Below are 121,896 nucleotides of genomic sequence, written 5' to 3'. Positions count from 1 at the left end.
GTTTATTTCTTTTTTATTATTGTTATTACAATTTTTTTTCTAACTGGTTATAAATAAATAAATTATGTAGTTACTTTTATTAACAAAACGGTGCAGCAAAGAACTCGATTTAATATGATTTCACAAAAAATCACGTGAGCCGACATCATCTCGATACTTTTTTTAAAACAATTATTAAGCAGCTCGTAATAATGATCATATACGAAAGAATAATTTTTTTGAAATAAATTGAAAAAAAATGATTTGATCGCTTGGATTTTTTTTTTACAATACGTATACGTAAAGTAGATGATTTGCGCATAAGACTAACATTTTATTTTATGATTTAACAATAAAATTTGATAACTTTTTACATAATATGTTGTTACATAACTATAATTAAGATAGATTCGTGTAATATGAGCATCTAGGTAATGAGCATACCAAAAGGTTTCTAAGATGTGAGCAGTAAAGTTTAAGTTGCTTTGAATTTTTTTGAATCGACCTTCTGTGGAGATAACAAGAAGCAGAATAATTAGCGTAAATTTATGCGCAGTAATTAGCAGTTCTCATCTTTTTTTCTTTTTTTTTTATACATGTTTTGTTTTACAACTACAAAGTAATTACAACTAATCAATTACTGATTGGCAGTAAAGATATACAAATTTAAATCATAAGTAAAAGTTCGAAATATACGAGGTAAATAAAAATATAGTTGCTTACAACTCCGAGACATGAATAAATAATTACCAAATACAACAATATAATAACGTGTAAGTAAAAATAATCCGAGAAATATATCTCTATATTACTCCAATTAAAATAAAAAATACAATAAATAAAAATAAATCTGCTGATTTTTTGGAGGAGAGTTTAGATGTTTCACTATAAGTTTATTTACCACATTTCAAAATAATGTTAGTGTATAAATATGACAAAAACAAAATTTGTGTAAGATTGATAAGAAGAACTACTTATTTGTAGTCATAGGAACCTCGCAGAAGACTTTAGTCAGTCTTGTCATTGAGTACCTATTTCTTAGACGTGTAATACACATAAAAAATCAGTTGCATATGTGGTATATATGTACGTGTTACATATATACCTTGTTATTAATATTATTTTTGTTATCAATTTGTATTAAAAGTTAAGTTATATTTATTTATTTATTCAAATTTAAAAAAATTCCTTACTTATTCCTTATTCGTTGTTTAATTTGATTATTGTAGTTTTTAGCTTTTTTTTCAGAGAGTGTTTTCATTGTTTAAGTTTAATAGTGATTCGTTTCTGGAAACTAATTTGTTAAATAAATAGGGACCACGATATGTAACTGAGAATTTTGAGAGTCTTGTTGTTTCAAAAGGTATCTTAAAGTTGCCTGTTGCTCTTGTATTGTATTTGTTTATATTGTTTTTAAAAAAGTGTGCTGTAAAATGTTCTGGAACCAGACTTAGTTTATATTTAAACATGAAAAGTATATTTTGAAAAATATTTATTTGGAATATATTTAGTGCGTTCATTTGTTCCTGTAAGGGTTGAGCATGAGTAAATTTGCTTTTGTTGCATACTAGTCTTGAAGCGTGTTTTTGACGTAAGTAAAGTGGTTGTAATTTAGATTTATGGGTACTGCCCCATGCTATATTGGCATACATGAGATAGCTATGTATGAATGAAAAGTAGATAAGTTTGAGACTTTTTTGTGACAAAAATGATCTTGCCTTGTAAAGTAAATCTATGTTCTTTGATATTTTTGTGTTTATGTAGTTTATGTGGGGTTTCCAGGAGATGTGCTCATCAATTAGAACTCCTAAAAACTTTGTATTCAGAGCTCTTTTGATGGTTATAATTTCTATATTAATTGTTGGCAGGTTTAGGGGTATTTTTTTAATATGTTGATTGGAGTGAAATAGTATATACTTTGTTTTTTTCTATATTGAGTGACAGTTTATTTGATTTAAATCATATGTTAACTTTTTTTTGTTCAGCATTTGTTTTTTCATAGAGGTCTTCGATTGTCTTTGACGAGTAAAATAAGTTTGTATCGTCGGCAAACATTATAGTTTTAAAGATATTAGAGGCGTTTGGAAGATTGTTTATATAAATAAGAAACAAAAGAGGAGCAAGAATGGTACACCACATTTTGTTTTTAGTAAATTTGAGTTGCTTTTTCTGTCTACAATAACACACTGTTGTCTGTTATTAAGGTAGTTTTTAAACCAATATAAAGCTTGATTTTTTATACCATAGTTTTTCATTTTTGTTAGTAAAATCTCATGGTTGATAGTGTCAAATGCCTTTGACAAATCAATAAAGATCCCTAATGTGAATTTTTTTTTTTAAATGATCTACTCATCCTATTTGAGAGGTCAAGGATTGCATGCTCAGTTGAGTGTAGCTTTTGAAAACCATATTGACCTTTATTGATAATTTTGTGAGTTTTTAAAAATTCATTTAATTTATTATAGATTATTCGTTCTAGAAGTTTTGAGAATACCGAAAGTATAGAAATTGGTCTATAATTGTTTAAAGAATTGGCATCTCCTGATTTATAGATTGGTATTATTTTAGAGATTTTTAGTTTATCAGGTACAATACCTGTTGAAATTGATGAATTAAATATTTGGTAAATTGGATTACGTATCTCCTCAAAAACATCTGACACTACTTTGCAAGAGATACCATCGATTCCTGGGGACTTAATTTTAAGTGATTTAATAGCTATTTTAAGTTCGTCTTGATTTATTTCATTGAAATTCAAAAAGCAGTGTGAGCCAGTTAAGTAACTTTTAAATGTATTATTTGGGCATTGAATTTTCGATGCAAGATCACCAATGTTGGCAAAGTATTTGTTAAATTCATTGGAAATATCTCGCTTGTTGTTTTTCATTATTTTTTAAATTCACTTTCATTAATTACTACTCTAGAAGGCATTTTGTTAACATTAAATTTACTTTTACCAATAATTTCCTTCATAATGTCCCATGTCTTTTTTAAGTCACCATTAAATTTTTGTATTTGATTAGAATAGTATAAAATTTTGCGTTTTTTTTTTATTTTTTTAAATAGGTTTTTGTATTGCTTTTAAAGGGATAGGTTTGCTTCGCTTCTATTTTTTAAGTATTTTACGTATAGTTTTTGTTTTTGTATTGAGGATTTTCTTATTTCTTTTGTTATCCATTGACAATTTAAATATTTTGTTTTATTTCTTTTTCTTAAATTGGAAAACTTTTATTATATTGTAAGATAAATAAATTTATAAAGTTAATGTACGCAGAGTTTGTGTTTCCTTGGTCACATTCTTATTAAAACGCTATTCAATTTTTGTGTTGTTAAATGTTATTACAAGACATGAAAAAATCTGTGGCGCTAAATTTTGATGTTGAAATATAGGTATTTTTTTTTTCATAAAGAAAAATATATTACCAAGAAATCCGTTCCATTTTTTTTTGGAAAATAATGCAAAGATTTATTTTTAACTTAATTTAAAGATCCCATTTCGTGTAATATGAGCATTCTAAAATTACAAAAATTTCTTTAATCGAAATTAACTAGTTTAAAGTCCTAAAATTGCAGTAGTTTTAATTGCTTTTTGAATAAAAGCAAAGCATAGTATAAAATTTTATCATTTTAACATTATTAAATATCTCTAAATTGAAAAAATTTGTATGTTTATTGTTTAAAGGTTTAAGTTAATAAAATTAAAAAAATAACTAATTAATTTTTTTTTTTTTTTTTTTTTTTTTTTTTTGCGTAAAACTAAGTAGTATTGTTTCAATAAAAAGCGGCGTAAAGTTTTATCTTTTAATGGTAAGTTTTATTAATATTTTGGTATTTTTTTACTTAATTAATGTTATTTTGCTTGAGTTAATTTAAAGTACTCATATTATCAAGTGATCTAGGTAATACAAGCACCTTCGCAACTTTTTTAAAACCTCTGTGTTTTTAAGAAAAAATTTCGGGTGCTCAAATATCGAAGCGGATCATGAGTATAAATCCCTATAAAACTGTTTATTCGCAATAATTTTGGATCCAGCATAACTATTTTGAAAAATTTTCCAATTTCTCATAATAGACTAATCAACTCTTTTAGAAAAAACTTGTAGCTTCTTTTCTTGAAGAAACTTGTGGCTTCTTTTCTTGAAAAAACTTGTGGCTTCTTTTCTTGAAAAAACTTGTGGCTTCTTTTCTTGAAGAAACTTGTGGCTTCTTTTCTAGAAAAAACTTGTGGCTTCTTTTCTTGAAGAAACTTGTGGCTTCTTTTCTTGAAGAAACTTGTGGCTTCTTTTCTTGGGCCTTTACTTTTCTTACTATACATAAATAATTTATCTTTAACATTAAACCTATAAAAGTTTATTTGCTGATTACGATATTGAAAAACTTTTTAAAGTAGTAAATAGAGAATTCAATAGACAAGGTCTCAAACTGCTTTGGCAAGATCAATAGGGTTTGGCAAGATCAATAGAGTTTAGCCATTTTTCAAACTTTAATACCTTTAGAAGTTTTATTCAGAAACTAAGTTCTTTTTCAATTCAGAATTGTGAAAAATTTTTCCAAACATTGTTTCCGAGAAAAAAATTTTTCTTAATCAGTTTAAAACTAAATCAAAGCGGTGTTTATTAATCACAGATAGTGATTTATCTCGTTTCAAGTTTTCTCTTAAAACAGATTAAAAAGATCAAAAAATAAAAAAAATTTGTTATTTAATTTACCCTATTAGTTTAATCAACCTTTATTTAAATTTTGAATCTAAAATTATTATAAAATCTAGTATTTCATAACAACTCTATTTTATTAATTTTGATAAATTATAAAAAATTTATTTTGTTTATGGCATTATCTATTAATTGATGTGACCTTTTTTATTCTTTATATTTTTGTAAACATCTTTTTAATTCTAGTTTATACTATACCCTAGTCGCAAGAAATAATGGTGCAATATATTTTTTTTTTGTTTTTTTTGTTTTGTTTGTTTATTTCGCCATTTAATAACTTTTACAATTTAAAAGTTTATAAATAAAAACACTGGTGGGGCATGTGGAAGACTTTGTTTTTTTGTCTTATCACCAAGCCCCAATCGTACGTATTTACAATAACCGTATAGTAAAAATAAATATAAAATATAAATATATTTATACTATACAAACTATTTATTGAAAATTATAAATGTAAAAATAAATAACAGTTAGTTTAAGAAATACTTCGAGAACAATATTCATGTTAAGAGTAAAATCAAGTAAACAAGAAAAACTGAAAGAAAAGTAAAAAAGAAAAGCAAAAAATAAATTAATTAATTAAAGAGCACGCATTTACGAGAGCCACACTATATACGTATATTATACAAAGTATTTATTGAAAAATATGAAAATAAGATAAATACCAATTTGTAATAAAGTAATATTTAAATAAAGAACGAAAAATTAAAAAGATAAAAGAGTACTTAATTTACAAAAACCGTAGTATTTATGTATAATTTAAAACTAATTTGAGTAAAATAAATTCATTAATAGTTAAAAAAAAAAAAAGTTCAAGAACTCAGATTTCACCAATAACTTTTAAAATTAGAGGAAACACCATAACTAAAACAATGAAAAAAAAGTTGATAAATTCTGAGACATTTTATATAATTGAATTTTAGTTTAAAAGAAGCATTTAAAATCGGATATGGTAAAATCCATAAGTAATAACATCTGTTTCGATTCATTTTTAAACTGTTGTATACTAACTTTTTTCGTATTTGCAATATTAGGAAACTTTTTCCACAAATAAGGTACACGATATTGAATTGAATATGTAATTTGTTTTGAATTTTATTTAGGGACAATGTAGTTATTATCTGAAAATTTTGTCAGGTATTTATGTAAATATTGTAATATAAATGTAATTATTGGTACAATATTTATTTTAATATTGGCTAAATATTGTTAACAACATGGTGCTAATATAAAATGTCAACATTTTGATATATATAGCCAACATTGTTACACAGTATTGGCTATATATAAAATGTAGTATTGCGCCAACATATTTTTTTAAAATAAGAAACCCAATTAATAATTAACGTTCAAAAAACGTTGCCACAACGTTCATTTAGGTTTGCGTACATTTTTTTTTTTTTTAATTATTCACCTCCCCAAGGCCAAGAGGACCACTACAGTCGAGGAGGCTATTTTTTGCGGTTTCAACCCCTTCTCAACTCTAACTCCGAAACACGAACCTCGACGAATAACACTGTAAAAAACCTTGTGTTGAAAAGCAACACTTCATCTTGTGTTGCTTTCATATAACACAAGTTTGTGTTAAATTAAAAAAATATGATTTAAAAGCGCATGCGTTTCCTGGAAGCGAAAATATTTTGCTATTTTCTTGTTGACACAAGTCTTGTGTTAAAGAAGTCTCAAGATACGCATGCGTAAAACCTCATGGAATTTGTATTATTTTCATATAACGAATTTTTTAAATTTACATTACTGCTTTTTCGAAATAAGATTTATAATTTTTAGTTTGTATTTAATTACTTACAATATCTTCATTAATATTAACTATAAAAAATGGGTTATTTTTGTGTATTTTGTGAGTCCATTTTAGTATCATTGGAGACTTTAAGTGATCTTTTGAAACATTTTCATTATCGCCATGGTATTTCTTCAACACAAATTTGTAAAATTCCCTGCAGACAAGGTGGTTGTTGCAGAACATATGAAAGTGTCCATGCCCTTAAAATTCATTTATATAGAAAGCATCCAAGTGATCCTCATCTGGAATATGAAAGTATAAATATTTCTCCTGTGGAAAGTAATGATGAGCTAATAGATCACCAAAGTAATTATACATCAGCACATATTAATAAAGATAACATTCATAATATTTGTTCAAGTGCATTAAATGGGGAAAAGATAAAAGAAATGATTATAGATGTTTTAATGACTCTCAGATGCCGTAATACAAGTGAAGTTGTAATTCAGTATGTAGGTAAAAGTATATAAAATATTTTATCCACTGTAATTGAAAGTATACAAAAAACAATGCACAATGAAGAAACAGTCGCTAGTAGAGTAAACGATGTCCTAAACGATATTGAATGTGAGTGTGTAAAATGTAGTTTAATTACATCTACATACTTGCAAAGAAAACAATTACAACAAAAAGGGATGGTTGTACCATTGAAATAACTGTTGGGTTCAGATCTGAAGTGCGTCAGAAAATTTCTAGAAGTAATGTGATAAGTTATGTACATGAAACTATGCAGTATATTCCTATGCTAGAAACCATTTCTATGGTGATTTCTAAGCACACAGTTGATAAAATAGATAATAACATTTATACAAAATTAAATAAATTAACTTGTTATAGTGATGCAGAACAATATAAAAATCACCCATTATATCAAAAACATCCAGATGCTCTTCAGCTGCAACTATACTGTGATGATTTTGAAACAGTAAACCCTTTAGGTTCAAAAACTAAAGTTCACAAAGTTTGTGCTGTTTATTTTTCCATAAAAAATGTTAACACAAAGAGATGCTCTAAATTGGCCAACATATATCCAGTAATTTATTGTTTTGCAGCTGATGTTGCACAGTATGGATATGAAAATCTTTTAAAACCATTAATAAAGGACTTGGTAGCTCTAGAGAAAGGATTTAAATTGTATATAAACGGAACTTACGTTTGCATATATGGTGCAGTAGTTATGTGGTCTGGGGACAATCTTGCATAGCACCAAATTTTTGGATTTAGTTCAAACTTTAATGCTAATAAGAGCTGCCATTACTGCTATACAACAAAAGAACAAATGCAACACACTTTTTATGAAGAAGATCTAGACTTAAGAACTAAGGAACATCACATTGCAGATTGTCAAGCACTTTTTGGTGATGCTGATAGTAATAAATTGTCTGGTGTATATAAACAAAATCCCTTGTCAGAGCTTCAGTATTTTTCTGTTCCTGAGAACATTTTCCCAGATTCAATGCATGATATACTTGAGGGTTGTTTACAGTATGAATTAAAAATTGTTCTTCTTCGCTTATTACTAATTGATTGCCTGTTGACTATTGACGAATTCAATGGCCGACTGCAAACTTTTAATTTTGGCATTGATAAAAAAAATAGGCCATTGCCAATAACACGTGAAAAACTTGTTTCTAAAGACAAAAGGTTAGGTATAAATGCAACACAAAATTGGTGTTTAGGAAGGTTTTTTTGTTTGTTGCTTGGTGATGTTGTAGAAACTGATAACCAGTATTTTCATTTAATTCATTTACTAATGGAAATATGTGGAATAATCTTTGCTCCAAAATTGACTGTTCATTTAATAACTTATTTAACAGAGATGATTAGCGTTCATCACAATTTGTTTACAGAAATATTTTCTGGTCATACTGTTATTCCAAAACAACATTTTCTCATTCATTATCCTACAAAAATGTTACAACTGGGACCTTCTCCAAGTTATTGGTGTATGTGATTTGAAGGAAAACATGCTCCTGCAAAGGAGCAATGTCACATTTTGCACAACTTTAAAAATGTTTGCAAAAAAATTGCATGGCGTCAACAATTACAATTACATCTTCATTTGTCAAATTTTGCAAGTATACTCAGTATAGAAGTAAGTACTAAAATCGTTAGTACTAAAATCGTTAAAGGCCCTTGTTTATCTCTTGCCAACTATGGGAAAATATCGTGTTTCAGTAAGTGCAGCAATGGTTTTCCTAATTGAAGAACTAAAGGTAAGATTTATTTTTAAATCTCAATAGTTTCTTATATAATAATTAATATACCAATAGTATATAGTTTTTAATAAGTATAAAATTCAATTATACTAACTACTGTTCAATCTGCTATATCTTGTTATTTTAAACATTTGTTCGATTTACTTCAAACATGAAATTTTTATCAAACTTTTTTAGGATGGCGAGACTCTTGAAATGTTTTTTAATCGCTTAAATGCAAGACAGCAACCTTTCATTATGTCGTGTGGATTGTCTTTTTTCGTTGTATGTGATGGAAAAGCAATTATAGTAAAACCTTCGAAAGTTTCTGTTGCCTTTGACTATCTCTTCAAGTCTTTTTTCGTTTTTAATCTTGAATATCCAAAGCAAATACAAGTTTTATAAAATTTCTTTCAAGAATTAGTTTATAAACTGCCTTGATCTGTTGCCAGCACAAAAGCACGTAAATTATTCGAAGAGATTTCTCATATGTAGTATATTCAGCTCGAAACATTTTTATCAAGAAACGCTAAAGCCTTAATATAATTGCCTATGCAAAAAAATTTTCGTGAAACTATTTAAGTTAAAAATATATTTTTATTCAATTTTAAAAATATATCATATTCAAACTAGATAATATTTTATTTAAAATAAATGGATAAAGTATATACTAATATATCATGTAAATTTAGTTCAGATCTTAAAATGAAATTTTTAAATATACTTTTTGTATTCAATTTCTTAACAAAGTTTTCATTAAAATGAAATTATACCTCTATTATAATTTATAACTTGAATTAACAATCATCGCGGCTTTTTTTAGTAATTTAATTCAAGATTGCGCAATATGGAATATGTCTTAAAACGAGAATTATGATCTAGAAATAAACCAAAAATTAACTTTGCGATTAAATGCGAGATTATGAATAAATTTCTACACAATGCCTTGTGTTGTTTTTTTAACACAAGGCATTATGTTGAATTAACATCATCTTGTGTTGTTCATATATGACAAAAGTTTTGTGTTGCGAAACACACAAGCTTGTGTTGTTTTAACACAATGTTTTTTAGAGTGAAGGCCACTGCGCGTAGAAAAAAGTTGAACCATGAAACATGAATTAACTTTTGTGAACTCCGATTTACAGTTCTTGAACATTTTATATGAACGTTCAAATAACAAACAGCGAACGTTTACTTAACGTTCACTACAAACGTTATTATGTTAGGTCTTAAAACAAACAGCGAATGTTTACTTAACGTTCACTGCAAACGTTATTATGTTAGGCCTTAAACGTTCACCTCAGACACTCAATAATGAACACGCAAGTTTCATTATTAAGTGTCTGAGGTGAACCAAACGTTTTTCTTTTTTCTTAATTTTTAAACCTATAAGTGTGTAGATTTTTTTTTTTGTTAATTCACCTCCCCAAGGCCCAGAAGGCCACTACAGACGAGGAGGCTATTTAATTGTGGTTATAACTCTCTCTCAACTCTATAACTCCGAAACACGAACCTTGACGAGCAAGGCCGCTGCGCGGAGAAACAAGTTGAGCGCGGTATTACCAGGGACGTTGTGGGGATCGAACGCAGAACATCTCGCTTATGAAGCGAGAACTCTACCACTACACCACTACCGCATGGTTTAGGCGGACTTTCTGTTTAAACCTATATTTGCTAGTTTTTGTGTAATGTGATGCTCTTTTGAACTTACATTACCTTTATTTATTTAACAAATGTTAAATAAGTAATTAAGTAAAAATCTATTTGTACCTAAGTACAAGTTTACCATGTTTTACAGTTGAATTACACCATATCAAGTTTATTTGAGAGCCCACGATTCAATTATTACACTTCAAACACAAGACACGCAATTGGCTGAGCTGATTACAATTAACAAAAAATCATATTAAAAAATAATACCTCTCGCAATGAAAAAATTCATTTATTATTTCTATTTTGTGCTTTAAAGGGCATTAACAACAATTTACATCAATTTAAGTTAATTTTGCTTACAATACAACATCAACAATATAAATAATAAGGACGTGTTGTTTTAGTGAAAAAGTACGACTTTTACCACTAAAACAGAAAAAATATACACTTGTCTTTTTTAAAATAGCACAATTTACAATATTTCATCAAAAATAAAATTATTTTTTTTAATAAAAATTTTCTTATTGAAAATTTAAATATTTTTATTAAAAACAAAAGCACTATGTGGTTTTAATAAACAAGCTGGTTTTATTTATCAATGAGTTAAATGTGCCATTTATAAAAGACTTAGACTGTTATAAACTGTCAATTCTATATAAAAACAGTTTTATATATGAACCACTGAAATAGATACCTCAAAAGCTTATACAAACTACAATAAATGAATATATTATTAAATAATACTCTGATATGATTCATAAAACGTTGCTCTACAAAGTTAAAACAGGAAACTGTTTCCACTAAATAAATAGCCCATCTATGGCATGTTAACTTGTCACCAATATAGCATATGTCAACATAGTACTAAACCTTGGGTTGTAAATAGAAGAACACCATAAAAATAGGAAGAAAAACTGGGCAATGCAACTTGCAGATCAAATTAGAACTTTTGGGGCATAAAATAGACAGACGAAACAAAACTGACTAAGATGTTGCTATGGACAAAAAAGATCACGCAACCCCATAAAAACGCAAATTTCTCTATAACATATAATTTACCAAAACTTTATATTTTTGGAATCTGCAATGATTGAATAAGTGATGAAGCAAAAAATTCTTAAATTTTTTTTTGACATTTCTAATAAGGTTAAGCCACCATAAATGGATAAGAGGTTCTGGATGTTGAGTTGAGTTGTCATTTGTGCAGCACTTTTTGATGCTATAAGTCTAAGTAAAATAAAAACTAATAATAAACTAAAAATAAATGGTTTCAATGTAGAGCGAATGGGTATAAAAATCTTCAACTAGTCAATGAATACAAAACGTGTTATATTCAATTGACGAAGCTCATATATCGAGCTCGTCGTGAGTTTGAGTTTGATTTAGCGATAAAATCGAAGCACAATCCAAAGGTCCTGTTCAAGTATGTTAATAGCAAACAAAATGTTAGAACTATGATATTAGCCTTAAAAGGAATAAATGGCGACACTATCACAAATCCAATAGAAATTGCAAATCGGCTAAATGACAACTTTCAAATTGTTTTCAACAAAAATGAAGACGATGAACAGCCATGTTTTATAGAACAAACTGAAACTATCTGCAAATACTCGCAAATAACACCAGATCTTGTTAAAAACAAGCTAAGCGATTTATCAGTTGATAAAACCGTTGGTGTGGATGGTGTAAACGCATATGTACTGAAGAACTTTTTTTTTTTTTTTAGTTTTATTTAAGTGCCCCAAGAAGTCCTTATGGTTTCTGAGACAAGTGCGCTACCACTGCGCCACGGTTTCTCTAGAACTGTTCTAACAGTTTCTCAATACCTTCAAGCACAATTTTTTAGAAGTCGCAAGATAGTGGGTGTTGTCCTGAAATATGGAAAAAAGCTAATGTAACACCACTGTTTAAAAAAGGAAGTAGACTCGACCCAGGCAATTACCGACCTATATCCTTAACATTAATTGTATTTAAAGTAATGTAGAAAATATTACGACACTATGGTCAATTAAATAGTCGAACATAGCCTTGTTTCAAAAAATCAACATGGTTTTGTCATTAAAAAAGCGCGTGTGACTAATTTATTGGAGTCAATTGACGTGATGTCAAAAGCATTGACATGACAAGGTATCTATGGATGTAGCTTTTATAGATTTCAGTAAAGCGTTCGATAGTCCCCACAAGAGACTGATTTACAAACTCAAGGGATATGTTTTTAACGGAAATCTCCTGAATTGGATAAGATTATTTTTAAACAAGCGGTTTCAACGAAGCGTGATGGTCGAATATGTATCCTTGTGGCAAGAGTTATTTAGCGGCGTTCCTCAAGGATCCGCTTGAGGGTCCTTGAGGAACTTGTCCGGCAGCAAAGTGACAGCACTTTCTCCGTAAAAATTACCGGTTTCCGTAGTTTCTATTTTTCTTTAAAATCAACGGAAAAAGTCCGTTAAAAAAAATACAGGACTATCGCCGTAAAATTCACGGTTTCCTTATTTTATTTTTCCGTACATATAGCGGAGAAAGTCAAGCAGCAAAGGGACATCACTTTCTCGTAAAATTTACGGTTTCCGTATCTAATTTTTTCATTTCGAATTAACGGAAAAACTCCGTTTATTCAGCAAATAGACACTTACTCAACTCGAAAGTGAAAAATATATTAATAGAATTTATACGTTGTTATAAAAATATAATTCGACTATTAAGAAACTACTCGTGAAATAATAAAAAATTATAATATAATACACAACATAGAAAACTCGTCTTTTAATCTATTGCTGCTCAGTCCATTCAAACAGCCCCAGTTCGTTAACAAAACTCAATACTTTTGGGTGAGGTCCAGCTTACTGTTTTTTACCAATCTATTTTTTGATTTTATTTCCTTTTTCAGGATTAATTTTTACGACACATTTACATAATAATTAGATTAGATTAATAAATCATTATTTGCAGTAAAAAAAAAAAAGAATAAAAAAGTTATGTTGAAAATATTAAACAATCGTATGTAGAGAGTACATAGCATATATATCAATATATCAATAATATATCAATTGTATGTAGAGTATATAAAGCGTACAGTATCCTATCAGGGTGGAGTAATTTTGTAAAAAAGGTAGGGAAAGTTAAAGAATATGTTGCGTGTAATATGAAAACGCTATGGATTTTTATAATTTTTTTATAAACAAGTATGATAAACATTAATTACGATTTACCTCTGCAAAAACCCAAGTGTTGCAGCAATCTCTACTGGATAGCCAACATTCAACACATAATATGCGGAAAAAAGAACAACCAAAGCCAAAAGTGGATTTGCCAGATTATCTATTATAACATGCAGATCAACAACCAAGTGAAAACTGTTACACTTGAATATGCATGTTCCTATATAGGCAAAAAATGTTGAGAAAAACGAGCATAAAAATTTGAAATTTCTTAACATTAAGAAAACAAAATTTAAATCATGTTTCTTAAATACATTTAATAAATTTATTAAATAATTAGTAGCAAAATGATATATTGTTACCAGCAAAAACAATGCAAGGAGATAGTGGAAAAGTAATGTCCTTTTCAATATCATCTGCATTTGCATGCTCCTACAAGTATTAAAACATGGCACAAACATATTACTGATAAAATTAGTGGACAAAATATATGAAATTCTAAACTTTTTTAATCAAGGAAGAAAAAAATCAAAGGAAAAATATTTACCACAGTTTGATGAAACAAAAACTTTGAAGATTCTTTAAAAAACTGGCAAATGCCCAAAATTGCAGTAACAAGTGGTGCTAACATGTGACCTTGGCCAACTAATGACATTTCATTCATGACTTGCTGCATTTCTTTTTTGTGTTGCAAAAATTTGACAATTATGGTAGATTTCATTTTAAGATTTTCTTCAAATATAAAAGCTATGTCAACACCAGTCAATGTTTTAAAATGATGTAAAAACCAATTGGTTTTAAATAAAAATGGCCATTTGGCTACTAACGATACAATTTTCAGTTTATTTAATCCAACTATATCAGCACGTTGTGGAGTATAAGTTAACGAATGTAGCCTTTCTATTTCGTAAACATTCCATGATGAAGAGTGCAGATTGTGATGATCTTGCAGCCACCCAATATGGTTGTCCTGAATTTTTTCATTTTTATTTTCACCGAGTCTTGGCAGCCAATCAATGCATCCATAAAAATCTTTTGGCTTGACTTTTGCTTTTTTTGGTTCTTCATCCATTACACAACTTTCTGAAGCAAAGTTTCGTTTCAATGGATTTGGAGATTGTAGCCTATTAATATTTTCAACACAAGCTTCTAGTTTTTTCACAACAGAGCTGCATCCCGTCCCCACTCTCTGATTTTCAAATTTATCCTCAAGAGAAATTAGGGTATTTTCTGACAATTTGATATGCAATATTCTCCAAATTTTTACGACCTGGTTTTCTTGTAGTTTCTACAATATCATCACAAATGATCCTGATCATTGTACTTTTGTGTTTCGGCAAATAAGGAGCATTTTTGTGAGTAAATCAATGATTTCAGCTGGTAGCTTTTCCCAGTGAACTTTGAAAACATCTACCCAATTGTCCAGCATAACACTGGACATAAAATTTGCAATAAAAATTAATTATTAAGAAATAAATTATTAATTAATAATTTAATAATTATTAACAATTCTATAATACATATATCTTTGTCATAAAACACAATTTTAAATAACTTAAAAATAGATCAGATAACAAGAATAATAATTAATAATTAGATTCACTTCTATTTATAGCAAAAGGATTCATATGCTTCCTAGATTTATGGCTAGTAAAAGATGAGACAATTTTAAATTTTGCATTGTAATCAACATATGGGCATTGATTTGCTGTACCATTCCTAATATGATCTTTGAAATGAATAATGCAGACAGATCCTTGCAATTTGCACCACACATGAGAACTTGGCAGGAAAATGAAATACCTTTATTATTTAAAGTAGCTAATCTTGCATTAAATTTAATTTTACCATGATCACGATAGCTATGTTTTTTTAAATTCCAAAAATTTGAAAAGCTTTGAAAATAACCAGATACACAGCATGCAACCCTGAAATATGGTTCCATGGAATGCAAACATATGCATTAATAGTAGGTAGTGCACTATCACACTGTTTACAATTGTACATCTTAATATAATCTAACTTGTTAGAAATCAAATATATATAGTCAAATAGTTAACTATTTAAAAAGAAGGTAATCCTTCAGTTAAGCGGCGTAAAATAATTTTATTTTTTTGCTTGTTGCGCTCTGGTCAGAGGAGGCTTTTTAAACATTAGGAACATACATCGATTATCTTGTAGCAGCAGGCTATAAGATAATCGATGTAGCAACACTCCCTTGTAGCAACAGGCTATAAGATAGTTGATGTGGGAGCAGTCCCTTGAAGCAGCAGGCTAAAAGATAGTCCATGTATGAACTGAAGCCAATAAATATTCCTCATGTTTATATTAAAAAGTTGCTACTTTAAGCAAGTCTTCACACGAGAGCGCAACAAGCGAAAAAATATAATTATTTTACGCCGCTTAACTGAAGCTTTACCAAAAGAAATATAGAAAACAAAAGAAAAAGAACTACATTACATAAAAAAAATTATATATTTTTATAAAAAATACATAAACAACCTCAAATAAATATACTGTCAAACGCAAATTTAATATGTCTAAATCAAATAGTAAATAAAATATATTTAAGATATATTTTTTTTGTTAATATGTTTAGTGTTTCTTTCATATACTATAAAAAAGTAAACTGAACACTAAACAATATGAACTTTAAAAAATTAAATACATTATAAAAGGTTTTTAAACCATGTAGATCCAATATAATATAGGAAACAAATTTTTACAAGTAACTATCTTTAATAAACATCTATATCTATATATAGCAGCATCTTTAATCTAAATTAAAGATAATTTTTTGAATGCACTTCTTTAAAAACATATAGTACTTTAGTTCCAGTAAAAAATATATTAAAGTCTCTAACTTGAAATTTTATGCGTGTATAATTTCAAGTTAGAGACTTGTAAAAGAAAAATGTATTTTATTGAAAACGGATTTTTTCCGTAACATAATAACGGAAAAAGTTTGATAAATACTACGGAGTTTTTTTACAGTGTATATAAATTTACACAGGCACAGGCCTATAAAATTATTAACAATATAGACATTGTCTCATGGAGTGAACCTCATGTCCTTCGTGTTGGGGTGCCAAATAAAATAAAATCTAGATGACATCATCTAAAAATGATTAGAGAGTTTGTTCAAAATTGCGAGCAAAGGCACCAGTTTTTTACAAACCGAATAGGAACATTGGAATGCATTGTCGGAAAATTTTCCGGTAAATTTTACCTTCGCAACACTATATCTATAAGACAATATTTGTTTAAATTTTTTAATTTTAAAAATTTTTTTCGCCAGAAATCTGCTTACTCAAACCTAGATAGTCAAACAACGATGTCTTTGTGTTCATTCAATATCATGGAAACATTTTATTTTGAAGGCAAAATACTTTCTTTTTTTTTAAAAAAACACACTTTTTTTTGATTGTTTGAAACATTTTTGACCTTTAAACTTTTACTCAGAAAGTTCTTTCTTATTTTTTAGGATTTTTTTTTCTCCTCGCCAAAGTAGTGTGAACTATGATTTTGAAGTTTTGGTTTTCAAACTCCTAAAAAATATTATATTCTGTTTTAAAAAAATCTTTAAAATAATGTTAAATTTACCAAAGCACATCTTCTGTATCGTCTTTTGGTCTTTATATCTAATCATCGAGAAATATAAACAGCAAGTGGAAACCATGAAAAAAAAATTTCAAAACGTTATAGACGTTAGTAGTATTATAAAGTGTTTGTTGAGATAAAATTAGAAATCAAATGAAAATAAATCCAATATAATCTCGCTAAAGAGAAACTTAACGTTATTAGTAATTAGTAAAGCGAAACAACTTGATTCGCTTGAGAAAATATTTATTATTAATCAAAATAATAGTCAAACTTATAACCAAAAAATGGCGTCAGTTTCGTCAGATTTAACATCACAAGAACATTTTCAAGAAAATATAATTATTCTTGACGTTGAAACAACGGGATTAAATGCGTCAAGCAATCGTATTGTTCAGTTAGCAATGTTGAAGATTCAAAACAATGGTCTAATGGCAACTTTTGACAACTACTTTAATCCTTGTGTACCAAGACAGGCTCAAATAAGTGCCTTTCGTGTTCATGGCATTTGCCCTGATATGTTGATGACAAAAGCCCCCTTCCGCGATTACCTCAAAGAAATTATTGATTTTATTGGAGAAACAAAATATTTATGCGGACACAATGTAGCTTTTGATTGGAAATTTCTTTTAGAAGAGTTTTCCCGTGCTGACAGCTCATTTGGAAAATGTCTTATCGAAAAAAATATCACTTTAATTGACACTCTTAAGTTGAGTCGTAAAGCTTTTCCGCAGTTTAAAAGTTACAAGTTACAGTCGCTTTCAAGCTGTTTAGGGCTTTGTATTACCCAAAATGATCTTTTGGACTTAAAAATAGATAAACCGATTCTTAGAACTCACGATGCAATGGTGGATGTTCTTTTAACAAGAAAACTGTTGTATAAGGTTATGCAAACATTAAGTTCAACTAATAATAATGGCAGTCAACAACTTTCACTTTCAGAACTTCTTTGATAAACATTATTGTGTTGTTGCAAAAAAAACATAATTGCATCATTCTGAAAAATCTATTTAAATATATTGTCAAAACTCAAAGTAGTCAACTAAAACATATGTAAAAATATTCATAATTTTTTTCACTTTATAAAATATTAATTTTTTTAACTCCAATATTTTTTAAAAAGAACCTTTCAATTATTTTGTATAATTATAAACAGTGCTGAACGATCGATGGCGTGATTAACTTTTATAATGTTTTTTAACTTTAAAACTTCTCCTAATTATTTAAGGCTTAAAATTTAATTTATTTAATTAGGAGAAACATTTTTCTAATACAAGTTCTGGTTTTGTACGTCTACCACTAACACAAACTAGAATTAATAGTAACAGCCGAACTGGAGTTTATCGAAAAAGGTGCATGATAGCGTATTTAAATCAACTGATTTATTTAACTACGAGCGCACATGTATACTCATTATTCATATAGTCATAGATTTTACATATATTGACTGAGGATTTTATCTTTAGCATGTTGTATTGTAAAGAAATGAAGCACGTTGCATTTTATACGCTTGTTAATTTGCAAATAGAGTTTATTTGTAAATAGAATTTATTATTATTTGTTATAAAAAATTTTTGATTCTGATAATGTTATCTATATTAAGCTCATTAAAATATTTGCTGTTTAAATGATATCTATGGTAAAGTTTCTAGAGCAGAAAAAATGTCAGATAAATTGAGGGAATAAAAAAACTGAGTTTTTACATCAGTTAAGAATAATTCTTTTATAAACCTTCCATGTAGAAAAAATGTGACCATGAGGTACAGGAATGACAAATGGTGGATTACGGATGGCAGATATTTCTTCATTTATATTATCCATCAACCGGCGAAAAAAATGTATAATGCTATTCTTAAAGTTATTCTTAATTCAGAAAATAACAAATCAAGGCTTCAACAAATTCTTGATACTGCTTAAGTACTAGTATTAGGTTATGATTTGGGTAATTCAAATGTCACAACATCATTTTGAAATAACCGAACATCTTAGAATTACTTGAGTTTTGGCACAGTTTAGTAAATTGTGCCTTTAAAAATAATCAAAACAAATTTATGTTATAGTCCAAGAGCCAGGAACAGATTTTTTATCCCATTTTTATAAAAAGTTTTCACACCTTATAACAATAAAGTTGCACTCACTAAGAAATGATTTGTCAGCTGGTGCTTATTGAGGGCATTTGGTTTCCAAGAACCCAAGAAGTGGGTTCCTGGGCATCAATATTTCCAAATATTTTACAAGTTAATATAGAATTTTAGATCATTAAGAAAATGTAAAATCTAGCATCAAAAAGCAGGGTAAAGTCAGGACCTGTGAGGCTCTTTCTTTTTTGAAAGAAAAGTTAATATGACAGAAGTGTTAAAACAGCTTCCATTCTTTCTCATTTTCATTTTGTTATGCTTAATAGAATAATGGTGAAAACTCTCAAAGTTAAATTACTTTACATGCTTGAGTCATGCTCTAAAACTGTTTATCCTTCCAGTTTATATGTATAAATAATCAATGCTATGTTTTTTTTTATTTACCTTTTAGTTTATCTTCTTCTTTTGGTTTGGTATCAAAGTTCATTTTTATTCTGATTTACTCAAAGAAGGGTAACAAAAATCACTTTGTGATTGATAAGACTGTGTTGCCTTCCATTAAAGACTGTGTTGCCTTCCTTTAAAGACTGTGTTGCCTTCCATTAAAGACTGTGAAAGAGACAACAGGTCAGCTAAAAGAAATTTATCCTACCAAATCATCGGTTTATTATGAAAAGGGTTTTGGCTCTAAGTTGTGAAGATGATTTGCTTATCTCAATACTCGGTAATAAGAATTTAATTATCAATAATAAAGATCAATGTTTTTTCTGAACACCATAAAAAGAAAAAATGATAAAAGAAGATCAGTATTTTAACATACTAAAAGCCCGATTGCAGAATGATCTTCCACTTAGAGTTGATTATTGGACAATTAAATGATTTTGTGCGTACGTCTGATACAGTTGCTTAAATAATTGTCTCTAAATAAATAAATATGTTTGGCTAACATCATCCAGGATGTAAAGTTGTATAAAAAAAATAATTTAAGGTATATAAGTGTTAATCAATTATAAACAAAACTAGAAGAAAAACTGTGCATTTAGAGAAATTTGCAGATTCTTAAGATGTGTCTATGAGGCTTGCTTCAGTTGTAAAGGAATGGTCCAACCAACAACAATTCTTGAAACATGGGATAAGGGTTTCATGTTGCAAGAAATTTTTGGTAAAGTGGTTACTAATGAGTTTGTTTCAGAAACATTTCCCTGTAAAAAATGTCACGCCGAATTCTTGAATGTTCCACTAAAATGTTTAAAGTTTCACGCCAGTTTTAAACATCTACAAAGAAATGCTAAGAACCGCATCACTAATAAAAATTTAACAGCACTTATAAGTACTGTTAAATCTTTATTAGTCACGCAATTATAATTGATAAATATGTCTGTAGTATTTAAAACAGCTAACTTCTGCTGATGAATACGTTTCAAAATATTTTTAAAGTAATAAAAACGCGAAGGTAATGACTACTCAATTTTATATATCAAGAAAATGTATTAGAGTTGCTTACCAGTGGCGGAATAAGACTTTTCGGGGCCGAGCCTATTTTTTTTGAGGCCATTTTTGTGTGCCGCAGATTAAAAAATGAATAAAATAAAAAAAATAATTATAAAAAAAAAGGTTCTCAAAACTATTTCGGGGCCCTTATAATTGCGGGGCCCAGGGCTATAGCCCCCTAGGCCCCTCAGAACCAAGCACTAAAACTTACCACCTTATTCTCGCGTATTATATGCAAATCTGGAGAACTAATTACGTAGCAGTAATATAGATAGTTTTACGAAAACCGCTCCTCCACTTCATTTACCAGAAAATTCAGAATGGATCCTCAAAGACTGATATTGCCAAATTAATTGGGTTGATGATACTGAGAGTACAGATGATGACAATTTCGATAAGTATTGAAAAAATTTAAAAACATTCAGCAAAAGGTTTGTAAATAATTATTACAATGTATTAGGGTATAGCTATTTGCCGAGAAAGCTTATAATAATATAATTAATCTATATTCTTGTTCGTTAATTGAAACAAATTTTTTTTATTTTTAGGTTAGCGATGTAACTTTTACATTTTTGAGATTTATTTACGTTAAAGTAAAGATTATTTTCTTTAAAGATAGACATTTCCTATTTTATTAGTAAAAGTGACTATGTATAGTTAAATTTTATTGAATTTTCGTATAATATTTAAATAAAAGTGTTTAATTTAAATAAAACATGCATTAAACTAATGTCAAAAATACGTTTTCTTCTGCAACGCAAATCATATTATATTAAAAAATTTTAATAAGTTAAAGGTTCCTAACTATTTTAACTTCATTAAAGTCGATCTTTGAGCGAGTCTGACCTCAACAATGCATTTATTTATCTTAAAACTCTACAATAGTTATTACAGAAAAAGAATTGATTTAATTATGTTAAAACTATACAATTGTAACTACAGAGAAAGAGTTAATTTATTTGTTTTAAAAATTTACAATAGTAATTTATGCATAAATAATCTTAAGAGGTAAAAGTTATGAGATTTGTTTTTCACTTTCACTGTTTCCACCTTCCGCTGTTTTTCAATTCACATATCTGTTTTATTATATTTTTATTTTCTCTATTTTATTTTGTCATTTTTATTTACCATTTATACTCTATATTATTCTTCTTATTTAATTTAAAATCAAAATGGATTTCTGGGTTCTTGTTTGATTGACTAAATGAAACAATCAAGCATTTAGGTAATAATGATAACTTGTGCAAGAAATTATTATTATTATTATTATTGTGCAAGAAATTATAATTATTATTGGGCAAGAAATTTTTATCATTGTGCAAGAAATTATTATTATTATTATTGTGCAAGAAATTATTTTTTTAACTTTTATAATTAAGATCATAAATTTTATAATTAAATCATAGTTAACTTATATTTAAAACTTTTAGAAAAATAAAATGTTGAATTTTAAAAATAGCTGAAAGATCTCATCGTTTATTTGGATTGATTGAAAAATTAAATTGTCACAAATTATTATATACAAATACATCGGAATAAACAATTGGAAAAATTTAGTTGCAGATGAGCAAAATTTAATTGCACTGAAGTCTGGTACTTCTCCTGCTTTGATGGACAACTTTTATTTTCAAACCAAGTTATTAAACTTTGGTTAAAGAAAACTTGAAAAAAAGTTTTTCAAATATTGTATATATTTTTTATTTTAAAATTTTCAAAAAAGTCCAAAAGAACAATTAAACAATAGATTAAATATTATACTGGTCAAAAAATCCTTACAAATTGCTTGGTCAAATTAAAAACTCTCAATTAATAATGATAACATTGATGAAACTCAAAATTCAAGTACTGATATTTTCCCCACAAGAATGGTTAATTGAAGAAGCCAGTAAATATTTTGGTGTTTCAAAATATCTTATAATACAGTATCGTCCACAATTATTTTCGTCGCGTCCATAACTATTTTCGTTGCAGTCCATAATTATTTTCGTCGCGTCCTCAATTATTTTCGTAATAAAAATACTTTATTTTTCAAATGTTTTACAGTAAATTAAGAAAAAAATTCAAGCATAATTTAATCACATAAACTCATTACGCTGAATTGCTTTTAACACTCACTCACGCATGTGAGAATAATAATTTTCAAAAGAGTATTCAATAAAACCTGTTAAAATCTCAGTAATAATGTTAATCATTTCTTGTGGATTATTAGGTCGTGGTTGTATCCTTCTGAATAAATTTTTCATCACACCAAAAAACTCCTCGATAGGATTAAGTTGAGGGCTGTAAGGTGGTAAAAATTGGATAGTACAATTGCTTTCTCGAAACGCCCATTCTACAGTTGACGAATGGTGGAATCGCGCATTATCCATTATTACAACATATCTTCGATCACTTAAAGCTGTTCTTAAATCTTGTTCAATCCACCCGTTCATGCTAGCAGTATTAAAGGCCTCAACTTTTATCTTAAAACCAATACATCCCGTAACTGAAATAGCGCATATTAAGCTAACATTCCTTCCTCTCTGTGTGGGGACTGTAATATATGGGGTACTTCCCAACAATGCATATCCATAATGCCGTGAATCATGCAAATTAAAAACGGTTTCATCACTATAAATCAGATCAGAATTTTGCAGAAAAGAAACATGATTGCAAAACGTGAATCTTGTTGCTATTACATGAGATGAATTTCTCGCAACAACGACCGATTTAAGCCTTTTACGGGTATATCCCATTTGTTTTAAATCTCTTTGAATTGTAGTTGTCGAGCATTTATGTTCTTCGGGCATTAATTCTGCGTATCGTAGTTAATGCATTATTTGCATTAAATAATAATTCAATTTCTCTCTTTCTTTCAATATTATCTCGTGCTGCTCTGCCACGCTTTTTAGGCACTGTATTTTGATCTTGTTCAAGTTTTCGTATCCAGCTTTGAATCGTCCTAATTGAAAGACCTGTTGCATTTGCAATAGATCGACTTGATTCGTTGCTATTCATCATTCTTTTTATTGTAAAAATATTTTCTTCGGTTGCATTTTTTTTATTTTTTTGTTCTTCTGTTTCGACATTCGAATGATTGATGTTTGTATTGTTTTTGTTTGCCATTTTATATTTCGTGATAAAAATACTAAAGTATTTTTATTACGAAAAAAATTGTGGACGCGACGAAAATAATTATGGACGCGACGAAAGTAATTATATACTGCAACGAAAATAATTATGGACGCGACGAAAATAATTGTTGACGATGCTGTAAAAAATTAGAGCTTCAGCAACAACGAAAAGAGTCCTTGCATTCCCATAAACTAAATAAGGTAAAATGTGACCTGATCAAATTACTACTTCAACGGAATTCTTATTTAGCCAATGAATTACTACTGATAGATTAGATTTAGTTATACAGCTTGTAAGCATGCCAGATCAGGCCCTGCGCGAGACATTCTGAAGGTGTGTGAAAAAATATTTAGGCTCCTTTTTAAAATAGGTTTACAAAATATATATGTATTTTATACAAATTTATTAAAAAAAAAGGTTTACAAATAATTTTTACTTCAAAATACTTTAAGAGCTTTCACGCTAGAATATTTTAATCGCATATCTTCAATATATGGCTCTTTGCAATTACTCAAGTCAAATTTCAGACTTGAAGTATGACTTCAGATTTCAAATTCGCTTCTTGCATTCCACCCTAAGTTTTTTTAAAAAAAAACTTTTAAAAAATGTAAGTAAAACCCTAATTTTACTTACACTAACGGCATAAAGTGCCGTCGCGAAGAGTGTGTTCTAACGCCGTCGCGAAGAGTGTGTTCATCACATTTTTAAACAAAAATCTTATATAAACAATGTGTTTGAATTGGATTTGTTCTAGAAACTGTAAAACTGACAAACTTTTTTTAAAGGAAAATTCAAAAGTGTTTAAAGCTCAAATTAAAGCTCAAATTAATAAAAGAAGAGTACTAACTAAAAAGAAAAAAAAAGTGTAAGCTTAAAAAAAGTTAAAATTTCAATCGCAAATTGCAGTTGAAAAGTTTTAGTTTATCATTATTTTAAAACTTTAAATATAAAATTATATTTAAGGCGCATCTTTCCTATTGAAGATTTGCCAATATCTTATAAGTAGTATCAATAAGATATTATCTACATAGTAAGATTTTTCGCATATCAAGTTCCAATCTATACTAATAAGGCTAATAAAAAAAATTAATTTATGAAACAATGCTTTAAAGATTATGCCTCTCTATACTCATGCTACTAGATATCGCGGAGTATTAGGGATTTATTATGTTCTATCAGCTAAAGAAAAAACTATAAACATCATCACACAGCAAAATGTCTCATTGTTTTTGCACCAAGTGGTGCCATATTATTTTTTTCACAATTATTAGCGGAAATATCAACTAATAAACAGTTAACAAAACAATAAAATTATTAAAAATAATAACTTGACGGCAGATCGAGATTGTCATACCTTTTAAACGAATTGCTTAAAAGAATAACTCTTAAAATACCAACAATATTTCCATCATCCAAACGATTTTTGTTCAGAAGAAAAACAAGCAAAGTTGATCTTATTTTTTAAAATTACGGAGTGCTAATAGCAAATCTGTAATATTGTTTAACATGGTATTACAGAACTTTTTCGAAAAAAAGATAGCAGATTGTTTATATTAATTCATTTTCTATAGGTGTTGTCAGAGAAAAAAAGTGTCGACAGAGACAAAATAATTCATTTTCTATAAATGTTGACAGAGATTAACTTAAAAATTTATGTCTTAAAGTTATTATTGTAGAAATGAATTTCTTCTGGGAAAGAATTTCCTTCACAAAGTGTTTGAAGTTGTAAAGCTAAAGTTTCATTGGGGTATGGTTATGAACAATCTTCACGTACTCCTGAAACTAAAGAAATTTTTTATGAGTATCAACTTTTTCAAAATTTAAGTTTAAAAAAGTTAAAAGTTACTTCAGAGTTGTTTGGTTTTCCTTGAACATGCTATATATGTTTAACATATTTTAGTTTCTAAAACCATTTTAATGTCTGACTCTTTAAAATTTGCAATTTGATATAATGATGCAGCAAAATGCTTATAACAGTCCCCTGCAACAGCTTTACAATTAAGTTGTGTACTTTATCATTAGACTAGCACAAGTGCGTAAAAACTTCATATTGTATACGCTTCATAGACATTGTTGTTTATTGATTTCTCTTCATCGAGGGCAAAAAGTTTGCCAGGTTTAAGTTCAAGTTTCACAACTTTAGATCCCAGAAAAAAACTCTGAAAAAAATTGCATCACTTTTATTTTCTAGACAAGCATTAAAACTCGTTACTATAATTAGGAGTGAGCAAAACTTGGATATCCGGTCCGGTTTTTAATATCCGATTTAGATATTAACTAATTGGACCGGATATCCGATTTTTGCTCATCCATAGTTGAAGGTTTTTATTAGAGGTGAGCAAAACCAGTTATCTGGTCCAGTTTGTTAAAATCCGAATCCGATTTTAACAAACCGGACCGGATATCCGGTTTTACTCATTCCTAACTATAGTAATATTTACTTTGAAAAACTTTAATCGGATTGTTTTGACTTTAATACAACTTTCCCTTTTAAACGGCTAACTGCGTATCGCGTTAGCCGTTTTAAATGGAAAGTCTTTTGATCTTTTTTGTTTAAGCAATTGTTTAAAGGTTTGCGCAGTACATTTTTTTTTCTTTCTAAATAGACATGAAGAGCGTTTTCAAAAAAGTGGCCATAAATATACATAAACACATATATAAAATATTATATTAACATAAATAAATAAACCGCACTTCTAGGCAAGTTTTTGCGACATCGGTTAGAAAGGAGGAGTGAACTTCCAATTAAATGCTCATCCGTGGTGCTCTGTGATAAGACCGTAGAGACTCCTTGGGGCACCTAAATAGAATAGAAAAAAAAAAAAAAAAAATAGACACAATAGATATAGAAACAGCTGCAAAGTTTATATATTAACTTCATTGTACTGCGTAATGTAGAAACCATTTTCCGTTTTTCTTTCATTTATTAATTCCTACCAATAAAACTAGACAAAAAACTACTCAACAAACAATAACATACAAATAGGTAAATATCAAACTTAAACCGTGTCTCTCATATAAAGAAATGTTTAACAAACTAATTACGTCGAATACAAATCGGAAGAGCGGAGGCAGTACAACAGTTGTCTACTAAATAAGCATATATTATTATATAATTTTTATGATTGAAATTAATAAAAGTACAATACCCAAAAATACCATTTTTAATCCTAGATATGGTACAACTATATTCTCGATAACGATTAGAGAACCTTATGAATGGAATAAAGTGATTAGCAATAATAATTCAAATCCGAATGATATTATTTAGTACTTACGGCTTTTTTATTGTAGATTTCGTCTGTATCTTTTATAAGTTATTAAACTAAATTATCACTATATTCCACCCCCCTACCCCTCCCTCGCTGAATCCGTCACTGAACTAAATTGGCACCATAAATTTAAAAACCGGGATCATTTAAAAAAAAGAATAAAATCGATTAATATTAGGAATTTTAATGTCTTTATCAGACTTTCATTGAAAATATTTATTCTTAAAGTTACCTTCAAAACTACTTTTCTTTGATATTCGGTGTAAATTACAAATTATTCGAATTCTATTATTTGAAATTAGCATGATTTTATTAGCGTATTATGTCCAAACAACAAAGCTTTAAATGTTATAATTTTTTTTACTTTAGGTTTTTTTTTAATATTTTAAGAAACTTTTCTTTTCTTTATATAATTTTTAAAACCTGTTTACTACCCCTAATAGTGAATCTAAGGAACACCATTTTGATGTCTTTAGACCACTTTCGCTTATCGGCGTTAATATGAATTTAGTTAAAATCTTTTAAAAAAGTGCCTTAACTCACTATAGATCCTAGTTCTATTCGGTTTTGACGTATATTAACTATATATAGTTGTCAAAATATAATATTTCTATCAATTTTCACAAAAAATACAAGAATTCCGACCAAGAAAGAGCTTATAGTATAGAAAAAGTGCCAATAAACGATCAGAAAAGATTATATTATTAAGCTGTGATGCATATTTCACCTAAACAACGAATTTATTTAAAATCTTACTCAACCTTGGACAAGTGATAATGATTTTAAGAAGAATAAAAAAACAAAAAAAGAATCTTCGATCTGGGTTTATTCGCTATAAACATTTATATTTAAATGCAACAAACTAACTCTTAACACTCAAAAAACAAATTGGGTTCTTATCCACCCAGTCTCAAAAAAAGCGTATTTACCTCGAAGCTTGCCTAAAATTTTTATTGATGATATCGAAATAAAAAGACATAATGTAACCAAGTTGTTTGGTGTTTTTCTTGATAAAAACAAAACATGGAAAACACATATGGACTATATTGGTACAAAAATTTCTAAAAATATTGTAATTTTATATAAAACCAGAACATATATAAAAAAGTCTGGCTCAACTTTATTATTCATTAATTCATAGTTCTTTAAATTATGCTAATGTTGCTTGGGGAAGCACAGAAAAAAATAAGTTGAAATGCCATTATCACCATCTGACACATGCGATTCGTTTATTAAATTTTGCGGATCGATACACTCATTCCATACCATTTTTTATTGAAATGAAAGTTTTCAATATTTATGAGCTTAATGTTTTTAATGTTTTATGCTTTATTTATATATGGAAAAATGACTTATCTTTACCCGTTTTCAAAGATCTCTTTTGTTTGAAACCAATAAATAAATATTCACTTAGAAGCAATAATTTTATATGTGAACCTTTTTGTCGAAACAAGTTTAATCAGTTTTGTATTACATATCATGCACCCTATCTTTGGAATAAAATTGTTTTGTCCGACTTCGACATTTTAATTTACCCATTCTCAAATATAAACTGAAAAATTTAATTATCTTAATGGATGATGTAGTCAGGCTTTTTTAATTGTAATTTTATATTTTCTTTGAAACTCTTATTGTTAACTACGTTTTACTTTGTTGATTATGTTTTGATTTAGTTTATATACACACTCTTGTAAAAGTTCATTACGATCTTCTTTGAGTAACCTTGTTTGTGTTTGTGAAAGAAATTTATTTACTACGACAGCAAATGTAAACAAAAAAAAACAAAAACAAAAAAAATTTTAATGATACCGCAAAATTTTTTTCGTCTCATAATTTACAGGCTTGATCGTTTAACGGAAATATGTCATAGTCAACAAAATACATGAATACAGACGCAGACGTGGGACAAAATCGAGTTTTTTGTACCAAAAATATTTTCGTAGTTTTTTTTTATTAGAATAACTATTTTTATATATAAAATGCACAAATAAAGTAATAAACATGTAATTATATAATATAAAAAAAAATATTAAAAAAATTAAAATTTGGTGAAAATTACGACATATTTTTAATGGACAAGACAACTTTTATCAGTGTAAACATTAAAAAAATTACTCTTCAATGCTACCTGCATTTGTCATAAAATAACTTTTTTAGATTTATATTTACAGAACTTATATATCGTAACAGTAATGAAAGATTATGTAGGTATTCTTTGTGTGCAAAACATCTTTTTTATCTGTTCAGTATTTCTCATCAACTGACCATTAATCGAAGACCAATCTTTTGTAATAACTTTTTTTATTGCAAAAAGTAGCAAAATATTTATGATGCATGGCTATTTACATACATTTAGCATGAGATTTACATAGTCAAATGTTTGTAGGATATTGGAGGATAGTTTACCTGATACCTAATAGTAAAGGTTAGTAGCAAAAATATCAAAAACTGTCTGTTTTCGATGCATAAAAACTAATGATTACACTTACCTTAAATTGTTTTTAAGAGTCTGAGCGAAAAAAACTAATTAAAATAATATATTTTGAACTGAAAGTCAATAAAGTTAATTTAAAAAATTAAAATTTGGTGAAAATTACGACATATTTTTAATGGACAAGACAACTTTTATCAGTGTAAACATTAAAAAAATTACTCTTCAATGCTACCTGCATTTGTCATAAAATAACTTTTTTAGATTTATATTTACAGAACTTATATATCGTAACAGTAATGAAAGATTATGTAGGTATTCTTTGTGTGCAAAACATCTTTTTTATCTGTTCAGTATTTCTCATCAACTGACCATTAATCGAAGACCAATCTTTTGTAATAACTTTTTTTATTGCAAAAAGTAGCAAAATATTTATGATGCATGGCTATTTACATACATTTAGCATGAGATTTACATAGTCAAATGTTTGTAGGATATTGGAGGATAGTTTACCTGATACCTAATAGTAAAGGTTAGTAGCAAAAATATCAAAAACTGTCTGTTTTCGATGCATAAAAACTAATGATTACACTTACCTTAAATTGTTTTTAAGAGTCTGAGCGAAAAAAACTAATTAAAATAATATATTTTGAACTGAAAGTCAATAAAGTTAATTTAAAACAACAGTAGCTTAAGAAAGTTGATAAATAAAAAAATGCAAAATAGCGTTTTGGAACTCATGTCAAATTAACGTGTAAATAACTGCATAAAATTACGCTTAAATTAATATTGAATGTTTTTTTAATTAGATATTTCCTCTAATAAACATGTCTTCACCATTATGACAAATTTTCACCGTGCAATGCCGACATAGATTTTTTGGTATTTTGGCACACTCTGTCCCACTGTGAGACGCTATAATATCTTAAAATTGCCTTAACTACATCGAGTAGTCATTTTAAATATGCAAACTCTTTTTGTAACTTATCTTATATTATAAGATAATTTCAATATATTTTAAGATAATTTCAATATATTATAAGATAATTTCAATATATTATAAGATAATTTCAATATATTATAAGATAATTTCAATATATTATAAGATAATTTCAATATATTATAAGATAATTTCAATATATTATAAGATAATTTCAATATATTATAAGATAATTTCAATATATTATAAGATAATTTCAATATATTATAAGATAATTTCAATATATTATAAGATAATTTCAATATATTATAAGATAATTTCAATATATTTTATGATGTTGTGACAGAAATTTTATTTATTTAATTTAGAATACGACTTCTGTTTAAAACCCAAAACTTTTGTTTTTGGTTTTAAACAGAAATTTTGTCATTTTTATTTTTATATTTTAATAACTGGATTTTTTTTCTTTTTTGGTTTTTTGATATTTTTTAAAATTATTCTGTTACTATTTTTATTTCTTAACGTCGTACAATTGTCATTTTTTTAAATGTGGTTTCTTATATAATACGGATAGGGTTAGGAATATTGGATCAAAAACCCAAAACAGGTATTTCGGTATTGAAAATTTTATGTGTAGTTATTTTTATGTGTAGTTATTTTAGGTGCTCCCAGAAGTCTTTACGGTCTTATCACAGAGCACGCGGGAGAGCATTTAACAAGAAGTTCACGCCTCCTTCTGTAGGTCGATTGTTGGGCTAGAGCTGGTGTCGAACCTCGAACCTCTAGGTTCTTAGCCAGAACTCTAACCACTGCGCCACATCTGCTCAAGTTTTGTTAAAAAATTTGTTATCCCGGGATTCCGGTATCAATACCGATATGATTATTTTTTCTATAATTATTCGAATGAATAAATAATTTAATTGAAAAATGGCTTGGCAATAAAAAAATTTATTCATTTAATGAATAAAAAATTACAAAAATAAATTCAGTAAAATGTTAGTTAATATATTTATAAGAAAAAGTTTTACTTTTTCTGCAGTTGGTTGTTGATATAAGACCTCAGAAAGCATAGATTGTTGAGCGAATTATCTCATATTCTTGACCAAATTCTGGTGCATATTAAGCCAGCTGCCAAAAAGCTCGCTCCAGTTCTACAATGGTCGGTTAAATACTTAGTAAAAATTATATAATAAAATACATACTTTTAAAGATGCTTTTAATTCATAACTTTATGAACATGAATGGTCAGTTATTGATTTCATCATAAATTGAATTGCAGCATCTGTAGATAACAAATTTGCATCCTTTATTTTATTTTTTAATTTTTAATTTTTAATTTATTTTTTTATCTCATCATTAAAAAAAGAATACAACGCTGTTTTATATAAATAAAATCGACATAAACGGGGCTAAAAGAAGGCAATATTTGCCTTCTTTTAGCCCCGGTCACTAGATTCTACGCTCACTACGCCCCCGACGTGCTTCATCAGCAAGCGTGTGCAAACATTAAAATGTAAACATAAAATTACTTTGTACCATTTAAAAATTACATACAAATATTTATATGTATGTTAAGGTCAGTTACTAATCTATAATCAAAAGAAAATCGTAAAAAAAAAATAATTACACTTAAAAACTAAAAATAAGTTAATAGGAAATTTAAAGAATAAAAAAATTAATAAGATAGTTGTTAAATAAGAAAAAAAATAATTAAAAATTAAAAAAAAAAGAGTCTTAAAAAGAATTTAATTCATTAACATCGTTAAGAAGTTTTTGTTTGAGTTTTTCCTTGAATATAGAAAGTGAAGAACAATTTTTCAGCTGGTTTTTTAATAAAGTGTTCCATAGTTTAGGACTTTTGATGGCAATAGAAAATTTAGTAACCAAATAGTGCATTTTAGGTTGCTCATAATTGTAATTTAAAAATCTTGTTGGGTACACGTGATTAATTTTATTGAAAAATGTATTAAATATTATAGGAGCTACTTTACTATGAAGTTTGTCCATAAATATAAGAATTTGACAATGGTTTAACTGAAAAACATTAAGTATGTGATGATTTTTAAATAGTTCTTTAGAACATGTGAATCGACTTGCACCTGAAATAATTCTGACAGCGTATTTTTGTCTAAAAAGCATTTTTTTAACTTTACTTACATTAGAGCTGCACCATGCAATATTTGCCTAGTTTATGTAACAATGTATGAGGGAGAAATATAAGACTTTTGAGCAGTTTTGGTTTAATAATTGTTTAGCTTTGTATAGAATGCCAATATTTTTTAAAATTTTATCTTTTATCGTTCTTATGTGTTCTCTCCGCGTCAAGTTTTCGTCAAATATCACTCCTAAAAACTTTAATGATGACTAATTATTTTAAAGCTGTCAATATAAAGATCAGGAAGTTTTAATGGAATATTTTCTTAATCGTGAATTCTATAAAAAAAAGTATACTTAGTTTTATTTAAATTTAAGGACAATTTGTTGCCTTAAACCATTCCGCTAGATTTAAAAATTTCTTCGTGTGCTATAACTTTTCAGCCATTCTAAATTTGTGCTTTTAATTCCATAACTTTAAGTTTTTTAAAAAAATGCTATGGCCTACTGTATCAAAGGCTTTGCTAAGATCTATAAAAACTCCGAGGGTAAACTTACTTTCGTGAAATGCTTTATATAAATCGTGAACAATATTAATAATGGCATGGTCAGTTAAATACCCTGGCTGAAATCCAAACTGTTTATTATATAGAATATTATTTATATTTAGAAAAGTTATAATTCGGTTATACATAATTCGCTCTAAGATTTTTGAGAAGCAGGAAGAATTGAAATTAGTCTGTAATTTTCAGGATTAGAAATGTCTCCTGATTTGAAAATAGGAATGACTCTCGCAATTTTAAGTTTCTCCGGGAAAAATACATAGTTTTAAATATAGATTAAAAATACGTGAAAGCGGGATTGTTATTTTATTAATTTTTAATTACATTACTTCTAATATATATATACATACACCACACTTTTGTTTAGTTTTAAAAGATATACTGCATCCAAAAGTTCCTTTTTAGTAATTTCATAATCTAAGAGGTCTTATTAGGAGTAAAATATGACTCAAGGTTTACTTCAGTAGTTTCTTTTTTTGACACTAAAGTGGATCCTACACTGACAGAACATTGATTAAGTGTTTCAGCAGTTAAAGACTTATTTGTAATAGTTTACTTCCTTAATTATGTTCTAAGTTTTTTGGATCATTTTTATGTTTTATTAAATGCTCGGTATAGTAATATCTTTTTGATTTTTTAATAACCATCTCAAAAACACGTTTATAATTTTTGTAATTAATTACGTTATTGAAAGTTTTTTTTTGAGAAACTTATTATATAGTCGTTGCTTTTTTTTTTGACGACTTTATAATTTCAGGCGTTATCCATGGATTTAATGTTTTTTGTCACACATTTTGTAACTACAGGAAAAGCCGTATTGTGAAGTTGTTGTAATTTATCAATAAACTTATCGTATGCCTTATCTGTGTGTTCAATATTAAGGCATCTTGAAGGCAGATTTCTTCAACTGTAAGCTTAATGGGGAGTAAAACTGAAAAGATATCCGAAAACATTTCAAACTTGGTATCTGAAAACAAGTTAGGTGATTTTACATCTATTAGACTCTTTTTGATGCAATTTTTCAATTTGATGAAATGTTCTATCATAGACATTAAATTACTCTATTGTGTTCTTGAGTCTAAGACCAGAGCCAATTCTTGACCTAAATCTTCTTTTAGATTTTTTTATAGTATTTTGTCATTTTTTGTAGGCAAAGTTCGAAATATTTTAACGTCTTTACGAATTTTTTTAATTAATGGTAATGCTGATGTAAAAGTAAAATAATCATCATCATTTTTAGTGGAGATTGTGAGTAAACCATTTTCATTTTTGTAATCTTCATTAATTAATTCATTATTATCTGTGGAATTTTGCTATTTTTTCAAATCTTGGTATAGGAACAGATGTACGTTTGCATCTTCTTTATTATGCAAGCTTGCCTCGTTAATAGGTTTTTTGTAGAGCACGCTGATAACAGCCAACTGAATTCCATGCGATAAAAATAGCTGCTGATTTGCTTCAATTAACCTGCAAATCTTTATCATAAGTGCAGCGCCATCAGTGGTAATACCTACAATATTCTATATCAAAAGCTCAAAATCACCTAACCTATCATAGATTCCAAAATTCTGTCGGAAGATATTTATAAGCGCTTCTAATGGGGCTTGGTGATGAAACTGATATAAGCCGTCTTCTTGCCCCAGCCATTTATTGGGAGTATGCATTGAAAATGAGCGTTTCATATTGAGACATAATTTGGCAGGTATGTATCTAATCGAGCTTAAACAAATTTTACCGAAAGGCTGTAAACATCATTCAACTTTAACTGCCAAAGTGTAAAAACTTTTTTTACTTGCAAACGGCTGCTCGCATGACAAAAGAAGAAAAGGTTTTCTGCATTGAATTATTACTGGTGATGAAAAAGGGATGCGTTACAACAATTCTAAACGCAGAAAAGCATGGGTCAAGCCCGGCGTTTCATGAACATCAACTGGGAAACCAAATATTTATAGGTTCCAAGCTCATGAAATGTATCTGTTGGGAGCAGCTCGAAGTAATATCAAATACGCTGCTTAAACCAAATAAAAAGATTGCAGCAGACCGTTATTGACGACAACTGATCAAGCTGAGCCAAGCATTGAAGGATTGAAAGATCGCAATACGCGAAAATACATGACAAAATTGTTCTTCAACTACCTGGAGTTTTTAAAAAGGGAAGTCCTATCCCACCCGCCGTATTCATTAGACATTGCCCCCTCCAATTACCATGTCTTTTGATCTAGTTGAGCAGCGATTTTTTTTTATGACAATATCAAAGTATGATGACTGAATTGCCTCAAAAGACCAAGACTTCAGCGTGGAATCCGCATGCTACCTGAAAGATGGGAGAAAGTTGTAGTTACCTTTGGACAGTATTTTGAATGATCTGAGTATGGTAGTCTTCTCAAAATAAACTTTTGATTTTTATAAAAAATGATCATTTTCAATGCATACTCCTAATAGTATAATATAAATTGTCATTATTTGTTTATCTCTATCATTAGTTGATTTTCCAAACAAAGTTAAAAGTTGTTTTTTTAATCACAGCAACATTTTCAGGTTTTTAAAAGACAATAATTTTACATGGAAGTTAATTTACTATAAAAAATTTAATTAAGTAATGATTAAAAAGAATATTCCTTTAAACTTAAAAATTAAAATAAAAAGTATTTTAAACACTTAATAGTTTAAAGATATCATTTTAACTTCTCTTAGAAAAATGTTCCAAAAGACAATTTTTATTTAAAAATCATTCTTTTTTCATTTACAAAAACATAAATTCACAATATATTTAAAAACTTAATGTATCAAACTCATTTTTTCAAAGTTCAATTAAAAATGCAATTTGAAACAAGTTGTCCTTCACTTAAAATATATTTCCTATAACTCTAGGAAATTAGTTCTCAGGTGATGTGTGTCAAAAGTGTGAAAAGAAAGCATTACTTTATAATTATTTTATATTTGATTTATATAAAAATTTAATTTTTGATGGCAAATTTAACTAAAAATAAAAAATTTCACAAAAAAGTCATCACTTTTTAAGAAGAGAAAAAACTTCTATTGGAAGCCCATTTTCACATTTATTGTTCGTAAGTTGAATGCTCGATAGAACTGGGTTACTCCTTATCAAAAATTAAATTAAAAAAATCTCTAAACTAGGTTTAGCATTGTTAGATTGGATAAAAAAATTTTAAAGCAAAAATTTCTAAACGAGTTAAAAACTTCAAACATTAGATTATAAATATCTGGAAATAGTATTTGAACATAATTTTAACTGCATGTACATAACATTAGATTATAAATATCTTGAAATAGTTTTTGAACATAATTTTTATTGCATGTACATAACATTAGATTATATATATCTGGAAATAGTATTTAAACATAATTTTTATTGCATGTACATAACATTAGATTATAAATATATGGAAATAGTATTTGAACATAATTTTTATTGCATGTACATAGCATTAGATTATAAATATCTGGAAATAGTATTTGAACCAAATTTTTATTGCATGTACATAGCATTAGATTATAAATATATGGAAATAGTATTTGAACCAAATTTTTATTGCATGTACATAGCATTAGATTATAAATATATGGAAATAGTATTTGAACCAAATTTTTATTGCATGTACATAGCATTAGATTATAAATATATGGAAATAGTATTTGAACAAAATTTTTTACTGCATGTACATAAAGTAGTAAAAGAAGTTCTAAACTAAAATCTAACTTCAAAACATTACCATTCTATAATGGCGGATAAATCTACTTTATCATTAAGAAATCTGGTTATTAAAAAATAATACAATTACACAAGATCTGTTGGCTTTATATAGTTGTTTTTATTTCAGATCATATTTCCAATATTGAAGAAGGTGAAAATTTCAAGTAAATAGGTTGAATAAAAAATGTTGTTAAAATTGGGTGACTGAAGCAAAAAAATATTACATGATTTTTTTCTATGTTTTTTTCTTATTATCACTTATTTTACTTGATCAATTTGCTTGATCCAAGTATCGTCTATTTTTGTTGCATTTAAGATATAATATCCGTAAATTAAAATCTTTCTTTTTTAATTCAATATTATTTTATTTTCATTATCACTCATATTTATTAACTCTATAGATATAAACAAAAGTATCAAAAATACGAAACCAAGTTGACATGGTTGCTAAGGTGTTGTCATGAATAAAAAAAAATTATCCTAGCCAATAAAAAAAATTCTCTATCAAGGAACAAACCTAGCAAACATTATTTTAGTGGATTTGCAGTGGATCTGTATAGGTATTTTTGAGCATCTTTGGCAGCTGCAATAAATGGCCAGCCAATAATTTTTCTTCATGTTTGTAGCGGTTAGCCGATAGTTAGCCACTTTTGGCGGCTACCGCTAATGGTTCACGAAGTAACTGATGAGCAAAACTATAGTAGACCGCTCAAAATGCCTATACAGGTCCACTGAAATTCCGCTATATAATGTTTGCTAGGTATAATTTACCACAGACTATATATTTTCGGAATCTGCAATGATTAAATTAAGTGATAAAACGAAAAAACAAATTCTAAAATTTTTGTTTAACATAGCTTCTTCATATTACTTTCACACATAGATATATATACACACATACATACATACATACATACATACATACATACATACATACATACATACATACATACATACATACATACATACATACATACATACATACATACATACATACATACATACATACATACATACATACATACATACATACATACATACATACATACATACATACATACATACATACATACATACATACATACATACATACATACATACATACATACATACATACATACATACATACATACATACATACATACATACATACATACATACATACATACATACATACATACATACATACATACATACATACATACATAAATACATACATACATACATACATACATACATACATACATACATACATACATACATACATACATACATACATACATACATACATACATACATACATACATACATACATACATACATACATACATACATACATACATACATACATACATACATACATACATACATACATACATACATACATACATACATACATACATACATACATACATATATATAAATTTTCGTTTTTTTTTATATATAAAATTTTACATTTACAAATATTGGAATTTTTATACTTTTAATTAATTTTAATAGAGAATATAATCACCACATCAATAAGAATAAAAATAAAAATAACAAAAAAGAAATAGACTAGTTTAAATAAAAACTTGGTATCTGATAAAAAATCTAATGATCTTGTCTCTAGAACCATAAAACGTTATAATAAAATATAACTTAAGCTATTAATAAATATAAACAAATAAAAATGACAAAATACAAAAAAAAAAAAGAGCGTATTTATACAAATTTCTTATTTTTAAAAGTATTTCAAAATATTGTCATTAAAAAGAATGAATTCTTTTAATTTCTTTTTAAAGACTGGGAAGGTAATTGATAAATCAAAATTAGGTGAAACGATTTTGTTCCAGAGATTAGGTGCACGATAAGCTTTACAGAACTGTTTGAATTTTATTCGACAAAAGGGTTCATTAAGTCATCATTTCGTAGTGTATACTTATTTTTTTGTTTTTGAGGTAATAAAATCTTTAAAAATGTGTAATGACGAATTGATTTTACATTGAAACATAAAACATAATATCATAAATATTAAGTACTTTTATGTTTTTAAATAAAAACTTTGAATGCGTAAGTCGATTTTTAAAAGAAATTGCGTATTGCGTGTTTCTGGCGATGATAAAAAGTACGCAACTTACTTTTGCTTTTACTTCCCCAAGCTATGATTGCATAGTTAATATAACTATGTATAAATGAGTAATAGAGTATAATAATATAAAATAAAATTTTAATCCAATTTTAAAATGGTTTTGTTTACATAATTTTTTGACTTATAAAGGACTCCTATATTTTTAAAAACTTTAGTGCAAATGTAGTCAATATGCGGTTTCTATGTAACATTCTCATCAAAATAAATGCCAAGAAAACTAATAAAAGTTTCTTTTTTTTATTTCAGGTTCATCAATAAGAATTTTTGGCATGGTTGTTGGTAAAAAAACGCTTTTTCGATATAGGGTGAAATAGAATGTATTTTGTTTTATCAAAGTTTAAGGTCAATTAGTTACATTTAAACCACTCAGATACGCATTTAAGTTCTTTATTCATATCAGAAAATAACTCAAACATAAAACTCCGAAGATAAGCTGCTTTACTTAAATCATTAATTTAAATTAAAAACATAGGAGGACCAAGAATAGAGCCTTGTGGAACACCACAGGTTATTTCAACACACTCACTTTGATGGCCATCATTAGAGGTAACAAATTGCCTTCTATTTGATAAGTAACTATAAAACCATTTTAGCATATTGTTAATGATTCCAAAGTATTCGAGCTTTTTAATCAATATTTTATGGTCAACGGTATCGAAAGCATTTGAAAGATCAATAAAGACTTTTAGGGTATATTATTTTTTTTCGAAAGATTCTGAGATTTCCCTAACAAATTGAATAATTGCGTGCTCATTTAAAATATTTTTTTAAAGCGAAACAGTTTGGCATAACTTTTGCAATTTTCAATTGATTCGGAAAAACTCCTTGTTTTATAGATGCATTAAATACTTTAAAAAGAATATCTTTCAGACTTTCATTACAATCTACAACTATGTTACCACTTACTTCATCAGTACCAATACCTTTATTTCTTTTTAGAGATTTAAAGGCTCTATCGAGCTCGTTGTGAAACGAACTCTCGATCATAGGAGTTTTTTTAGAAAGTTCCAATTTATAATAAAAAATTTGTTAAATATGTTTGCAATTTTGCTCGGTTCACATATATTTACATTTTCAAATTTTATAGTTTGTGGTAACGAACTTGTGATTTTTTGATTTTCTTGTTATTTCTTTTATTATTTGCCAGGTGCGCTTTGAGTTGCTTTTAAACTTATTGATCAGATTAGTAGATTAGATTTTTACAAATTTTTTTAAATAAAATCTTTATAATTTTTATATATCTATTAATTTGCAGAAGATTTAGTCTTTGAATATTTTATATACAACTCTTGCTTTATTTTCGAAGATTTTTAAGCCTTTTGTAATCCAAGCACTATTAAAGGTTTTATGGCTTATAAATTTTCACATACTGGAAAGTTCGCGTCATATATATATGACTAATCTGATCAATAAGTTTAAAAACAACTCAACGCGCACCTGGCAAATAATAAAAGAAATAACGAGAAAATCCAAAAATCACTCAAGTTCGTTACCGCAAACTATAAAATTTGAAAATGTAAATACATGTGAACCGTGCAAAATTGCAAACATATTTAAGAAATTATTTTTATATATATACTATATATATACTAAGTAGAATGTATACTATATAAGATATATAGAATACTATATAGAATACTATAGAATATATAATATATAGAAGTATATATAAACTAAGTAGAATGTTTTGAAGTATTTATTATAAATAGTACTTGCATCTTCATTAAAGTTGATATGTCCGCAAAGAAGTAATGCTTCGGAGAATTTATTATAAATAATAATTGCATCTCCATTAAAGTTGATATGCCCCCAATGAAGTAATGATAGTTGATGTTTATTTATAGTTGATGTTTATAAATCTTTTTTATAGTTGATGTTTATAAATTTTTTTTGTCGTTGTAAATACTTTTTTTTACAGTTCTATTTTGTTTAATTATATTTGATAATGTTATGTTAAGGGTTAGGAAAATAAGGAAGTGGTCCGATATAACAGTTTTTAAAGATGTCTGTATTAAAAATATTGTCAATGAGGGTAGCAGAATTTTTTGTTACTCTAGTTGAATGATTGATTGAGGGAATTGCGCCTGATAAAAAAAATGTCATCATAGAAACATCTCACTTTGTTGTCGTTGTTATAAATAAAGCAGTCCATATTAAAATCCCCAATTTAAAAAAAAAATTTTTTTTTTTCTTTCGTTGTTACCAGCGTCAACTATATTATATTGCAAATAAGAGCTAAAATTTTCGCACGCACGTCAGGCGGCCTATAGTAGCTGCTTATAAGTTTATTTGTTTGTCTTTCTAATGAGGCTAATTCAAAATTCTTAAGTTGAAATTAGAATTATTTTCAATTTTGAAAAAAGAGCACCAAGTTTCCGTAACACATATAATATTAAAAATGTTTTCAGTTTCTTCTAGAAAATGTCGAAAGTTTTTATTATTTTTGCTTATATTCCTTATATTAACGTGGAGGATTCTGATTCTTTCACTATTTATATCATTTACATTTTTAAAAAGAAATTATTTAATGGTGTCGGGTAATGATTTAAACTGTCCGTGCACATATCACTAAAATATTCACATATGGGTCTGCGATTTCATCTGATATAATGTATTTTTCGTAAAAATTATAGGTTAGCGATTCAAAGTCATTCATTTTTGTAATTATTTTTTCATTGGCTCAGGTTTAAAGAATTTCTTTTTGTTATTGTAATTTATTAATCGCGCGTTATCAGTTTGTTATAGACTACTTTTGCATACTTACCTGAGGATCTTAATTCTTTAGCTTTTGCAAAGAGTATTTTTCTTTTTTCAATCGTTCTTTCGCTGTAATCGTGGTTGAGATGTTCAATACAAAGCTTTAGTCGTTTATAATGATGTAATATTTTTTCTTTGTCTTTATAGTTTAAGAACTGTACAACTATTGTTCGTCGCTTTTTTTTTCCAGATTCATTTATTTTTTCAGTTCTGTGGGCTTTTTCTATTTGAATGTCATGTTTTATATTTAATTTTTCTTTAATAAAATATTTTACTTTCGACTCGCTTTCTTCCCATGATTCGTTTTCTTTTTCTTCAAAACCTTCAAACCTCAAAGTTGTTTCTCCTGCTAAGATCTCCTAATTCAGCAATTTTGTCTATAAAAAGTTTGCATGAACTTTTTTTTAATTTTCTTTAATGTGATTTTTTAGTTTTTCATTAAGTTCGTTCGTTTCCTTTATGGTTTTTTTGTAATATTCGTTTTGAAAGTTCATTCCGAGCGTTTTTTCTCGACGAAAGCTTCACGCAAAAAGTTTATAGTAATATGACAGCTGCAACTATATTATTGATAAAAGGTGCAACTATATAACTAATACAATATGTATTAGTTATATTATATAACTAATATAACTAATACATATTTTGCGCCAGAAATCTGCTTTCTCAAAGCTACATAGTCAAAGAGTGTTGTCTTTGTGTTTATTCAATTTCAAACAAACATTTTATTTTGAAGACAAACACTTTTTTTTTCCATGTTTGAAACATTTTTGACTTTTTGAACTTTTATTTAGAAATTATGTACTATCTTGTTTGTCAGGATTTTTTTTGTTTCCTTAACAAAGTAGTGAGATCTACGACTTTGCGATTTTGGTTTTCGAACTTCAAAAAAAATATAGTCTGCTTTGATAATACCTTTAAAAAAGTTATATTTACTAATGCTTCTGTATCATCTTTTGTTCGTTATATTATAGTCATAAAATACATTAATATTCTATTATTTTATTATGAGTATGATTATATCTAGACGCACAGTTGTCCAGAATTCACTTTTTTTATGATCAAATCTTTACAATGTTGTGATTCTATCTATATAACTGATACAAATTTACAATGTTTATAAAATATAGGATGGTAAGAGAAAAAATAAAATCTCACAACTTTATGAAATACAAAAAATATAACTGCAGGGTATCATTATTATTAAAAGAACGCGGGAAACTTGCAGAAGACCAGATGGTCTTGTCATCAAGAAACCGCTTATACTAGTAATATTTTTTGTATTTTTGTTTTTACATGTTTCTAGTTTCACAAAATATAATGGTAGTTCATTTTATATTGGATTCACATATAATAAAATGTAAGATAATAAATATTATATAAATGCTAGATTTTGTACACATAAATATATGATTAGGCATAAATAAAGTTATTTTTGATTTATATATTTTTTATATTAATATTTGTTATTGAAGTTTTTTGGGATTTTCGTTTCAACGTTAATTTTGGCTCTAGTTTCAGTATTAGTTTAGTGTAAGTTCATATAATTGTTTATATTTAAAACGAATTTTTTTAGTAAGATTTTCAAACAATTTAGGTTATCTAATTTTTGCAATTATGGCATTTCTGGATATCAGTTTATTATAGAGATAGGGACCGCGATATGAAATTGTGAAACGCGATAGTTTTGTTTTTCTAAACGGTATACTAAAGTTTCCTACTTCTCGAGTGTCATATCTATTTCTATTGCTTTTAAAGAAATCATTTGAGAAATGTGATGGGACAAGCCCGAGTTTATATTTCAGCATAAACAAAAAGTTTTGATAAATGTTTATTCTATAGACGTTTAGTGCATTAAGGAGTTTTAACAAAGGTTCAGCATGAGTGAATTTGTCTTTTTTATAGACAATTCTAACGGCATGTTTTTGACATCGATAAAGTGATTTCAAATTGGATTTATTGGTACTTGCCCATGCTATATTACCATATGTATAATAGGTCTGTATAAATGAGAAATAAAGATATTTTAGATTTTCTTGGGATAACATTGGTCTAGCTTTGTATAGCACGCCAATGTTTTTGGTTATTTTAGTATTTAAATAGTCAATGTGTGCTTTCCATGAAATATTTTCGTCAATTAGTAAACCTAGAAATTTTGTTATTGAGATTCTTTCAATTTTTTTGTTTTCTATTTTTAGCAATGGTAATATATTAGGTATTTTTTTTCTTTTTTGGTTGGGATGGAATAAAATGTAATTGATTTTTTCTGTGTTTAAAGATAATTTATTAGATTTTAGCCAGATATTAAGTTTTTCAAGTTCGATATTCGTTGTTTCAAAGAGTTCTTTAATAGACTGAGATGAATAAAATAAATTAGTATCATCTGCAAACATTATTACATCAAGTTTGTTTAAGACTTTCGGAAGATCGTTAATGTATATTAAGAACAATAAGGGAGCTAGAATGGAACCTTGGGGAACGCCACATTTAATCTTAAGCAATTTTGAACAGATATTTTCATCAGTATTAACACATTGCTGTCTGTTTAGCAAAAAAATTTTAAACCAGAGTAATGCAACATTTTTTACGCCATATTTTTCCAATATTTTGAGCAGGATAGCATGATTAACAGTATCGAATGCTTTCGATACATCTATAAAGATTCCTAAAACAAATTCTTTATTAACAAACGAGTAGTTGATGCTATTTACAAGATCTACAATTTCATGTTCGGTTGCATGTTGCTTTTAAAAGCCGAATTGTTTTGTATTTAAGATGTTGTTATTTGTTATATATTGGTATAATTTATTATAAATTATTCAATGGACAAAATTAATAACTTTCAATGGACAAAATTAATAACTAATTAAATATTAGGTCTTTATTTACTAAATTTGGCATGAGTACTAATATGAGGTTCGTGCCTCTTAAGAAAGTTATAATTTTACATTTGGTTGCTATGGATACATAATTTTGCATAGCAACTATCTATTTTTAATAGTTGCAGATGTTTAATGTGTGTTAATTACATTATAATTAGTTTTTGCATTAATATAAGGTCTGCTTTTTTTATGAGGGAGATATTTATCATTTGATTGCTATGGTTACCTAGTTTTATAGATATCTAATTTACATAGCAACAACCTATTTTGATAGTTGCAGATTTCTTACGAGTGCTATAATCACTAAATTTGGCATGAGTACCAATACAAGGTCATACTTTAAATTGAAGTCATAGTTTTTTTAATTTAGTTGCTATGGGTACCTCTATTGCTTAACCACCAGATACTTTTCTTAGATTTTTGAATAAACTTTTATCGGATTTTCAACCGTCTTATTTTAAATAACTATTAAAAATTAAGTATTAACAATTAGATATTAAGCATTAAGGTAATTAATTTTAGGTAAAGATTTAGGTTATTGATAATAAAAATAAAAAATATTGTTTTAAAGCATTGACTATTTGAAGCACACTAATAATTTATAAAACATCCATACATGCATAAAATAAGAAATAATATTTTGGATGAGTCAACAGTCGGAGCCTGAAGCAAATCACTAACTCCTTCTGAGAATTGAGATTTTGAATTTTGAGAATTCGACCTCCTCATGCTGCTAATTATTGGGTCTGATGAGAACGAAAGTCGGCATAATACCATGGGCGCAGGAAGGATTTTTTGATGTTTCAGATACGACACTTTCACACATTGTGCAAACTCCAAACTCAAGTATGTTCATACATATGCCAAATGAGGAGCCCTTGCAAAAATTTGGGATGGCGGAGACCTGGGAACAAAAAAGCCTTAAAACGTCTGCCCCCCCCCCTGTCTAAACGTGAGGGCACTAATGGAGTAAAATTTTCAACTTTACTATCGTAAACTAAATTTAAATTTATCGACAGATTTTAAATTTCGTAGAAAAATTTTTTAAATTACAAAAGTTATGACCATGCAAATTTTCCAACCTCCCCAAAATGAAGGGGGTGTAAATTTTGCATAGTCATAACTTTTGTAATTTACAATAATTTTATACGAAATTTAAAATCTGTCAATAAATTTAAATATATTTTACGATAATAAAGTTAAAAATTTTACTCCATTAGTGCCCTCACGTTTGGACAGGGGGAGGGCAGACGTTTTAGGGCTTTTTTGTTCCCAGTTCATCGCCATCGCAAATTTTTGCAAGGGCTCCTCATTTGGCATATGTATGAACATACTTGAGTTTGGAGTTTGCACAATGTGGGAAAGTGTCTTATCTGGAACGTCAAAAAATCCTTCCGGCGCCCATGCTTAATACATCATAAGTAGTTTTCGAAAAACTGCATTTGCGTGTGTAGTTTTCATGGAAACGTTTGAAATTCTGATTTTCGTGCTTCCTGTATCTCTTCAGAGGGCATTCCAATAGGCAAGACCATTCTTCTCACAACCTCATGTCCATGTAATAATATCTAGTGCAAACTTTGTGGCATGTAATTTGTGGTATGTGCAAACAAATGAGGCAACTAAAAGAAGCAATCAATCATGTAATTACAAAACTAAGTTAGCCACAGCTCAGTATAGAAATAATATTAACAATTAAATTTACCTCAAGGAAGTACTTTTGACATACATCTGCATTAAGTAGCGGTGCTGGTGACGATGTGGCCAAGATGACAAGCAACTTTTTCACCAGTAGTACATCCAGCTTTAAAATTTCAGCCACAATACTTTTCAGAAGAAAAAGAAAAACGACGAGCTGTATTTGCATCATTAGATGTCCCAGAACCACCAGATCTGGGTACATCAATAATTAATCCAAGACGATTTTTAAAGACAACTTGGATTCTTTTTTTGTTTGTTGTCACAGATAACTTTTCTTTTGTGCTACGCGCCTGCCACCTTTGATTACCCAATTTGTAAGCAAGGTGAAGACAGCATTCCATTGTTCTAATCCATGCGTGTAATAATGACAAGCCATACTGTTTACCAGAGTAGCTTGCATTTTCAATTTTTGATACCATTTTTCAATATTGTTCATCCCTTTTGGTGTGCTGTCACACACTGAGCAGGACTGTGATGCATTGGTCTCGACTTATAAGGCTAATGTCTTTTTACCATCTACTATGGTGATATCAATGATATTTGGTACATTTAAACAATTTTATTTAAATGTGCCGATTATCATTGAAATATCCAATTCAAATATTCATTTATTACAGCTTAAAACAATATTAGCATCCATAAATGTAGCTAAGAATTACCTTTTAAATGTTAAAATGTAATGAAATAGCAATCAATACTGTTGCTTTGCAAAAATAAATAAAAAAATTAGGTAAACTAATTAAAATTATGACTTCCATAAGAAGTTTGAATCTCATTTTAATATACGTATTTAATATAGTGCACATTTCATGAATAAAAAACTGTTAAAATAACGTTAATGTAAAAATAAGTTGTTGGTATGTAAAAATTGGTACCATAGCAACCAAATTGTACTCAATGTGTAGCTTGAATACGTCAGTCCATAAAACCAGGTGTTTTGGTTTTCTTACATCATATACTTTAACATGTATGTTTATGACCATTCATTTGCTACCCTAACCCGCCCCCAAAAAGATGCATTTAATTTGGCACATTTAAGTAATAAAATTAAACTTTTATGTTATATCTATTCTAACAATCATTTATTAAACCTTAAAATGACATCCAATCTGTCTAAAAATCATTGTATATTATTTTTAGACAGATTGGATCATGTCAAAATTTTGACTTTTATCCATAGGTGGCCCACTGTAAGACGTCGAGAAATGAAATTAGCAAATGGAAACCATGTAAAAAAAAATTAAATAAATAAGGCATTATAGACTTAATAATAAGTGTGTGTTCAAATAAAATTTCAAATCCAATAAATTAAAAAAATTCAATTTACTTTCACTAAAGAGAAACTTAACGTTATTAGTAATTAGTAAAATATAACAACTTGACTCGCTTGAGAAAATATTTAATAATAATCAAACTTATAACCAAAAAATGGCGTCAGCTTTGTCAAATTTAACATCTCAAGAATAATTTCTTGAACGCGTCAAGCAATCGTATTGTTCAGTTAGCAATGTTGAAAGTTCAAAATAATGGTCAAATGACGACTTTTGACAACTATTTTAACCCTTGTGTATCAAGACAGGCTCATATGAGCGCTTTTCGAGTTCATGGTATTTGTCCTGATATGTTAATTACAAAAGCTCCCTTCCGAGATTATCTCAATGAAATTATTGACTTTATTGGAGAAACAAAATATTTATGCGGACACAATGTAGCTTTTGATTGGAGATTTCTTTTAGCAGAGTTTAATCGTGTTGATAGCTCATTTGGGAAATGTCTTATCGAAAAAAATCTTGTATTAGTTGACACTCTTAAGTTGAGTCGTAAAGCTTTTCCGCAGTTTAAAAGTTACAAGTTAGAGTCACTTTCTAGCTGTTTAGGAATTTGTATTACCCCAAATGATCTTTTGGACGTAAAAATAGATAAAACTGTTGTTAAAGTTCACGATGCAATGATGGATGTTCTTTTAACAAAAAAACTGTTGTATAAGATTATGCAAACACTAAGTTCAACCAATGACAGTCAACAACTTTCACTTTCAGAATTTCTTGACAGACATTATTAAGTCGTTGCAAAAAAAAAAAAAAAAATTGTGTCCTTCTGAAAGTTCCTTTTAAATTTATTGTCAAAATCAAAATTAATCAAGAAAAACATATATAAAAATATGCAGTTTTCTTTTTCAATTTATAAAAAATTCATATTTTTTACCCTGATATTAAAAAAAAAAAGATATTGGCTCAATGGTATTAGAAAAATTGATTTATCTTGTAAGTATAAACGCTAGTTGCCAAAACTTTATTATGGCACTTTTTAAGAACTAAAATGTAATATATAGTTTGAAACTTAACCAAAAAATATCAATCAAATATCAAAATATCAAGATGCCCATTGTCAATAATTTTCAAAATTTTTAGGCAACTCCCACCCTCCTCCTTCTTTACTAATTTCATTTACAGAGGGAAGGAGGAGAGGTGTTAAAACCAAAACAATGGCAATTTTTTAAATTCTCTTTTTGTGGTATAAAAATTATATGCTTGATGAAAACAATACTGAAAAATCTATAATATAGTTATGGATAAAACCTTTTAATGGTCTCGTATGGAAATATTTTTCTCCTGAAAAGTAGTCTTCTTTTTATCGTCCCGATAAAAAGAAGACTGCTACTCAGAAGAAAGTTCTATAAAATTTATCAAAGGAAGAGAAGGTCGAGCAAAATGGTCTTGAATCAATAGTAATATTTTTGGTCAGTTCATTCAATGAAAAGATAATCAAGTTCAAGAGAAAGTAATTGTCTTTTTGGTTCAATAATCCAAAAAAGTCAGCCCTACGGCAATTTCGCTTGAATTCGACAAGAATTTCTTAAAGCCTGTCAACTTCCAATTCGTTGACCTCTAAAAATTAAAAGAAAGAATTAATAGCAGTTAACTCTCTGCAGAAGAGTTTGGAATCTGCTGAATGGTTAGATAAAAATGAAGTTGACGCATCGGATCTAATTGTACCTCAAGAGAACGTCATCGTCCTTAATTTGTTTTAATTTGTGGAGAGCATTCAATACCAATTGTATCAAGATCTCTTCAACAACCCCATGGGAAGATGAAGAGTGAGTAGATTTATATTATAGATATAGAATAATATTTCATTTGTTGATCATTTAATGAGATCTACTATTCTTAATCTTTCCTTCCGTTGGCCATGTTGTCTTTATATTATTTTGGTTTCAAATGCGTTGTCACCAACAACAAAAAACCAACGTTGGCAAAACGTTGTATTTTATATTGGCAAAGTGTATTATTTTACGCTGATTCAATATTGTATTTTTAGTTGGCACAGCATTGTATTTTACGTTGATTTAACGAAATACAGTGGCGTAACTGGGGAGAGCACAACCACGCAAGGCGGGAGGGCATCAGAGCTCAGGGGGCCCCACAAATATTAGTTAAACTCACTCATCTTCAACTTTATATAAATTTTTCAATGAATCTGATTAAAATAGTTCCACTTAAATTCTATTGCACGAGTAAAAATTTAAATACAACTAAAATTTTTAAATATTTCAGATTGCACGAGATGTTGTCAAAAACGCTCGTATTTGTTTGTTTTGCTCAACAAGGGAAAAGTTTTACCTTGACATACTTCCCGATGTTCATGTTAGTGACCTATATTAAACATTAGAAACAAGTGGCATGTCAAAAAGTTATTTATTATAACAATATCATAGCTTTTATTATTGTTTCCTTCTGTTATATATGAATAACTCGGTTATAAATCAACTTTATATAGTTTATTTAAAACATTAATAGATAAAACTCATTGCAAGTCGAAAGTATAATTCTAAAATTCGATGATAAATTATTACTCATGCTAACGAAAAGTATTCTTAGTAAAGAACATTTCATAAAAATGTCAAACGTTTTAGCTTGCAGTCAAGTCTGCAAGCTAAAACATTTTCACTCGATATTCGTTATTTAGCTATGTTTATTATATAATGAAGATTATAAAATTAAAAATGCTTGGGTAACACTTTGCTACTCCATAGAAAATAAGTTAAAATCTAACCATAAACATATATACTATTATGAAAAATAAAATTCTATACGAAAACCACTTTGGTTTAAAATATATATATATAACTGACTCTTTTAAAGACTCTTGTTTTACACTAGGAGTATTTATTGATTTGTCTAAGGCATTTCGTACCGTCAATCATCAAATCCTGTTAAAAAAAACTAATATCATATGGTATTAAAGATAAAACTAATATCATATGGTATTAAAGATAAAATGGTATTAAAGATAAAAAATTCTCAGTCAGATCAGGTTATCCTGCTACTGGTAACATGTAATCCAGTACAATCTGCTTCATGTCCTGCTGCCTTGTAGGATACGCCTTTTTAGGCAAAGGCAAGGAGATGCCAACTCCGAAATTAAAACATCCCCTGCCTTGGGGCTCTTGGTTGAGTAAAGGCTAGAGATGGTGACTCGATAAAAATACTCATCTTGGGCAGATGTTAAATGCACCCGGCTACTGTCTTGTAGAAGGCCTCCTAGGCAAAGACTTAAGGGGTAGACAGATTCTATCTGTTGACCAGCTTCGCACCCCTTCTTCATCTATTAGGCTGGCGCAGATGTATTTTTAATACATTGTTCCCAGTTTAGGATGTTGAATGCTGGATCGTCTTGACTCAATGGATGGGTTTTGCTTGTGTCTCTGTTTTTATAACTAGGCAACTCATTCTATTATCTCCTAATGAGAGTACAGCTCTAAAACTCAGTTTTATGGTTCTGAGGCCGGCTGGTAGTCAGGTTTCCCGAACTCTGTGGTAGCTCTCAGAGAGGCTGATTCCATCAACAGCTGAAAAATATCAAAGTATTAACAGTGCCATGTTGCGCATGGATGGTGTCCCTGTTTGTACTTTTGGTGTGCATTGCGGAGGCCACATTTGGAGCCCTTTGTTACGGCTTAGGGTTTATTAGTAGTAATGAGACAATTGCTTGGGCTATTAAACAGTGTTCTGAGTACTATCTATGCTTTGAATCAAGTTCTTTAATCTAATTTAAAAATGAATAAAGGACCAAAAACTATAAAACACAAAAAACCATCATCATCACCAAGTTCTCTAAACCTATCATTCACTAATATTTGTGGTCTTCAAAGTAACTTTTCTTCTGTTGAGTCTTATCTCTTGCAAAGTTCACCAGACCTACTTGCTCTTTGTGAGACTAATTTGAGTCCAGCTGTCTCATCTTGTGATCTTAGTGTTAATGGTTATCTTCCTCTAATTCGTAAAGACTCCAATAGTCACATGCTTGGCCTAGGCATTTACATTCGTAAGAATTCACCCATTTGTCGTGAAACTAGGTTTGAATCCACAGACTATTCTTTTATGTGCTTTCGTTTAGCACCACTTCACTCTATTGCTTTTCTCTTTGTTCTATATCGCTCTCCTTCATCTCAAGACTGCACACTTTTTGACGTTATTTCTGATCATATTGACCAAACCCTCTTTCTTTATCCATCAGCTAATATAGTCGTTGTTGGTGAATTTAATGCTCACCACTCTGAATGGCTTGGCTCTAGTGTCAGTGATTCGGCAGGTATTAAAGCCCACAACTTTTGCATTTCTTAATCCCTAACTCAAATAGTCAACTTTCCAACTCGCTTTCCTGACAACCCGAATCATCTACCTTCTCTACTCGACTTATGTCTTGTTTCTGGTCCTAGTCAGTGCTCAGTTTCTCCACATTCACCCTTAGGTACTTCTGATCACAGTTTGATCTCTCTAAAACTAATATCTCATTCTTCTTCATCACCTGAATCCCCCTATTATCGAACCTTTTACAACTACAGTAAAGCTGACTGGGATTCTTTCCGTGATTTTCTTGGTGATGGCCCTTGGGTAGAAATCTTTCGTCTTCCTGTCAACAAATGTGCTTCTTACATAACTTCATGGATACAGGCTGGCATGGAATCTTTTATTCCCTCTCGACGATTCCAGGTCAAGCCTCACTCTCCTCCATGGTTTTCTTCACACTGTGCTGCTGCGATTGCCAATCGAAACCGTTACTTCCATATTTATCAGCAAAACAATTCTCCAGAAAACAGACGTCTGTTTATTACTGCTAGAAACAATTGTAAAAAGGTTTTGTCTAACGCCAAAACCCGCTATTCTCAGGTCATGAAATCTCGTATCTCATCTCAAAAGTTAGGCTCTCGTGACTTCTGGAGAATCTTTAATAATATCAATAATGAGGGCAAATCTATAATTCCACCTCTCTTGTATGGCTCAGACTTTGTCACCTCACCTAAAGACAAAGCTGAATTGTTTGCTAAAAACTTTTCATCAATATCATCTCTTGATTCCACTAGTTGCTTTCTACCTGATATTGCCAACAAACAAGTTGATCCATTGCTTGACATTCATATCACTCCAGCATCTGTATCTAAAGTGATTTCCTGCCTAGACTCTTCTACAGCTTGTGGCCCGGACAATACCTGTTATTGTCTTGCAAAAGTGTTCTCCGGAGCTGTCGTCTATACTTTCGAAACTATTCAACAAGTGCTTATCAGAGTCTTGTTTTCCAGCCTGCTGGAAAGTGGCATCTGTTATCCCTATCTTCAAAAATTCTGGAGAGCGATCGGATTTGTCTAACTACCGTCCCATAAGTCTTTTTCCTATCATAAGCAAGGTTTTTGAATCTTTAATTAACAAACACTTAATTTCTCATCTTGAATCTAATCACTTACTTTCCGACCAGCAATACGGATTTCGATCTTCTCGTTCTACAGCTGATTTGTTAACAGTAATAACTCACAGGTTTTATCGTGCATTAGATAAAGGTGGAGAGGTTAAGGCCATCGCTCTCGACATTTCATAAGCTTTTGATAAAGTTTGGCATGCTGGTCTTCTCCATAAGCTTTCTTCTTATGGTGTATCCGGCAACATCTTTAGGATTATTGAATCCTTCCTTTTCAATCGTAGCATAAAAGTTGTCCTTGATGGACAGTACTCTTCTTCTTATTCTGTAACTTCAGGGGTTCCTCAAGGTTCTATCCTTGGCCCTATACTCTTTTTAATTTACATCAACGATCTTCCAGATATTCTCTCATCTAAGGTGGCATTGTTTGCTGATGACACTACCATTTATTCTTGTCGTGATAAAAAACCAACACCCTCTGATTGCTTGGAGGGGGCATTTGAGCTTGAAAAGGATCTCACTTCTGCTACAGCATGGAGCTCACAGTGGCTGGTGAACTTTAATTCAGATAAAACTCAATTTTTTTCAGCCAATCGTTATTGCAATAATTTAGATCTTCCTATATTTATGAACGGTGATGTACTCGATGAATCACCTACTCTTCATCTTCTAGGATTAACTCTTACTTCCAATCTTTCTTGGAAACCATATATCAAGTCAGTTGCAAAATTAGCATCTGCTAAGATTGCATCTCGTTATCGAGCTCGTCAATTTCTTACTTCGGATTCTATTCTCTATCTCTATAAATCTCAAATCCGGCCTTGTATGGAATATTGTTGCCATATCTGGGGCGGATCCTCTAATGATGCCCTTTCTCTTTTAGAAAAGGTGCAAAAATGCGTTGTAAACATAGTTTGACCTGCTCTTGCAGCCAACCTCCAACCATTATCACATCTTTGTAATGTTGCTTCTCTTTTTCTTTTTTACAAATACTATAATGGGCACTGCTCTAAAGAGCTAGCGTCTCTTGTCCCATCTGCTATAATTTATTCTCGTGTTACTCGTCATTCAATTAAGTGTCATCTTTTTCTGTGACTGTTCCTAAGTGCTCCAAAAACGCTTATTCGTCTAGTTTTTTTCCTCGAACATCAGCTCTTTGGAATTCGCTTCCTTCATCTTGCTTTCCTGACTCATATAATTTGCAATCTTTTATATCGTCTGTCAATCGTTATCTTGCTCTACAATCTTTATCTTTTCTTTTTCAGTAACTTCCAACTTTAATTAGTGGCTGCTTGCAGCCTTGTTGGAAGCGAAGATGTTTAAAAAAAAAAACAAAAAAAAAAACCTATTATGGTTTAAAATTATCTTACTTACCGGAAACAGTTTGTTTACAATAAAGATCCTATCTCTTATCTATTAGAGAATATAAAATATGGTGTTCCAGAAAAATCCATACTTGGTCCACATTTTTTTTTTTTTAATATACATAAACGATCTTCATAAAGCATCAAACTTAACAACAATAAATTTTGCAGGTGACACAAATTTGTTTTTGTCTAATAAAGATATTAATATGCTTTTTACTAATATGACAAATGAATTAAAAAAAGTTTCTGTTTGGTTTAAACAAAATAGAATGTCTCTAAATATAGAAAAAACTAAATGGAAACTTTTTATCCACCTTCAAAAAAACAGAAGCTGCCTCATATCATGCCAGACCTTTTAACTGGTAATACAATAATAAAAAGAGAAAAAGTTACTAAGTTTCTCGGAGTGTATATTGATGAAAATCTTGGAGAAATCATATTGATAATACCTCCAATAAATTCGCTAAATGCATCGGAGTTCTCTATAAAGCAAGAAATATATTAAGTAAACACCAGTTAACATAATTATATTATTCATTTATACATTGTCATTTAAACAACGCGAATATTATATGGGGAAGCACTCCTCGTACAAAGCTAAAATCTCTTTACCTTCATCAGAAACACGCAACTCGCGCAATAAATTTTAAAAATCGGTTTTTTTATACGAAACAACTTTTTAAAAAAGTTTTAAATGTATATCAACTAAATGTCTTTAATATTTTATGTTTTATGTTTAAATGTAGAGAAAATTTGTTGCCAAATGTATTAGGGTAGATTAGGGTAATTTGAGCACCTTGGTAATATGAGCATACTTGAAGTTTTTTATCTTGCATTCGCTGAAATTCCAAAAGTTTTGCATTTTTTGAATCACTTTTATATACTGATTACATAAATCATTCTGTTTATTTTATTGCGGAATGAAGTTATTAGTGGGTACTTTATATTTAAAAGGCAGTCAAAAAATTTGTTTTTTTAAAACATTTTTGATACAAATAAAATGGTCTATGGAGTTGAATATTGTTGTTCAAGTCGTTCTTTTTGTATTTTTTTATGAAAAATTATATAGTTAAACATGTGTCGACTATATAATTATCAAGTGAAATCTATATGATTTGAACATTTTATGCTCATGGAATTAAAACATTTCCAGGTAATTTGAGCATGCTCATATAATCCGGTGTTATAGCATAAAATTGATAACTTGTCGCCTTTAGTTCCGAATTCCTAACACGCGCTTGGTTATTTTATTAAAAAAATCGAAGGGTTTTATTTTAAAAATTATTTGGTTATATATTTATATATATATATATATATATATATATATATATATATATATATATAATTAGTAAAAAACACTTATCTAACTTTTATCTTCGACTTGAAGTTTCACCATTGCTAGATCATCAGGAAGAGTTCTTCCTGATGATCCAGCAATGGTGAAACTTCAAGTCGAAGATAAAAGTTAGATAAGTGTTTTTTACTAATTAATTATTGCTCTGTTCCTTAAGAACATTGAGCACTCTATTTGTAAAATACACAAACATAATTTACATATATATATATATATATATATATATATATATATATATATATATATATATATATATATAGATATATATATATATATATATATATATATATATATATTTAAATATGTATATATATATATATATATATATATATATATATATATATCTATATATATATATATCTATATATATCTATATCTATGTATATATATATATATATATATATATATATATATATATATATAGATATATATATATATATATATATATATATATATATATTTAAATATGAATATATATATATATATATATATATATATATATATCTATATCTATGTATATATATATATATATATATATATATATATATATATATATATATATATATATATATATATATATATATATATATATATATATATATTAGGTATGTTACATGAAATTTTTAAATTCATCAAGTTCTAGGTTGTTATATATCATTAAAAAGAGCTTTATTTCATTATTCCAAAAGTGAAAAAATTTTCAAAATCCAACCACCTTACAAAAAGTTATGACGTTTTAAGTACCGATTTTTTGATATTAGGATTTGTTGAAGAAACTGTAGTCAAAATAAAGTTTTTATTAACTAAAACTATTATAACTTAATCAATTCTTATCCAAAAGTTTACATCTTGGTATCAAAAGATGGATGGAAGAGTTATCTACAAATTTATAAAGGTTTCTAGATTACGGGCGCATCCGGGGGCAAAAGGGGCACAAAACCACCATCAATACCGGCAATAAAGACTAACAATATTTGTAAAAAAGTGTTTTTTTTTTAATGAAAATATAAATTTTTATATACAAGATGTTTTGTAATTAGCTATCCGACCACAGTCAAATATAGAAGTTTTATCATTGTCTTTGGGTGGATGTAAGGGTGATGGTTTCAAACACCCTATTGTCAAAAATGACTCTTTTTTTCAATAAATATTTATCTTTATAATTAAAAAGAAATCTAGTATCAAATCAAAAATTATATTTTACTACTTCACAACATCACTAGCAGCGCACCCTTTGTTTCAAGGGGTGTAGATGGGGAAGGGGCGTATCATTGCCACCCCCCTCATTTACAACCTAAAAAAAAATTATTTTTTTAATGAGATTCGAAAAAATATTTAAAATTTGTAATTAAAATAATAAACTTTAATATAAAAACATCTTTTACCAAAATTCAAAATACATCACATAATGCTTAGTGATAGTTATAGATGGTTCCCCTCTGACCTGAAAAAATTTTTAAAAACAAAAAATGTTTTATAATAATATTTTAATTAGTTTACATCTTGGCTTTTAGTTAATGATTAAGATATTAAATTCCATCGATGAAACTATGTAATAATCATTGTTAATAATAGACACGATGTGAATGTAAGCTAGACCCATCTATCAAAAAAAAGTTCCACTATTTACTTTATATTTTTACAAGTTCCACTACTCGCAGTAATTTTTTTTGTGCTAGTTCCACGAGTCGCTGTAAATTTTTTTTGCAAGTTCCACTACTCACTGTACATTTTTTTTGCAAGTTCCACTACTCGCTATAATTTTTTTTTGCAAGTTCCACTACTCGCTGTAACTTTATTTGCAAGTTCCACTACTCGCTGTAAATTTTTTTTGCAAGTTTGACTACTCGCTGTACATTTTTTTTGCAAGTTCCACTACTTGCTGCATACTACATATATATATATATATGTATATATATATATATATATATATATATATATATATATATATATATATATATATATATATATATATATATATATAAATTAGTAAAAAACACTTGTCTAACTTTTTCTTCAACTTGAAGTTTCACCATTGCTGGATCATCAGGAGGAGTTCCTGAGAACTCTTCCTGATGATCCAGCAATGGTGAAGCTTCAAGTTGAAGAAAAAGTTAGACAAGTATTTTTCACTAATTTATTATTGCTCTGTTCTTTAAGAACATTGAGCACTCTATTTGTAAAATACACTAACATAATTTACATAATTACACTCTATTTGTAAAATACACTAACATAATTACATATATATATATATATATATATATATATATATATATATATATATATATATATATATATATATATATATATATATATATATATATATATATATATATATATATATATAGTCGAAAAATAGTAAAATCATGTAGTAAGATAATAAAATGCATGTCCAATTATCAAAAAATAATGGCAACATATTCACATTAGGAAAACATCAACTCAATGAAAACATCAACTACAATGTCAGCAACCAGCTGGAACTTTTCATATAATAATCAACAGTTTCAGAATCATTTTCTTTTCTAGTCCAGTAAGAAATAGTAATAGCCTTTCTATGTTTTTTTTTAAGTTTTAGTATTCTGCTATTGTGCAAGACTGTCATTGCTCTATCGGAATCATATCATTCATAATTATTATTGATATAGTATGTATTAAATATATATATTATATTATAGTATATATTTAATATATACTATAATATAGTATATATTAAGTATATAATATAGTATAAATATAATATACTATAAATAGTATATTAAATTTAATATACTATAAATATATTATATATGTCTATATATTTTTAGACAAATATTAGTATAATACTAATATATATATGATATTCTAAATACGTAAAAAAGCAATATATTATATTATTATATGATATAAAGCTTTTTAAAAATGTAATAGTATGATTGGACTGAGCAAAAAACATGTATTATTGATTTAATATATAATAAATGTTATTTTTACATTGATACTTTATAAATGTAATATTGATACATATATCACAAAATCATTTTATAGAAAAATCACGTAAATTTTTTAATAATTGTTATTATTAGCTTATAAAAACGATTATTTAATATCCTTTAGTACCCTCCCCCTTCTCCCCCAAACAGAAGTCGGAAAAAAAAAATTTAGGTACCAAAAGTGAGGGTAAAAATAGGGTATCTGCTAGTTAAAATAAATTCTTGAAATTTGGCATGTGCATAGAAAACGTATAAACTTAAAAAAAAGAATAGGATAGAAAAAAAAAAGATAATATCTTCAACATTTACTAAGCAACATTTACGAAGTACAACACACTTTTTGATATCAATAAATAACACTTTATTTATTGATATTGAAATGGAAAAAAGATTATTTGGGTTAACAAAGATAGACATAAGGCGTCTAGCATATCGTTTTTGTGAAGTTAATTGCATCCCACATAAATTTAACAAAATAAGTCAATGTGCAGGAGAAGATTGGATACGTTTATTTTTAAACTCAAACTCAATTTTATCTTTAAGAAAACCAGAACCAACTTCCATGGCACGTGCATCCGGATATAACAAGGAGAAAGTTGATCGTTTTTTTGGTGCCTTAGAGTCAATTAAATTTAATCAGTATGGAAAAATTGTAATCTCACCAAGTCGCATCTTTAATGCTGATGAAAATGGCTTTTCAGTTTATCATACTCCTGGATAAATGAAGAACTGTTTGATATATGGTTTGACCACTTCTTACAATTTACTCAACCATCAAACTGCAATACACCAACTTTACTTATATTAGACGGTCATAGCTGTCATGTAAAGAACATAAAAGTGATATTAAAAGCTCGCAGAAGCAATGTGATTATATTAAGCTTTCCAAGTCATTGTACCCATAAAATGCAGCTACTAGATATTTCTTTTTTTAAATTCTTAAGCTCACGATACAATTCAGCAGTGCAGTCATGGCATCGCCAACACCCTGTAAACCAGTAACAGAGGCTGAATTCGGAAATCTGTTCAGCACTGCTTATGGTGACGCTGCTTCAGTGAGTAAAGCTGAGAGCGGGTTTCGTAAATCAGGAATTCATCCTTTTAATCGCCTCATTTTCACAGATGAAGAGTTCATAGCAGCTGCAGTGACAAATCAAGAACAGAACACCTCTAACCAGTGCCGGTTTTAGCACTACCAGCGCCCTGGGCGAGATTTTACGGCGCCCCTAGCTCAATTTAACTCCATTCAAAAAAAAGTCAAAGGGTAAAATAACCAATTAGTTTCGCCCCTTTATATTCGGCGCCTGGGCCATCGCCCAACCAGGCCCTACCCTAACGCCGCCACTGCCTCTAACATCACACTCAGTGATTCACAGGAAAAAGTAACAATCGACCAGACCAATCAAACCAGAACACATTCTAATTCAAAACAATGCAATAGTTCTGTCACTAAAACATTTGCCCAACTGCTTGATGAGTCTGTATCTCTTAATAAAACATCAAGAAAACGAAGATCTGTTCAACATGCTGCTATAGTTACCAGTTCACCATATAGATGTGTACTTGAAAATTCTAAAACAAAAAAGATGTTGAATACAAAAACCTCAGCAAAGATAGAATATACACACAGAAAAAGTAAAATCAATTTAAATGTTGCCACTGAGGTTCCAATTAAGATTATTAAACCACATGATGAAATGCTAGAGAACATTGTAAGTTGCCTATACACACATTCAATTTATAAAGATATACCTTTACTTTTTAAACAGTTATTTCAAAGATAACACTTTATTTTTTCTGAAGAAAAATACTTTTTAAATATTGTTTATAATACATAATAAATAAAACAATTAAAAAGTATATATATATAATATTATTTTAAATAATATCTTAAAATTGCTGTTAAATAAATTTTAAGTATTTTAATTTATAACCTAGCTTTTATTTTAGGATATTTCAACTAATTAAACAAAAAATGAAAATAAAATTAGCAGAATCGATCAAACATTTTGTATGATATGTGAAATTTTGTAAAATGAGTCTGAAGTGCCATGGAACCAATGTAGTCATTGCAAGAGTTGGTACTGTGAATCGTGTACTGGAAAAAGAAAACTAAACTCTGTTTTTTGTTTTGTTTTGTTGTAATTGCGTATAAAATGTTACTTTTAACAGTTTTATATTAAGAAAGTTATGTTGTGTTATGTTACTAAACAAATAATTGTTATAATACATTCTTATTACGACAAACATTTTGTGTTATGGAAAACGGTTGGAAATGGAAGTGTTATGGAAAACGGTGGAAAATGGAAACGGATATTGGAAAACGGTTTTTTTCATCTTTCTTATACTCCATTTAAATACTCCGCTACTTAAATGCTTAATTGCATTGTTTTGCCTTGTTTTTCTTTGGGTATTAGATATTTCTTATCAAATATTTTAAAGTGCTCATATTACCCAGTGGTCTGGGTAATATGAGCACTTTTTCTGTCTTTTTAAAACCTCTGTATTTCTAAAAAAGTATTTCGCGTGCCGAAAAATCAAATTAGATCATGAGTAGAGATCCCTAAATATTGTTCATTCGCTAAAACATTTTCAAAATAACATAGTCACAAAAGTTATTTTGAAAAATATTCCTATTTTCGCTTAAGATGCTCATAATACCCTAATCTACCCTACAATATCTTTATTGTATGAAACCTAAAAACAAAAATAATTTTTGAATTAATAACAATCTTATTGCTCCTTTTTGCCTTAAAAACAAAGACCAGTTTTTTGTTTCTTACCGAGGTCCTTATCTCTGGAACAAAATAGTCTTACCAAATTTTGATTTTTCTTTTCGACTGACTTGTGCTTCATTCTAAGAAAAACTTAAAAAAATTATATTTTTAATTAAAAATATATTGATTTATTTTTAGTTGCTTTTTTTGTTTGTTTGTTGTTGTTCTATTTTCTGTATTATTTGGTTTAACATTTTATCTCGGCTTTTTAACATTTTATCTTGGTTTTTAAATGTTTTTGCATAAAGGTGTATTATTATTTCATTACAGACATTGTATTTTTATTAAAAATCAGCCATATATTGTAAAGGGCTTCATGACAAGATCCTCATGATAAATATATATAAATATATATATATATATATATATATATATATATATATATATATATATATATATATATATATATATATATATATATATATAGATGTTCTTAAAGAACAGAGCAGTAATAAATTTAAAAAAATGTAATTTATATATATATATATATATATATATATATATATATATATATATATATATATATATATATATATATATATATATATATATGTTCTTAAAGAACAGAGCAGTAATAAATTTAAAAAAATGTAATTTATATATATATATATATATATATATATATATATATATATATATATATATATATATATATATATATATATATATATATATATATATATGTTCTTAAAGAACAGAGAAGTAATAAATTTAAAAAAATGTAATTTATATATATATATATATACATATATATATATATATATATATATATATATATATATATATATATATATATTATTGCTCTGTTCTAAATAACATTGAGCACTCTATTTGCAGAATACATAAGTTTAGAAAATAAAATTAACATATTTATAAAACTTAATTATATATATAACTTTTAGGGAAAAAATACACGTTTTATGATGGTGAAAAAGGCAGTTAGATACCAATAAAATTTGTAGACCATTTGTACACCTACCTTTTGATACCAAGTTAGTGGGTAGGCTCCCCCGCACCTCCAATTGGTGAAACCAGCAATTTTAGGGAGCCCAGTTGGAAATTTAGGGGCCCTTTTGCAAAATTGAGAAGCTCTTTTTTTTTTTTTCGGTAATACCAAGTGGAAATTTTTAAAGATTTTGGGGCCTTAATAGCTGGTTTTTTGTTGCAGGATGGGGGCGGCCTCTTACCCACTAGCCACGCTACTGCACCAAGTTGTAGACATATAGAAAAGAATTGACAATGTTAGGGTAGTTTAAGTTACAAAAATTTTATTGAGAAATCCTTGTAATCAAATTTTGTAGCTATCATGCTCTTAACTTTTGGTAGAGTTATCTAGCTTTCATAAATTTTTCAATATTGTAGTATTTTTTAAAGCTCTTTCTAATTATATATAATAATCTAATATTAAAACAATTTTAAATTTTACACACGTAATCAAGCCAACGTATTTTAAAAATTAACTATAAACCATTTTAACATTTTAGCTTAATTACCTTTGTCAAAAAGTCCTATATGACCTATAGGATTTTGGAACAGAAAAAAAATAGAAACTTTGATAACTATAAACACTTTTTAACTTATGTGTTTTAATTTAATGGGTTCAAATTCTTATAGGATCTTATTCAGCTTGTTGACTAGGGCAGTTAAGCTACAAAGTCATTTATATGGTTTATTGTTAATTAAAAAAAATAAATATATTTATTACCGTTGATGACTTAATAATTTTTTATAATCATATACTTAAATAGAATTTAATTATTTATATAATTTTAAAGAGCTCTCATTTTAACGCCAAAGTATAAAAAAAAATTATAACATAATCTAAGGCTGGTATTTTGAAAATAGAAGCATTTTTTAATACTATTTTCTCTTTCTAAATCGAATTCAAAATAAGATGCCAAACGAAATGCGATCTCACTTCCTATAATTTATTAGAGAATTAAATGAAATTTCTTTTCAATGCGTTAAAAAGACACTTTAATAAATTATCCTTAATCTTAGGTGATTATTTTACGCGCCAAAAACGGTAGTGATTTCAAAAGATAAACATATACTGGAAGAAATAAACTTTTATAGAAAGGAAGCTTCCCTAAGTCCTTTAAGTTTTAGTCAACTTTGGAAAAAAAATTCATCTAATTTGCCTATGTTAGCTAGTGTGGTTCGACAGTATTGCGTTATACCAGCATCTTCTATCGCAGTAGAATCTGCTTTTAGTAAATTTAACTTTATTTAAAGGTAAGGAAGAAATAACCTTTGATCAAAAAAGTTAAGATTTACATTAGTTTTAAAGAGTGCAAAAAGAAGCTCTGTATATAATCAACTATTTGTAAAAAAGAAATCTTATTAAATAAAGGTAATTTTAAAAAATTCGTTTTACATTTTTTTGACTTTTCAATGCGAAGTGAGAAGTATTGTCAAATTTAATTAATAGTAATATTATAAATTTAATGTCATGTCACCTAAAGAAAGTTGGCCAAAAATTGACAGAATTTGACAGAGGGGAAAGATGGGTTTAAAAACCTGGTAAAATTACTGATATTATCAATGGACGGCCACCAATATACAGTACATTACATCCAACATCTACAATAAAAACATGCTGTTGATTAATATATAATTTAATATAAATCTCAATGCAATATCAAAGTTTAAAAAATAAATATTAAATCTTAGTGTTAATATAAAACTTGGTCACATTATGTTTTAAAATAAGCTTATCAAATCTAAATTCCTTAATAACTTTCAGCAGACCTCTCTGTCAGGTTTTCTAAATAATTTTAAAGAGTTTCAGATTTTGAATATTCTCCTTGCTCAATACATTGGGAGGGGGATGGGAGAAGGTGGAAATAAAAAAAGGACGGGGGGGGTTAATTTTAATTCAGATCTAATAAACAAGGTGGGGGACTGAGAGAATTTTAATTGTCAGCCAATAATTTTTTTTTTAATTTTTTAGTTTTAGGTGTCCCAAGAAGTCTTTACGGTCTTATTACAGAGCGCCGCGGAAGAGCATTTGAAAAGAAGTTCACGCCTCCTTCCTTACCGATGTTATAAGACTTGTCCAGAGGTTACGTTTAACCACGGATCTCACGGATCTCTAGCTTCTGAAGCAATTGCGCTAACCACTGCGATACCACTATGTATAGCTTGAATGAAAATGTCAAATAACTTTGTTTCTCTGCTTTTTTTTTTTCCTTGCATGGTATTCAAGATCAATTTTATAAATTATATGTCGAGATTCAGCTGCTTCTTCTCCCATTAAACTAAGTAGAACTGGCGATAACTTCCCTAGCAAGTGCTAATACTTTGTGAATGAAAGCTATGACTTTGAACCAATCATATGTCTTTAACAATTTCTTATTGCAGTATTTGTCAATTTTTAAAAAAAATTATCATTGCAATATTTATCAACTTTTTTAGGATCAATTGTGTCTTTGCAATTGATTGCAATTAGATTTTTATGTAATCTGATAGAAATTTCTTCATTAATTTCTAAAATTTTGCTGATTAATAGAGGATCAGAAAAAGCTCGTTGGCATAAATTTCCGGTATTACTAATTCCTGATCCGTCAGCTCTAGGTTCATAAACTTTATAACCAAATTCTTCAAACATCCTATCATGAATAATTTTTTTTTCTCAATAAATATTGATCTTTTAAAACTTTTTGTACTTTACAAGTTTTTATTTCAATACAGTATAAAATATTTAAAATAAGTTCAAAAAACCTAATTCAAGCATGCAGTGGTAAAATACCATAGCAAAAATGCCTGCCCATTGGTCACATATCCTTCCTTAAAGATTTTTAGATCGCTCATCATATTAGGTGTGACATGACAAACCAAACCGGAGAACATTGTCTTGAAGAAGTGTCTGTGATGTAAACTAAGTTTTCCCCATCAATCGTGGAAAAGACAAAACTATAGTTTATTAAAACATACTTATGTCCTGAAAGGTAATCTTTAACAGAATATAAATTTTTATTATTTTTTTAAATCTCATCCTTAATTTTTCTTTATTTTTCCTTATATACTCCAGCATATTTGGTCTACAGAATCTTATACTCTGAGACATGTTATACCGTAAAAAATTATATTTTATATTTCATAAAATTTTGTTTGAATCTAAATGTTCGTATAATCGAAGAGGTGATATTGCTGTGAATAATAGATCCAAAACTTAAAGGTTATTTGATTGGAGTTATTAAAACGTTGATGGTGTTTTGATGCTCCGTCAATACCCTAACTTCTAATTACTATTAGTACATCAAAGTACTTTTTTTTTTAAACAACAAATATCAACACAAGCCTCTTGGATGTGTGATCCATAAGGTCCTGTATTTTAACTTTAGTCTTTATTTAATTAACTTCAACGGATGTTTTTAAAGGTGAGCACTCGTTTTTTATTTCAGAAATCGTTCGATAAAATGGAAATCTGCATGGTGCTTCTTTATGAGTATTTTTTATAAACACTTTTTGAAAGTTTGTTATCCAAGAAGTATGCAAAAGTTTCTTCAGATAACATTTTCTCATGCAACGTGGTAAGTGACTAAGTGTAAAGCTATAACAAGTAGTGTCACCTCTTTGTAACGATACTAAGTAGTTTTATTAAATTAAATTATTTATTATTAAATACTGCTCTTTGTGCTACTAACGATATTTTTTCGACGGATTCCGTTTTTGTATCAAATGATATATTTGCTATCAATTGTCTTATAGTGCGAAAACTCATCAAACTCTTTTGTTGGTCGACCTCTTATTGCTGATTCATTTATTAAACCCTTTTGGTTTGCTGGTGATTTAACTAAATCGTTTATTTTAAAAACTGAATCAAGCCAGACCTGATTTCTACAATATATTTTTTTCGATATAATGCATGTCATAGTGCAACATATATTGCAAGAGTAAGTTTGAATCTGTTTCATAACAAATTTAATTTGTCTTCTTTTTTTCCATTTGACTTGAATCGTAGTAATAACGTATTTAAACCTACTATCTACATTATCTGATCTACTTAAACTGATTTTCTCCATTACCTTAGTTGCAACAATATACTTACTAAGTAACAAGAAACTTTTTAACAACATTCAGAAACTCGTGTGATTTTTGGTCGATCAGTGGGACATCAAAAATGCACTTTAGAATTATTAGAATTATTTCTTAAATTAATTACGTATTTTAAAGCCATAAACACTTAAAATTATAATAAAAAATAACTTTTTACTTTTCAAGAACAACACGTAAACAAATATACTTTAGTTTTTCATGCCATAAAGTAATTTTCTATGTTTATTTTGAACAGCCTATATTATAACCTTTCCAATGGTATATATTGTCAATTTTATAGTCAGTGTATATAATTGTCAAATTTTCAATGATCTATATATTAAAAAAATAATGACTAAAAACCTGCATCTTAAGAATTTTTATCAAAAATATATTAAAATTTCACTTCAAGAAGCCACTCCATCGAGCCTTTCACATTTAGAATTTCATAAATTAGAAAATTTTTAGCACGGGTGTTAGTAACAAAACCCAATATCAGACATAACGTTTGAAGTCACTTTTTTGGTTTTTGGCCATGTGATTTCCCACTGTGCGCTGCTCAAATAATCAAAACCTCGTGTATAACCAAAACCCTACGACTGCTCAATTAATCAAAATCTCGTAAATCCAAATCAATATTTTTTCACTGAAGACGCATAAAACAATTTAATAGGATTTAAAATGCTCATTTGAGTTTTATACTATGGCGAGGAATAAACCAAATGCTCATTTTCAATAAATCGAGATTTCATGACTTGTTTTAATCAGGGACGTGGTGGCACCTGAAAAGCAGGTACGAATTTCCAGATGAGGGGCCCGGTGAAGTACTTTTAACGAGAGACAAATAAGCGATCAAGGAAAACTATATTTATACTAAAAAAAGTTTTTTATGGATGCAAAATATTATGTAACTCATTTGTATCAGCATAGTTTTTTATTATGTCTGAATGCGTCAAATTCCACATTTTCTCATGTACCATTGACAAGAGAACACGATCCCCAACATGCTCTAATGTCAACCGATTTGCTAGACAAGTTTTGACAAGTTTTAGTTTGCTGAAAACTCTCTCACACTCTTCTGAATTTGTTCGAATTGTGCTGAATACCTTGTATAGAACTGCAACAGAGGGGAATACAGCATCTAACATAGTCTTTAGCATAAAATTGTAAATGGTGAGGAAAGAAGGCAAAGTTTTGTTATCCTTCTCAGCAGCCTTTCTGCAGATCTCCACATTTCAGTAGCAAATTTATTCAGATCAACCATTTCAGTAGCAAATTTATTTAAACTGATACCAATTTTGAATTTTCAAACACTGATTGAATTTTTTTTTGTGAATTAGAGTTATGAAAATTATGTCTAATATCTTCACTCATATTCTTTAATAAAAAGATGCTTATGCTTTCTAAAAATTTCCACTGTGAAGAAAATTTGTCAACAAGAATTGCAGTTGCTGAATCCACTATAGTATTAAAACACTTCTGCTAGCCACTGATTTTTAGCCTGAGTAAGCCGCTCATCTTCTGTTTCATCGAAGTTCAATCGCTGTTCAAGCTGAGCTTCAGTTAAAATTTTAACAGCAGATAAAATAGCATTTTGGCCAGTACTGTCCCTTAGTACTTGAAGCTTTTCCAGTGATACATCGACAGACATTATAGCAATGGAAAAATCAAAGGTTTCTCCTTGAAGAATTTTATTCACGGGACCCAAGTAAAATTTTCTTTGAAGAGATATCAAGTCACAATTGCTTCATATGACTGAAATCGGGATAAAAGACCTTGTAATTCACTTCGAATATTCATTTTAAATTCTATGATATTTGAAATTTGTTCAAGGTAATCAATTACTGCAGGGTATAGTGTCAGCAGTTGGTCTGTAGCATTTTGTAAGGAGCTGAAACGAACCCTGTGGGTAGCGGCCAGTTCAAAAGACTGACTCACATCCTAAAGAAGAGATTTGCACTTCTTAAATATATTATTTCGTTTCGTTGAGTTTCTGTATAGAAAAGTCTTTAATTTCTGCATACCACCAGACCTGTTTTCTGTTCCAAAAAGGTTAATATAAACAACAGAAGATTTTGCACAAGCTTTCATAACCAGATTTGTTCCATGAGATCCACAATAAATATTTATTGCCGTGGGAGAATACTGCTTCAACTGTGTTGCAACTCATTTGTTTATTCCTTGCGTATTGCTCGTACCATCAAAAGACATAAATATCTACGTTATTTGATTTGAGTTCATCTTTGACTTTTTCACTTATTCCTTCACCAGTAGTTGTTTCAGTTTTAACCATTAAAAGATGTTTCTTTACAACGGCCTCTTCTGCAGCAAGGGTAAAATAACGTAATACAATAGAAGTTTGCTCACAGAGTGTAACATCAGTGGTGCCGTCAGCTGATAGTGAAAAGAATACTGAATTATTTACCTCTTCTGAAATGTCCTTCTTGACCATCTGTTTCGTAGTATGAATTAGCTTGTTTTGTGTATAATTAGAAAGAAACGTAAAAAATTAGAAATTTTTGTCTAGTGATAGAGAGTAGGTTAGCCATGACCATTTCTGCACAACTTCAATGTCATTAACTTTAACTGATTCAGTGTAATACTTAAATTGCTTTTTATCAATCATCTTTGTATTTTTCAGCTCTAGAAATTTAGCTGGATCATTTTCATTGACATTTACAGCGTTGTCTGGTTGCTTCTGATAATCTTTTCTGCTAGAGTAAGGTCCACCACTGCAGTTACAAGCACAATATAATTACCCATTTCTAGAGTCACTCACTCAGTTTCAGTAATGTTTCAGTTTCTGAATGTTTCTGAATATTGTAGTTCTGCTCCTTTATCTGCTGCAATTACGACATCTTTATTATTGTCTGTTACTTGTACAGATGATTTGTCACAAATCTCTGTTATTGGCTCTGTTTCAATAATAGGCTTACTTGTGATATTCACAAAGGATGTTGATGTTAATTCTACATTCTCTGTTGCTGTAAAGGATGTCCCAGCTTTTCTCTTGTGGCACTTGCATTGACGCGAGACCTGCCGTTAACTTTAATTGTTTTGAATCATTACCAGCTGCTTTCAATTCATTAGATTTGTATTTCCATGTTGCCTCTTTCTTTTTTTTTTCTTCATTTTACCTGAAACATAAATAAATATAAAGTTAAAAATATGTCCTATGATAGAAACCAGGGCATTTGTTTCTTTCGTTTGAGTTATAACAATTATCGGTCCATGGAATTTATAAATAGTAGTACTATTTATAAATTCCATGGACTGATAGGGAGTGGACTGAAGCATATTGAGCAGTAGTAAATGAAAGTAATAACAAAAATTCATTAAGCACACAATTTTATTTATCAAACATATATTAACCTTATTTATCAATGCAAAGCAAATGAATTCATGCATTTTATATATTTATTGTTTTGAACTTTCCAACAACAATTTTCTCTTTTTTTCTGTTGATGGGACGGTTATTTTCATCAGACAAAGAGGAAAACATCGTTTAATCATTCGTCACTACAATGCTTGTTTTTGGTATTCTTTTCATTTAGCAATACCGCCTCCACCTTTTTCTGTTTCAGCCGCCCTTGCCTTAACATATCGTTTTCTTTGTTTTTGTAGCCGAGATGCTTGCTGTTCAGCTGATTCATTTGCTCTAGCTCGAAATTTCCGTTCTTTTTCTCGAGCAAGACAAGCTAATCGATTAATTTCAGTTTCCAGCTTTCTTTTTTATAATTAGCTATCTTCTTTCTACGTTAATTAGATAATTTCTTTTTTTACTTATTTACTTTAAAAACTTTAATTATTATTTTTAATTCCTGTTTATAAGTAAAGTACTAAACATTACTTACTTTTTTATAGTAATAAAATCTATCAGTTTCAGGTCAACAACGTTTTTTGTTATTATTATTCTACAGCGATTTTATTTATTTACGCTAAACAAAGTTTTTTGTTTGTTTTAATTACTTTTCTTAACGAATTTTTTTTTACGCTAAACTAAAGTTTAGCGTATTTCTTTTATTATTACCGCTGCCTAGTGTTTGTTTTGCACGGACACCAAACGAACAAACAAACCGACGTGAAAGCAAGTTAAATAAAATGTTGTAAAAAATGTCCTGATAGAAACTTATAGAACTAAAATAAACTTTTTCTCTTTGAGGATTGGGGGCTCAGTTTTCCGAGCCAGAATTAGTGCCCAGTACAAGTCCTCGTTCCCTCGTACTGGGCCACCACGTCCCTGGTTGCAATGAGTAGTACAGTTTTTACATATACGAACGCACTTGCTTGTCCCCGTCTAATAATGGCAAACATTTTATACTATGATCACGTGATTTATTTGCTGGTACAATCGTTTTTAACATTAATTACATAAAACGCGTTAAAAATAAAACGTGCTTTGTGGTCGTAATTGTAAAATGCTGTATGAAACAACAATAAATCAACAATTAAAGTGTTCATATAAAAATACCTCAATAACATGTTCTTAAATATCAACAATTCTACCCGAATTGCATAGATCAAGACTCACATTCATAGAATAGTTGTATAGGCTCGAATAATATTTTATATTATGAAACATATCTCGAATGTCATGTTCAATCTATGTTGACAACATAAATTAGAGATGCCACTCAAGATATGCTTCATAATATAAAAAAATATGCAAAATTGTTGATGTTTAATATATGAATCATACTATGGTTCATTGAATCATAAATTGAACATTTGTCAGCTGTAATAAAATATCACATCCGCCTAAAATATCACATCCCCCATAGAAAAACCGAAATCGAGAATGCGTTTTCAAGTTATTGCACTTAGAAGTGTATCTAATACGTCCGAAATATTTATTATGTACAAAAACAATAATATTAAAAGCGCAACGATCAAGATTCATAAAGTGGTTTGTAAATAATATACTACAAATGAAGTTAGCATTAAATGGTAATATATTTTAAATTCATAGTTATGAAATTTTGATCTTAATATATTGCGTGACAATAATTATATAGATTACACATGGGGGATGTGATATTTTAGATACCAAATAGTAATACTTTTCATTATTTTAAATGTTACATAGGGGGATGTAATATTTTAGAAGCCTGAATAAGGGGGATAAGATGTTTTACGTAGGAATTTCAGCTTCTTATTGTGATATATATACAGATTACACATGGGGGATGTGATATTTTAGATACCAAATACTAATACTTTGCAGTATTTAAATAGTAACATAGGGGTATGTAATATTTTAGAAGCCTAAATAAGGGGGATGTGATATTTTACGTAGGAATTTCAGCATCTTATTGTGATATATATACAGATTACACATGGGGGATGTGATATTTTAGATACCAAATAGTAATACTTTTCATTATTTTAAATGTTACATAGGGGGATGTAATATTTTAGAAGCCTGAATAAGGGGGATAAGATATTTTATGTAGGAATTTCAGCTTCTTATTGTGATATATATACAGATTACACATGGGGGATGTGATATTTTAGATACCAAATAGTAATACTTTTCATTATTTTAAATGTTACATAGGGGGATGTAATATTTTAGAAGCCTGAATAAGGGGGATAAGATGTTTTACGTAGGAATTTCAGCTTCTTATTGTGATATATATACAGATTACACATGGGGGATGTGATATTTTAGATACCAAATACTAATACTTTGCAGTATTTAAATAGTAACATAGGGGGATGTAATATTTTAGAAGCCTGAATAAGGGGGATAAGATATTTTATGTAGGAATTTCAGCTTCTTATTGTGATATAAATACAGATTACACATGGGGGATGTGATATTTTAGATACCAAATAGTAATACTTTTCATTATTTTAAATGTTACATAGGGGGATGTAATATTTTAGAAGCCTGAATAAGGGGGATAAGATGTTTTACGTAGGAATTTCAGCTTCTTATTGTGATATATATACAGATTACACATGGGGGATGTGATATTTTAGATACCAAATACTAATACTTTGCAGTATTTAAATAGTAACATAGGGGGATGTAATATTTTAGAAGCCTAAATAAGGGGGATGTGATATTTTACGTAGGAATTTCAGCTTCTTATTGTGATATATATACAGATTACACATGGGGGATGTGATATTTTAGATACCAAATACTAATACTTTGCAGTATTTAAATAGTAACATAGGGGGATGTAATATTTTAGAAGCCTAAATAAGGGGGATGTAATATTTTACGTAGGAATTTCAGCTTCTTATTGTGATATATATACAGATTACACATGGGGGATGTGATATTTTAGATACCAAATACTAATACTTTGCAGTATTTAAATAGTAACATAGGGGTATGTAATATTTTAGAAGCCTAAATAAGGGGGATGTGATATTTTACGTAGGAATTTCAGCTTCTTATTGTGATATATATACAGATTACACATGGGGGATGTGATATTTTAGATACCAAATAGTAATACTTTTCATTATTTTAAATGTTACATAGGGGAATGTAATATTTTAGAAGCCTGAATAAGGGGGATAAGATATTTTATGTAGGAATTTCAGCTTCTTATTGTGATATAAATACAGATTACACATGGGGGATGTGATATTTTAGATACCAAATAGTAATACTTTTCATTATTTTAAATGTTACATAGGGGGATGTAATATTTTAGAAGCCTGAATAAGGGGGATAAGATGTTTTACGTAGGAATTTCAGTTTCTTATTGTGATATATATACAGATTACACATGGGGGATGTGATATTTTAGATACCAAATACTAATACTTTTTTATTATTTTAAATGTTACATAGGGGGATGTAATGTTTTAGAAGCCTGAATAAGGGGGATAAGATATTTTATGTAGGAATTTCAGCTTCTTATTGTGATATAAATACAGATTACACATGGGGGATGTGATATTTTAGATACCAAATAGTAATACTTTTCATTATTTTAAATGTTACATAGGGGGATGTAATATTTTAGAAGCCTGAATAAGGGGGATAAGATGTTTTACGTAGGAATTTCAGCTTCTTATTGTGATATATATACAGATTACACATGGGGGATGTGATATTTTAGATACCAAATACTAATACTTTGCAGTATTTAAATAGTAACATAGGGGTATGTAATATTTTAGAAGCCTAAATAAGGGGGATGTGATATTTTACGTAGGAATTTCAGCTTCTTATTGTGATATATATACAGATTACACATGGGGGATGTGATATTTTAGATACCAAATACTAATACTTTGCAGTATTTAAATAGTAACATAGGGGGATGTAATATTTTAGAAGCCTAAATAAGGGGGATGTAATATTTTACGTAGGAATTTCAGCTTCTTATTGTGATATATATACAGATTACACATGGGGGATGTGATATTTTAGATACCAAATACTAATACTTTGCAGTATTTAAATAGTAACATAGGGGGATGTAATTTTTTAGAAGCCTAAATAAGGGGGATGTGATATTTTACGTAGGAATTTCAGCTTCTTATTGTGATATATATACAGATTACACATGGGGGATGTGATATTTTAGATACCAAATAGTAATACTTTTCATTATTTTAAATGTTACATAGGGGGATGTAATATTTTAGAAGCCTGAATAAGGGGGATAAGATATTTTATGTAGGAATTTCAGCTTGTTATTGTGATATATATACAGATTACACATGGGGGATGTGATATTTTAGATACCAAATACTAATACTTTGCAGTATTTAAAATATTGCATAGGGAGATGAAATATTCTAGAAGCATAGATAAGGCGGATGTGATATTTTACGTAGGAATTTCAGCGTTTTGTTGTGATAATTAGTCACCACATATACTGAAATAGTGGTAGCACTTTTTTATTTCTTTCAACTTTGTTGGAATATGTTTAAAAATATATGAAATATATATGTATACAATTTATGTTTATTTACAAAGCTTTTAATAAATTTACAATTTTTTGTATTCTTTATTTTCATTATTTTTTTTAGCTTTTTAATTTTTAATTAAATCTTCTATTAAATTTAGATGCGATTGAGCTAACATCTAAAAAAATGCAAAATTGTTCAACCAAGACTTTGAAAAAGCTTTTTAAAATGCATAAGGCTTTGAACAAGTTAATGAGTTCTAAAGATTCAAAAAGAACACAGCTAACACATTTTTATGCTTGTATTTTTATGTGTTAGTGCATAAATATTTAAGGAAAAGAAATAAATACTGTTTGTCATTGTTGTTTCTTTTTTTGTATGTTTAAAAATTTAAGGAGAGAGGGCTAGAAAATATTTGGAATCTTTTATTAAATAAAAGAAGCTTCTTTATTATCCCAATACAGTAACAATTTTAGAATATGATTAAATTAACATTTTTTTGTGGGTGGTATGAGAGAAGGTGCCTTTGATTCTTGAATCATTTTTGAACCTTCTCAAGTCCAGTTTAGAAATCGATTTATATATATATTTATAATGATAAATGTAAAATCATTGTGAATTTTTTTATTAAGAAACATTAAATACCAATGTGTAATGATAAAGAATACTGTACCAATACTGTATGTGCATTGTAGTATATTTATAGTACTGTATAATATTATGGAAAAGACGAACATAAAAAATTTGGGAATTGCGATTATTTACTGTTAACTAATTTGAAATCAAAACAGCATGTTGATTATTGTTGTTTTAAGCCCACTGCGACATCGAAATGCTTTCGCGAATATTTTAATCATTTCGACAACGAAACAATTGAGCAATAATAAAAAATTTCTATTTGTACACACTTATAATATTTGGTTTCTTTATTTACTTAATGATACAAATGCTTTAAACCGTGTCCCACATTGTACGACGAGGATTTCAACAACAATTAAAAATCGTGCTTATAATGAGAGCCAGATAGCGAGGAATTTGACAAGTTTAAAATAAGGATGAAAGCGTGGTGGTTTAATTAAAATGATTAAGTTAGATAATAAAATTGACTATATCGATTGGCATATGAAAGACTTTTTAATTTCAATTCAACGAGTCGAGTACAAACACGTAGCCGTGGTAACAAAATTCCGAACATAAATTGCCGGTAATTATAATATTTGTCAAACAGTTCGACTTGAGCAGTTCAGGAAAGGACTGAGTTTAAGCAAAGTGAAGTGAAATTATATTAGTAAATATTTATTATTTGAGGTTAAAAGTTGAGCGCACAAATTTTTGTTTTGAATACACCTTCGTCTGACGTGTCAGAAACCCAGAGCTATTCAAATTTTATTACGCATAATACTGGTCTCAAAACATCTTTAAAAAACTTTGAAAATATTTAAATAATATTTTTGTTACTATTTTATTCAAAAGTTTCTACTAATTAAGTATTTTTACTTTTCTTCAACTTAATTTAATCTAAGTAGTTTAATTTTCTACGTGTAATCTTAATACAAAGTAGGCATTGAAATTTATCCCCCTTCTACTACTTGCCTTACCGAGTCACACTTTATCTACCAAGGCTAGTTGTACAGGTTAGTCAACAAAAAGCCTCTCCAGACCACAACATAAGTCACAATCTTTCGGCGAAGCCGTTAGCAACCCTTGCATGTGGAAATAGACGTTTTTAGAGGAAAAAAACATAAGTATTAGAAAATAGAAATATAAGCGTTACAAAGATAGGCATACAGAAAGGAGACAGAACGCTCATTTTAAAAGACAAAACTAAAAGGAAACAATAAATTTCTCTACAAAATAAATGATATTAAATGTTGTGTTTTTTCCGTACGAAAGACATAATTTAGTATAATAAAAGTCAAACGTGTGCAGCACATTTATCGTATATTGTATATGTAGCCAAACTGCTTTCCGTATGAGCCATTAAGACATACTTATTGATTTTCTTACGATTATGTATGTATATAAATAGTCCCTAACTCAAAATATGTAAACAGGTTTGATATACTAATTACAATTTTGAAAAACTTAAAAGTTAAAAATGGAAAAGGTGGAAAAAAACGAACATTACTTTAAAAATATTTTAGCATATTTAACAGAGAGCACTTATCCAGCTGGTTTTCGAAAAAGTGAAAAACGAAGTTTGAGAAATGTGTCAAAAAGTTATTGTGTGCTAGGTACTGGTAATAAAAAAAACAACTAAAATTCAAATATTTCATTGAAATAAATGAAATTAAAAGTATACTTGTTCAATATTTACTATCCTTAGATAACAAGTTGAAGCGTAGAGTAAAGATATGTGGAAACTTATATTATGCGGATATTGTTGTGGATACGGAAGAGCAAAAAAAAATTTTTGCTGCGGAACATGACAGTCCTTTAGGGGGTCATGGTGGCACAAACAAAACAATAATGAAAATAATGGAAAAACATTATTGGCCCAATATTACCGGAGATATTAAAAAATGGGTAAAGTATTTTGCTTTTAAATTTATTTAATTGCATTATTTTTATTTTATTATCATAGTAAGTTGTAAAACCACTACCATCGGCCTTGGGAAAATAAGATAAAAGGTTAAAAAAGGAATAAAAAAATAACTCTTTTAATAGATAAAACAATGCATTCAATGTCAAACATCGGGTCAACTGCTTTCCGCATCCGAACCTTTACATTCCATAAAGGTAACTTAATAAAGTGTTTTTAAATATCTTTCTAGAATTCGGAATCTTTAATTTAGTATATTATACGAATGTATAATGTATTATGTTTACTTTGTTAAGTTGCATTATGTTGAAATTTTGTGTTTAGACCACAAGAGTTTGGGAAATTATTGGTTTAGACTTCGCCGGACCATTTACTAAAACATCAATGGGTAACAGATACTTCATGAGTTGCACCGATTTATTTTCCAAATGGCCTATTGCTTACGCATTACCAAATAAGGAAGCAATAACGGTAGCAAGAGCAATTATTAATTTAGTTACAACCTTTGGTTTTCCATCCGTCATACTTACTGACAATGGAACTGAGTTTTGCAATGAGGTATTTTTTAATTTTTTTATATAATGCAGACCCGTAGGAACAACATTAGGTCGAATCCTTTAAGGATGAATTAGAATAAAACCTTTTGATTTTGTATAATACAGCATTTACGATAGCAAGTAATAAAAATAATTCATTTTTTTCCGTTATTTAATTAGTTAAACGATGAAGTATATAAGATCTTGGGTATCGAACGACGAAGAACTGCTGTTTATCACCCTCAAACAAATGGACAAGATGAAAATACAAATAAAAATATAAAAAGGTGTGCATTATTTTATCATTGTTTAAGTTCAAAATAAAATAATGATAATAACATCATTATTTTGAAATTACGTTAATTAGAAAAATCAGAAAACTTGTCGACGAAAACCAGTCAAACTGGGATGAGTTTCTCGATATAGTTTTATATCCATTACGAATTGAAAGACAAACGTCTACAAAAGTATCACCTTTTGAGTTGATGTTTGGTGGTCGTTCACCTGTTTGCAAAAGTGAGTTCAAAGAAGTAAGTATATTTGGATATCATTTTAAGCAATTATATTTACTTTACACTCATAATTTAGTATACCAATTCCAGTATGCACTGTTATTTAGGAGGTCGGTATTTTCCCCGCAAATGAAGATGAAGTTAAAGCTGAAATCGAAAAAAATAAAATTCATATTGAAAACTTAACCAATTTGGTCACTAAAGTAATCACTTATACCACTTAACTTTAATTTAATTTTTAAGATACCCTCTTTTTTTTTTTTTTTTTCTAATTACAATAGTTATAAATTTTAGAACATTACAGAAGCTCAAAAGAAACAAAAAAAATATTACGATAAAAGAGTTTCAAAAAATATCAAATCTAATGAAGAATGCATTGAAATTGGGGACAAAGTTTTGTTACTTGATATTAGAGGGAGGAGAAGCAAAGGCGCAGCTTTCAAGCCACGGTTTAAAGGACCTTATGAAGTAAGCGATATTACAAAATGTGGAAATTACAAACTGAGTAGTAATAAAGTTATTATAAAAGGAACCCACAAAAGAGCCCATGTTAAGAAATTTCTCGAAGGCATTTGTGATAAAGGTATGCGCACAACTTATATACAAGTTTTCCAATAACTACTTTTTTTAACTTTTTAAAAAGAAAGCTAAAGAGTTTCATGAATATTATTGCTAAACAACCAATTTTTTCTAATTTGAAAGACTTTTGTACCTTCTACTTTAGAAACAACAAAAAATGAAATAGAAATCAAAAAAAAACATTCATTGGTGGAAAGCATAAAGGGTAAATAGTAACAACAGATTTTCTTTTTATGTTTCAACTTTTGGTCTGCTTAAGCATTTTTTTTCCATATTTTATTTTTTGTTCAATTTTCTAGAAGCAAATAAGGCAGAGCAGATAGTTAAAAGCTTTGTAGTTAAAGATAGTGAAGGTATGTCTTAAAAAATTACCTTTACTTTTATATTTGTTATCTTTTTATTTTAATTTCTATCCAATTTATTAGAGGCAAATAAGGCAGAGGAGACAATAAAAAGCTCTGTCGTTGAAGATAGTGAAGGTATGTATTAAAAAATTTTCTTCAAATACCTTCATGTTGGCTTTTTATTTTAATTTATGTGCAATTTTCTAGAGATGTTTTATACAAAAAAAAGCTGCATAGTTGAAGATAGTGAAAGGTATATATTATTCAGTGGCGCACTAGTAAACTGAAGATTTCTATGTAAACTTACCTAAATAAAATCAATTTTAAACATTATCCCTACCCGGTGAAAAAATAGAAGGTCTAAAAATTTATAACATTATGTTATCTTCTGTAAATGTAATACTGTCGTTATTTTATTTGATGAATCTGTGCTTGAATAATTAATTATTATTACATTTTATTAATAGGTCAATAATACAATATCTCCGTATTGTAAACCCTGTAAAAGCCATTATGGGTATATATCCAGATTTAGGTGGCTGCAAGATATATGATTATTCATTACAAGACACTTTAAACGAATGTCTCAGTGACGAAGTTGTTTATATTTATCTAAAACTACTAGTAAACAGTAAAAAAAAAGTATGATTAATGAATATACTTCAAAATTGAATTTTTGTACAAAACAAACAGTATTAATAATTTGTCTTTATTTAAATTAAAAAAATTTTAATTTAAATATAAAACAATAAATTGAATGTCATTCCATTTATTAATGCTGTGAAGAATCGAATCGAAGTATTGTCACCAGCTGGGTTGCTCTCACTGGACGAGTTGCCAATTAATACTGATTTAATACAAAGACGGCATGAGGTAATCACAAACTTTTAGCTAAAAAATAATGCAAATAATTAATGATAGTTATTAATTAAATTATATATAAATATATATATGTATATATATATATATATATATATATATATATATATATATATATATATATATATATATATATATATATATATATTTATATATATAATTTAATTAATACAAATTTATTTACAGAAAGAGCTCTTTAAATCAGAAATGTTAATATGCTGCATGGTGGCAAAATTCCATTGGACGCTGGCTGTATGTAAAATAGTTTTTTGAAATAGTTAACTTCTTTGAGTTCAAGAAACCTAATTTTCAGTAAGCTTTTTTACAGGGAACCAAAGTTAAAACTTAACATTGAAACTTACTTCTGTTTTAGATAATTAAACCAGATGATAAAACCATTCATTATATAAACCCTATGGGAGAGCCGATTAATTCCATAAAAAAAGAAGAATTAAAATGGAAGTATGATGACTTTTTAATCTAGTGATTGGTATCTCAAAATTTTGTTTTTACATCTTTTATAATTTTTCTACTACTATACTTCAGTCGTTACTTACAACAGAGATATGGTATTATTGAAAAGTTTAAAATATTAACATCGCCACATGCTAAACAAGCTGACAGTATATCATGCGGAGTATTTTGCCTTAAGGTAACATTATTTAACTAAACGAAAAAATGATATATTTTATATAATATTGTTTTTATTCTAATATTATTATTATCATTATGTGAACAAGTAACCTTGGCATTTACAACATCATCAGTTGAGTTTCAAAATGTGTGTGAATTTTCTCACTTGTGATATATATATATATATATATATATATATATATATATATATATATATATATATATATATATATATATATATATATATATATATGCAGACCTATTTTAGTTTGCTGAAAATTATATAAATGGAGAAGAATTGGTGACCACCTTTCCAATTGAAGAAGTGATTGCATATAGGAAGAAAGTGGTGCAACTACTATTAGATGAAGGAGGTTTGTAAGGTTGTTTATGGTGTTAAAAATATTTATATTACTTTTATATAAAATTACATTTAAAAAGAAACAAAAAAAAAATGATAAAGCTAAATCAATAGGTCAAAAATGTTGGCAGGATAGTTTGTGTCGTATTTGCGGAAGTGAAACTGGTCCAAAAACTAGAAAAAATCAAAAAAAAGATAAATGGGTATTAAGAAATATTTCAATTACTTTTAAACATTATTTTCAAATAGAAAAATGATTTAACCTTAAATATTTATTTTTAGATAAAATGTGACTTTTGCATCCCGAATCGATGGTACCATATAGGATGCATTGTTTTTAAAAATGAAACTTCATTTTGTTGTGATCAAATTTATTACTAAAAAGTAAAATTAATAATAAATAATATAACATTTATTACATAATAATTTGTGTAAAAAATTAACTAATACAATATTTATAACTTTAATAAATACATATTATAACATAATAAATAAATTTATACAATTTATTTAGGTTTTCCGCAAAACACTGCTAGAAGTTTAAAAAGAAAAGAAGAAATCTCTCTCTCTATATGTATATAAATAAATATATAAAAATATATAAATTATTATGCAAAAATTTGTAGCACATAAAAATTTTGAAATATATTATTAAACGCATAAACAAACTTTGGTTTAAGTTTAATTTCTCAAATTATCAAAAGTCAAAATAAGTAAAATATAGTAATTGACTTTAGACATTGAAGTAAATAAAAAACAAATTTGCATTCAATAAAATTGTATAACAAATTACATTAGAGTTCAAAAAGTTGAATATCAGTTAAAAAAAAGAATTTGCTTATAAAATAGTGTGCGAAAGAGATCCCCCTATGCAACATTTAAAATACTGCAAAGTATTAGTATTTGGTATCTAAAATATCACATCCCCCATGTGTAATCTGTATATATATCACAATAAGAAGCTGAAATTCCTACGTAAAACATCTTATCCCCCTTATTCAGGCTTCTAAAATATTACATCCCCCTATGTAACATTTAAAATAATAAAAAGTATTACTATTTGGTATCTAAAATATCACATCCCCCATGTGTAATCTGTATATATATCACAATAAGAAGCTGAAATTCCTACGTAAAACATCTGATCCCCCTTATTCAGGCTTCTAAAATATTACATCCCCCTATGAAACATTTAAAATAATGAAAAGTATTACTATTTGGTATCTAAAATATCACATCCCCCATGTGTAATCTGTATATATATCACAATAAGAAGCTGAAATTCCTACGTAAAACATCTTATCCCCGTTATTTAGGCTTCTAAAATATTACATACCCCTATGTTACTATTTCAATACTGCAAAGTATTAGTATTTGGTATCTAAAATATCACATCCCCCATGTGTAATCTGTATATATATCACAATAACAAGCTGAAATTCCTACGTAAAATATCTCATCCTCCTTATTTAGGCTTCTAAAATATTACATACCCCTATGTTACTATTTAAATACTGCAAAGTATTAGTATTTGGTATCTAAAATATCACATCCCCCATGTGTAATCTGTATATATATCACAATAAGAAGCTGAAATTCCTACATAAAATATCTTATCCCCCTTATTCAGGCTTCTAAAATATTACATCCCCCTATGTAACATTTAAAATAATGAAAAGTATTACTATTTGGTATCTAAAATATCACATCCCCCATGTGTAATCTGTATTTATATCACAATAAGAAGCTGAAATTCCTACGTAAAACATCTTATCCCCCTTATTCAGGCTTCTAAAATATTACATCCCCCTATGTAACATTTAAAATAATGAAAAGTATTACTATTTGGTATCTAAAATATCACATCCCCCATGTGTAATCTGTATATATATCACAATAAGAAGCTGAAATTCCTACGTAAAATATCTCATCCTCCTTATTTAGGCTTCTAAAATATTACATACCCCTATGTTACTATTTAAATACTGCAAAGTATTAGTATTTGGTATCTAAAATATCACATCCCCCATGTGTAATCTGTATATATATCACAATAAGAAGCTGAAATTCCTACATAAAATATCTTATCCCCCTTATTCAGGCTTCTAAAATATTACATCCCCCTATGTAACATTTAAAATAATGAAAAGTATTACTATTTGGTATCTAAAATATCACATCCCCCATGTGTAATCTGTATTTATATCACAATAAGAAGCTGAAATTCCTACGTAAAACATCTTATCCCCCTTATTCAGGCTTCTAAAATATTACATCCCCCTATGTAACATTTAAAATAATGAAAAGTATTACTATTTGGTATCTAAAATATCACATCCCCCATGTGTAATCTGTATTTATATCACAATAAGAAGCTGAAATTCCTACATAAAATATCTTATCCCCCTTATTCAGGCTTCTAAAATATTACATCCCCCTATGTAACATTTAAAATAATGAAAAGTATTACTATTTGGTATCTAAAATATCACATCCCCCATGTGTAATCTGTATTTATATCACAATAAGAAGCTGAAATTCCTACATAAAATATCTTATCCCCCTTATTCAGGCTTCTAAAATATTACATCCCCCTATGTTACTATTTAAATACTGCAAAGTATTAGTATTTGGTATCTAAAATATCACATCCCCCATGTGTAATCTGTATATATATCACAATAAGAAGCTGAAATTCCTACGTAAAACAACTTATCCCCCTTATTCAGGCTTCTAAAATATTACATCCCCCTATGTAACATTTAAAATAATGAAAAGTATTACTATTTGGTATCTAAAATATCACATCCCCCATGTGTAATCTGTATATATATCACAATAAGAAGCTGAAATTCCTACATAAAATATCTTATCCCCCTTATTCAGGCTTCTAAAATATTACATCCCCCTATGTAACATTTAAAATAATGAAAAGTATTACTATTTGGTATCTAATATATCACATCCCCCATGTGTAATCTGTATTTATATCACAATAAGAAGCTGAAATTCCTACGTAAAACATCTTATCCCCCTTATTCAGGCTTCTAAAATATTACATCCCCCTATGTAACATTTAAAATAATGAAAAGTATTACTATTTGGTATCTAAAATATCACATCCCCCATGTGTAATCTGTATTTATATCACAATAAGAAGCTGAAATTCCTACATAAAATATCTTATCCCCCTTATTCAGGCTTCTAAAATATTACATCCCCCTATGTAACATTTAAAATAATGAAAAGTATTACTATTTGGTATCTAAAATATCACATCCCCCATGTGTAATCTGTATATATATCACAATAAGAAGCTGAAATTCCTACGTAAAATATCACATCCCCCTTATTTAGGCTTCTAAAATATTACATCCCCCTATGTTACTATTTAAATACTGCAAAGTATTAGTATTTGGTATCTAAAATATCACATCCCCCATGTGTAATCTGTATATATATCACAATAAGAAGCTGAAATACCTACGTAAAATATTACATCCCCCTTATTTAGGCTTCTAAAATATTACATCCCCCTATGTTACTATTTAAATACTGCAAAGTATTAGTATTTGGTATCTAAAATATCACATCCCCCATGTGTAATCTGTATTTATATCACAATAAGAAGCTGAAATTCCTACGTAAAACATCTTATCCCCCTTATTCAGGCTTCTAAAATATTACATCCCCCTATGTAACATTTAAAATAATGAAAAGTATTACTATTTGGTATCTAAAATATCACATCCCCCATGTGTAATCTGTATTTATATCACAATAAGAAGCTGAAATTCCTACATAAAATATCTTATCCCCCTTATTCAGGCTTCTAAAATATTACATCCCCCTATGTAACATTTAAAATAATGAAAAGTATTACTATTTGGTATCTAAAATATCACATCCCCCATGTGTAATCTGTATATATATCACAATAAGAAGCTGAAATTCCTACGTAAAATATCACATCCCCCTTATTTAGGCTTCTAAAATATTACATACCCCTATGTTACTATTTAAATACTGCAAAGTATTAGTATTTGGTATCTAAAATATCACATCCCCCATGTGTAATCTGTATATATATCACAATAAGAAGCTGAAATTCCTACGTAAAACATCTTATCCCCCTTATTCAGGCTTCTAAAATATTACATCCCCCTATGTAACATTTAAAATAATGAAAAGTATTACTATTTGGTATCTAAAATATCACATCCCCCATGTGTAATCTATATAATTATTGTCACGCAATATATTAAGATCAAAATTTCATAACTATGAATTTAAAATATATTACCATTTAATGCTAACTTCATTTGTAGTATATTATTTACAAACCACTTTATGAATCTTGATCGTTGCGCTTTTAATATTATTGTTTTTGTACATAATAAATATTTCGGACGTATTAGATACACTTCTAAGTGCAATAACTTGAAAACGCATTCTCGATTTCGGTTTTTCTATGGGGGATGTGATATTTTAGGCGGATGTGATATTTTATTACACAGCTCATTCACACACAATAGTCTGTCAATTAACTTGATTGATGAACATTCTATAAATAATGATGATCTATTGTTAAAGTTATATCAATTCAGGTTGAATTAATAATACTATCATTGAAAGTATCAACTAATAGCTTACCTTGTAACGCTATCCATCCTTGGTAGGATGAATAGTTTTACACTGGTGGATAGTGTTGAAAGTTAAGCTAGTCTGAGTTAAAGTTAAACTAAATTAGAAAGTTAATCTATTAAAAATGATATGAATTGTATCATATTTTAATAGATTAATTTAATTTTCTAACTTAGACTATCTAACTTTTAACACTATCCACCCATGTAAAACTATCTTACCAAGAATGGATAATGGTTAGTCTACTATTAAAAACTATATTGCATCAAATATTTTATTTTTTACTAATAGTCCATTAGTTTTTTCTAAATTCAAATTTTCTAAAACCTCTTAATTCAAAAACTATGTCTATTAAATAGACCTAGGTTTTAAATTGAGAGGTTTTAGAAAATTTGTATTGAAGGAATTTTTGTGGAGATACATTGCATAATATATAATATCTATGTGCTAATAGTTATGAGTGCATGGAGTTGCTGATTAATAGGAAGTGCCACTATTTTTAATAAATAAGTTTTTTTTAATAAAGTAATACTTCAGCTCAATCAAAGTTTATTCAGGTGGAAAAACTAAAATGTTTCTGCACATTTAGACCATCTAAAATCTGCAAAATACCTTTAGCCATAATCTAGAAGAGTTCTTCTAGAATGTGGCAAAGTTTTTTTTATATTATCTAATTAGGATAAAACTGGTTCATTCTAAAAACTACAAACTGTTCTAATAACTTATAATCATCTACCACAAAATAATTGTCTACCACAACCAAGAAATTTTATTTAATTAAAAGTTACCATAACTTTCTGTGAAATACATCTTTTTTAAATTTTAAAATATTTGTATAAATCTTATGTTTTAAAATTCAGTAATTGTTTTTTATGATTTTACAAAAGTAGAAACTCAGTGGTTAAGGTCAAGATTAATTAAAAGATAAACAAAATGTTGGAATCTTGTTTTGCAGAGGCAATCAGGTTTTAACCTAAATTCTTATACAGAACTTAATAGACTCTGTGCCTTTAAATGTTATGCTTCTAGTCATCTTACCTGCCCAGTCATTAACTTGTTCATTGTTCAGGAAAATAAACTAAAAATAATATTAACAACAAAAAAGACTGATGTAATAATATGGCTGTGTTATTCTATTGCAATATGTAAACAAGTACAAACATTTTATTAAGAATGGGAAGTCCAAGAGTAGAACTCTGGAGTTTAGAACCTAATAGTGTCTATTTTTCTTGGAATTAGTCCTCAAAAAATAGGCTACAAGGTTCTAAATCACAGAGTCCTATTCTAAGACTTCTTATTCTTAATAAATGTTTGTACTTGTTTACATATTGCAATAGAATAACATATATCGCATATTATTGCATCACAGTTTATTGTCTATTTTATTTTTATTATAATATATTTTATTGACTAATTTTATACATTTAGCCAATAAATTATTTTAGCTTTAATTTTGAAGTTAATTTTTTTTAAATATTTTTATAATTTCTATATTTTTTTTATAGGTTACATCAGAATACTATTTGGCATCATAGTGATAATTTAATAAATGTTATTTCATGTTTAATTGCTTTTACATAATTTATAATGAGTCAGTCAGATCTTTCAAGCGAACTCAGAGAACTCTTAGTCAACTTGAAATGGGCTAATTCTCTTGTGAATCAGTTGAAAAAATCGTTACCTGAAGTACGAAATAAAAATTTTAAAAGCATTTTGAAAATAGCAGAAGAAGCAAACTCATGTATAAATGTTTTTTGCACAACCATTGACACTGTGCTTAATTCAAACAAGTCTTGCAGTGATGAAGATATTGTTAAACCAAATAAAAATAGTATTGAGAATGAAGCAGAGTATAGTACAGATGTTTCCGAAAGCATGATTAATGATGATGAAGATAAATGTAAAATCATTTTTTAACATGTTTTTCTTAGTTACTTTATCAATTTCACCAGTTTAAGTTTAGTATTTGTGTTTTATTTTCCCAACAATATAATTGATCATAATTTTAAATTTTAAATCAAAAAACTATGGAATAAAGACATTTACTCTTTACAAAGACTTTTATTTTTTTTTATTGTTTGCATTTTTAAATATTTTGATCTTTATAAGTAATGTCATAGTCAGGGGCGGATCCAGTATTTTTTGTTGTTTGAGCTAATTTCTAGACATGGAACAAACTCTAAACATTTATATGTTTATGCTCATTTCAAATAAGGATGCTTTGCAAAAATTGTGACAATTGGAGCCTGAAAACAAAAAAACCTTAAAATTTTGCATACTTCCACCTTGCCCTAAATGAGAGAGCAACAAGTTGATAAAAAATTTTTTTTTACTGTAATGACCAAAGTTTGACACTCCCCCCTCCTCAATTTTAGGGAGCTACAATTGATTACAATTGATAGAAATTTGTTAATAAGTAAAGAAATAAAAATAACTAACATTTATTAATAGACTATTTTACTATTTATTCACCATATACACCAAATAATAATTTACTCTGTCTGGTATGATAAAAATGCTGGTAAAAAAAGTCTACTACTTTATTTAATTTTATTTAATATTGATAATTTTGAAGTACAACAAAATGTTTATTGTAATACACCTAAGTATTAATTGTTTAATTAATACTTAGGTTTAATTAATTGTTTCTGAAATACATAAATAAAACACATTGAATCTCAATCTGTAAGTTTTAATAATATTTTATTAATTATTCCATCATCTTCAATAATCTAAATGATATTTAAATTTAAGATTGCATTCACTAAATGTAATCTAATTAAAACGTGGAGTAATTGTAATAAAATGTAATTAAATTAAAACGTGGAGTAGCAAGGTGTTAGCAAAGAATTTATTTTTTACTGCATTTTTGTGGTAGTGGGAGTATTTATTGTGGTTCTACAAAATATTCAGAATTCTTATTGCTATTGTTCTAATAAAAAAAAAAAAGTTAATTATAATAATAATAATAAAAGGTTATTGAATTTTAAGAATTTAAAACCTATTAGGAATTCTGTGGTACATACGGTGCCATTTGGCTGGCTAACATCCTGAGTAGTGGTAAATGGCTTTATAGGCAAGAGGCATGGAGATCAAAATCCATCACGCTACTGATAGCATAGGCTTGTTTTCTCTTCTCATCATTATTCTCTTGTGTTTCAGAGTTATAGATACTTTATTGAAATTAGAAAAGTTATATAAAATGTATAGTCTTCTAGACTGTAGTGATTCACTCGGCCTTTGAGAAATGAATGTATATAAAATTCTTAAAAAAGTCTTAAAAACGATAAAGTTCGGACTTGAGTTTTTTTAAATATTAGGTATTATAATTTGATTCTATTGAAGTTTTGTTATAAACTTTTTTTAGTGTCACATCCATCATCAGATGAATTAAATTTGTTACTGGCAGACCTTCCAAGTTATGATGATCAAACAGATGTCATTCATTCTGAAATTAACCAACTAGAAAACTGTGTCAAAGCCACACAACAGTTAAAAAATAAGCAAATAGAAATAAAAACAAAAGAAAAGGTGCAAAAAAATATTTTTAATATGTTTAATAATATTTTTTAATATATTTATTTATATTTATATATTTTACAAAGTACTTTTATTTTTGTTTGTGATAATATTTTATGCATTACATTTGTTACGTTTTAATAAAAACCACAGTGGAATAAAGTTAAAAGTTTAAAATGAAGAAGAAAGCCTTGAAGAAATTTTATTTGAAAACTCTTCTAAATCTTTATAACAATATCAAATTACTTTATGATATCAACATAAATGTTTCAAGCTTGGTAATACTTATTGATAAATAGAACCAAGTTAGTGTTGTACCCACATTTAGTGTATTTGGGTAAATATTTGTTCTTGGAACTCTTGGTAATTTAAAATGAGAGTTTCTAAAATAGCAATAACATAATAGTTAATTATAAAAACCGATAAAAAAAAAGAAAAAAAAAAAAGAATATAATTAAATGTAGACATGCTCAAATTTGCATAAAATATATAGTTTTACCACCTTGGGTGCCCTCTAAATAAAAATATAAAAAGTGCAACATATGTTGACACACCAGCTAATATTATGAAATTTTATAGTACAAAAATCTCTACTGGTTCGCAGCACAAAGAAATATATCTTTATACAAAAATTAAAAACAATATATGCTATTTATACATGGGTTATGGTGACAGGGGGGCCTGAGGGGCCATTGCTCCCCCAGAATATTGCAAAGTAATGTTGATTTTTTTGCTTATTAAAAAATTGAATACTATTATATAAATAGAAACACTTTTATCTACTTTCGGCAAAATACATAAAAATAAATCAATTTCATTTATTAGTTATAGTAATAATTATGCAAGTAAAATAATTAGTTATTTTATGTCATGAAAAAAAGTAATTGGTTTAATAAAACTTTACTTACTTGAATCGTCAGCGGTGGTGAGTTATTTTACCTAACTTAAAACTGTAATATTTTTTTTAACTATTTAAATAATTTATTAATATTGTAATAGTAACATTAAATATTATTAATATTTTTTTAATATATGTATTATACATTTATGCATTATATTTTATATTATAATTTGTTTAATTTAAGTACTTTGACTGAGCAAGATTATAGTAAAATGTAGAAGCATTGACTGACGATAAATCTTATCTAATAGCTAAAATACATAAAACAAAAAATTATGCTCGTTTTTAAGTTTTAATGTGCAAATAAGTTTTAAATACAAAAGATAAAATACGAATACAAAAGATAAAAAAATTATTTACTGTATAATAACCCTTTTAATTAACATTTGATTTAAACATGGACCTATAAAGTTATATATACTATATAACATTATAAGGTTATATCTCATATGCCCATAATCTAAATAAAATAAGTTTTTGTTAAACAATTTCTTACTATTCATCAATTCAAACAACATGAATAAGACAAATCCTTTTTTTTTTCAAGCGGAAACCATGTACACTATATTTACCCAACTATTGCGCCTGCTTGGTACAAAAAACAAAAACATTGTAGAACATCATTATGGAAGAATTGGTTACAAGTTTACACATAATGAGGTGTAAAGTGAGATTTTAGATATATAACCTACTCTAACATTACGAAAAGGTAAAATCACCCAAAAATGCATTTTTTTTCCAATAATGTTGATGAAGAAACTGATGTGAGCAATAAAAAACAGCTATCGTTTTGTGTTCAAAGCGTAGATAAAAATTTGAACCCTTTTCAAGCCTTTATAGGATTTTACCAGTTAAAAAATATTAAAAGTGATACTATTGTTTTTGGTATCAGAGATTCTTGCTGAACAGCCAAAAGCTATTGCCATACACTGAACAGCCAAAAGTTATTGCCAAACACTGTTAACTCTGTTAGTTTAGTTTATTTTGAAGCTCTTAATTTTTTTTAACTCTTATTTTGACACAATTAATGTAATAGAAGATTAATTCAAACAACCAGCATTCAAAAAGTTTATGAATGTTGAAGAACTGTTTTTGTAAACCATTAATAAGACGGATCTATTAAAGAAGCTTAGAGTTTTAAAATCTGGTTTCCATGGAGATTTCAATTGGAACCAAATAGAAAGTAAGCTTTATCTCATACTGATTATTTAAAAAAATTCTATTCCTAATTGATTTTTGAGATATACGCAAGACACTTCAAAATATGGATAAAGAAAATTGCCCAATGATCCAGAATATTTGGATCATTATTATTATTTACATTGGTCACACCAGAACGCTCTTTTTTAATGCAGAGGAGGATCAAAATATGGCTCAGATCAATGTATAAATATATTTACCAACCTATAATTATATCTAATTTACCTCATAGTTATATCTAAAAACTCATAATTATATCTAAATAAATGTTTTTACACATGCTAGTAACTAGTATATTTACATAAATTCTGTAGGAATCTATAAATCAATAAATAAATATATGTATACAGTATTATTAAAAAAATAATTTTTTAATAAGGAAATTTTTAATTTTTAATTTTTTAATAAGGAAATTTTTAATTTTTAATTTTTTAATAAGGAAATAAATGGATATAAAATCCAGCATTTATAGCTGTATTTTTATTTACTGTATTTTAGAAGACCTAAAATCTTAAAACTTGCTAAACTTACTTTAGAAATTACCATTTAAACAATTAAAAAAAAAGTTTTAAATTACAAAACAGTTTAAAATTTGAAAAATGTTTAAAAAAAAGGTAAATAAAACTAAAGAAAAAAAGTTACAAAAAATAAATCATAAATATATCAAAAAAGTCACATCAGAAACAATATTAAAAACAATTCACTTTTTAATTTAGGTATTAAGAAATAAATACAGTACAATCTTTCTAATTCAAATCTCCTTAATTCAAAAACCTCCACAATATGAATGGATTTTTAAGACCCATCAGTAAGATTCTCTATGTAAATTTAACTTTTTTAATTTCTGACGTAAAAAGTATGTTAAACCGTCAAACTCTTTTTTCAAATTGCAAATGTTTTAAGTTGTTGAAAAACAATTAGTGTGAATTATTTTCTTCTGTTTAAAATAAATCATGGGATCAAAGAAATTGCATAAAGAAAATTATTTAAAGCGGAAATACAAAACTCTTCTAAAATTAGAGAAAGGAAAAACAAAAAGGTTTCAAAAATTTTTGATATTCCACCAAAAACTCTTTAAATAAAAAGAATAAAGATAAAATCTTTGCCACTTTTTTGTAAAGGATATTTGGCTAACCGTGGCTAATTTCTTATTTTATTTTATCCAATTTTTATGATTAATGACTTGTCAATATATGATTATTTTACAGCTTTTTTCTTTAATTGTTTTATGAAAATAAAATAAATATTTTCTTGAATTAGAAATTCAGGAAACATATCTACAAGTTTTGTCCAAGTAATTATAAATTTTTTTTGTAGGTGGGTCATTCTCCTGAAAAGTAACATTTTCAATAGTTAATTTTATAAAAATTAAATATTAAATTTTTTAAACCCAAATTTTTGTGGTTATAGCTTTGAGTATATTTAATCATTTGAAAGTATCCACAAAACTCATTAAATGTCAGTTTACTAAAAAAAAATTAAAAACTTATAGCGTAATCCACAGACGTGACAACTTTACCACAGACGTGACATTAAGAGTAATATCACTTATGCTGTAACAGCTATAAGTGTTGTTCAAGTAATTTTCAAAAATAATAATCATCTGTATTCAGTAGTTTTTATTAGCTAACATAAAATAGTATATGGTACAAGTTTTTAAAATTTTTAAAGTGTTATTAGTACGTAAATTAGCAAATGTTTTTAAATGGTAAATCTTGTGGAAAACTGTATTGCCCCCTGTTGTTGAGGTTTGGCAGGTCGATGACAGAGATGTCATCTTTCTCCGGAAATGTGAAAAATTTCTGGCCAGATCTTCTCAAAAAATTTATGACAAACTCATTTCCATCTGCAACTAAGGCTTGAATTAACCCAACATAGTATTTGACAATTTTTTTGGAAGTTTGAAACTTCACAATCACAAAGTCATTCATTTTAATAGACAAGCTGTCCTCACTATCGCCGTAAACACTGTGATAACTTAGTCTTGTCTTTTTCTTTTTACATTTACTTGGGCCTTGGTTTACTTGTGCCAAACCTTTGGATATTGTTCCTTCAGCAAGTGCTTTCTTCCTTTTCAAGGATCGTTGACCTGGTAAAGTATATTAAGGAATTTCTTAAAACAGAAGCAAATAAAATTATTTATAAAAAAAAAATTACAAAATTAAATAACAGTTAAATAAGGTTTTTGATGCACAACTTATTTCAATATTTTATGAAAATACAAGGCTTGCTGAAAAACTAAATATTAATGTTCAAACATTCTTGATGGCTTAGTACCTAGAACATTTAAGCAATGCAAAAGTTTGCAATATTCAATATGAGCCAATTTAAATTTATACATTAAAAGGATACAAGGATGAAGATCTGTCAAAGATTCAGTACGGATTAGTACTTCTCCAATACTATAGTGATTGCATTTTGTACCATTGTCACATTCAGTGCATGTCAGCTTTTTCAATTGATATCAGGAATATCTTTCCCTTGTCCTATTATTCTGTCTGCCGTTCTTTTGATACATCCCCCTATTCCATCAGGGGCACCTTTTTCGTGCCCCTTTTCTGTGAAATGCCATCTCATTGTTTTAGCTCCAAACTCTTTTCGAAAAAAAGTACCTAGCAAATAGAACATGGACTTGTTTCGGTACTGTTGAGAAATACTATCGTTAGAAAATGAACTGTTTCAATGATAGGCAGCTTTTCTTTCAAGTCATTAATAACAGGCTTTAAATGTGCACAGATCACAACAAAGTAGTGTTGCCTGTTATCTGAAAATGTACAGTAAGGTTTGGCCTTTATTTTGTTTTCAGAAATACTGTAATAGTACGCCACAACTGTATGGATTGACACTTGGTTTCTTGATCCACCAAAATGGAGCGATTGAATTTCTTTTGAGTATTTGCTATTGTAATTTTCTGAAAAATCATGAAAATATCCCTAGGCCACAAGTTATTTTTTATTTCTGATGTAGCTTTGTACTGGTGTTTTATATTGCATACATGCCTCATAAACTTTTCCAACATGTTATTAATAAAATGTAAAAACAGCTGTTTTTTAGTTAATGTCAATTCTTCATTTTACCTTTTACCAAAACTTCAACTCTTTTTTTAGACCATTGGGGAAAAGTTGCTTGTTTATTCTCAAATTCTTTACAAACTATTTTTTTGTTTAAACAGCATACTCCACATTTTCTTTCTAGGCACAATTCTCTCAGCTCGCCATCACATGTTATACTTTTTAACAAGTCAGTGGGATATTTATATGGCAACATCTTTAAAGTATACAACTTTTCAAGAACCAAAGCAAAATTCTCATGGTCAATACAAAGACAAGTATCTCGTTTATGGTTGTAAGTCTGGTTGAACTACCCAAAAGGGTCTCAATTCACAAAATGTGCTATAAGATGTTGAATTCAACTCGTTTGTTTGTTTAAAGTCATTATACAAATTTAACATTGTATCATTCAATAGTCTTTTCTGTTTTTTCCGTTTGTTTCTTGTTATAGTTTCTTTTTTCCCAGCTGTGAGCCTACTAGAACTATCTTTTTCTAAAAAGTTTTGTACTTCCATCTTAAGTTTTTGTTGTTTCAGTATATTTGAGAGTTGATGTGTATGGTATGGAATGCGTGGTAAAATATATCTAGAAGTAAGATTGTTAAGGCTTCTTTGAAGTCTTTACTTCTTTATTATCTTTCCGCTTAATACCCTGACAAAAACCTTTTTTTTGTTAATACATCTCTCAGTAGAAAAATTTGATTGTATTTCTGTCTTTAACATTTCGCTAAAAAGCAAGCTTTTCTTTACTTCCTTTGAGCATTTTGTACCACTAGTCATTTTTTTAACCACCTTTCGAGGAGTATTAACTTTTGCTTTTTTTTTTTTTTTTGTATTTATCACCTCTTTGCTTTTAATTAATTTTTGTTTGTATTTATCACCTCTTTGCTTTAACAATTTGTTTTTTTCTTCTAATTTTTTCTTTAACCCATCTCTATACTTTCTACGAATTTTTAGCCTGCTGCTATTTCTGGAATTAGATTCTTGACTGGGACCAGGAAGTACATTGAAGTCTAGTTCATTGTTGATAGGAATATTTACAAATGGACTTTCAGGTGGTGTTGACAATAAATTCAATTAGTTGTTGTGTTGTGAATTGTGGTGTTGACAATTAATTCAATTAGTTGTTGTCTTTTCTTTTTCATTTCTCAACTTCTTTTGGTCCTTTCCTTCCAACCTTTTCTTACTGATCTTTTATCCATTTCTGAAAGTTCATGAGTTTTCTTCCGTGTTGCTTTTTTTCTTTCTTTCTTTCTCCCTTGCCTTTCTCATACTTAGTTTTTTCAATTCTCTAGTTTTTTCTATCTTACCCATCTTTGTAATCTATCCCGCTAGAAACATTTATCTTTTCTCTAATAAATAATTAGCTAAATGAGCAAAGTTTTAAAATATTAAAAGTAGTATAAATAGACATTAAAAAATCCATATACAAGTAAGATTGTTATTTGTTGTCACGTTCGTTCCACTGGTGTCACGTCTGTTGCTTCCTGTATTCCACAGATGTGATATCCACAGACGTGACAGATTAAAGGAAAAAGCCTAAAAGGGGTGCTATGTTTTGAGGCTAGGACTCTGTTCCCCTTGGAGTAAACATGTCCAGGTAATAGCTAGTAATTAAAATTATTGCCTATAAAAGAATAAATTTATATACTCTATAAATGTTTACCACAGATGTGACACACTCACACTAACAAATTTAACTTTTAAAGCTTCAACAAATTTAACTTTTAAAGCTTCAACGCTTATTTACACAAAACAACTCCACCAAACGTTCCTTCAATTTTACTCATTAATAAAAATGTCTGGTATTTCAGCTAGGACAGTAACAGAGAGCACTACTGCTTCATACTACAGCTTTTTTTTATGTTAACAACTCTATCTACAGACGTGACACTTGAGCTGGTGACACGAGCTTCAATCACATAAAAGTTACTTTGAAAATATGTTTTGAGGAAAATAATATGTCAACTCTAATTTTAATGTATTTTTAATTATTTATTATGCATTAAAAAAAAGTAAAGTACTTCTATAAAGGATTAAACTACTTTGGATTAGCAAAAGGTCTGGGTGGTGACATTCCACGGACGTGACTTGTCACAGTCTGTGGAGCATAATTTATTCACTGAAAATACTATTTTGGATTGAGTTAGGTTAGTTTAACATTGCATGAGCTGTAAATTTATTATTTGTACCCGTTAAAAATAAAAATAGTATTAACTTGAAAGAAAAAATTAGTGGTGACGGTATATTGCTACCTTTCTGGAGAATCACCCAGGTATGGTATATCTTTTAAAACCATTTCTGAAAAGGCAAAGTCAGTTAATGAGCAAATGATCACCCCATGGATCAAAACCACACTGCCTACAATTCTCTCTTGGTACCCATTTGAAAATATTTTTAATGCAGATAAATTCGGCATTTATACCAATGTTTGCCTAAAAAAAATTTACATTTTAAAAATGAAAATTGCACAGGAGGCAAGCGAAATAAAGTTTACCCGACTCGGATGGCCATGGGTAATGTTAGAGGAGTAAGACTTTCAGTGTTTGTTATTGGAAAACCATAGTCTCCTAGATGTTTCAAAGGTGTTGAAAATATTCCTTGTCGCTATGTTGGCAGAATTATTAGAGGAATTGCAAATTAGTTTAGTTTTTAGAAAAGAAAAATTGCTTTAGTTATAGATAATTGTTCTGCCCATCCTAATGTGCAGAAACTTGATTGGGTGGACCTTATCTTTTTTCCACTGAATACAACCTTGATCACCCAACCTATAGATCATAGAGTTTTAAAGCAAAATATAGCTCAATTACAATTAAAAAGCAGATTGCTGCTTTGGGAAAAGAGAAGAAGATACTTAAGTTAACTATCTTAATGGCTATGTTTATACTAACAAGAGCATGGAGTTCCATTCCAGACCAGATCTTTATAAATTGTTTTAAGAAATCAAGAGTATTAATAGAAGCAGTAGAAAAGCATAAAGATGTTAATAACAATCCTTTCTGTGGCTTAGATGTAGAGGAGGCTGTAATGGAAAACTTCAAAGATGATATTGAATTGTCAAAAACAAAATTTGATGTAGATTTCAATATCATGGTCGACGAGTTAGTGGACATAGATTTCGATTTTTGTATTGTCAACAAATCATCAGAAGAGGACATCATTGCAGAAGTTTCTGGACATTATGCTATTGAAACTGAAGGAATCCCATAATGAGTGTGTTGATGTTTCTGACATTGATACAAAACCAAGTTTGAACGAAGCAATGCTATCACTGCACTTAAAAAATACAGTCTTTATTCTAACTTTGGAGATAATTTGACAAGGCTCTTAAAGATATAAATTGTGTCATTAGAATGGATTTACAAGCTCATTAAAGACTACAATTACTAACTTTTTTTTGAAAATGTAAAACACATAATATAAATTGCATTTAGGCCTAAGAATTACTATTTGATTGTTTGTTTGATTTCTATTCGTTACTTTGTGGAGAATATTTGAAAAAAAGTGAACATTCTATATTTCGAAAATCTCTCTAATTCAAACTTTTATTTTTCCCCATCAAATTCGAATAAGAGAGATTGAACTGTATAACATAAAATAAATAAAAGGTAAATGAATAGGTAAAAATAATTGCTAAAGTGAGTAGGTAAAAATAGATTAGTCTATATTACAAGCAGTTAAAAAATGCACAATGGGATGCTACCAGTGGTATAGCCAGGATTTTTTTTGATGTTTTGGATATACAGTGGTGGCACAAAGTCATGACCAACACGCGTTTTTTGATCTCTCTAATAGTGTACTAAGGCAATAATAACTAATTTTTGTAGTGATTTTTATTCGGAAACCTTACTGAATGTCTAGTTACGATGTGGGGCATTATTAGCGACCAAAGATCATTATTTTTGTTATTATAATTACTGTTTTTTTTGTTAATTACTGTTCTGTGTTGATTTGATCAGAAACTGTTGATATCAGTTTAGTAAGTTTAAGATTTTTCTAGCATTGTTTTAGTAGATATTTACTTAAAATTAATGTATTATCACTCGACTACATATCGTACTGAAATGTGGAGCTAATATTGAGAATAAATTAATTAGATTTAATTACAATTATAATTAGCAGTGCTAATTAGGATTAATTAATCTTAATTAGCTATAATTAACAATTTTTTGGAACTTTTTAAGTTTTATTGTTTTATTCTAAACATTTGTTGTTGTTGAATAATGATTGAAATCATGTTTTCTTTCATTAAACAAACATTTTATTATTTTTGTATTATAATTTTGCAGAACATTGTGTATGCCATGTATCAGAAGCTATCAACTGAGCAACGACTGAAGATCATTTTTATGATTAAACAAGGCATTTCTTACAGAGATATTGCTGAGCAAATGAAAATGGGACTGTCAACTGTTACCAGAACAGCCAGAAAAGAGTAAGACACCGGTACAGTGGCAGACTAAGAGCGCGTTGGACGACCTCATAAAACTACTGCAAAGCAGGATCGGCTTTTGGTTCGGTCGAGTTTGTCCAATCGTTTTGCCACGGCTTTAGATCTTGCAAGCTACATGGGGAAAAACCATGAAGTTCATCTGGCAGCAAGGACAGTTAGAAAACGCCTGTAGCAAGCTGGTTTGAATGGGAGAATTGCTGCGAAGAGGCCTTTATTGCGACCTGATAACATCGCGAAAAGAAGAGCATTCGCGAAGATGCACAAAACCTGGACTGTCACACAATGGAATAAAGTATAAAAAGAGCTTATGCGAGGAGAAGAGTTGGTAAACGATTTAGTCCTCTGTGTTTAGCTCCAACAGTAAAGCATGGAGGAGGCTCTCTTATGGAATGAGGTTGCATGTCAGGATTAGGTGTAGGTCATTTATATCGTTTTACGGGCACGGTAAACCAAGATAAATGTTTGGAAATATTAAAAAAAAAAATGAAACCATCAGCAAACAAACTATTTGATAAAAACAAACCATTTTTCTTTCAACAGGACAATGCTCCTTGCCACAAAGCTAAGAAAGTAATGGAATATCTCAAGCGTGCTTGTACCAATGCTATTGAATGGCCTCGACAAAGTCCTGACCTGAACCCCATTGAAAATTTGTGGGAGGAGCTCTTCAGAAAGGTACAGAAAACCAAACCCAGCACTCTGAATGATTTATGGCAACATTTGCAAGCTGCATGGCTAGCAATCCCTGTTGACACCATCCAAAAGCTGGTACAATCTATGCCAAGATGTGTACAAGCCGTGCTCGATGCACATGGAGGGCATACAAAATACTAGTCTTTTAGTCAGAATTTCTTATGTTAGTGGTGCTTATTACTGACAATGCAGAGTCATTTTTATTTCAATGTGGTGCTGTTTTACTTTATATTGTGCCAAAAATGAATAAAATTCTCTTGTTTTTCAACTGCGGTCATGACTTTGTGCCACCACTGTAACTCTTTCAGACATTTTACAAACTCCAGTCTGTTCATGCTTATAACAAATAAGAATTTTATATAAAAAATTGCTAAAATTCTAAAAAACCCAGATTATGAGCAAAAACCAACCTAACTAGGTTTATGCTAGGTTTTTGGCTTTTGGATTTTTGAGTTTTTGCTAAAGTTTGGTACAAATCTTTAGTATCAGTTTGAATAATTTATAGCTATTTAGCAGCTATTTTTTATTTGTACATCTTTATCATACACTAATTATAACTAATAACTTTAATAATAATTAGATTTATGAGTGCTTTATGAGTGATTCTTCTTATTCTTTAATTTTCATTCAACTGCAATGAAGGTGGATCCACTGAAAAAATTTTCTCATCTTTCTGCATTACTTGAAGCAAAATTATAAATTGTTTACGAAGAGAAAAAGCTTAAATGCTTGTAAAAATTAACAGATATTTAAGATCAAGACCATTTCTGTTGAGTAAATTGTTTAATCAATTTGTTTTAAGTTTTTAAGTTTGAATATTACTGCTCAAATTTAAAAAAACACTTTAACACTTTACACTTTAACACTTTATTTAAATAAACTCCTTACTTATAATATTATTAATTATTTTATTAAGTTCCTTACTTATAATAAACTTAATAATAGTGCTGAATATGCATATATATATGTATGTATGTATATATATATACATATATATATATATATATATATATATATATATATATATATATATATATATATATATATATATATATATATATATATATATATATATATATATATATATATATATATATATATATTACGGTGTCCCGTTTTCAGGATCACATTTTATTTTGACTGCTCCTAGCATTTTTCTGCTGTGTATGTGAGAAAATGAGGTCTGTAATGTTTTAGAGCTCTAACTTTATTTTTGTGACTACACAAGCCACCTTAAGTTTCAAAAATCATAATTTTTGGGTGAAAAAAGTCTATTTTTACTGTGCTTGTGTAGTCACAGTTTGAAAGATACAGACTAATCTTATGTTGAACCATAAACTATTAACCCTCATTAGTTAGAAAAAAATCGGGAGCAGTTTGATAAAAACCGTTAGTTAGATTTGAAGTGAGTTCAAAGATATGCAGTTTACACAATTTACCCATTTTTTATGCGGTTTGACGCGGTTGACAAAATCAAACAAAATACTGATCTAATCATTATGAAATGGGTCTAAATCCATTTCCAAACCCTTTTCTCACACAATTAGACCAACAAAAATCTAAAATTGGTTGAAAAATGTTAAAGTTATGTATATTTTCCCAAAATATTTATTCCTGAAGTGACAAGATTTGAAACATGTAAAAATGCCTATAATATTGTGTTATAAATTAGGGAGGAGTAGGGGGTTGGGAAATACTACAATCTAAATGTGGTGAGCAAATTCTGACCTAGGGGTTTGGGGAGGGGGGTATTTGTAACAATGCATTTCCTTGGCAAGGGGGGGGTCTGGGGGTTAGTTGCAATGGTAATCCTTCAGTTAAGTGGCGTAAAATAAAATTATTATTTTGCAGTGCAGAGAGTAAACTTAATTGAACAGAATGGCTAAAACCAGAAAAAAGAAAGAAATATTTCTTCTTAAGAGTATAAGTGACAATTTGAATGAAAATTAACTCCCTTATAACAAAGACATTTTGGAGCATTATTATTTTTTAAAGTCTGAAAATCCTAAGATCATAGATAACACCCTTCCCTGCTGTGGATTCTCTCATGATTTCTAGCTAATTTGTGAGTAAAATTGTCAGTGTTTGGTTAAAAGGGTTTTTGGTTGTCAGTGTTTGGTTAATTCATCGGTATCAACATCAGTATGGGCCTTTTTTCATCCATGGGCATCAGTATCGACATTGGCCAAAAAAGTGCATTCGGTACATCACTAATAACTACATCTGGTAATTTTTCTCTAATAACACCAGGAAGAATTTCCTCCAGATGTAATTACTTCTAAAAAGAATCTTATATGTAAACATCTAAATTAAAATATTTAATCTTATTTTCCAGATGTAACTACATCTGGAAAAAAACCATTAGTAGTAGATGTAGCTAAAATCTAGTTAAAATATTGCATTTTTGTTTAATAGTTTCATAAAGTTCTGTAATTATATTTAATATAATTGAAAAAACGTAAATACATCTTTAGAATTCACAGATGTAGATGTACAGATGTAGTTTTTTCTACCTCTGATTTCTAATTCTTAACATAATTGAAAAGATGTAACTACATCTGTAAAATCTCAAGATGTATTTGCACAGATGTTGTTATATTTAGATAATTGAAAAGATCTGCAGTAATCATACTTTTTACAATAAAATTTCAGATGTTGTTAGACAGATGTTATTATATTTCAGTGTATTTACAGATGTTGTTGGACAGATGTTATTAGACATAGCAAAAACTAATGTTGTTACCCTGACCCCTTAATTTCTGCCTTAATTATTTTTCTTTAAAATTCTTTTTTTTTTCAAAATTAATTTGAGTCTTAATTAACTATTATTTCTGAGTCTTAATTGTAATTCAATGTAAATGATGTATATATATATATATATATATATATATATATATATATATATATATATATATATATATATATATATATATATATATATAAATATTGATTTCATTTGGTGGTTACCCTGAATAGTTATAGTAATAAATATTAAAAGTTTATAAAGTATATTAAAGATAATACAATAGCAAGCAGTTTTAAAAAATGATTTTATGTTCTTAGGATTTAGTTAATGATTTTTCCCATTTTGATGATGAAGGCGATCTCGATAACACATTTGCTTCGGTGAGAGTTATTTTATTTATAATTAGTTGGTTGTTTCTTTTTAAAATAATAGCTATCATATTGACCTTTAATAATCAGAAAGATAACAAATAGCAAAAAAAATTTTTGAGTGTCATATGTTTGTATTTTATGATCAGATAGAATTTTATGTTTGTATTTTATGATCAGATAGAATTTTATGTTTGTATTTTATGATCAGATAGAATTTTATGTTTGTATTTTATGATCAGATAGAATTGGAATGCGAAAAAGCAGTAAGTAAAGCAGCAGAAGAAGACATAAAAGAAAGTACGCACTATATGTTTTCTTGTTTTCTATGTATAATTTATTTATGTAAATTTAAAAAGAATTAACTTAAATATGTCACACATAAATTTTTTTTCAGCATTGGATGATTGTGAACCTCCTACAAAGGAGCATATTAATATTTTGAAAGAGTATTTTGGATTTACAAAATTTAGACCGTAAGTGAAGCTTCTAATCATTTAATTATAAGTATCTATCTGTAAATTTTAAAATGGAAAAAAAGTTTTGTTTTGTCTGAAAAACTATTATGTTACTATGTACTTTAGATGCATAGATACACAAGAAACATCACATCAATGTCATGCCAATATATAAATGCATATATATATATATATATATATATATATATATATATATATATATATATATATATATATATATATATATATATTGTATATAGATCAACAAATGCTTACTAGTTTTGCTTATCTTTATAGTTTTTTCAGAAAAAGTAACAAAAACGAATAAAAAAATAATGAAAGAAAATATAGGCTTTGCTGGGATTAAATCAATGCAAGAGTAATGAGTTTTTTTTTGTTTTGATTTTTGGAAACAACAAGAAAAAGTGAGCTAAACAATGCTCAAGTTGCATCACATTTCAAGTTTATTTAAGTTTCACAACTTGACGATGCAAGAAAACTATTAAATCAGTTATAGAGTATGAAAATTTCCAAAATTGAATTTAAATAACCGCAAGCCAAAGAGCAACACATTTGAAATGATTTTGCAATAAACTTGAATGAGTTTTCTATATTTTTCTGATTTGTTATATAATAATAATATTATGTATTAATAGTACTATATACTTAATATATAATACTATTAATATAATACTTAACAATAGAACTGTTTTTATGTCATGTATAAAATAGTAAAAATACTAATAAAGAAAAAATTTGAAAACTGTTATATTGTGTGTTACTTTTAATATTTTTTACTTTTTCAAATCTGTGCAATATTATTATTATTTATAGTATATATTTTATTAAAATTTATTTTTAAGAATGCAATGGAAAATAATACGTTCTGTAATTTATGATAAACAAGATAATTGTGTTGTCATGGCAACAGGTATAAACAACGTTTTCAATAATATCTTGGTAAATTTAAACATAAGTTTTTAATTTTTATTTTATTTTAAAGGTTCTGGTAAAAGTTTATGCTATCAATTTCCGCCTGTCTTCACTCATGGAGTGGCGATTGTTGTTTCGCCACTGATATCTTTAATGGAGGACCAAGTCCAAGCACTTAAGTTTGTTTTTCTATTCATTCTAAAATCATAACAGTAAAAATTTGAATTTTATTTGATGACTTTCATTTTTATTAATACAGTTTTAAACAATGCCAAAATTTGTTGTTTGAAACAATGCTAAAACAGTTTTGATACAATGCGGAAATAGTTTAAAGCCTAAATTTTTTTGCTAATTTTATAAACTAAATTTTTTTAAACTTTTTTTTATTAACTTACTAAATGGTAATTCCATGTGAAAGCATTCAGGTCATGTAACCCTAATCTCAGAGTTTGGTGATTTTTATAGCACTAAACTAGTTTTATTTATGTTCTTCTGTTAAAGTTTGTTATCTGTCTCCAAACCCATCCAAAGATATAAATACTTTTTTAATAAATACTAAAACTATATCTTGTGTGACTTGTCACTCATCCAAATTACATTTCTTTACTGTAATTGCTGCTGCTCCATCGTACTTAAAAAACTCTTATCAATGGCTAAATCTGCAACAAGATAACTCCACTTTTTTGTAAAATCAACTTTATTGCAATAGCAGGTTTTCTTACTTCCAAGATATCATTGTACAAATGTGTCATTTTATTTTTAGTAATGATTTTAAGTACATAAATATGAAAAAATAACAATAAAAAATCTGTGTTAGTGTGTATATGAAATATATATGCATATAAAATACTTTTATGTTGCTCCGGAACAGTTTAGTTTAGTTTCGTTATCTCGTTTGTGGATTGAGCTGTTGTTATTTATCTTGCTTATTTTCTTGAATATTTGGAATTTTCTCTTATTTTCATTTTATTGACCCAATCATTTTACAGTTTTTTAAGTTTTCTGTCAAAGTGTTCTGGCAACAGCTTTCCTCTTTAATTATTTCCTTTTTTTTTCCTGTTAACTCTGAACTTAAATAATGTTAGCTTTCAACCTTGTTTTTTTTTTATTGTTGTTAGTGAATTTGTTTAAAAAAAATTCACCAGAGTTCTCGGTGAAGTTTTTTATAATTTTTTATTTATAAAATCTGAACTCTTTCAAAATTTTTCAAAGCAGTGGCTCTCAATTTCTAAAGAGTTGGGATTTGGTAGAATAAAAATTACTTTTAAAACAACAAATCTTCATGTTTTCCTATTTTGTAGGTGGTGGCTGCCTTGTTTGGTGTGAATTTGTAATATTTATATAAAATAGTTATAATTATAAAGTTATATAAAAACAAAAAACTTTACTTTTGCCTTGAACTGACACTTTAAATTTTAGGAACCCAATGAAATTACTTAAAACATTTTGAAATGGACACAAACCCTATAAATTAAATAGCTTCATTAAGTTAGAGAATGGTCTTTTTGTATAACATAATTTAACAGATCTTACTAAGCAGTTAAACTGAAAATTTATATTAAAATAAATATAAATGCAAATAATTACTGTAAAATATGTTTTGATTAAAAATCAAATGGTTCTTTATATGAAGATGATTTTATATGAATAAGAAGACAATCAAAACTGTGACATGACTGGATGATATCCAAAACTGTGACCGGACTGGGTTTCATGAATGTGACATGGCTGTATGACAATCAAAACTGTGAGACGACTGGGTTCTTATTGTAAAGTGCATCACACTAATTATCAGTGAATTTTATATTATTTCAGAAAGAAGTGTTGAAAATAGTGAAATTCTGAAGAAAAAAAAAGACAAATAAAATACAAAAAATTACACAAAAAAAAATAACATAATAACTATAAGTATAAACTAAGTACAAACTTTGTTACCAGAAAATTATTCTTTAATTGTGTTAAATTATCATTTTTTTTTAAACTGTCAACTAATGAAATTAAATTACTTAAAGTAAATTTAAGGCCATAAAAATTTTCTAAATTGAAACCATATTTTAACAGCAGACAAACTCAAGTAATGAAGGGCAATGAGGGTAGAACATCAAGGTAATGAACAGAATAAGTGTAGAATATAAAAGTAAAGAAATCAGATAACAATAATAAAAGATAGACATGTTTATAATATACATTCCTTTCAAATAAAATACCTACCATCTTGGGATAATGTACATAAAACTAAAGGAATAAAAAAAAAGAGGGTTTTAAACCTTGAAAAATATTTTCTATTATAAGAAAAAATAATTCAAATAAACTCTGGTTTTCTGAAATTTTGTAATGGCTAAAATGATACAAATATAATCATATAATTAATAAAAAAATGTGGTACAATAAAGTACAGTTTCCTTGAGTAAAAACGCAAACATATTTTTTTCTCAAGGAAATACAGAAAATATGATGAAGTGAATGTAGGTAGCTGAAGGTACCTCAAAATTTGCTGGTTACCATCTTAATATTGAGTAATTTTAAAAATCAATTTTTAAAAAATAAATTAAATTGTAATTTTCAGTTATAATCATAATATTAACAACTTATTTATATTTTGCATTTTAAATTATTTAGATATACTTATGTATACCCTTTCTTTTCCCTTATAAAGTAATTCATATATGACTATTTTTTCATATATGAACATATGAATTAGGGCGATAAATATGCATTTTTTAAAAATTTAAAAAGGTTAAAAAATTAAAAATAATCCTATCATGAATATAGAGCTTTGCTCCAATAATAACACATTTCTCCCCCTCTCCCCATTCCCTCCAAAAAAGAAGAAAAAGTAAACTAAAAGAAAAAAGAAGCCATTCATGTTTCAAAAGCATGAAAGCCAAAATTAAAGATATCAAGTAATAAAAAAAATAGTAATAACTAAGAGTGTAATACATAATTATTTGTGTTTTTCTTGTAATTAATGCTTTTCAAATTTAAAAAACAGTTTAATTAACAATCTTGTTCTTGAACACACAACATAAAGTTGGTCATGTAAGAAGCATGTCTTTTTGAGATTTACCAAAAGTTTAATCTTGACTTTTATTTATGATAATTGAATGTGGTAATTAAGCCGAAAACTTAATTTTGGCATCAGACGTAAATTTAAATCCAAAGAATTAATCTGAACCCAAAGAATATATACTCTCTTACTAGCAGAAACATCTGTTTTGACTTTTCTGTCAATCTAATCATTTTGTAGTGCATATGCCATTAATCCAGCTTCATTGCATAGTCCAGCTTTAAGTTCTAAATTTTTAAGTGGTACAGTTTTTAAACAATCTTGGCACATACATTTAAGTATATATTTATATGTATCTGCATCTATCTCTACGCATGTATAAAAATATATATATATATATATTTTTTTACATGTATATAATATATAAATAGATGTATTGGATCACTTTTGACCCCCTCAAATTAAAAATTTTAATAGGAAAATGATCAAAAGTAATCATTTTTAGGTGCCTTGAGAAAGGGGCAGTTTTTATTAATTACAACTATATATATATATATATATATATATATATATATATATATATATATATATATATATATATATATATATATATATATATATATATATATACATGCTGCTACAAGGAAGTGCTGCTACATCGACTATCTTATAGCCTGCTGCTACAAGGGAGTGGATACAAGGATACATCAACTATTTTAGAGCAGCTGTTCATCTATCTTATAGCTTGACCTGCAAGGGAGTGCTACTACATCGACTGAGGGGTTGGTTGGGCCAGGCAGTCTATCAAGTAATAAAAAAAATTACGGTCTTGCATTTTAATTTTTTTTGTGTCAACAAAATACGTAAAAACATTCTGACAACCTATATATATATATATATATATATATATATATATATATATATATATATATATATATATATATAGATAGATAGATAGATAGATAGATAGATAGATAGATAGATATATATCTATATATATATACACATAGATAGATATATATATATACACATATATATATATATATATATATATATATATATATATATATATATATATATATATATATATATATATATATATATATATATATATATATATACATAGATATGTATAGATGTACATTAGGGTGGAGTGAATTTTAGTTTTTTTTACAATTCGTTTAGCCTAGGTGTGCAAAAGTTGTCTATTCATTTCAGAAATACTCTGGAAAAATATCAATGCTCTAGGAAATTATCTTGAGGTTCCTCAAGGCCTTTAAAATTTTAATAGGTCCTTAATATTATGTAAAAAAAAGTTTTTCAAAAGTATGTCATGTTGGGTCTCCAAAGAAGCAAAATTTTATAAAAATTTCAAAAATAACAATTATTTTTAAAAAAAAATTGTTATTTTATTGTTACTCGCAGAAAAAATGACCTTTTAAACTAAAAATGAAAAAAGTTTATTTTTTTTAATTATAATTTCAAAAAAATCTTTAATAATAATTTTTTTATAAAATAATTGTTATTTTTGAAATTTTTATAAAATTTTGCTTCTTTTGAGACCCAACATGACATACATTTTTTTTTCATAATATTAGGGACCCATTAAAATTTTAAAGGTCTTGAAGAACCTCAAGATAATTTCCTAGAGCATTGATATTTTTCCAGAGTATTTCTGAAATGAATAGACAACTTTTGCACACCCAGGCTAAATGAATTGTAAAAAAATCTAAAATTCACTCCACCCTAATGTACATATAGGATATATATAAGTTTCTGGATGAGAAAAAAAATTATGTTTTAGTTAAAGTCAAATATACTAATAATACTTTAATATTTTTTTTACTTCTGGTTATAACAATAATGTAGAGATAAATAAGCAAAAGAAAAACAACATAATCATTAAATTTTCTTTTCTTCAAAAAATGAGTCCTTAAAATTTTAAATTTTTTTTTTTACTTTTAAGGACTCATTTTCAGAATTCTAAAATTTTTTTTTCTAATTATTGGCCATCATTTGATTAATTTTTGAATGGTTTCTGAAGATATTGCACTTGATGACTCCTTTAAGATATTCCCTAACTGATTTTTGGACATTTGACATTTTTTTTGAACATTTCTATCATTTTTCTCCGATAATAACTTGATTGGGTTTAAATCGGGAGATTGAGCTGGCCAGTTCATGTTTTTAAAGATTCTTCTGGCTTCTTTTTCTTAAATATAGTCATGACATAATCTAGAACTATGTTTTAGATTATTATCCTGCATTAACATAAAACCAGGAACAATTAATTGTTAGCCAAATAGAATATCATTTTCTTCTAATATTTTTTTCTCATTGTGCTGTCGATTTTCACAAGGTCTCCAGTGCCAGTTAAAGTAAAACATCCCCACACCATCATAGATCCATCTCCGCCTTTAGAAAGACACAGTGTGCCCATCTTTACTTTTCCTGTTCATTTTACATAGACATGTCTTTGGTTACCAAAAAATTCATATTTGGACTCATCTGTTCACAATACATTTTTCTAAACTTATATTTTTGGGCGTGCACAAACTTTTTTTCTTGTTTGCTTGCATATGCAGAGGTTTCTTTACAACCACACAACTAAAAAGCCCTGCTTCTCTAAGATGCCTTTTTGTTGTATTTACAGATATTGCCTTTGTTGTATTTACAGATATTGCCTTTGAATAACTTTGATTAAACTGGACAGTTATTTTATTTGCAGTCATTCTTCTTTTATATTTACTCATTAATACAATTGTCTTTACTTGATGTTGTGATTTTAGGTCTTCCTGCTCTTTTTCATCTGCTTACCTACCAGTTTCTTTCCAATGTTTGACAGATCTTGAACAGTGCTTTTTGGAACTTTTAATTTTATTGAAATATCACAAATATTGTAACCTTTGTAGAGAGTTATTATTTCAGAATGCTTTACAAAGTTATATTGGATTTTCTATCCATTTTTTTAATAGTTTGGTGAAATTTATTTGAAATGAATTTTTAATCCAATCCTACCTCTAATCTTCACATACCAAGTTATAACTGTTAATTTAAAGAATATAGGTTCAAATCATTCTATTTAAAATACTTACATTATTTCTTTAATGATATGCACATTGAAAGCAATGGTAATAAACAAATACTGACAGCTGACAAGATCTAGTTAAAATAAACATTTAGCTAAGTTGGCTTTTGTATTTAATGTTAGTCATTTTGTTCAAACTTGCTCTAGAATCTCACAAAATGATCATTGAATTGTTTTATGAATTTATTTCAATTGATTTACAAGAATATATATATTTTTTGGTATTTTAATGCAAAATTGTGTCTTATTCGAAAACTTTTGGCCAGTGTACACACACATTTATCTATATTGAAAAATTGCTGTTTACCTATTGAAAAATTAAAATGAGTAAGAATAAGTAAAAAGATAAATGTATATTTAAAATTTTATAACAGAAAAAAACATTTAAAAATCTAATAATAATCAAGTTTATTTCTTAATCTTTTTCTGAATCACACCAAGACTGTCATTAAATTTAATCTTTGAAATTGTATTTTTGTTTTGTTGATTTGAATATAAATCGAGCTTTGTTTACAGTGAGCAATCTTTTGTGTTTTTCAGTTTTATCTAAATATCTATGATTATTCTGCCCTGTCATACCTATAGACCGTTCCGAATGGTCATTTACAAAAATCAAAGTTTTAGCATATTTTTGAAAGTTTTTGAAGCATGGCTGAATATTTTAATAATTTGGTTGAAGTGTAAACCAGTCTTTAACTTGTTATTTATCAAACTCAATCATATCAAAAATTTGGTAAGAAAAGACATTACCAAAACTGGCAATGATGGTGGTTTTAACCCAGAATTTGTATTTATTTTATAAATTTCCTTGTTATCTTATTTTTCCATGTTCTCAGGCTTACTATACTCTAAGCTAGGTATATCAAATGATAGAATGATGCAATTTTTGCCATTTTTAAAGACTGCTTTTGACTTATTCCAATCGAGCTGTAACAGTTAAACTAAATTATATTCTTCAAAAGTATTTTTTAGCTTTTTGAAAAGAGGATTGCATTGATTCGGAGAGGAATCAATGCAAGAGGAATCCATTGTTTCGTCTATTTAGTCTAGTTATTAAACAAATCAAAAATTATTGTGTGTCAGTAGTTGCACCAAAGTATAATTTAAATGGCAATAAGTGTAACAGAAAATATTTTAACAAATGACCAATTTTCATGGTTTTCAAATAGATTTTTTTAGGGGTAGTCAAAAAACCATAAATTTCAAACAAAAATATAAGCCTGTAAATATAGAAAAAAAAATTGCCCCACCATCCAGACCCCTCAAAAGTGACCAGATTTTAGACATTTATTATTTTAATTATTGGCTTGAAGGAGTGTCTAAAGTAGATTTCTGCAGAGTTTTTAACAAGGCCAAAAGTACCAAGGCCAAGGCCACATGTTACAAGGCCAAGACCAAAGCCAAAAGTTACAAGGCTAAGGACAAGGACAAAGCCAAGAGTTTTAAGGTCAAGGTCAAGATTAAGAATTTCAAGGCCAAGGCCTACACAAACATTTTCAAAACCAAACACTTCAATTTTTGCCTAACCTTAAGGCCAATTATTAACAAAACTGTAAGTAGCAAGTGCTGTGACAGTTAAATCACATTTTGTAAAAATAGTCCAAGGTTATGCACGGAATTCAATGAAATCAATAAGAAAATATGTATTTTTTCTTAAGGCCTAAACAATCAAAGCCAAGGTCTAAACTTTCAAAGCCAAAATCAAGGCCAACAGTTTCAAGGCCAAGACCTCAATTTTTGGCCAGGCCAAGGTCAAGGACTAACAACTCTGGATTTTTAGGCTTGTTTTTTATACTTAGTCAAAATTTAGGGATGTGGTTTTTTAAATTTGAAAATTTTACTTTTTTTGACTGCCCAATATTTATATATATATTAGCCAAAAAAGCCCTAAAATGATATAATTTAATGCGAATAGTTAAGCAAATGTTCTAGAAGTTAGAATTTTTTTTTTTTAAAAAAGTAACAAATCTTTTATTTATGTTCTATTCTTCAATATCTTCTTGCTTTGGCATTTAAAAAGCATTGTGTCAAAACATGTACAAATGAGCAGCATTAAATTTGATAATATAAATTGTATAAAAACTTTTTGAATATATTTCACTACAAAAAAAAATTTTCAGAATACAGCTATATAGGTATTTTTTGCAACCAACAATTTTATACATGCAAAACAATTCCGTGGACCAGAAGTTATCACCACTACGTCCCTATTGATTTTTTTGCAATTTGATATAGGCAAAACTCTTCAGTGGACTAGAAGTTACTACCACTACAAACCCATTTCTAATTTTGAAATTAGTGTGAGCATCAATTTGTTGGCATATTTTTAGTGTCAAAAGCATTTAACACTATATTATTTGTCAACAGCATCTGGTATTGTGTTTGATTCAAATCTAAATGATTTTTTTGCACAATTTTTTTGGAAGTTTACATGGTTATATAAGTAAATGTTATTACAAATAATATCCAAATTAAGTATATGCACTCATTTATAGAAAAAAATGTCAAATTTTTTGTCAAGTTGGTTGTTGTAGGAGCACAATGCTTCTATAAAAACAACAAATTATTTTTTCCAATAAAAATATATATATATATATATATATATATATATATATATATATATATATATATATATATATATATATATATACACGTATATATATATATACATATATACATATATGTATATATATATATATATACATATATGTATATATACATATATATATATATATATATATATATATATATATATATATATATATATATATATATATATATATATATATATATATATATATATATATATATATATGTATATATATATATATGTATATATATGTATATATATGTATATATATATAAATATATATATATATATATATATATATATATATATATATTTATATAAATATATATATATATATATTTTTTAAAAGGTATATGTAAAAGTATATACCTTTTGGTAAAACCTCATAAAAAAAACATTCCTAGTAAGCTACTTTTTTTCGAGTATTGAAGCTTTTATTTTCGGTGATAATTATATAAATATAAAAGTATAAATATTTAATTATGTAAATGTAAAAGTATAAATATAACATTTTAATATTATAAAGATCTTTTAAATTACCTGACTTGCATGTCTAATAATTGGTCAATTATTTTAGTTATTAGCTTTAAAGGATTACATCATTTTTCTCATTGTTTAAAAAATATTCTAAAAATATATCCTTTTTATTAGCAAAACATTCATTGTTTTTGAGCAGTAACTAAGAGTAACTAGCTGATCTTGAACATCTTTATAATATATTTATAAACAAAATAAAATTCTCTCAACTGTGATCTCAAATAAGTTTCTAAAAAAATATTTTGAGTAATTTTATTTTTATATATGTACTTCTAGTTATGTTTAAAAAATAATAATTTTTGTATTTAAAAATGTTATTTTTTGTGTTTAAAAGTTCTTTTTTTACAAATTTAGCGTTGCTAATATAAATGCTTGTTACTTGGGAAGTGCACAAACTGACTCAAAGGTTCTAAGCAGAGTTTTTGATGGTTATTATCGGTTAGTTTATGTAACACCAGAGTATATAACTAATTCGGAATCATTTTTAAAAGATCTTGATAAAAAAATTGGTTTAACATTAGTAGCAATAGATGAAGCCCATTGTGTTTCACAATGGGGACATGACTTTAGGCTGTCTTATCGAAAGTTACATTTAATAAGAAAACTCATCCCATCAGTACCAATTGTTGCATTGACTGCCACGGCTACACCTCTTGTGCGTAATGATATTTGTAATAACTTATTAATGCGGAAGGCTATTATCAGATGCACTGGTTTCGACAGAAAGAATTTGTTTTTAGAGGTAAGAAATAAAGTGAGTGCACACCATGATTTAACCAGTTTAATGATAGAAGAAAATGTCAACGGAGTGAGAAAATACAGGTTTTGTGGTACCACAATAGTTTATTGTCCTACAAAAAAAAAAGTTGAAGAAATAGCTAATACGTTAATTGGATTTGGAGTCACATGCGAACCTTACCATGCTGGATTAACACTTCCTCAAAGGAAAAAAACACATAATAAATTTATTAGAGATGAGCTAGATGTAAGTTTTACCACTTTTTTTGTGTGAAATTTGTCACATAATAATAAAAGAATTGTATTTATTAAAGTTCAAAGTTTTTCTATAGTGTATTGTAGCAACAGTGGCATTTGGCATGGGTATTGACAAACCTGATATTAGGATGGTGATACATTATGGTGCACCACGGGATATAGAGTCATATTATCAAGAGATTGGAAGAGCAGGGAGAGATGGGCAACCTAGCTTTTGTTATGCATTTTATAACTGCGCTGACTTTGCAATCAATAGGTTAGGATAATTATCTTTATGCCATTTGATGTTTTTAATTTAAATTTATTGATTTATTTTAGAAATTTATGTTATACTTTTTTTTTCATTTAATTCTAATATAATATAAATTCATTTAACACTAAAATATCTTTTTATTTTAAATTTTATTTGACAAATTATTAATAGATATAACCATCAAGCTCAAAAGTAAACAAGCTAAAAGCTATTAGTTAAAAGAACAATAGCAATTATAAAAAATGCAAGATGCTTTGTTAAAGGGTCTTTAAATTGTGAAAATAGGACATAAAAAAGGAAAAAAAAAATTAACTTTTGTCCATTAGCTGACCTTAAAGTGATCAACAATAAAAAATAAAAGTATATTTTCTTGGAAAAATGTCCTTAAATATGTTTGATTATTTGGTAATATATGGATTTAATGATTTTGTTCCAGTATCTTTGTAGCCCCAAAAAAAAAATTATTTTTTTGTTCTTTTTATTTTTTCCAGTACATAAAAATAAAATAAAATAAATCCACTGCATAAAAGTAAAATGAAAAAAAAAAACAGTACATAAAATTAAATGAAAAAAAATTCAGTACACAAAAAAAAAAAAAAAAATTAAAAAAAATCCAGTACATAAAAAAAAAATAAAAAATTCAGAACAATAAAAAAAAAAAAAAAATCTAGTACATAAAAAAAAAATTGGTTTAAAAAAGTTTTGATTCGTTTATTTAAAAAACACATATTAACAAGTTTAATTTTAAAAATCATTTTTTAGTTAGTAGTCATTAATTATAAAGAGATTTTTTTTATCTCTCTCTAAAATTTAATAATTTAGATATTTTTTGGCAGAGGTTACTGATCCAAAGTTTAAAGAGTATAAAAATGAAATGATCACAAAAATGGAGCAATATTTAATGACTTCGTCTTGTAGAAGAGATGCCATTCTTGCACATTTTGATCCATCAATCAAAAATTCTGGAGGACATAAAGACTGTTGTGACAACTGCCGGAATAGGTAATATATTTTTATCAGATTAATTGAATATTTTCACAAAAATTAATTTAGCATATGTTGTGTAGATAATCCAAGATTCTGAAAAGTATTGAATTATAAATCAAATTGTATATTATATATATATATATATATATATATATATATATATATATATATATATATATATATATATATATATATATATATATATATATTCATTTATGCATATGTACATATATACATATATATATATAAATATGTATATATATATATATATATATATATATATATATATATATACATACATATATATATATATATATATATATATATATATATATATATATATATATATATATATATATATATATATATATATATATATATATATACATATATATATATATGTATATATATATATATATATATACATATATATGTATATATATATATATGTATATATATATATATATGTATATATATATATATATATATATATATATATATATATATATATATATATATATATATATATATATATATATATATATATATGTTCTATTTTTATATTTAGAATTCTTAATCCAAATTGTTTTACATCAAAAATTCTCAAAGGTGCAACAGATGTGAATGTTGGAGTTGATGTGAAGATTTTATTAAAAGCAATTCAAGTAAATAGTTTGTTTTACAAAGAGTGCTATATTTTAAATAAAGTTTATAAATGGTCAAATGTTGATATGAAACATTTTGTTTTTTTCATAAATATTTCTTAATGTTTTAGTACTTATGCATATGTTAATTTGTGTGTTATTTTTTTATTGATTGTTTTATTTAAATGTTTTATTTATATGTGGTCCACAATTAATGTTATAAAATTTATCATAGTTATTAAAAAGGTTATATATACTGTGCAACAAAATGATAAGGCACCCCAAAAGTATTTATAAAACTTATTTTTATAGTAAATGAAAGCAATGAGCTTACAACACTAAACAACATTTAAAAAAGTTTATTTTAAATCCAATTCGCTTTTTATTAAAAAAAAACAACTGTTTTTTCAGTGTGACAAAATTAGACAGTTGTAGAAAAGACTTTTAAAAAAAGTTTATATAAATTTTCTTTTGTAAAAAAAGTCTCAGTTTTAAAAAATCATTAATGTGTACTTTTTTACATTTTTTTGAATTACTTCAATCATTCAAGAAGTTAAAAAATCATACAAATTTTTTATGTACAATATGCCAATTGCATCTCAATGAGATTAATTATTTCAGTCAGCTAGTAAACTATATTGTTTACCACCTTTAAACATTATATGTGACAACAGTCCCCAAGCATTCTCAACAATATTCAGGTCTGGAATCTAGCTGGCCTTTTTAATATTTCAATTTTACTGTTGTTGAAATAATCCTTTACTATTTAAGCTGTATGAATGCCAGTATTATCATGCTGAAAAAACAAAACCTTCACCATCAATGACAAATGCATCATGTGGTAAAATTCTGACAAATGCATCATGTGGTAAAATTCTTGAACAATTATAAGATAAGAGTCTTTTGCCTTTATTTTAACGCTGTTGCCATGTTACTGGTTCTTTATGCAAATTGTGAAAATAATAATTCCATCTATCTGCCCATTAAGACAAACTCGTTTTTCATCAGAAAATGCTACTTGTTACCACTCTTAATTCTATATTATGTGGTCATTTGCAAAAGTTATTCAATCATTTTTGTGTTTTGTTGTCAATGAAGCTTTTTATGTGTAAAAGGTGAAAGCTTTATGAAAAACTTGCTGAATTGTACGTAATTTAGCAATCACACCTGCTTCTGCAACATTTTGACGTGCAGTTAATGAATAATTTGAAACTTGTCTCAACAACTTTTGCCTTCTAATGCTGATGGATGTTCAGGATTTTTTTTCTTAGATGTATGAGAACTATTAAAGTAGTTTCTAATCGCAGTTCAGCTGCAGCCAATAGTATCTAATGGAATGATCCATTTTCGATAAGTTAGAGAGCACTTTATTCTCATTTGGATTCAATGGTGCAGCATGATCATTATTAATTTGTTATTTTATACTTAATAAAAAAAGCCTAGATTAAATTTTTGACAATTCACAACAAGTTTACAGTTAAATAATTGTCAGTTTTGTTTACATCAAATAAATATTCGTAATTGCCCGCAACTGCGATTTGTAAATAAAATATTTTTTGTAATAGTGTCTTATAAATTTGTTGCATTAAAAAAAGAATTGTCTTAAATTAAAATCTAGTTTAATTAAAAATAAGTTTTTTCATTTGTCATTATTCCTGTATGGTCCAAGTGCTGTCATATAATATTAAAAATATATTATCAGTTCCTGTGCAAAAATACATTTTTTTTTTTTAATTTGGGGGTGTCATTATTTTGTCGCACAATTTAAATTATTAAAAAGTTATTTAATAAAATATATTTTTTTAAATTATAACAGGGTCATAATATGTATGGTTAAGCCTCAAAATGTAAACCAAAGTTGAAAAAAAAAGTTTATATATTAAAAAATAATTTGTGTAGTGTTTCTTTGCAAACACAAATAAATTATGCTTAAAATTTTTAAGTGCACTAAACAGCAGTTACGTTTGTTTGGTGTAGTAGCTTTGGTTTAGTTTTTTGTTGTTTTGTTGGAAACTTTTAAATTTGCTTCCAATTATAATTTTTTTCTCCTTATTTCAATATATTCGTTGTATAAAATGGTTTGGTGCTAAGTCATCCATATATCCATTGGTTTAAATAAATTTTTATTTGTTAAAATAATTTTATATTAGTTAAGATGAACTGTTGCATGATTCTCTTTGTTTGTTTTAGATAGAATTTTGTTTGTAAATAATTTTTTATTATTTTTATCATGTTTTTATCGTGTTTCATTAGTGTGTTTGATGTCTCCATTAGTATGCTTGATGCATTAATTTTTTTAATCGATGCATTAATTAATGAATTAATTAATTAATGCATTAATTAATGAATTAATTGCATTAACTAGCTAGATTATTTTATAATTACCCTATTATTAAATAATGAAAAGCTGGAGTAGAGTTGTTTAATAAACAGGAAGAGTTTTTAAATGTATTATTCTTATTTAGGTGACAGGAGATGGAATGTATGGTTTAAATGTTCCAATATTACTTATTCGAGGATCGGTATTAAATGTTATTTTAGGTATAAAAGAAAACATAGTAAAAAAAGCATGTCATGAACTTATTTTAAGTATGAAATAATTATACTGAATTTTCTTTTTTTGTTTTATTATAAATTTTTGTTTATGAACTTTACAACTAATTAAATTAAAAAAATTTTTTTAAGTTTAACTTGAAGTTAATTTGATGCAATATTAGTTACTACCAAATATATTTATGATTTCTTTGTTTGTCTTTTTTGTTTTTAGCTCAGCCAAAAATTACCAGCAAAATTTTCTAAATTAAAAGAACACGGAGTTGGAAAGTAAATTATAGAACTATTTTCTTTGTTGTTTTGTTTTGAAATATATTACGCATAATATTTAAAAATGAAATAAAATTGTTATTTAAATTAAAAATATTGTTCAAGATTTTACTTATGCAATTTCCAAATGTGTGTCCTGTTTGAGTTTGTTTAAGAAATGTATTTCTGTATCAGGGAATCCATGGAAAGGATCAGAGAATGTGTTTTTTAAAGAAGTGTGTTTCTATATTAAAAGAATTGTATCTTGTTATAAAACTTATTTGACAGTCATATATTGGTTTACTAGATTAAGGTGGTGTAAGAAAAGATTTGGGAGGTCTTTAATAAAGTGGAAGCATCACTAAAAGTACTTTTTAGTGATGAAAGTAACTTTAAAATAATAGTTTAAAGTAATAAATAGAAAAAGAAAGTTCTTGTTAAAAGATTAAAAGAAAAAAATACTGCTTTGTTAAACTAAAGATGCAAAGTGGGTAAAGATGGGGTTGCTTTAATTTAATTGAGAAGGTGTGTGTGATATTTATCAAATAAACCAACACACCAATATTTTTCAGATAACTGTATCACTCCATCAGTTGACATGCTGTTGATCAAAACAAATGGTGGCAATTTTAATAAGATATGGTGACTGCTGAACTGCTTGTAAAGTTAAAGTTTGAATTGCTTTATCCTTAGATTTAAATCCAATTGAATCTATTTGGGCTAAGAGGGACAAAGAGTCACTTAAGCAACTACTATTAAGTTGGGAGTTGGTAAACAAGTTGGTAAACAAAGAATAGTGTTAAAGAACAAAGAAGTGGTTGCAGAAGACATGAAGGTTGAAGGTTGTATGAGACAGAAAACATGATGATGGGAGAGAGTTCCAATGCATTATAGTTCAGGGAAAAAAACTAGATGATTTTTTCAAATTTTTAAAATTTAAAGCATGAAGGGACAGATATAGTAAAAGGATTTGACTTTACTGAATGATGAGTCAAGAGAAAATGAGTTTTAGTAAATGGAACTAGAGATGATAGCTTCTTTGATCAGGAACCATGATAGTATTTGTAGAAAAAAGAAAAAAGATGCAACCTTACAACAATGGTTTACGATGGTTTTTTAAACTTTGTCTAAGAGAGAAAGGACATCATTAGAAGAACCAGTCCATATATGACAACAGTATTCCATATAAGGACAAATAAAATAATAACCAATAAAAGAGAGCAACCTTAGCAGATCCGAACATTGCAATTATATATTTTCTATATATGGTTTCCATGAGAGTTTATTAGTGTATGATAATCCTAGAAGGTGTGAAGAAGAGGATTCAGTGAGAGGGTTGCCATTCATTAATATAGAAACAACAATATTGCAATAGTTGTTTGCAGTAACTGAGGTTTGTTGAAGTTCAAATTCACAAGCCACTGCAAGTTATAAGCTGTAACAGAAGTGAGATCAAGTTCAAGATTGGCTGGTTCTAAGCAATCAAAAAGAGAAGACTTTTTGTCAAGACAGGACTATAGCAATCAGATGTCAGCAAATAGAGCCACTTTAGATGTAAGGAAGATCATTAGTGTAGATAACAAACAACGCAGGACCAAGGTGAAACCTTGAGGTACTATAGAATTTACTGGAAATAAAAAAGAGCGTTGTCCTTTGAGCATGACTCTAATACTGCAGTTAAAAAAATGATTTAATAATCTCAAAGATTTAACAATTTCCCAGATACAACATATAAATCAAGCTTCTGGAGAAGACCAGCAAGTCAAACTTATTCGCATGCTTATGATATGTCAAGAGCATTAGCTCTTGCCTCATTGAAATTATATAGAATCTTTCAGTTACAGCAGTTAGCAAGTTATCCATACATTGTGAAGATCGATAACCATATTGATTATCAGAAGTTTTTAGACTCAAGATGGAATGATAGAAATTTGTTGATCAGAGAATCAAAGACCTTGCTAATATTAGAGAGAAAACTGGTTGGACGGTAGTTGGAGCAGTCAGAGTGTTCTCCAGAGTTTTAAAATTGAAACCACATGTGCCATTTTTCAGCTGGCAGGAAAACAAAATTAATAGTATGAATGATTTTTTAAAATTTTGGATCACTTGTGTTGTTGCACTAGATGACTTATAGATGTGTTGTTATATTCCTTTTGTTGTTTTACTTTGCAATTATGTCAAATGAATTAAATTTGTCTTTATTTCTTTTATTTATTTTTATTTAATTTTTTATCTGACAAAATGTTCACTTGTACCAAATGTTTACATTTTAGTAAAAGGTTGTTTAAAATATAATTATTATAATTTTGATGCTCAAAATTAGTCTTCAAAATATTTAAATATGAAAAATAATATTTTATAAAAATTCTTTCACCATTAAAAATATTTGTTTATCTTTTACACATTTTTAGGAATAAATCAGAAAAGTATTGGAAGTCACTTGGTATGCATTTTGTTGTTTATAAGAACTGTATACATCAGGGTGTTTGAGAATTGTATAAATCAGGGGGTTTGAGAATTATGTACACAGGGTTTATTAGAATTGTATACATATATTATTACTTATTGTATACATTTATTATTTTAAGATATTTTTATATATAAAAATATAAAGTTTGTTTATATTGTTATATATATATTTTTAAATGAATAAAGCTTATTTAGCTGTTTTTATTTTTTTATTATACTATAAATATGGTAACAAGGTAAATTGCTTCAGAATAAGTTAAGACCAGAAATATCATGTCAGGGTTTTAGCTAAAGAATTTTATTTCAACAATAAGTTATATTTATTTATTTAGCTGTTTTTATTTTATTTAGCTGTTTTTATTTTTTTATTATACTATAAATATGGTAACAAGGTAAATTGCTTCAGAATAAGTTAAGACCAGAAATATCATGTCAGGGTTTTAGCTAAAGAATTTTATTTCAACAATAAGTTATATTTATTTATTTAGCTGTTTTTATTTTTTTATTATACTATAAATATGGTAACAAGGTAAATTGCTTCAGAATAAGTTAAGACCAGAAATATCATGTCAGGGTTTTAGCTAAAGAATTTTATTTCAACAATAAGTTATATTTATTTATTATATTATTTTTAACAATTAAGTTAGCATATATATACATATATATATATATATATATATATATATATATATATATATATATATATATATATATTATATATATATATATATATATATATCTGTGTGTGTGTGTGTTTGTGCTTATTATTTTCTTTCTTATGGTTTTAATTAGGTCATCAAATACTAAACATGGGATTTCTTA

General features: G+C 27.8%; 5 protein-coding genes across 5 annotated transcripts in view; 4 read left to right on the top strand and 1 right to left on the bottom strand.

The window, feature by feature from the left end:
- Positions 1-7,127: 7,127 nt before the first annotated feature.
- Positions 7,128-8,446, top strand: LOC136088289 (uncharacterized). Its single transcript, XM_065811979.1, has 2 exons — positions 7,128-7,690; positions 7,739-8,446. The coding sequence occupies exons 1-2, from the start codon at positions 7,220-7,222 to the stop codon at positions 8,444-8,446; spliced, it is 1,179 nt and encodes a 392-aa protein (XP_065668051.1). The 5' UTR covers positions 7,128-7,219.
- Positions 8,447-12,052: 3,606 nt separating this feature from the next.
- Positions 12,053-42,223, bottom strand: LOC136088946 (uncharacterized). Its single transcript, XM_065814230.1, has 5 exons — positions 41,695-42,223; positions 26,479-26,584; positions 14,049-14,934; positions 13,864-13,933; positions 12,053-13,721 (listed from the first exon to the last, which is right to left on the bottom strand). The coding sequence occupies exons 3-5, from the start codon at positions 14,571-14,573 to the stop codon at positions 13,549-13,551; spliced, it is 768 nt and encodes a 255-aa protein (XP_065670302.1). The 5' UTR covers positions 14,574-14,934; positions 26,479-26,584; positions 41,695-42,223; the 3' UTR covers positions 12,053-13,548.
- Positions 17,389-18,054, top strand: LOC105845377 (DNA polymerase III subunit epsilon). The gene has a single exon (XM_065811978.1). The coding sequence runs from the start codon at positions 17,389-17,391 to the stop codon at positions 18,052-18,054; it is 666 nt and encodes a 221-aa protein (XP_065668050.1).
- Positions 42,224-79,847: 37,624 nt separating the features above from the next.
- Positions 79,848-81,385, top strand: LOC136088945 (uncharacterized). Its single transcript, XM_065814229.1, has 7 exons — positions 79,848-79,995; positions 80,117-80,205; positions 80,290-80,395; positions 80,645-80,750; positions 80,852-80,940; positions 81,020-81,121; positions 81,252-81,385. The coding sequence occupies exons 1-6, from the start codon at positions 79,951-79,953 to the stop codon at positions 81,116-81,118; spliced, it is 534 nt and encodes a 177-aa protein (XP_065670301.1). The 5' UTR covers positions 79,848-79,950; the 3' UTR covers positions 81,119-81,121; positions 81,252-81,385.
- Positions 81,386-85,154: 3,769 nt separating this feature from the next.
- Positions 85,155-121,896, top strand: part of LOC100213322 (bifunctional 3'-5' exonuclease/ATP-dependent helicase WRN) — a 52,278-nt gene continuing 15,536 nt past the window's right edge. The window contains exons 1-16 of the mRNA XM_065814226.1: positions 85,155-85,344; positions 86,887-87,281; positions 88,749-88,912; positions 102,260-102,322; positions 102,553-102,610; positions 102,708-102,786; positions 103,632-103,699; positions 103,772-103,880; positions 113,278-113,908; positions 113,994-114,175; positions 114,995-115,174; positions 115,728-115,824; positions 118,269-118,325; positions 118,571-118,626; positions 121,017-121,048; positions 121,867-121,896. The exon at positions 121,867-121,896 is cut by the window's right edge and continues 48 nt beyond it. Coding sequence (XP_065670298.1) covers positions 86,969-87,281; positions 88,749-88,912; positions 102,260-102,322; positions 102,553-102,610; positions 102,708-102,786; positions 103,632-103,699; positions 103,772-103,880; positions 113,278-113,908; positions 113,994-114,175; positions 114,995-115,174; positions 115,728-115,824; positions 118,269-118,325; positions 118,571-118,626; positions 121,017-121,048; positions 121,867-121,896 — 2,119 coding nt within the window. The 5' untranslated portion in view covers positions 85,155-85,344; positions 86,887-86,968. The remainder of the gene's footprint in view (positions 85,345-86,886; positions 87,282-88,748; positions 88,913-102,259; positions 102,323-102,552; positions 102,611-102,707; positions 102,787-103,631; positions 103,700-103,771; positions 103,881-113,277; positions 113,909-113,993; positions 114,176-114,994; positions 115,175-115,727; positions 115,825-118,268; positions 118,326-118,570; positions 118,627-121,016; positions 121,049-121,866) is intronic.

This window comes from Hydra vulgaris, chromosome 12 (genome assembly GCF_038396675.1).
Source record: "Hydra vulgaris chromosome 12, alternate assembly HydraT2T_AEP".
NCBI classification, from domain to species: Eukaryota; Metazoa; Cnidaria; class Hydrozoa; order Anthoathecata; family Hydridae; genus Hydra; species Hydra vulgaris.
This window is presented reverse-complemented; position numbering and strand designations above follow the sequence as displayed.

What these genes read in the sequence shown, in the direction of transcription:
- LOC136088289 (XM_065811979.1), top strand. Translation starts at nt 7,220, where the DNA reads ATGCAGTATATTCCTATGCTAGAAACCATTTCTATGGTGATTTCTAAG. An exon ending in TGTGGTCTGGGGACAATCTT is followed by an intron (nt 7,691 to 7,738) that starts GCATAGCACCAA and finishes AATGCTAATAAG; the next exon opens with AGCTGCCATTACTGCTATAC.
- LOC136088946 (XM_065814230.1), bottom strand. Translation starts at nt 14,573, where the DNA reads ATGGATGAAGAACCAAAAAAAGCAAAAGTCAAGCCAAAAGATTTTTAT. An exon ending in TTTTGTTTCATCAAACTGTG is followed by an intron (nt 13,934 to 14,048) that starts GTAAATATTTTT and finishes TAATACTTGTAG; the next exon opens with GAGCATGCAAATGCAGATGA. An exon ending in TCCTTGCATTGTTTTTGCTG is followed by an intron (nt 13,722 to 13,863) that starts GTAACAATATAT and finishes TTGCCTATATAG; the next exon opens with GAACATGCATATTCAAGTGT.
- LOC105845377 (XM_065811978.1), top strand. Translation starts at nt 17,389, where the DNA reads ATGGCGTCAGTTTCGTCAGATTTAACATCACAAGAACATTTTCAAGAA.
- LOC136088945 (XM_065814229.1), top strand. Translation starts at nt 79,951, where the DNA reads ATGTTAATATGCTGCATGGTGGCAAAATTCCATTGGACGCTGGCT. An exon ending in AATTCCATTGGACGCTGGCT is followed by an intron (nt 79,996 to 80,116) that starts GTATGTAAAATA and finishes CTTCTGTTTTAG; the next exon opens with ATAATTAAACCAGATGATAA. An exon ending in AAAGAAGAATTAAAATGGAA is followed by an intron (nt 80,206 to 80,289) that starts GTATGATGACTT and finishes ACTATACTTCAG; the next exon opens with TCGTTACTTACAACAGAGAT.